Raw genomic sequence first — 144179 nt, 5'->3', positions numbered from 1 at the left:
GGGAGGACAATGAGTTATGGAAAAAAAAGTAGGATCAAAATGGATGGTAAAACCAGCACACATAATAGAGAGAGAGATTTTAATCAATTTATTTTTTAATATTTTTATTAGGTGTTCCTTGATGAGAAGAATGAACGCCTAAACTTTTAGGTGACTTTGATTTTTATAAAAATATTAAAATGATATTACGAAATGAAATCGTGATCGTCAGATCGGCCGAAATTCAAGCTGGGATCTTGGGCATATACGGTAGCTGTCAGCTAGTGGGCTAACCTCATATTTGTCTTTTTAAAATAAGGGTGTGGTTTCCATAAGGTTTCAACCTTAAACAATCCAACTAAGGTGCACCTTCAAATTTTATTATAATATGTAATTTTGATATAAAATGTTCTTAAGATTATCTCAAAATCTATTTTTATATCTAATTACAAAATTTTAAATCTAAAAATGGTTAAAATCAAATAGATCTATGAACATATGAAAATCTTGAAAATGGACGGTGTAGACAATATGTTGTAAGATGCACTATTTTTGAGACTCAAATTTTTTTATATTTTTCATAGTCATACATCTCGACATATCGAGATGATCAATCACAGGGCTTTCCAGCACTAAAACAACCTTTTTTGATGGATTTTGAGGTGCAACCGTAGTTCTACATTCTAAGGTTGCAACCTTATATAAACTTTTTCCCTAAAAATTTTGTCAATAATTGCTTATATGGTAACCTGGCCAAAACTTTTCATAGGTTTTGGGTGCACCATCCATTGTTTTGTAGTTGAAGCTGGTAGGTTTGAATATTGCCCTAGTTAAATATCACATAAAAAAAAGAAAGTGTGTTCAGCATAACGATATGGGGACATAAACCCATTTCACATATCTCTTACTTGATTTTATTCCTCTCCACTTTCGGTTTTTATTCAATTGTTTCCCAAATCTTTTAACTTGTTCAAACTTTTTCATTAGCCCCATTTTTCAACGCAAATAAACTCTATAGAAACCTAAGAAACCTTTTAACTTGTTCAAACCCTATCCATTTCACCCGCAATAGTATCAAATTATAAACGGATACTAAACAACTCCACTTTTAATTCAGTCATACATAGAAACCTTTCATTCACAGTGACCAAACTTCATTTTCAAAAAATCTACTATAAGAAACCTACATCCGATTTTGCAATGCAAGATAAAGTGGGATAAAAATAGATGAACAGACATAACAGAGAGAGAGAGTTAGAGGGAGGATTCTGAGTTATGGGAAAAAAAATAGGACCGAAAAGGATGGTAAAACCAGCACACATAATAGAAAGAGAAGAGAGATTTATAGGGAAAATATTAAGATATGGAACACAAGGGGACGATGGAGAGAAACGTGTATATGGAGGCAGGGCGAGAATAGTGAGACATGACTCTTTCTCCTACAAACCATATAGCAATCTGTTGCACTCACCAACACAAACCCTTTTAATGACACGCTTCTTGAGAATGACAAATGCCTTGACTGTAACCACGCTATCGGCCCCTGCTTGGTGCATATCGAGTGCAGAACTCTGCACCCCCATGTCCCTAGCTAGTTTCGAAAGACCCCCTGTCCATATGTAATGGTGGTGAACCATGTGCTTTGCATCGTAAAAGTTAGGAAATATCCTATTAACCATCGAGAGGAAAGTCGATAATGGATCCGGCAAGAGAGTGCAACCATTCAAAGGCTTTGCAAGATAGGACATATCGTAGGTACCATGAAACGTGACCCAATGAACAGCAGGGTTTGAAACCAGCCGAGCAAATGTAAGAGAGTCAGCTAGTGTTTGAGAAGTTACACCTTTCGTGTGATTCTTCTCAAAATCAATACCTGAATTACCTAATATATCATCGCCTCCATTGAATATCGATCCGAGGAAGGGTCAAAGTCACTTAAATTTATTTCCCAGGCTATCTGTTGGCCATATTGATTTGTTGGTAGCGAACCAAATTCATCAAAAAATGTAAGGCCCACTTGTATAAGTTTGAGGGAAACCACATTGGCTTTAATATGCCCATTGTAGATTCTTGCACCAGCACGACTGTCAGAGGGATTAACAAAGCCAGAGAATTCAGTGTCGAATGCAATGTACGGATATCGGTGAACAACGTCACGAATTCTCGAGAACTCTTCATGTACATTATCTGCCCATACATCGATGATAAGTACGTCAGCCATTACTGAAAGTTGGTATAAAAGATGGGTTCAAGTTTGTGAAACAGAATGTACATTACAAGGAGGCGCAAAAAAAAGAATAAAAAGCATCCAAAAGAAAATTAAGGTGAAAATTTGGCCTTAGATAGCCCTTTAGAAAGCATTTTGACAACAACAGCTGCATGAAAATCAGTAAAAGATGCATCAGAAACAGAATAAAGGGAAAAGAAGTTGAAATAAAGATATACAGAAAGCATTTCATTCAACTAACACAAAATTCCCATTAAACCATCTAAAGAGAGTAAAAAATCAGAGAGAAGCATACAAATAAGCAAAGATTCATATGAAAATTAAATTTTCGTGGATTGAAACCCATGAAATCTAAACCAATATAAACAGCAATACCTGAGATGAATGAAACGAGTTGAATATATATCTCTGCAATAGGGTGTTGGGGTCCAATCCCTCGTTGAGAGAGAGAGAGAGAGAAAGAGAAAGAGAGAGAGGATTTGGAGGAGAAAGAGGGAGGAACCAACCCTTTTAAATGGCAGAGTCTTTCCATATTTCTTTTCTTGTTAATTTTTGTTTTAGTGAGATTTTTAATAGAGTTTAAGAACCCCAAAAAAGTTTTTCATCTCTTTTTTGGTGAGTTCTGTTTTTTCGTGCTATTTTCATTGGAATTTAAGAGCCCGACAACGCATTGGCTGTATTTCTTAAATTTACGTGGAATGAAACCAATGAAATCAAAACCAACATAAACTGAAATACATCAGATGAATGAAACGAGTTGAATATCCCTTGTTTAGAGAGAGAGTTTTTGGCGGAGGAAGAGGGAGGAACCAACCCTTTTAAATGGTAGAGTCTTTTCATATTCCTTTTCTTGTTAATTTTGGTTTTAGTGAGATTTTTAATAGAGTTTAAAAACCCAAAAAAATATTTTTATATCTTTTTTTTGGTTAATTGTGTTTTTTCCTGCAATTTTTATAGGAATATAGGAGCCCGATAACACATTGAGCTCATGCAAACTTAGCGGCGACTCTTGGATGTTCAAATTAGCTGGTATTTTTTAATGGACACAGTTTCTATGCGGCCAGCCCAGATATTGTAGAAATGTAAGCTTGTAAATAAATATCATTTTAAAATACAATTTGTTCTATCTTTAACATTGAGATCATGCATATGGAAAAAAAAAATTGAAAACTAGAACTAGTAATTATATTAAGAAAACATTTGGACCATTGTTTTTTGATAGACCACCTATTTTCTTCCATCTCTAAGATGAATGCTTTATACCTCTGTAAAGCATATTGTAGTAATGCAGTCCAGCCTACATGAAACAATTATCCTTTTCTAATACTCCTAAAATTATTTGTGGCACTTCTATAAGATATTGTAGAAATGCAGTCAAGTCCGCATGAAACAATTTTAGTTTTCTGATACTCCTAAAATTATTTGTTGCGCTTCTATAAGAACCATACTATGATGCATTGATTCTATGGACAAATATACTCATTGGTGGGGAGGTTTTACAGCGTGCAATTGCTTAAAGTAATTCGAAAATATAAGGAAATTTACTGCAGCCTTAGATGAACAATCTAGTATATTTAACTACATGATCATGAATTGATATAATTGCAAGTGGATAAATGTTGTATAGCACATCTCATATAGGTATTTTGACATATCTTTCTATAACATATTTGGTTCACCTACGACCAATTTCAAAAGAGTTAAAACAAAATCACATGAAACACTAGATTTAGTAGTCCATGCCTCTATGGAATTGTCGGGTATAGTTAATCTTGGAGGGGGTGACTAATTTGAATGCAATGTGGTGACTTAATTTGGAGCCCTTGTTTGAGATCACTGTAGCATCTCGGCCAAAGGGTTGGTTAGATGATTCCATAAATATATATATATATATATATATATATATGGATGGATGGATGGAAGCCTCTACGCAATGTCTATGGGTGAAAATGAATAGTGTTTTTACCCATAGGCTCATCACAGTTTGAAAAAATCGGGCGGTGTATATTTCTTGACCGCCAGGGATCTAGCATGTCCGTGGCAGTACAATCGTGGATATACTAGGTCTGTGGCGGTCCAAAAATACTTGCAGAACCACAACGGACAGTGTGCCATCCGTAGCGGGTCCGTTCAATAAACCGCCATGGACATAGCAAATACATGGCGGTGGCGAAACATTATAGAATTTTGCCTATTGGTGTTTTTTAGCTTTTTTCTACATAGGGATTGTCTACAAAGAGACCATTTATCTTTTGTATATGGGGGTCACAATCATTTATACTTATTAGATATCAAATTGGACGACTTAAGGTAAGTCACGAAGTCCGAGAAATTGTTTTTGAACCTTTGTATCTATTCAATGATACTCTTTCGACCACCCATTTTAAAATTTAAAGGACACGAATGATTGTGAATTCTTTGTACAAAAGAGAAATGATCTCCTTATAGACAATCCCATATATATATACATACTCCAACGGTTGTATTATAGTACAATGCCACCACACCTGTAGAAAATCATGTTTTTGGCATTTGCATGACGCTAATTTTTCTCACACATTCTTTTCATCCTCATAATCAATCTTGTAAAAAACGAAATTCAATTTGCACCCTAGATATGGTCAAAATTAGTACCCTCCAACACTGAATCTCGATTGTCTATTTGGTGAATTCCAAGATCTAGGCATTGAAAAATTCTAAATCACTTTTTTCTTGTTTATCATTGTTAACCTAATGATGATAACGCTATATAAAAATTTTGAGAATAAAAAAATTCTTATGAGGCCTATATCTAAACATTCTCACTAAAATGGACGGCTCATAATAATTGGGCTAGAAAAACACTTTCTACAACATTTTATCAAATTTTTTTTTTGTGATTGTTCTTTAGAGTTAAAAGAAAAATTTGTGTCAAACAAATGTCTCTAACATGGTTTAGAAGATGGTTGCATTATACTACTATACAACCGTTGCCTGAAATCATATATATATATATATATATATATATATGAAAAATACCGTGTCCGCTCATGGGCCTAACTGCTATAGTGTCTGCCAACGGCTCAGATTCAATATGGGCCGATCTGACAGATACGAGCTCATTTCGTATTTGGATTTTCATTTTTTTTTTACAAGTCCAAATCACTTGAAATTATTGGCGTTCATTTTTCTAATTAAGACACATCTACTAAAAATATAAAAACATAATTTTCAAAATAATAATTGGCCAAACTAGCCCCAAAATATTTCGGGGGTATTTTGGTCAATTTTTATTTTACAAATTATGCTTTTTACATTTTTATTAAATTCTTCTCTTTTTAAAGTATAAATACTCAAAAGTTTAAGTGATTTGAATTTATAGAAAAAAAATGAAAATTCAAATATGTGGTGACCATTGGATCGGGCCTAAAGACCATCAGATCGGGCCCAATGTTGCAATTAGCCCTTGGGTTGACAAGATCCTTTCCCTTCTTTCTCTCTCTCTCTCTCTCTCTCGCTATATATATATATATATATATATATATATATATATATATATATATATATATATATATATATATATATATATATATATATATATCACCATGTCATTATAATAAAATGAAACCTCACTTCTATAAAGCCATGTTTGTGGCATTTATGTGATGCTAAATTTTGCACACACACTCTTTTCATCCCAGTAATAAATTTAAAAGAAAAACAATTCAATTTTCACCCCAGATAAGATCAAAATGAGTCCCATCTAATCTAACGATAATAAAGATATCTAAAAAATTTGGAAAGGAAAACATCGTTCCAATGCCTAGATGTAAATATCTTATTAAAATGAACCACCCATATTAATTGGGCTAAAAAAACACTTTTAAGGTATATTTTTAAATTTTATTTTATTTTTCTTATTGTTTACTAAAATAAAAAAGAATTTATACTTAAAATTTGGCCTCAAATAAATGGCCTTAACATGATTTTTGATGATTGGTTCATTTTGAGATCACTTATAAGATCGAACGAGAGAAAAATGACTCAGGTTTATGTGTTACTACGGTTAAGAGTGTTGAGAATATACACACATGTAAACACATTGAGTATGATATTTTTAAATACATATTGTACTAATTGGGAAGCAATAATTTTAATCCAAACTGCGAACTCTCTCTCTCCCTAAAATAGGGTTTTTGTCTCTCTAGAAAAACCTCCAAAGGAGTTAAAGAAAACTCACTCTCTTTCTCTCTCTCAAATTTTCATTGCACTAATTTTCTCGCTCAACAAAGCTTTATTTATAAATAGGAAAAATAGAGAGGAAAGAGTAAGTTTTCTTTAATCCTTTAGGTGGGAATTCGAAAGAGACAAGGACCTTATTTTAGAACTTGTGAGAGAACTTGAAAACTCTTGTATTCTCCATGCTTGCATGGTATTTTTCTAATTAATAATAGTAGAATTTGTGGTTCAGTACAAGGCTTAGATTCGTGCACTTTTAAAACATAAATAAATAACATAGCAAAATATGCAAGTGTTGTATTTGAGGTGGAGAAATATATGAGAAGCACAATCCCTTTCAGCAAGAATGACAAAATGATTTATTTGGTAAAAACGATGAAACCATAAAGTTACATGCTGGATGTTGGCATAATGAGCAGGTGATTTTGATATCTAAATCCCATATTATCTGAGATTCATATTGATAAGTTTCTTAAGTTAGCTGGAATAACCATTACACCCCTATAAGGAAATCCCATATTATTTGAGATTGATACTGATAAGTTTATTAAGTTAGCTGGAATAACCATTACAGTTCAACTAGATTAAGACTCTGATTATATCTTAAGTTTGAGATATTTGTGATATATAAGGGATTCCTATTTAGTATGGGATTCATGATCTTATATATAAGGAATGAGAGATGATATAATCAGTGTGACCTATTTGGAGCCACCATTGACAATAAAGAGTTCACCTTTCCCATATGGCTGCCTTGAATAGGGTGCAATCATTGTGTCCTCTCTCATTCCTTATATAAGAATATGAATGCCATACTAGATAGGAATCTCATTGATGGTATATATATATATATATATATATCTCAGCGGTAAGATATAACTAGGAGTTTAAATCTAGTTAAACTTCAAGGGATATCCAAACTAACTTAGAAACTTACTAATTTCTATATCAATATTATGGGATTTTTTTATGTGGGTGATATTGGATATTACTATATCCAACAATTTAGTGGTTTTTATGAGAAATTCTCAAAATAGTATAAATGAAAATCTTACCAATTTTATGGCTGTTTTTTTCTGGCGGATTTGAGGTTGGTTTTTGTTGATTTTCACCACCAAATTTGCAATGTTGTTTGAGCGGATTTTTGGGCTAGTACTATAGCCGTATGGCAGTTCTGAGTTGACGAAGAAGATTTTTAGTTGGGAAAAAGAATAAAAGGGCAGATGGCTTTTTATTTGAAGAGGAAGTTGGGTGGCTATGAGTCGATTTGGAAATAAGAGGAGATGGGCCGTGTTAGTATTAAACTTTATAGCTAGAGAGAGGCTTTAGGTGGTGATTTTAGATAAAGACAGTGAAATATAATACCAGCAATTGTTTTGAGAGCGAGGGAGGCTAGGATATGGTTTCAGAGAGAGGTGTTTGATGATCGTTTCAGAGGGAGATAGAGAGAGGTTAAACCACAAACCTGATTGCACGAAAACATGGGTTAGGATATGGTTTTAGAGACAGAGCTCAGAACTACAAAATGGATCGTATAGAGAGAGGAGCTGACACCTAAAAAATTGATTACATATAGAGAGAGCTCAAAACTGCAAATTGAAATGTGAGAGCGAATGAGGTGTACGAAAGGAAGAAGAAAAGGATCACGTAAAGAAAGGGCAAATGACAGAGAGAGATCGAGAGAGACAGGGAGAGAGGTGTAAAAGTTAAAAAAATGGACTACCGAAAGAGAGGGGAACTTATGAAAGGGAGAAAAAGAGGTGCATGAAAGAGGCAAAGAAGAAATAAAATAAAAGTGGATATATGAAATCTTTTCTTTTCTTTTTCTTTATTAAAGGGAAAGTTGGGCTGAGTGGGCCGAGACAGACTGTCTAACTTGAACCCAATGGGTGATTAGTTTGACCCATCAGTCCCACTTTTTAAGCAAATATGGCAGAAAGTTCCGCTGAAATATTTTTTGCTCCTGAAAGAGCATTATGTCAAGTTATTCCATGGGGTAAAACTTAATCTAGGAGTATATTTTGGATCTCATGGGAGAAACAAAAATATGAGACCAGGAAATTGTTTTGAGAGAGAGGAGGGCTAGGAGATGGTTTTAGAGGTGTTAGATGATGGTTTCGGAGAGATAGAGAGAAACATATTAAACCAACAAGCTGATTTGAGAGAAAACCTGGGTTAGGATGTGGTTTTAGAGACAGCTCAAAACAACAAAATGGACCATATAGATTGAGGAGGTGACACATACAAAATAAATATACAGAGAGACAAAGAACTCAAAATTGCAAATTGTATGCGAGGGAGTGAGAGGTATGAAAGGGGGAAGAAAGAGATCAAGAAGAGAGAGAGAGAGACAGAGAGAGAGAAAGGTATAAAAGGAAAAATAATGGACCACTAAAAGAGAGGAAAACCGATCAAAGAGAGAGAGGTGTAGAAGGGGGAATAAAAAAAGAGGTGTAGAAAGGTGAATAAAGAGAGCAAAAGAGGTTTAGAATGGGGCAAAAGAGAGGACATATGGAATCTTATTTTAATTTTGTTCTTATCATCCAGTTACTCCCTTTAAGTACAACCTAATCTAGAAATATTTTTAAGATCATAAATTTTGGGGAGGTAACATCTTCAACCCATATGCTTTACTCAATAAAACAAACTAAATTATCTATGAGGTAGAAAAAAAGCAATGCCTCAAGATTAAATACAAAACGTCCAATTTTTTAACAATGAGATCTAAGAATTAGAAAAATATGCTTCAAACTAAGTAGATAATATATATGTCACTTAGCTTACAAATATTCCTTTTTTGTATTGGATTATTGGAAAATAAAGATCAGGTAAGGAAATATAAGACATGGTAAAAAGTCATGTATCTTCTCTCACAAAATACTGTACCAAATAATGATTCAGATAAATACTAATATGAAATATGAGCAACTAGTGATCTTTATAAAATTTTTTTTTGTTAAAAGTGTTTCACTACGATCGAGAATTTAATAAAGGGTGACATTTGCATAATGTTGCAAGCTTAAACAATCAATATATGATGCACCTGAACTGTCGTGAGATGCAATTTTGGTGTCAAAATTTTTAGGATGGGGTACGAATCCATTTTCATATCTAGTTGTAACATTTTAAGAACTCCAAAATTGGTTCTAATTAAATAGATTTATAAATTTATGAAAATCATCAAAATGGATAGATAATAGGTTGCAATTTTTGGGACTTGAAATTTTTTTTTCGTATACATAGATCTAGATGTCGAGATGCTCAATTAGATAGTTTTCCAACGTCAAAATACCCTTTTATGATGGATTTTTGAGGTATACCTTAATTCTACAATTTCAGCTATCAACTTATATAATCTTTTTCTTATAATAAAAGATACAAACCAAATAGGTAAAAATGACGATTTTCACAAAAAAAAAGAAAAAGAAAAATAACCTTTAAAATGGTAGTAAGATAGAAATTACCGAAACTAAAAACTCATAGTAACATTCTCATGGTTGTAAAATTTGATTTTTATTTTTTATTTTTCTAAAATATGACTTTTATTCATTAAGGCAAGGATCAACCATTCGTGTTGTTACCAACATTTAAGAGGATTGTATATTTCCTTGTTTCTTTTCTTTTTTGACAAGATCCTAGTCCTTTATTGATAATAAGAAGAAGTATTACAATTTCAATGGAAGATGGTTACTAGTTAAAGAGTGGGAGCTATTGACTCCATTTTTGCTAAGAAGTCAACAACACCATTTCCCTCCCTGTAAACATGATGGAACTCAACCCGAAGATAGTAAATTTGAGATTTTTGTCCAGATAGATCTGTCTGTCTAGGGAGAACTACAATTCTTCACGCACCAATTATCACATTAAGAGAGACCCCATCTACAATACACCAAACGTCAAAAAATCTCTCTTTCAACACTTTCCACCCAAATAGTGGAGCAAACAATTCAACCTTATTGACTATAGAGGGACCACAAGGACCGAAATAGCAGCAAAGGACAGCACCACTAGAATCTTGAAAAACACCTTGAAACCCTGCCAACATAGGGTTTCCAAGAGAACCAGCATTAAAAATCAGCTTGATTCGCACACTGACTAGTGGTATCCATCTTCCCACTTGTGGAGAAACTCTAGACAATTGTCGCATTACATTTACAAAGTTCATCGCAACATCCACCTCTGAAATATCATCACCTTCGTTAGTCATTGAAAACCATAGCCAAGTAGTGATGAAATCCTTATCCTTAACTTTATGTATATCTGTTGTCTTTGTAGAAACGAAAAGCAATCCACGAAAACAAGAAAGAAGAAACAAACACAAAAGAAAGAGACAACCAACCACAACACAAAGATATACGTGGCTCGACAACGTGCCTATGTCCACACGAGATTAGAGCTTCTTTATTGACAATGGAGAATAGGGTTACAATCCGCTCTCTTCCTCACGCCTCTCTGCTTTTATCTTATTACAAAGAGATCTGCGTTTTCCCCTTAACCTTCAACTTTGGATGAACCCCCAAGCACAACGATATATATCGAGTCCCAGATAGATGGTACAAATTACCGAAATACCCTTGTACGGATATATATCAAGTCCCAAATATATGGACGCCCATGTATAGGCTCAAGCTCTACGGGCCTTCAGCCCTTCGAGCTTTTAACGGCCCACCGGAGTCGTCTTTTTGACTCCACCTTGGTAGATCTATTTCAACAGAATATAAGATATCAATTCTCAACAATCCTACCATCAAAAGTCCTTCTATTTCTTTCCAACCAAACTTCCCATAGTAGCGCAAGTCTAATAACATTCTATAAAACTATCCCACTCTTCGGAAAACCTGAAAATACTAACTGATCCACAATATTCATTTGATTTTGCGGTAAGATCATAGTAAGGCTACATATCTGGAGAGCCCAGCTCCAAAGGGAACTGGTAAATTCACAATGGAGAAACAAATGGTCACCACAATCTTCATCTTTCTTACACAACAAGCAAACATTAACCAAAATCATTCCATGCTTCCTAAGATTGTCCACAGTTAGAGATATCTACCTTGCAACAAAACCCTATGCGAATCACTTTTAGAATTGGCTGTATTTCTAAAATCCCTTAGTCTTGAATCTTAAATCCAAGATAGCAGCACCCTAAAATCCAAATCTAAGGTGATTATTTCATAAAACTCTAAGAAAAACAATTTAAAATATCCTGATAATCCTTTATGGAGTTCACTAGCATCATAAACCTTAACGTACCCTCACATGTTATCCTATTCTCCAACCTTGAAGTGTGGACATTTTGGGATTTAGATGGAGTCTTCAACAAATTATGGAATACCACCCTTCCATCACTTTCTATGGAAGGGCGGTCTTGCAAAAATGGATCCATTTTGAAGCTAAAAAATTTCCTCATGGAAGGCCTCCCTTCCAATTTGTGGCTTCCATACGATAATATCGAATTTGTTCAACTCCCGCTTCCAGAATCCCCCACTTATCAAGCACACCCTAAAGATACCTATTCGGAGTCCTAAATCTTTTAGGACTACTTAGAATCAATCCAGAATGGGAACAATAAGAACTCATATAAGATTATAACGGTCTTGAATCCAAATTAGGAATCTATCTAAAATATAGCAGCTCGTATAAATTAAAAGAAAGTTCGCAAACCCTAGAGAGATTAAAGAGCCAAAGAGACCTAGAGAGAGGAAGCCCTAGACTTAGGCAAAACAAAATCCTCCAACTTCATCAGCAATAGCCACGAAAAACTAGAGAACCTTGATCAAGGTCAAAGACAAGGTTCTAGGCACCTAAACCTTGGAAAGGTAGTTCACCTCAGGTCAATATAACAAACATTGATAATTTCAACAAAATTCGTTTAAGAAAGAGAAAGTAAGCGTGTAAAGCAAACCATGTTACAACTATGGGTTTGGGTTTCGCAGGCCAGTAGTCCCAACTCTGGTAATCAATCTTTTTATTTCCGATATGTCGCCTTTGAATTACCTTAGAAATATTTATTTTAGCTCAAAAGATTAGTCGGTGCTGCCAACAATTCGAAGAGGAGTTGGACTCCCAAGGTTAATCAGTTCCCATATTGTAATTTAATTTTCCCTGCAATCTCTATCGAATTTACTAAATTTAATTTATTTAGGGCATAAATTAGAGGAATTTCATGCAAAAATCTTCTCAATAGTTTTCTACAAATAGTTGGCGTCACCATGGGGTTGTTGAGTTAACGTTTTCAACATAAACACCTTTTAGAAGTCTCTGGAATTATGCATAGATATACTACAAAAACAAATTTTTTTTTTTTTTTTTAAGACATATACCAATGGCTACGGACTATACTAAAACCCCTAGTTATTAGCAACACATAATTTTCCAAATGGTTTCTGTCCTTCCCATTGCAACTCCTGTTCCCTGCTATCTGGGTGCTGTTATGGAGAAATTGAAAAAGAAAAAGATGAAAACAAGGAACTACTTTTATTTCCTTAATTTTCTTTCACATAAAAATTGTTAGATTGCTTGAAATTGCTTGTTGTCATACCTTTCCACCCACGCACATGTTATTTTCCACACCTCTTGCATAGAGTTAACAAAAAACCATTTCAGATTTTCAAAAACCACCAAAGTTGGCATTGACACCGAGAAGAGCACCTAGTTCTGGGAGTTGGGATGGTTGGGAATCATGCAACTGCGCACCACTCCACAATTCCTTGCCCCAAAGGCACCCCAATGGTAGGACCTTATATAGCCTACCATTAAGGGTACTCAGGATCTACATTGGCGTACCATGAACCTAACTGCATTTCGGCTTTTTCTCAGTTAGGAACACCACATTGAACCAAGTTGTACCTTAGAACCTAGGTCAAGTCCTTTCAGACCTTTGCATGTGGTGTGTATTGACTTAGGTTAGAAAGATGTCCGTTGTTCGAGTCCACTCGGCAAATGAGTCCACTGTCTTGTTCAAGCCGAAATTAGGAAAACCATGTGGTCAATATGCTACCATCTCATGGTCTTATGGCCAAGACCTGGGTCTCTTAGGTTAGTCCATAGTTAGACATCTTAACCTCCATATAGCTAGTCCCATTGGACCTCATAAGTTGACCCTGGATCACGAGATTTGTTTAGCTAAGAATGCCCTAAAACGTTAAGGGATCCGACCTCGGGCAATCTTTCAGGAGCTTATTGGCCCTCAGGCTAATTGTTGAAGCTGTGTTTGTGAGGAGATCCACTCCCTATTTAATGTCTTGTTCCATGATTCATACTAAGAAACCCTATGGATCAGCAAGCCAAGGGTCAAAACGATAGAGTCCATGGAGCTCTGGGGTATCTAGCCATTCCTCGAGTCATCATAACACCGATAAGGAAAATCAATACCTCAACTTAGTGTAGTAAGGGGAAAATGTCCTCGCATAGACAAAAACCAAAAAAGCTCCTAAATACAAGCTTTCTTAGAAAATCTAGCCAACCAGGTGTTTGGGGTGATCTTAAGTCGAATGCAGGGAATAAATGCATAAAACAACCAAGAAGACTTCAAACAACACACTCCACGTACAAAGCTTTATTTAATTTTGGGTAAATAAATTCTAAGGTTTCTATAAATACCTTGTTAGTTGCATTCACTATCTCATACAATGGAAAAAAGTGAAAAACCTCTATTTAATCGGTTACAAATGCATTCACTAGTAATACAAGGTGGTACAAGATATGTCCTTTGTCTATATAGGATCTTCTTGCTCGATAGCTACAGATATAGGAGTGCTAAATCTTCATACCAAGGGTGTGTATCTACCCGCCGTTCATTCCTCGAATGCTTACAATGCTGTTTATATATAAGCATCGAGTAGCATTGGCTAGTAGTTTGTAATTGAGCCCAGTGGTTTATAGTGGTCTGCATGTCTAGTTGATTAAGAGATTCATATATTTGCATGATGATCACGTCGTTTAGTGGGGTCTAGAATGGTCATCCAATCGTTATCTCGTAACATTTGGTACAACGTGTTAGAGATGTTTAATACTTATGTCAACTTTGCCCCCTCGGCAAGTATAAAATTTGTTTCATCTAAAACATGCCACATTGCTCCCGTCTTCAAGATCTTGAGAGAAGGATGAGGTGTAATTTTTACCGACGAGAAGGAATGAGGAAGGAAAGGCTAACATCATGCATCTTATGTATAGGAGTGCATAAGTAATTAAACATTATGGATAAGTGTGGGAATATATGTGGGCATGTGCCAGACCAAGGTGTAATAAAGCATTGATTCATCGGATGAGTGAATCAAACAGTTAATGATATAGACTCTGGATCATTTAGATGTTATCTGTAGCTCTTAGCTGTCACAGTATTGAACTTTTGGTCATGTGGGTTCAAGCTTGGTTTGAAATCTAGCACTTGTCGTGCTTGACCTCTTGGGAGTAGAATTGGATTTCTAAAAGTGTATATAACGAAGTTTAGGCTATGTAAAAGATGTAATGTGAATGGGAAGGAACATTTGGCATCCAAAATACTTGAAAATGGTAGATGCGGCTTGACAAATTTTGAGAATCACTTGGGACTCATGAGGCCGAATTAATGCTTTGCATGGTTCTAGGTCGTAAATGTAATACTTATTTTTCACGACGTTTGATGTACTTCCTCTAATGAAAAGATGAAATATTTTGCTTTCTCCAATGAGAAATGATCCTATAGGACCCTCCCCCATCCATGTGTGTAGGACCCCAAAGGATCACCATTAAATTTAGCAAGGATCTATAGAAAAATCACGTCCCACATCCATGTTGTAACTTTTTTATAAATCTGTGCCAACTTTAATGGTGATCTTTTGGAGTCCTACACACATGAGTGGGGGAGGGTCCTATAGGATCATTAATCTTCTCCAATAAAGTGAAACTCATCTGTGACGTACTTTTTGTACCATTGGATTAATCATAATGAAATGACTACTTACTTTTTGGAATTAGGCCATATGGTGCGGCATTGAACAATACTTAAAGGTTGAGGAATTAGTGCATATGGTGAGGAATTAGGGCAATTGTCTAGTGGTTTTTGGGCACTTAAAGGGTTTTTTTATTATTATTTTTTCTTCTTTCCTTCTCTGCTTATTTGTTATGGCACTGAACAATACTTCTTTCTCTTCTAGTACTACTTCAAAATTATCTTCACCAAGTCGGAGGGTTCGAGAAACCGACCACATTGATATTCTGCAAATTGGACGGGGTATTCTCTAATGCTTTCTGAGGCGTCGGTAAAGGAAACTAAGGAGGCTTAGGTAGAGGCTCCGCTACAGCATTTGGTGCTTAATGTCGTGGACCATGACCGGCATGAACTGGCCAAGGAGAAGGCTCGAGAATTCCTAGAGATCCTCAAGAGATTGGGTGTTGACGTCGAGTTCATATCAGCGGGAGAATATTTTTTCTCTTGATATGGAGAATGGTCTCTTTTTCGTTGTTTTTTTTTTTTTTTTTTAAGTTTATTTATTTATTTAGTTTCTCTCTCTATGTACTTGAATTTTATGGGATTTCATGTATGGATTGCCCCTTATTTCATGTACAAAAATTTACAGAGCTCTCACAGTTCTGGTAAAAGCCTGATTTTTACGATTGATAATCTCAATATACTGCCCCTAATTTTAGGAGTGGCTCCATCTCTTCCCTCAAGTTTTTCAACATTGGTATCATAGCAGGTTGTGGAAATGTGGTGGGCTCATAACCTACAGGTCCCAATTTCTTTTGGTATTTTATATCTTATTTTTTTCTGATTTAATTTAGAGTAACTTTGATATTGTGCTTTGTCATTCACATATATCTTGCTGTAAATTTTTTCTAACCTTAAATTTAATAGTTTGAATTTTTTTTTTCTTTTTTTTATAAATTTCTCTCTCTTAATTTACTGCTTCTTATTTGCGATTCAGTGCTTGTTTCTACTGGTATTGTCGATTTTAGAATATTTTCTCTCCGTAAATTCTTTTGCCATATTTTCTCTCTCTAGATTGCGTTTGGCTTTCGTGATCATATCGTACTCGGACAAGTCCTCTGTTTAATCTTTTGTAGAAAAAAGTTAAAGAGATAGAGATGCTAGAAGAATCATCAAAAGAATAGGAAGAGAGAGAAAATAAGTTTAAGGTTGTTGCAGAAGAGTCAGAAGAGTTATCTTGATTTAACATACGCCTCAATATTAGGTTCTCTCTGCGCTTCAGTATTAGACTCTCTCTCTAGAGTAGGAACAAGTTGTGTAGTTCTTTTCTCTCTCAATAAGATCAAGTTGTTGATACAGTACATACTTGAGCCCACGGTCATGTAACAGAAAATAAGGTAAATAATGCTTCTCTCTATTTTCTAATAAAATTATTAATAATAATAATAGTAATTTGTAAAGACTGTCCAACAATTTTCTTCTATTCTATACACGATACCTGAGCATCTAATTTTGTGTATTGTTATATACATTTTTATTGGCCATGGACAGTTGAACATCAGGCGGCTGGCATCTTCTTTCTTCCATCTTTTTGTTGCTGAAAAGTAGTGCATATTTTTTTTTTAATTGGATGTGCCAATTCTATTGGATTAAAGGCTTACATTTCAATTGCATTTTTTTTTATTTTTTTATTTTTATTTTTAAATTTTGCGACTTATAATTTAGGGATTTTCGACATATTTTATTTGCATAATAATTATCACTGCATTGCATAATTATCCAATGCTTTGGTCTCTTTGAATTTTCTTCTTCTTTTTTTTTTTTTATTTTGCAATGCCATATTTTTTTTGTTGAAAAATATCAAATATCATTGTAGACTCTCTATCTTGTGCTAAGACATATTCACATATTTAACGAAAATTATTCTTATGCAAGATTGGACATAAAAATAGTTGTTGCCTTACTCTATTAATTTTTTGTTGCAGCACAGCAGTGCGAACATAAACTGATCGAGAAAAACATTTCTTTGAAGTTGTGGCTCACTGAGAATCGGCAAACCTATTGAGTTAACTAGTAGACAACCCTTTCTTAAACAAAATTAATTATATATTTTTTTGAACTTTTAGGTGTTATCTGAAAATTTAAAATGGCATCTAGGCTATTCATGTCAGAATTATCCAAACTTGAAAAACTCAATGGGACCAATTTTTCTTTTCCACATAGAAAAATTGGATATATTCTTTTTTACGATAGGGTAGATTATGTCTTAGAAACAGAACCACCAGTTTTAGAGCCTAATGCCAATGGTCAAGTCAAAAGGCGACTTGAAAAGTAGTTAGAAGATGACAAAGTAGCTAGGACTACTATATTGAGCTTTATGAAAAATGATTTAATTAGAGTCTTTGAGGATTACACCACAACTCAAAGTATGATAGGCACCCTATCTGAAAAGTATGAGACCACTTATGAGACCTATGTACAATTGTTGTTAGAAAAATACAATTCTTACAGAATGAAAGAAACATACTCAGTGACCGAGCATGTCAATAAAACGACAGTGCTCGCAAATGACCTTGCTACAGTTGAGAATCCAGTCCCTGATCGCATGTAAGTGTTCAATGTCCTTAACAGTCTCCCTCTATCTTGGGAGTCTGTTGTAATTGCATTGAACTATTCTGCACAAGGGCTAACCATTTTAAATCTTCCCATGCATCTTAGTATTGAAGCTGAGAGAATAATGAGGAAGAAGTCAAATGAGCTCCACTTTGCCCAAAGTTCATCTTCTCAGATCTTCAAGAAACCTTTCAATTATCAGAAAAATAATAGGTATAAGGGAATGAGGAGAAATTTTAAAAATCAAAAGAATAAGGTTGAGAAGACCTGTTTTTATTTGTAAGGAAATTAGGCACATCAAGTTTAATTGTCCCAAGCTGAAAAAGAAAAATAGGAACCAAAATAACAACCTTGCTCAAAATAATCAAAATAAGAGAAAGGACTTAATCTGCATAGTCCTAGAATCAATAGTTGCCGATCATGACCTAAGAAATTGGTGGGTCGACTCAGCCTCCATTCGACATGTCTCAAGGACCAAGGATGGATTCATAAAATTGAAAGAGATTGCAGCCGGTAACCTGGGGATTTATATGGAACGTGACACCTACTGCGATGTACTAGGTGTTGGTACTTTCAAGTTGTGTTTATTAGAAGGAACAAATCTCTTATTGACTGATATATTGTATGCACCCAATATGAGGTACAATTTGATTTCTGTCCTAAGGCTAGACGATAAGCGTTATGAAATAAGGTTAAGGTCTGGTCGGGTTACCAGTATTCTAGAGCTTTGGTGTAGAATATTAAAGTTGACAATTTGTACCGACTGAATATTAATGAAAGTTCATCATTTTCTAGTTATATTGATGCTTTTATGTGTATGGATGATCCATATTTATGACACTTAAGATTATGACATATAAATAAAGACAAAATGAATCAAATGGTTAAAAGAGACTTGCTCCCCAATTTAGGAGAAATTGTATTCAAAAGCTGCGAGCCATGTATTCTGAAAAATTAACTAAGAAGCCTTTCCCTAAAGGGAAAAGGTCTAGGGAACTATTTAGTATTGTTCACTCTGATATATGTGGCCCATTAAATGTGAAAACACATAGAGGTATGGAATATTTCATAACATTATGGATATGTATACCTAATTAGTAAGAAATCAGATGCATTAGAAATATTTAAAGAATATAAAGCTGAGGTAGAAAATCAGTTAGGTAAAATATTAAAATTCTTCTCATAGATAGAGGAGGTAAATATTGCTCCGCCTTATTTTCTGAATTTTGTAAGGAGCATGATATAATTCACCAAACAACTATGCCATATACACCACAACAAAATGGTATAGCAGAAAGGAGAAATATAATTCTAATAGACATGGTTACGTCCATGATGAGCCTTTCAAATTTATCACCTCATTTTTGGGGTGAGGCTCTTGACACTGTAATATATATCATTAATTGTGTTCCAACTAAATCTATAGACTTAACTCCATATGAATTATGGACAGGTAGGAAACCTGACCTTACTATCTTGAAAGTTTGGGGTTCTTGGGTATATGTACTTATACCAACACAAAATATAGATAAATTACAAAGTAAAACTATAAAATGCTATTTTATAAGCTATTCAGAAAATTCTAAGGGGTATAGATTTTATAACCATGATACTAGATCATTAGTAGATCGTGATGCTCATTTCTTAAAAAATATAGATGATGAAAATATTTTAAATAAGCCTATTGACTTACATGAAATTAATAAAGATAAGGGTCTGAAAGACCCCGTTTCTCAAACTCCCTCTACATTTGGTAAGAATGATTCAATTGAATCAAGTATACCAGATTGGCCTAAAAGAACTAGAGCCCCACCTACGACTTTAGAAGAATTTTATGTATTTATGAATGAAGATAATTACTCTTTAATGAGTGAAGATACAATAGATGAACCTCGTAGCTACAGTGAAGCTATTTGCTCACATGACTCAGCTGAGTGGACTCAAGTCATGGATGATGAACTTGATTCTATTAAAAGAAATTAAGTCTGAGAGTTGGTTGACCTCCCTAAAGATAGAAAAGCCATCAGTGCAAATGGGTCCTAAAGAAAAAGCTTAATGCAAATGGATCCATTGATAAATATAAAGCTAGGTTGGTAGCTAAAAGATTTACCCAAAGGGAGGGCATAGATTATGTGGAAACTTATTCTCCAGTAGCAAAATCTTCATCTATTAGGATAATCCTTGCATTCGTTGTATATTATGATCTAGAATTATTTTAGATGGATGTCAAAACAACTTCTTAAAAGGAGACTTAAAAGAAGATATATATATGAAACAACCAGAAAGATATGTAGTTAAAGGCCAAGAAGGCAAAGTATATAAACTTAAGAAATCTTTTTATGGTTTAAAACAGTCTTCTAGGCAATGGTACTTTACTTTTCATAATTCAATCACTGAAATTGGTTATATAACCAATAGGTTAGACCATTGCGTATATGTCTGGAATAGTGGGAGCAATTTTGTTATATAGTCACTACATGTGGATGATATTTTGATAGCCGATAATGATATTGGCATGATTAACCATACCAAATCATGGCTAAGTTCCCATTTTGGGGTGAAAGATATGGGAGAAGCCTCATATGTATTAGGCATTAAGATAACAAGAGATAGAAGTTCAAGACTTCTATGCTTATCTCAAGAAAATTATTTAGTAAGTGCTTTAAAGAGATTTAAGATAGAAAATTGCAAGCTTATAGATACAGCTGTTTGTAAAGGCTTGAAATTATCAAAGAAAATGTGTCCATTAAATGATAGTGACAAAGCTGAAATGGAAAGAATTCCATATGCTCAAGCTGTAAGATGTATAAATTATGTCATGTTGTGTACAAGAACAGATTTGAGTCATGCATATGATCTTGTTAGTAGATTTCAAAGTAATCATGGAATGGCTCCTTGACAAACTGTAAAAAGGATACTCAGATATATTCAAAAAAACTAAAAATTACAAGTTGTGCTTCCAAGCTGACAACTTAGAGGTTACTGGGTACTCTGATGCAGATTTTGCAGGAGACCCAGATGATAGAAAATCAACCTCAGGAATTGTATTCATCTTTGGAGGTGGATGTATTTCTTAGTCTTGTAAGAAACAAGGTCGTGTAGCTCGGTATACTATGGAAGCCGAGTATATTGCTTGTAGCATTGCTACAACTTATGCCTTCTAGATTAAACGCTTCATAAATGATTTGAAGCTGGATATAGCTGACAGGCCGGTTAAATTTTTTTAAGATAATCAAGCTGTTATTTCATCAATTAGAAATGAAGCTTATAGCTCCAAGGGTAAGCACATTGAAATTGATTATCATTATATTTGTGATATTATTGAAAATAATGATATAATTATAAGTTATTTGTCATCTTAAGATATGATTGCCGACCCATTAACAAATGAATTGAGTGCAGAAATATTATCAAAGCATGTAGCTTTGATGGGACTTCAAAATATTTAAGTAAGGAACTCCCAAATGGAATATTTTTTGATGTCTTGGTCATGAGAGGAAAACAACATTAGCGTGAAAAACCATGACATGATTTTGGATATTTTTTGTTATGAGATGTATAACTGCACTTACAGGAAAGCCTCATGACAAAAATATACACATAATGTTAAATTCATTAAGTGGTAAAGACTTTATGATATTTCAATATATCTGGCTCTCGTGGCCAAGTGGGAGATGTTGGTATGTGTGTGTGGCCATAGGGCATTTAAATATGCTATATTTCTCTCTTATAATTTATTGCTTATCACTAAAAAAGTGAGGCTTCTTAGAGAGATAAAGTTCCGTTGGCTAAAAAGTAACCACCCACTTCCCAGGATTATAGGGCCACGTTTTCTCAGAGATTTCAAGAGGAAGCCGAACATTGAAGAACGGCCTCCTCCATCCCTCTTTAAGAAGGGTTTCACGGCCATGGAGAGGTACACATAAATTTACAGAGTTCTCACAGTTCGGGTAAAAGTCTGATCATTACGATCGATAGTCTTAAGACACTACCTCTAATCCTAGGAGTGGGTCTATCTCTTCCCTCAATTTTTTCAACAATTTTATGATATAATGGAATCCATTATAGTAACTATATTTTGTAGTATTCATTGCAATTGTCGATAGTTTTTTTGGTAGCCAAAAACTATATAAATAAGCTTCATACCTATAGCAGCATCGCTTGCAAATTTATTCCCTTAATAGAGTTAATTTGCATTTTCATTTCTTCAACCCCGTTATGTTATGAAAGAATTGGGCTTCTTGCTGGGCTGGTTATTTAGAGCCTGTAATTGGCTATCAGTCGTCCGTAGCGCTGAGGGCTATGGCGTGGCTGAATGTAGAGCAGTCTGCTCCTACAACGTTTGATCAGTAGATTATTTAGAACTTTCGAAGATGGTCAAGGGTGCCTTATGGCTTCCAAGCCACTAAGCTAGATGTGCATGCAGTCGTAGTTCTCATGCTCGATTCTGACAAAGTTAGTCCCTTAATGGAGTTAATTTGCATTTTCATTTCTTCTGTCTTTCGATCTCATGCCCAATTCTTCTGATTCTGACCCGTCACATGGTCCTATGCATGAAAAAAAAGTGGAGGAAATGGTTGACACTCTTCTGGGAGTGTAGGAAATGGTTGATACTCTTATGGTGGAGGAAATGGTTAACACTTTTTTGTTACCTCGAGCCTTGTTGATTCTAGCTCTCCCAAGTCCGATAATAAAGTCAGGAGTCATGGCAGCCATTGGAGGGGATGCTTCACTGGGCTCCTTGTTAATTCTAGCTCTCCCAAGTCCAGTAATAAAGTCATGACGGCCATTTGAGGGGATGCTTCACTGGGCTCCTTGCTGATTTTAGCTCTCCCAAGTCTGGTAATAAAGTCATGACAGCTATTGGAGGGTAATAAATGTTGGAAACTGTATTTCTGTATATTTGGGCCTTAGGTCTCCAAGGAAGATTATTTCAGAATACTGTAGAGAAATCTATTAAATTGCTTAATCAAGAATATACAAGACTCTGTATAAATATACGACCTGTAACAATTAAAGATAAATATCAATGGTTATGGATAGACACCACTTAATCTTATCAAGAGATATGTATCTATATGGAAGCATATCCATACTACTGATATGTATCCATATAATACATATCCTAATCTTATCAAGAGATAAATGTATCCACACAGATGCATATCCATACTACTGATATGTATCTGTATGATACATATCCGAATCTTATCAAGAGATGCATTGATATGTAGCCGTAACGATGTATATCCATATCCTAACACTCCCCCTCAAACTCAAGATGCTTTGACACAAAGCAACTGGAGTTTTAACAATACAAAGTTGCCAAAAATGAGTGGTGATATTCAAATTACTTAAACAACAAGAACAAATTGCTTGAACAACAGGTACATATTGCTTGAACAACAAGCACAGATTGCAATGGTGCGCAAACAAGCCTCAGGAACAGACGGCCTCATGAACAACTTGTATCGAATAAAGAAAAACTCGATCAACAACAGACAAACAGACCTTCGGAACATACGGGACCGAGTGACAGAAAACTCGATCATCAAACAAGATGGAGTAACGCAAAGCTCCATCATCTATTGGGATTGAGTAACGAAAAACTAAATCGTTAAATATAGACATCCGAAAAAGACAGGATCTAGTAAACTCGATTATCACACAGGATCGAGTAAACTCGATTATCACACAGGATGGAGTAAGGAAAAACTTCATCATCCAATAGGATTGAGTAACGAAAAACTCAATCATCAAACTGGATCAAGTAACGAAAAACTTGATTATAAATCGGGATCGAAAGATTCGATTATCAAACAAGATGCATTTGGAAAAGCCAACATAAATCAAAAGAAAATCCGAAAACTTTGAAACACCGCCATCTATAGCAATGACATATCCAAGCAACTTGCTCCCACGAGGATCGAGAGCTTACCGCAATAGTCCTCCTCATAATGCGCCAAATGGCTAATGCATGGCTTATCTCGAGCAGATCACAACATCTATACAATGATCTCTAGGGCTCAGGCCCGAGCCAAGGCACCATCAGGTCGCTACGCCCGAGCAGTTCAATTCTCGAAGCAACTTGCTCCCACGAGGATCGAGAGCTTCCCACAATAGTGCTCCTCATAATGCCCCAAATGGCTAATGGATGGCATATCTTGAGCAGATCACAACAACTCTCTCTATACGGTGATCTCTGGGGCCCAGGCCCGAGCCAAGGCACCATCAGGTCGCCATGCCCGAGCAGTTCAATTCTCGAAATGGTTCAGTTTAGGCATGTAGACGGGTTTCACGCTTCCAACTAGTGCCCCCCATTAGGATACAATGAGGGCTTGAGGGCTTGGTGGTGGTGTTGGTCTCTAATGGTTTTCCTGAAATTTCTAGAGAAATCCTAGGCAAAATTTGAAGGGCATCAGCGACAGCTTCCCAATCATCAAGGCTCTCATCTTCGTCTTCACTTATGCTACCCAAGCAACTGCCACTGCCACTGTTGCCAGGCGTTTCTCATCAACTGCAAATTTTTGGATTTTGATATTCTTATAAAAAAAAAATTGACTAGATTTGGATAGAACTAAAAACATAAGACTGCAATCCTAGAGAATGAAACAAAACTAATTGTACTTTTGTTTTTTGGTTTTAATTTGGTTACAAAACAATGAACTAAAAGCTAGAACTCTGCAATTCCTAGGAGAGAGAGAAGAGAAAATGAAAAAAATTCCAAAATCTCTTGCCAGTAGAAAGGAATAAGCCCTCAGACCAAAACCCCTCTCTTTCTCTCTCAACAAGCCCACACAAAAGCACAAGAATATCCTTCTTGCTCTAAAAACCAGAGAAAACATAAAAAAACCTTTTGGTAAGAGACACGGATAAGCACTCCAACCAAAACCCCTCCTTTTCTCTCTTTATCTTTTTCGCTTTCTCTCTCTACACTTAAAAACGTATAACTTCAAATTCATTGATCAGAGAAACTAGACACAAAGGCTCGATGCTTGAGAGATGAAATACTAAATTATCAAGACTCAAAATACTAAACCATGTTAGAAACTATATTTCTGTATATTTGGGCCTTAGACCCCCATGGAAGATTATTTCGGAATACTGTCGAGAACTTTATTAAATTTCTTAATCAAGAATAAATAAGACTTTGTATAAATATATGGCCAGTAACAATTAAAGATAAATACCAATGGTTATGGATAGACACCACCTAATCTTATCAAGAGATATGTATCCATACAGATGCATATCCATACTACTGATACGTATCCGTATGATACATATCCTAATCTTATCAAGATATATATATATATATATATATATATATATATATATATATATATATATATATATATATATATATATATATATATATATATATATATATATATATATATATATATATATATATATATATATATATATATATCAATACATATGCATATCCATACTACTGATATGTATCTATATGATACATATCCTAATCTTATCAAAAGATATATTGATATGTATCTATAACGATGTATATCCATGTCCTAACAATAAAGCCATGGCAACCATTGAATGGGATGATTCACTGGGCTCTTCGTGGCTTGGCCGCTTCACTGTGCTCTTCGTGGCTTTGCCCACATAAAGCCTTGTTGGTAGAGGACGAACTCATGCCAATGATCCTTCATGACGATAATGAATAAGACACAAAAAAGGTCATCATAAAAGCGGAGCAGATCAACACGTGTGAGTCTATGTTGAACCCTAGGGCCCGTTTGGTTCATTGGATTCAGCTTTCTAGGATTAAATTTTCCCAAAAAAGCTGGGCCAATCATGTTTGGTTCGCTTAGAATTTACATTTCCGTTGGAAGTGAGATTTCTGTGGGATTCCAGAATGCTTATTTTAAGCTTAAATTGTGGAAATCTCAATTCCACCAAAATAGGTTGAATTGGAGAATAAAAAAATATTAAAATTTTAAAGAGGGCAACTATATCAAATTTTAGAGAGAGAAAACATATTAAAATTTTAGAAAAGGATTCTATACAAAATTTTAGAAAGAGAAAGCATACAAAAGTTTTTAGAGAGAGAAAATACATGAATTTTTTAAGAGAGATAAAGTATCTAAAATTTTTAGAGAGAGAAATTATCTCAAATTTAATGTTTTAGAGAGACCATATTAAAATTTTAGAGAGAGAAACTTTCTCAAATCTTATGTTTTAGAGAGAGAAAGTATCTTAAAATTTTAAAGAGAGAAACTATAAATTTTAGAAAGATGAACTACCAAAATGTTTTTAGAGAGAAGCAACTCAAAATATTAAGAGAGAGAGAGAAATTATCTTAAATTTTAAGTTTTAGAGAGAGCATATTACAATTTTAGAGATTAGAAATTATATCATATTTTAGATAGAGAAACTACCTAAAAATTTTAAAAGAGGGAAACTATCTCAAATTTTATGTTTTAGAGAGAGAAAATATCTTAAAACTTTAGAGAAATAAACTATATTAAATTTTAGGTAGAGAAAGTACCTAAACATTTTAGCGACAAACAATTAAAAAATGTTAGATAGGGAAACTATATGAAAGTTTAAGTTTTAGAGAGTATTAAAATTTTAGAGAAAGAAATACCTTAAAAATTTTAGAGAGGGAAACATCTCAAATTTTGTGTTTTAGAGAGAAAATATCTTAAAACTTTTGAGAGAGAAGCTATGTCAAATTTTAGAACTAGAAAGTAGCTGAAATATTTAGGGAGAGAAATTATTTTAAAAAAATTAGATAGAGAAACTTTGTCAAATTTTAAGTTTTATAGAGAGAAAAGATATTAAAATTTTCGAGAGAGAAACTACCATAAAATTTTACTGGGAGTAACTATCTCAAAATTTAAGTTTTAGAGAGAAAAAGCGTCTTAAAATTTTAGAGAGAGTAACTATATCAAATTTTAGTGTGAGATAGTACCAAAAATATTTTAGAGAGAGAAACTATCTTAAAATTTTTAGAAAGAAACTATCTCAAATTTCAAGTTTTAGATAGAGAAAGTACCTTAAAATTTTTGAGAGGGAAACTATATCATATTTTAGAGAGAGAAACTACTTGAAATTATTTAGAAAGCAAAACTTATTCAAGTTTTTAGTTTTAGAAAGAGGGAAAGTATGTCAAAATTTAGAGAGAGAAATTTTATCAAAATTTAGAGAGAATATATAAAATTTTCAGAGAGAGAAACTATCTCAAATTTTTTAGAGAGATAGAAGAGAGTATTAAAATTTTAGAGAGAGATAGAAGAGAGTATTAAAATTTTAGAGAGAGAAAGTATCTCAAAATTTTTAGAGAGAGAGAAAGGATTTACATTATATTCCGGGCAATCCAAACAGGGAATTTGCATTTTCTTGATTTCTACCATATGCAATCCAAACAACATAAACCAGATTCTAGGAAATGTCAATTCCAATAATTCTCAATTCCTGGATTGGCTTTTCCTAGGATTGAAAAATTCAGGGATCCAAATGGAAATCTATTACCCCGAAACATATTATAAAGAAATATGAGATTTACTATGTTTGGGTACACTTCAACAGTAAGAAAATGAAAATAACTTACACAAGATTTCCCTAAATTACGTGAAATCTATTACACTCATAATATGGTTGTGAAATCCATTATGCGCTTAACAGGTAATCTAACTATGCGCCTGTTACAAAAAAAATCATCTATCTCATGCCATTTCTCACACTCTCCTGTTCCCATCCATTTTACTGTCATTCTCCCTCTATCCTGCCCATATCCATTTCTACTTTTTCCCGATAAACTCCACTTTTAAGTGTTTGCATATAATACACACGTCCATTTATACACTCTCCTGCGCATATCTATTTCTACAGTCTGATGCACAACATCCATTTCTACAATCTCCTACTCAACATCCATTTCTATATCTCTTTATCCCCAATTTGGGTTGTACCCCTCATCTCAAGCCATCGACTCTCATGTAAAAACAAAAATAATAAAAATAATAATGGGTAATCAATGAGAAATTACACAACACAGTCATAATAAAATATTTCACATAACATAATCCTCATAAGATATTAGTAAAAGCTCAATTGAAATAAGATACCTCTTTAGTCTCCTCCGATGCCTCAAAATTTCCTAATGCAATTACAAATATTCTAGTTCACTAATCAAACTTCTTCCCATTTTTTAACTTGTATCGTAAAGATTTTGAAATTAGTATAATAAATTTATTGTTTATTTGAAATTATATAGAGAGACATTTGAACGACTTCTATAAAAATAAATAAAAATAAGGCTTATCAAAATAAAATCATATTATTCTAATGACTTATGATATTGAAACCAAAGTCTAATCATGTTAGAAGACATGTGATTCCATGTAGGTGCCAAAGACAAGCAAAAAAAGCAGGCAATAGTGTCATGATGAATTTAGAATGATACAAGTTATTATTAAAAAATATTTTTGGAATGGTGTTGATGTTATTATTAGAAAATCTTTTTGAAAAGTTTGATGATGACTTTAATTCCGCATTTCAATGGAATTTTATGATAAAAAAGAAAGAAATGATAGTTTATAGGTAAGTGCTAGTAATGCATTTCCTATATTTCTTCTAGACATAGCCAAACAGTAGCAATGTATTTCCCAGGTTGCATCTAAATACTAACCAAACAGTAACAATCTATTTGCAGGTAATGTATTATGCCAGTAATATACTTTACATACAATATATTTCCAGGTATCCAAACGACCACTAAGGGTATGACTTTATCGCATGCATAATAAAAATGGGGTAGGACCTCACAGTCATAATATCGAACTTATAGACCAAGCATTAGGAATGTGAGCTAGTCCATATGCAAAAATCCCACTTTTCTAAAACTAGAGTTTGAAGAAGCTAGAAGACAGTTATTTGAAATAAGTTTAGTAGTTTTTTTTTAAGGTGTTAATCGCTTGTGTTAGTGGGAATAGAAAACACAACTAAGATAGGGGACACTACCACCACGATCGCAGCCCTTCTCGTAGATAGTTGATCAAAGAGAAACTTAAGCATATTTTTGCATACGATATTCCTACATTCTAGGGCATCAACTTATTTTTAATTTCATCCCAGATGTTACTGTAATGCTCTCATAATTGCTGCCTTTGACTCGACGTTATCCTAAGGCGAGTCCGTGTGGTGTACATTTCTTAAACGTCCATTTTTAACATGGACCTCAGCCAAAAAAGAACCTGAGCAAATATTAAAATAAGGAAAATGTTTATATAAGGTTGCAACCTTAAAATATAGAATTATACATGCACCTCAAAAATTCATTGGAAAAGGCTGTTTTAATGTTGAAAAACCATCTAATTGATCATTTCAACATTGAAATGTATAAATATATATAAAAAAAAAAAAAGAGATTTTGAGTCCTAGAAATAATGTATCTTACAATATATTATCTAGACAGTCTATTTTCAAGATTTTCATAAATTTATAGATCTACTTAACTTTAACTACTTTTTTAAAACTAACGTTTCAACCAGCTTGAAGACACACACAGTTCATCAAAGAGAAACTCGGGATTTTTGTACATTTTAGCGTATTATTCAACTTCTTTTTACTTGCATCCCGAAGGTTGCTGAAATGATCCTAAAATTGGTTCGGGCCTCAGACTCACTGTTAGACTAAGGCGAGTTCGTGTGGTGCGCATCTTAAACTAACAGTATTGTACGCGTCATGGGATGCATGCATCTCCAGATCATTTAACGTCCATTTTTAACATGGACCTCAAAGACAAAGAACCTAAGCAAATTGAAAAATAAAGGGTGTGGAAAAAATAAAAGATAAATTTTAAATTTAAAACTTATTATTTTGTTGTATTCATGTTTTGTTGTATAAATGATGATTCAGGATCACTATAGCCTAGGTTATAGATCCTGAAATTTTGGATCTATAATCAATGTTTTAAAAGGGATTTAGAGAGGGGATGGATGGGAACATGATTTTATTCTAAGAAACGCCATAACTTTCAAAATAATAAAAAATAAAAAAAATAAACATTCGCAATTCTGGTATATTTTGATTGATTTTAAATTTTGCCAAAACGTTGGCACGTCACACCAATTATTTAGATCCATTTGAAATTTTTGTTTATGGATTAATTACAGTCCAACTAAGAATATTTTAAATTTTGCCAAAACCTTCGTAAGTCTCACCTATAAGAAGCAATTATTTAGATCCATTTGAAAAAAAATTTCATGGCTTGATTATAGGCCAACTGAGAAGGTTACTAACAAGTGAAATGATGAAACTCACGCTTAAACATAGCAATAATTAAAACCAAATTAAGTCGGACACAATATGCTAGTCATCTAGGTTTCTTCTTCACCTTCTTCACCAAACTTTGAACATTGATATGAACAAAGCCCCAAAATCTCATTTTATCTTCCTTTTCTAATATTCATTGTAAAAACGTTTCTATTATTCATTGTAAGAACTCACTATCGATATATTCTTTTTCCAAGCCATCTACGTTATTTGTTTTTTATTCTTTACAATATATTCTATTGCGAAACTATCAACCTTTTTTGTTTTTTTTTATTCTTTACAATTATATTACCATTTTTATTGCCAAACCATCCAGTTTATTTGTTACTCACCATTATATTGACCTTATTTTCACAATTGTGCTCTTTAACCATTTATACAAATTTCTTTTCAAGATGAGCATGTTGTTTGGTAAATTTATAACCTCCCAAATCTAGGGATATTTTCACAATTGTGCTCTTTAACCATTTATACAAATTTCCTTTCCAGAATGAGCATGTTGTTTGGTAAATTTATAGCCTCCCAAATCTAGGGAGGTTATATACTATATTTATGAAATGATATTGCTATCACTTCCCTTTTGGCCGCTCAACGAAAAGCCTTATAAAATTTTTTCTTTTTGTCTTTCACGTTTGGAAAAAATATATGAAAAAGAGATGAATCAAATCTATAAATTAAAAATAAAAAAATAAAACAAAAGAAAAGAAAAAAAGAACAATAATATCATGTTATTCAGAATTTAGATTTCTTCTTTGATAGTTTTAATTTTCTAATTCAAGTGGTTGAAGTTTAATCTTGTTTCCAAATTATTTTGATTTTGTAACACTTGTAATTATTTGCTTATTTTTATTCTACCTCTTTTTGATACTTTAAATGAATCTAAACCACATAACAACAAATCAATTTTGTTAATTTAGAAGCGATGGATAAATATGTGCAATACGGTAGTTAACATTTGATACCCTCGCGTGTTTGATATGAGTAAGAGGAGCCTAACAAATCATTGAAAGGCATCTTCATGGAAGACCCCCTTTTAAAATTGGGCATTTAAACATTCAACGGCAATGCTCCATTTCAAGCCCAAGAATAAATTTTAAATATATTTTTATGAAATTTATTTTTTTATGTCGTTAGGTGTGAAAATATTTTCACACAAATTAATGTTAATTGAGTGGGAATTCTTTCACAAGAAAATATTTTCACGCAAAACAAATGTGCCCTCTATTTGCGGACATCCACGCTCTCATAACAACCATCAAAAATATTTAACAACCATCAAAAATCTTTTTGTGGATGTTGTGTCCTCATTACTCAATAGATTCCACTAAAACAAACACACTCTAAATATAACAGTCCTCATTACTCAAAAGATTCCACTAAAACAAACACAATCTAAATATAACAAATGGAAGTGTTAACAACACGCACATGCTTTGCATGTGGCATTAAATTCATTATGCATAAAAAAATATATGCAATTAACTTAAATTAAATTTACAAAAATAATAAATAAATATATGTAACGCGCACATAAAATTAATCCTTTGGCAAAGGCATGCACAAAAATATAATTGCATAATTAAGTAAAATCAAAATAATAATAAATCAAACTATCATAAAATTATGCAACGCCATTGGAGGAAAGAAAATTACACCACATTATCAAATAAAAAAATTACACTAATAGACTCATAATAAAATATTAATAAAAAATTACTAAATTTAAAATACCTCTTCAATCTACTCCAATGCCCCAATATATATTTTTTCTTCCAGTCTACAATCAACATTCTAGTTTACTCACGACCAACATATTTTTTTTTTCCAATCTACAATCAGCATTTTAGTTTACTAACCAAAATTCTCGACCAAAATTTGTGTAGAGAGATGTCTTAGAGTCCTTTATAACATAAAAAGAATAAAAACAAGACTTGTCACAATAGAGGCATATTATTCAATGCTTTTATCACGTTGAAAGCATGGCTAGTCGGTCCAATGGACTGGACCACACTGCTCACTTTGTTTCATACTCTAAACTTGAATACACATTAATTTAAAACATTTTGACTGGTCTTCGACTCACCTTATTTTTATGTGGAGTAGTTGTATTATGTTTGAGCAGACAATTAAGTATAGTATACGAACTCATAAAATTAAGAAGAAATTATCAAAATATACATGAGAGATGATCTATTCAACATCACACTCATTTCTTTTGATATAATTTTCAAAAATCACATCTGAGATCAAATTATCATGTTTTAAAATAGGAAAAATTATGTATAGACAGAAAGACAAATAAGAAAATACACAAAGATCTATAATTCTCAAAAATTATGCAGAGGATTGACCTCCCTGCAGTTTTTTAATTTTTTCCTAGTATGCCCTACAGTCCATGTTGCCAACATGGGACCGGTTTTATTTTTATTTTTATTTTATTTTTTATTTATGTTTTGTTTTCTAGAAGTCAGGTTGTGTCTTGTGTTTTTGGGGACTTTGGGATTGGTCGGATGTCCCAATTTTCGAACCGATTCAAACTTAGGCCTCAAACATAGTGACACTGATTAGAGGTCTCTGACCTCATACCGCTCTATCTAAGACCTTAGGCCACTGTGACCCCGGTTTGAGGTCCGAGACCTTGGACTGCACATTAGACTAGGAGTTTCGAGACTGATCTAATGTCTTCAACATCAGATTGCTCATTTTAGGATACTCTGGCATTGCAGACCTTGGATTGGTCCCAAAATGACCAAAAACACATGACACAAACCTCTTCGAGAAAAACAAAATAATATAAACCAATGTTCTTAACATTGGATCGAGTGGCAAACACGAAAAAAAGAGAAAAAAAAAAATCATGGGGGACTGACCTTCCAGGTAATTTTTGGGAAAATGTGGATTTTTTTGTATTTTCCTTTGGTTTAGTGTGAGTACATAACTTTTCCTTTTGGGCCCATTTGGACAGGAAGAAATTATAAATTTTGGATATTTGAAATCCAAGAAAATGTATAGATTTTCAATATCAAGCCATTCTTGGCATGGATTACTAAAATCTCTTGTTTCGATATACAATACAAAATTCATGGATTCCTTAGAATCATTTCCATGTCCATTGTCTGGAGACAAAATTTGAAATAGTGTCTCTCTAAAATTTTAATATACTTTCTCTCTCTAGAACTCAAAATTTGAGATAGTCTCTCTCTAAAAACATTGAGATGGTTTCTCTCTCCAAAATTTGATATTGTTTCTCTCCATAAAAATTTAATATACCTTCTCTCTTTTTAAAACTTAAAATTTGAAATAATTTCTCGCTATAAAAATTGAGATAGTTTCTGTCCTTACAAAATTTGTTTCTTTCTCTTTCTAAAATTTGATACAATTTATCTCTTTAAAACTTAAAATTCGATATAGTTTATCTCTCTAAAATTTTTGAGATAGTTTCTCTCTTTAAGAATTTGTAGGTTGTTTCTCTCAAAAAGTTGATTTAATTTCTCTCTCTAAAACTTAAAATTTGATGCAGCCATGCCCCAACCGATGGTTCGTGGCTGGGCCAAGAAGGGTCGTAGGATCCAAGAGGGAAAGAAATGAGCAATAAGGGGGCTTATTAGGGTTGTTTTAATTTATATTCTTTTTATAAGAATAGGGAGTGCACATCGCAGGGATAATTAGGAGGGCATGAGTTTATATTGTGTTTATCTTATATTGGTTGGGTAAGATAGTTTGGAATGTAAATAAGATAAGGTTAAATCTAAAGGGAGTTTTATCTTTTCAATAATAAGTTGGTTTTAGATAAAAACGTGGGAAGCTTTGCGTAAAACACGTGGGAAGCTTTGGATAAAAACATGGGAAGAAAATCTTTTGGTACCTAAAGTTAAAGAGAGGAAAAATAGGGATAATAGAAAATAGGGAGGATAGATAAAATAAGAGAGTGCATGTAGAGAGGTTTTTCTTTTGTTTTTTTGTTTTTTTTTATTAGTCTATTTAAATAGAGGTTTCCCTTCATTATAAATCAGAGTGAATTAATTGAATGGAATTTGGCCTCGTGAAGAGAATATTTTGGGGTGGATTCCCTTGCAGACCTTTGAGAGAGGTATAGTCTCTTAATCTTTCTTTTTTTTATTGTTAGTTTCCTGAGTTTATTCTCTCCCTGTATCAATTGGTATCAGAGTAGGTTTCTATGGATTCAAAAGAAACACCCTTGATGGATTAAATTTATTGACTAGAGTAGTTCAAGCCCTAGAAGAGAGAGTATACCGATTCATGCCCGTAGCTGAGAAAGTAGATGAGGTTGTGCAAAAGTTCACTCACCTTCAGGATGGAAGGAATCCAGAGATCGGCATTGGAACTCAAGGCAATAGAGATGAAAAATGTATGCATCTTGTTCCTAACCAACCTTGGGTGGCCCGGCTAATGACAAATTCAATAAACGAATTCTTCGGTTGTTGAAAAGAGAAAGAGAACCTAGAATAAAAATTGATATTCCGGAGTTCCATGGTGGATTACATGTAGATAATTTTCTTGATTGGCCAGGTAATGTAAAGAAATGTTCGAGTACAGAGAAACTACAGATCACAAAAACAGTAAAATTAGCAACTACAAAAATTTCTGGTAATGCATTGGTTTGGTGGTATGATTTGTATTAGGATCGTCTTCGACAAGGCAAGGAAAAAATTAATTCATGGGAAAAGATGAAGATGAAGATGCGCCGAACAATTTTATTAGTAAATTATGCCCGAACTTTGTACCAAAGGTGTCAAAACCTCAAGCAAGGTGAAAAGTCGGTAAGTGACTATACTGAAGAGTTTTATATTTTGACATCTAGGGTAAATTTACAAGAGTATGAAGATCAAAAAATAAATTACTGCCTAAATGAGTAAAAACAAGGTATTCAGAATGAAATGGCCTTCAAAGATGTCTATAAGATGTCTGATACCTATACTTTGGCCCTAAAAGTAGAAGAAATAGTCAATCTCGGCCTTGGGAGAAACAAGAGGTTGTACTTCAACACAGGGACAACAAGCTTTAATTTTTAGAAGACCACCTATGGCGCGTGGAAACCAATCCTCTCAGAATTTTCCAACTAGGTCAAATCCTAATTTGGGGAGAGGTGGTGTTGGGAGAGAGCACCTAAAACACCTCATGATGATACACCAATTGTGTGTTTCAAGTGGGGCATTCAATTGCCCCTCACGTCAACCCCTGTCAAAGTTAATTTCGTCGAAGAAAATTATGAAGAAGAAGTCGATAAAGGATACACCTATGAAGGCCAAGGTGATATTGGGACGAGCCAATCTTATGAAGGGATGGAGCCTTTCAAAGGCGAGATTGAGGAGTTGTATGGAGATGAAGGGGGTGAAACATTAGTTGTCCAGTGAACCATGCTATCAACCCCAAGATCTAGCGAGGAAAAGAAGTGGTTGTGGCACAATATTTTTCGAACAACTTGCACATTAGGAGGCAAGATATGCACAATACTAATTGATGGTGGGAGCAGTGAAAATATTGTGTCTAAAGAGATGGTGGATAAACTTAAATTAAAGGAACATAAGCACCCATGCCCATATCACATCCAGTGGTTCAAGAAAGGAGGTGAGGTACTAGTTCTTGGTCGATGTTTAATTTCTTTTTCCATTGGTACTAATTATAGAGACGAAGTGTGGTGTGATGTAGAACCTATGGATGTATGTCACATAATACTTAGTAGACCATGGCTTTAGGATCATGATATGATGCATAAAAATAGATCAAACACTTATTCTTTTGTTAAGGATGGTATTCAAATCATGCTCCACCCTATGAAGCAACTTCCTATACCCAATTCCACTAAAGATGAGGGTTCAAAGTTGCTTATTGTGTAAAAATTAAAAAGGGGCAGCAAAGATATGGATGTAATTTATGTGTTGCTCGCAAAAGAAAAATTTGCACCGACTGCAGTTCCTAGGTCTCTTGAACCTCTATTTATGAAATATAAAGATTTGATGCCTAAAGAATTACCTGATGGTCTTCCTCCAATGAGAAATAAATTGGTAAATTTGTTGCGATTTATTTTGATGATATCTTGATTTTTAGTGCTAACACGCAAGACAATCTTAACCACTTGGAACAAGCTTTTGACGTGCTAAGGAATGAATCACTTATTGTGAATTTGAAAAAATGCTCATTATGATGGACAAGGTCGTCTTTCTAGGGTTGTTTCACTTGAGGGAATTAAGGGGGATCAAGAAAAGGTGAAGGCCATAGCTGATTGGCCAGTTCCAAAGTCACTCACTGAGGTGCGTTCTTTTCATGGCCTAGCAACCTTTTATCGTCGATTTATCAAAAATTTCAATACTCTAATAGCACCAATGACGGATTGTATAAGGGCTAGAAGTTTTCATGGAATCCCGCAGCTAAAAAGAGCTTCACTCTAATTAAACAAAAGATGATGCAAGCTTTAGTACTAGTCTTACCATTGTTTTCTAAGGTGTTTGAGGTTAAAACTGATGTATCAAATGTTGGCATAGGGGCAGTTCTAAGTCAAGAGGAGCGATCAATGGCCTTCTTTAGTGAAAAATTGAATGGGGCACGTAATAAGTATTCGGTCTATGACTTGGAGTTTTATGCAATGGTGCAAGCTTTGCGCTCAGATCATGAAGCACTCCGATATTTGAGTTCCCAAAAGAAGTTGAATACACGACATGCTAAGTGGATGACCTTCCTTCAATAATACACCTTCATATTAAAGCACAAGGCTGGAACCCAAAATAAAACAGTTGATGCTTTAAGTAGAAGGGTAGTATTGCTTAGACCTTTGTCTATGAAAGTGTTGGGATTTGAAGTAATTAAAGATCAATATAAAGTTGATCCAATTTTCAGCAAAGTCTTTGAAAGGTGTGTATATGGGCGAGACCCTATGGATGAGTCTCTCATGCATGATGGTTGATTATTTAAAAGTGTACGGTTATATATACTTGATTTCTCCCTAAGAGAGAAGATAATCATGGAGCTTCATGGTGGGGGCTTAGGTGGGCATTTTGGAAAGGATAAAACTATGGCTATGGTTGGAGAAAAGTATTTTTGGCCACATATGTAGAGAGATATTGATTAATTTGTGACCCGTTGTCAAACTTACCAAATCTTGAAAGGTCACATACAAAATATAGGTCTTTATATTCGTCTTCCTGTTTCAGATGCCCTGTGGGTTGATATCTCTATGAACTTTGTACTTGGACTTCAATGTACCACACAAGGTATGGGCTCTATTTTTGTTGTTGTTGATCGATTTTCCAAAATGACACACTTTATTTCTTGTAGGAGAACTATGGATACTATACATATCACGAATCTCTTTTTCAAATATATTTTAAGTCATTTTTGGCACACTTTATGGAAGCGCATGGGAACTAAACTTAAATTTTCTAACGCCTATCATCCTCAAACAGACGGGCAAACAAAAATAGTAAATAGGAGCCTTGGTAACCTCTTGAGGAGTATTGTTGGCGCTAACATATCTCAGTGGGACCTCGCTTAGCGCCAGACTGAGTTTTCTTACAACAGTTAAATGAATCGGTCTACAGGAAAATCCCCATTTGAGATTATTAATGGGTGGACTCCTAATCACATGTTGGACCTAGTGCCATTACCCATGCCACGCAAGATAAGTGCTGATGTCAATGCTTTTGTTGAGCATATTCAAGATTTACAAGCTCAAATCAAGAAGAAAATTGAGAAAAACAATGCAAAGTATCGAAAAGCCTCAAATGAGCATAGAAGAGAGAAAATTTTCAAAAAGGGTGACTTAATAATGGTGTATTTGCAAAACGAGAGGTTTCCATTGGGAACTTATAATAAACTCAAGTCCAAGAAGGTAGGCCCTTGCCACATTTTGAAGCAGTATGAAAACAATGCATATAAGGTGAAATTACCAAAGGCATTGGATATCACCCCGATATTTAATGTTGCTGACTTATTTGAGTTTCATGGAGACCTTCTAGAAGTCGAAGAAGAAGTAGTTGATATGATGAAGCAATTACCAAGAAAGAAAGAGGAGAAAATTGAGCAAGTTTTGAATACTGAAGGCTTTCAAACTTGAAAGGGTTCCTATCGCCAATTTCTAGTCAAATGGAAGGGCAGACCATATTCTGATAGCATGTGGATTTCTGAGCAAGAATTCAAAAGGGTGGATCCAGACTTATATCACATTTATACTGAAGCCAACTCGCCGGAGTCGAGTTCTTTTTGACTGAGGGGAATGATGAAGCCATGCCCCAGCCGATGGTTCGTAGATGGGCCAAGAAGGGTCATAGGACCCAAGACGGAAAGAAATGGACAATGATGTAATAAGGGGTGATTATTAAGGTCGAAGGACCCAAGAGGGAAAGAAAGAGGCAATGATGTAACAAGGGAGGATTATCAGGGTTATTTTAATTTTTATTCTTTTGATAAGAATAGAGAGTGCGCAGGGATAATTGGGTTAGTTAGTTTCGAATATAAATAGGATAAGGTTAAATCTATGGGAAGTTTTATCTTTTCAATAATAGGTTGGTTTTGGATAAAAATGTGGGAAGCTTTACATAAAAACGTGGGAAGCTTTGGATAAAAACAAGGGAAGTAAATCTTTTGGTACATGAAGTTAAAGAGAGGAAAAATAGGGATGAAAGAAAATTCGGAGGATAGATAAAATAGGAGTGTACGTAGAGAGGGTTTTCTTTTGCTTATTATTATTATTATTTTATTAGTCTATTTAAAAGGAGGTTTCCCTTCATTGTAAATTAGAGTGAATTAATTGAATAGAATTTGGTCTCGAGAAAAGATGGTTTTGGGGTGGATTCCCTTGCAGAGATTTGCGAGAGGGTATAGTCTCTCGATCCTTCTGCTTTTATTGTTATTTTCCGAAGTTTATTCTCTCCATGCATCAAAATTTGAGATAGTTTCTCTCTAAAAGTTTTGAAATAGTTTTTTATCTTAAAATTCACTATAGTTTCATGATATGATGTATGAGCTAGCACTCAGGATCATCTCTCCTAAGACAAAAGACGGCCTGAAGTTCTTAGTGCGAGCCCAAGCTTCATTGAAGGAGGCTCCAGAGGCTACTGATTGGGAAGAAGTAGACATAATTGCACTTTCAAAAATTGAACTTGAGGCTCTTCCTGAATTGTCACAGGTTGGTTACCCAAAACTTGCTACCTTGCTGCTTAACAACAACGACACTATTGTGGCCATCCAGTCAAGCAGTTTATTTGAATGCATAGAATGCCTTCGCATGCTTGATCTTACTTGGACATGGATTGATTCTCTTCCGTCTTCCCTGTCATATTTAGTGGATGCCCATATGCTCATATTTGGACTTGTTTAATTGTTGGAGTAAGCATAAAATGCCTGAAGGGATGGGAGATCTAATTAAATTAAGATACTTAAATTTGAGACAAACAATTTTTAAATCCAAGAGGGGTGTTCACACATTTGCTTAAGCTAGAGGAGTTAGACGTGTTTGGTACGGTTGGTATAAAATGGAGAGTGGATGATGATGAGGGGGAAGGAGATGGGAGTGGGTCTGAGGGAAAGCCATTGTTCATAACATAAGGGAGTTGACCCAATTAAATCATTTGAGCAGGCTTATCATTGATCTGAAGTACATTACCATTTTTGATTGGTTCAAGCCTATAGCCAGGAGCATGGAGGTATTGTGGTTAACTGGTTGGAATGGAAAGTTGAAAATGTGGATACTTTGATTACTTTTGATAAGTCCCAATGCCTATCATCATCATCATCATTTTAGTTTTTTTGCAATTAATTGGGGATGAGTCCCAATGCCTATCTCAATTAGAAATCTTTGGTTGCGAGGGTGTGATACGGGTAACAAATAGCATCTCAAGTGATCTCTGGGTAGGAAGCTGTGAGGAATTGAAGAGCTTGGTGGTTGGTGAGGAGGCCAAAGACAGCTCCATTTAATGCTCGAGGGAAGTTGTGGCTCACATCTTTGCCTAGACTAGAAGCCATATGTGTGCGTGTCCCACGACCATATTGCTTTGGTAACCTAAGGGAAATACACACATTGGAATGCAATAGATTGAAAGTGGTGTTGACAAAGGGCATAGCGCAACGTCTCAACAACTTGGAAGAGATGAAAAATTTTGGATTGTGAAGGATGAAGGACGTGATTGAAGAAGATGAAGAAGTCAACAATAACAATCATGGACCATCATCATCATCGTTCAAAGATAAAAAGACTGTAGCTACTACCTCTACCGCAGCTGAGCACTATATGCAACAAAGGTGTGTTGTATTGCTCACTGATTAAAGAAGTCAGGGTAGATGAATGCCCACAGTTAGATAAGGAGTCACTTGGTATCTGCAACGCAGGTAGGCTACTTGTCATCAAAGGGGAGAAGTGGGAAGGTGAGGTTGTTGAAGAGAGTCATGATTGGATGTGGTGATGCAGTATAAAATTTACCGGTGAACATCACCGATAAAATTAACCGCGTTTAAGAGAGAGAAATAAAAATGAGAAGAGAATCACAAACAGAAAGAACAAAATGCTTCGATACAAGTATTCTGACACTGGTCCATAAACAAAAAAGAAGAAAAAGACACGCACAAAGGGCTCTCTCTCTCTCTCACTCTATACGATCTCAAAAATCAATTCTTTTTCACTCAATCGAAATCCCCAATTACAATTCACATGCTATTTTTATAGGAGTTTATATTTTACAACCCTAAAAATAACTACATAAACATACCAAAGCCCCAACTCATCCAAAAGGAAGAAAAGACATAACTTACCAAAAGCTCCTTCATCTCTTATTTCTCATGCACTAACCCCAAAGATAAACTTCATCTAATACAATAAGTTCCTAAAATATGTCCTACCCTAGCCCCCCATGCAAAAGATAAGCTTTCCTAAACACATCGTGACCTGCTATCCCAACTCATAAAAAATGTACTCATCCAATTTATATTAAAAAAGATTTTATCAACTAAACTACAAAAACCCTATTGTAAATAATTAACCCTAATAAATAAAAATAAAAACTCTACCCAGTTTTTAAAAATTAATTACCAAAAAATAAAATTAAGCTTTGTGGCATCCAAATTTTAATCAGCATCATGTGACAGGAAGGCAGGTGAGAAAAACGGAAAGGGATTCCACTGCCCAAGAATCCCACTTAAATGATGGTGATGATTCTCACTCTTTTTTTTGTTGAAGAAAATGACTCTCTTTGCCCTGTTTTTTTTATGAAAAAAGTGTTGTCACTATCTCTCCCCCCTCTTCCTCCCACTCTCACTTGAACAAGACTTTAAGCTCTTTGAGCAAGCCTGCCCAATAACTCTCTCAATCTCCCCCTCATTTTTGTTAAGAAATTAATGGTAACTCCCTCCCATTTCTCTCTCTTATTTTTGTTTACCAAACTCATGGTGACTCTCTCTCTCTTTGTAGCTTCTTCGTAGGCGATTGTGCAGAAGTTCATCGCTATTGCACTGCATTGGTATTTAAAGATTCAACTAAAAAAACTTCAAACTACACCAAAGGTTTGAATTGTTATATGCATATGGAAATTTTATTTCAATAATTTTTGCAAACTAGACGTTCTAAGCATGATTTTCTCGTTCTAAACTAATTGGGTCCTGGAATTGGATTTTCTTAGATCAAGGGCTCTTTCTCTCACAATTAAACTCCATCGTGATTGGCATATCTTAAAATCCACCTTCTTACGAAATAGATGTTGGTGGGTAAGAGAATGAATTTTATTACACATTCAAAATAATGAAAAATCAATGTGAGCGACTTTTCAGTGTTGTGGAAAGTTGAAGTCGATTCACCAAACTGTTGGGTCACTACAGTATTCAAGATACCGTTCGGCTAACTTTTCAAAACGACCTCTAAACATCTACAATGGGGAAGTGCACCTTATTCTACATCATTCTTTATGCATGAACACCCAAACAACTTTAATGTCAAAATACACGTAACTTATCAACTATTTAATGTTTCAATCATTTTCAACTATTCTAACTCATAATTATGTGTATTTTGATAGACTTTTTGAATACTAAATAAAAAAAATGGTAAATATTAAATTATTCATCTCTTAAGTAACTTTTTATAAAGGAAAAAGTTTATATAAGGTTGCAGCCTCATAATGTAGAATTACATATGCGTCTCAAAAATCCATCAGAAAATGTTGTATTAATGATAAAAATTCACTAATTGATCATCTCGACATCGAGATGCATGAATATGAAAAAAAAAAAAAATTGAGTCCAAAAAATAATGCAACTTGTAGCACATTATGTAGACCGTCAATTTTTAAGATTTTCATATGTTTATAGATCTAATTGATTTTAACCATTTTTGCGGTTTAAAATTTTATAATTATTTATGAAAATAGATTTTAAGATATTCCTAATGTGTTTTTGCACCAACATTATATATTATAATAAATTTGGAGGTACGCCTTAATTGAATTTGTTTAAGGTTGCAACCTTATAGAGACCATACCCTTTTATAAATTTCCTGATAGAAAATGATGACGAAAATTTTATGATCTCCCCTTGATATTCTTCTGTCATTGATCCCAACCCAGTCAAATGGAAAGTTATCACACAGATTATATCTCCCACTTTATGATGGCTGAGAATTAATAAAAATTAAGATTTAGGGATCGTTTCCTTGCACCCAATCACATTATTTATTTATTTATGGATGTGGATTGGATTAGGTTTCCACCTTAAGCAATCAAAGTAAAATGCTCCTCCAAGCTTTGTAATAAGATGCAAATTTGACAGCGAAAAGTCTTAGGATTACTCAAGAATCTATTTTTATATCTAACGATAAAATTTTAAACTTCAAAAATGGTTCACATCAAGCTAATCTATAAAGATATGAAAATCTTGAAAATGGACGGTCCAGATAATGTGTTGCAGGAAGCACTATTTTAGAAATTAAAGAGTTAATTACGTAAGGACCTTAAATAAGTTACAAAAATGCTACTTGCTCCCTTTATAACCAAAAATTACACTCAAGGTCGGTCAACACGTCTTTTTTTTTATTGACAGAATTACCTCTCCGTCCAAGGATGCCATCCTCAGACCGCTTTTTTTGGGGTTAAAACTTAAGGTAGGGTCCGAGGATGCCATTCTCGGACCGCTTTTCTTTTTCAAAACTTAAGTTTTGGACTGAGAATGCCATCATCCCCAACTTTAAGTTTTGGAATAAAAAAGCGGTTCGGGGATGCCATCCCCAGACACCTTTTCTTTTTCAAAACTTTAGTTTCAGTTCGAGAATACCATCTTCGGACTGCAACTTTAAGTTTTGGAGAAAAAAATAAAAGCGGTCCAAAGATGGCATTCCCGGACCGCTGTTGAGTTTTGAAAAAAAAAACGAGCGGTCTAGGGATGCTATCCCCGGACCGCTTTTTTTTAAAAAATGGGATGGCATCGCCAGATCGCTTCATGTTTTTCTTTTCTTTCAAAACTTAAAGTTACGGTCCTAAGATGACATTCTCGGACCACTTTATTTTTTAAAGCGTAAGTTTCAGTCCAAGATTGAAATCCTTGGACTGAAACTTAAGTTTTGAGAGAGAAAAAAAAAAAAACTGTCAATCCTTGGACAATAACTTTTAAGTTTTGAAAGAAAAAAAAAATGGTTCGAGGTTGGCATCCTTGGACCGAAGGGATAATTTTATCAAAAGAAAAAAAGGTTGCATTGACAAACCTTGATTGTAATGTTCATATATAAAGAGAGCCACTAGTATTTTTCTAACTTATTTAAGGACGGTAAGTATTTAACTCAAATTAAATTTCTATCTTTTTTATATCCATACATATTGAATTAAAACCTTTTTCTTTTTTTTCCTATGGATTATTGGGGTGCGCCTTAATTCTACCTTTAGGGACGGATTTTGGCGGGAGTTGTTGATTTGGTATTAAATGAAAACTATTTTCCCTTGTTTTGTTGAGAACCATTATTCAACTACACGGACACATGCACAAAAATCCACGAGGCAAAAAACTCCACGAGGCAATGACCAGATATGCAAATCATCATGATGGAATAAGTTGTCCATTTACAACATTGTTGGATATGTATCCGACTAAATAGGAGAGAAAAAGAAAATAAAAGGGCCAACGAGAGTCCCTTGTAAAGTGTTTTGAGATAATTCCAATCATCCAAGGGTTGCCCTTTTAATCTGTAATGGATTAAGAGCTAAAACGTCAATGAGATGGACAATAGGAGTGTATTTGTAGTCTGGATAAAGATTTGAAAGCTCCAAGTCATCCTCTTCCAATTCCAAATTGGACTGCCCTGCAACAAATAAATAGTGCAGGATAGCTGGTCCCACATTCTCAGGATGAGGAAGACCTGCACCGTATCCACTCTAATCAGGGAAGCATAGCACAATAAAAATGAATTAATCTGATTAGTGAAAGTCGCAAAGTACATCCATGTAAACATAAAAGATTATACGTGATTCAAGATAAATTTGAGCTCAAAACACAAAGAGGGTTTATTTATTTATTTATTTCTCATCACAAGAAAGGAGGTCTCTTTACACAAGATAGAAACACAACCACCAAACCTCCAATGAAACTCACCTTACTTGTGACCTAAATTAGGCTGTTTACACAAGAGAGAAATACAACCTGCAAAACTCAATTCTAAATGAAACCCACCTAACTACTTGCGATCTAAATTATGCCATACTTAACCCCTCTGCAATATGTCAGACTCCAGCTATCTAAAATAAAAAAATTCCAAAACCAATCCAATGACTTTCTACCCAAAATAAAACTCTTTCAATAAAAAAAAACAACACTCTTACAAATCCTCCTTCAACTACATAATTCCAAACATAGGACTTGGGAGCAGCCTTTTCTATTCCCTACCGATTGTCTTTTCTTTGTTGCGTCAGCATCAATTCCCCATCAATTTGGTTTGTTCCAAACCTCAATTTTACAACTAATATTAGAAGAGAGTACATAGCATGGGACATCATATGAAATTTTTTTGTCTTTTTTTTCTTTGAATATTAAAGTTCGGAACATCATATGATGAAAATCATAGCTAGTGGATTGGTTGTAGAGTATTGGGTATATGTGGCCATTAAAAGCTTAGTTTGTAATTGAACTTTTTTATATAATGGAATATGAACTTAGTGGGAGTGTGGTCCTTTGTGGACCATACTAAGCAAACGATGTTTGCTGATACCGGATTGAGCTTGACGAGCTAAGCCAGTTGGTGGGGAAAAACCCATCTTACTTGGGCATAAAGATTAAACCTTTGATGAGGTTGGAGTATACTCGAAAGAGTGAGCCAAAGGACTGTGTGACCTTTGTGTGTGATGGAGGTTTTTCGAGATGGGGGCCAAAGTTTCATCCACGTACCATCACACGACATGCACATATGATAGCCATTTTTTAGAAAGCAAAGCACCTTTCAAGGTAAAGTTTGTACATGTGCAAGAGATAACCCCTACGCACCATAGAGCTATGGATTGCATCAAGTCTAGGTGATCTTGGTATGTCTCTAGGGGAGAACCTAAAATCCATAAACTGGGATTACAACCCTTTGCCCACCGTCTAGATTTTGGTGACCCACTAATAAGCCCCTACATGGATTGTACATCATGGACAACACTGGGTCGGTTTGAGAAAGAAATGTGGACCGTAGTCCACAGGAGAAGATGGAGTGCCCCAGAGTTTATTTATTTATTCCAAAACTATATGGATTATTTTCCCATCAAAACTATTTAATTGTATTTTTTTTGGTATTATATTATTTTTAGAATTATTATTTGAATTTTTTTTAGAACTCTAGGTATTTTATTTATAAAATTTGGATTTATAAAAACATAAATATTGATTTTTCATTGATTTATATATTTAAATAAATTCTAAAAATATTTATTTGATTTTAAAATTATTTAAAACTACATGGGGGGTCATTTATGTACAGTAAGCCCACCATGGCAAGTTGTGGGGGGGGGGGGAATGAGTTGCCATCACTTGTGGCTTTCCTTTTATGCATTCAAGCGTATGGTTGAGTGTAAAGACTTATGGTTGAGAGTAAAGATAGCCAATGTTTTGGAAAACTTATTATAATTGATATTTCTTTATTTATTTTAATTGATGGGAAAATGGTTTAGGAAATATATGATCTTGATGGCCAATCTATGAATGGATGATTTATTTCTCTCACGCCACAAGTCACCCAAGATCAATGGTGCATATTCACTCTCACGTAAAGAGGCAAGCTATGGAAAACCTTAAGAAATGTTAAAACCCCTAGAAGCACTATAAAAATGGATGGACCCTACCCAATATTCTCTACACCAATTTCTCTATCCCTCTCTCATAAAAACTCTCTACCTCCCCACTCATGGAAGTTTTGATCTCTCTCCCATCTTCTTGTAATATGGCTAAAGGGTTTAGGGTGTAGAAAAGAGATGCTATCTCTCTCAACTAGGTTACCAAGGTATTCTACCTAAGTTTGAGATTTGTGATTGAAAGGAGTTATTATCCCAATGGAGGATTTTTCGTAAACTTGCTTTCTTGAGAATGAGATTGATGGTTGACCATTGATTCCGCGCTATCCGAAGGTGGTGATTCAGTGTGGGGTATAAGAAAATTAGCTGAGTTAATCTCCGGCACTGTCTTCATTTTTTCTTGCCATATTTACTCCTTGTATCTTTTATTATTCCCAAGCATAGTTTGTATCTTCCTTTGGTTATTAAAAGAAGGGAAAATTTCTTCGTACCCCCCACTTTTTGCACCAATTTCTCAGAAGACCCAAGGATTTAAACTATTTCTTGAGGCATAAGTTCTCTATCTTTTCTATCCTCCAATCCCCTGCACCCTTTTGACCACATACTATTGACCTAAATAATTTGTGAAATGATTCAATTTTACCAAGTTAACCTCTCTGTCTCTGTCTCTAAACTCCACCTCTCTCTCACTCTCTCGCACCTCTCTCTCTCACACACCTCTCTCTCTCTCACAAAAAACCAGCTTGTGGCTTGAAAGGTTGGGGGCGCTGAAATTGGTGCACTAGCTTGTAGACCAAAGAAAGCTTGTATTAATGGCTGAAAAATGGGTGCATTAGATTGAAGAGTAGGGTTTTGAAACGATGGAGGTAGTGGGTTCACTGGTCTTTGAGCCATGAAGCTGGACAAACGTTGAGATGGAGGGCCCAAAGAAACAAAAGGCATCTAAGATTGAGGGCAAAAGGGACTTGAAGGTAGAAATCGTGGATCAGTTATGGTGGGCAGGCCAGGAGGGGCAAAAGTTGGTCCATGGCCGGTCGACCCAAGAATTTCCATGGAAAGAAGGCTCTGAACCTGTAGAAGATGGTGTAATAATAGCAAGGGGGCAACAGGAGGAGGTCGATTGAAGCCTGAAACTGAAGTAATGAATTATGGATTTTGTCCAACGACCCAAGGTTAAGGATTTCCATGAAAAGAAGGTTTTGCAATAGTTGCAAAGGAAGTGGGAATTAGAGGTTTACCCATGATTGGAGGTCGATTGAGCACTGAATTTGGAGAAACAAATTGTCTTTGTTAAATTTTTGAATCCTCCATAGAAATCTCTACGTATCGATTAAAACTCAAGAATATACAAAGTCCCATATATATATACGACTAATTAGTTATTGATAATGTCGAACTAATCTTATCAAGAGAGATATCCACATCCAATACAAGATAACTTAAAAATTAAAAACTATCCTCAACTATCTCTGTCTCCTCAACTATCTCTATCTCTACACTCCCCCTGAAACTGAGGTTGGGTGAACATCATTAGTTTATCAACGAGAAAGTCAGGACGAGTACGAGTCATTGCCTTAGAAAAGAAATCTGCAAGTTGTTGTTGGGAGGTAATATATGGGAGTGTAACTTCTCTGGCCAGAAATTTTTCACGAATGAAATGACAATCAACTTCTACATGCTTTGTACGGTCATGAAACACTGGATTTGAAGTAATACGTATGGCGCTCATATTTTGCGATTCTAGAGAGAGAAAATGGAGAAACCAGAATCCTATGTATTTTAATGAGCGACGAGGATGAGAAAGAAATTTCAAAAGAAAAGAGACAAACGACAACGACAAAGATATTGGCTTTGGCGCTTCTCGAGTTCAAAACAACTCCCTTTTTTTTTTTCTACTAGTGGTCGTATCACCTCCCTATCAATTTTTTTGAGTTACGGTTGCGCTTTAGGCTAGCACAAAACTAGGTTCGTCTCGTTTTCATGTACAAAGAAATATGGGAAATGGTGACGATCCAAATATGCCCACTTATATTGTCGTTTGTAGATTCAAAGAAGAGTCAAGATTTGATACCTGTGCCTAACCATATTTGGACGACAGTGAGGAGATTGAAATTTCAGTAAACAAAGCTTGACTTAGAGAGAAAGAAGAGACAAACAAAGCTTGATTTAAAGAGAGAGAAGATAATCAAATCTTGACTTAGACAGAGAGAGAGAAGAGGTGGCTCTTTGTTGATATATTGGTATCTCATCCATTCGTTATCAATACGTTCAAGGATCAAAGTGGTGAGAGAGAGAAGAGGTGGCTCCTGCCCTAGGGAATCGAATGAGCAGGGGCCAAGCTTTTCTCCCTCAAGGTTGAGTCAGCTGCAGGTTTTGCCTCCATCAAGAGAGACGATGAGATCGATTGCTCTGATACCATGTTAAATTTCTGAATCCTTCATAAAAATCTCTGTGTATCGATTAACAATCAAGAATATACAAAGTCCCGTATACATATATGACTAATCAGTTATTGATAATGACGAACTAATCTAGTCTTATCAAGAGAAATATCTACATCAAATACAAGATAACTTAAAATTAAAAACTATCCTCAACTATCTCTATCTCCTCAACTATCTTTATCTCTACAGGCTTTTATGGAGGGATGTCATTAAAGCTTAGAGGAAGAGGAGATCGATTACGTTGAGGCTCTAATGAAGAAAAATTTGCAGAAGAAATTGGAGGAGAAGAAAAGGGAAGGGCACTCCTTCCATGGAAATCTGATGTGAATCTAGGTTTCTCATACCCCTTTGGAATACAGAATTTGGCTCTCAAATCTTAAAAAAATGAGAAGGGTTTCTGCAACTGACTTTGGGTATTTAAGAGATAGAGAGAGAGATATAGGGGTAAGAGAGAGATAGATAGATGGATTTTAGAGAGAGATGGAGATGTTAATTTGGTAAATGATAATCATTTCATAAATTGTTTAGGTCAATAGTACATGGTCAAAGGGGTTAAAGGATAGAAATATAGAGACTTTATGCTGCAAGAAATAGTTTAACTCTTTGGATTTCTTGATAAATGGGTCCTAAAAATGGAGTTTATTGAGAAATTTTCCCTTAAAAGAAAGGTTTATATTCACATAGTTTTGAACACTACATTTGAATATGTGGATCCAACCATCACATACTGTGACTTAGATTGGCTCCACTCGTCCACTCAAAGAAATTCTTGATGGAATGTATCATAGTAGGCACCCTATTTATTATTCGTCATGCTCGAGAAATTATCTGCCATATACTCTAAAATTTGTCGAAAACGAGTAATAGAGTACATACTTTCAATGAGTTTAATTACTTCCTCTTCTGAGATATATCTTTTCTTTAGGGTTTTTCTGCATCTTTTCTCCCGCAAAGAGATCATATCAAGTTGTGAAATGATGTTCTTGGGTGGTTTGCAGATGACAAGGCGGTTGAGAGTGCAGACATCATCAACTGACCTTATTGTGAATGCAGCAATGTCTTCCTCAAAGTTCAGCACAGCTGCAAGTGTGAGATAAATACAATTAGAGCTCAGGTTACAAGTAACCAATCTTGTGTCAACTTAGGGAATTTCTAGTTATGCGTTGAATATGAGACAAATGATTCTCATACATATAGACTTCAAACCGGTTTTACAAGAAATGTTGTACTCAACGTTTTAAACTCTGCTGATGCAACTCAGATTCTACCGTGTAACTCGGCCTCAGCCATGGATCGAGGCGAGATTTGGACGAGTTAGCTGTACACAATAGTTTCAAACTTAAAGTACAATATTTTCGCAAATTCATATCAGATGTGTGAGAATGATTTACTGGTTATCACTAATAAGTGAACTCTACTTCACCTAGAGTTCGAATCCCATACTTTACCTTAAGAGATTAGTGAACTCTACTCCAACTAGAGTTTGAATCCCATCCTTTACCTTAAGAGGTCCTCTAAACAAAAGGCGCACTAACGAGGACTCCATTCCGTATATTCTTGATAAAAGAGGTACTTATAAAATATATTCTTTAAAAAACAAAATGATCCAGAATCGGATGAGTTACTGAAACTCGCTTGAGTAACTCACCTCGACCAGGTCCATAAAAGAGGGAGAGGGTAGCACTCTCACATGCGAGCGTTCTATGTATGCGGCCCCCATATAAAACATCGACAAGGGAACACTAGTTTGATATAGAATTCTTCGAACATCCTTAGAAACAACACATGCTTATCGTTAATAGAAAAACTAAATTGAATTTTCGATCAACTAGATCTTAATGTCCAGGCAAAAAAAAAAGTGTTCAATCCTAAGGCATGAATTTTTAAAGATAGTTTAAGAGTGTGTAACCATTTCTTTTCTAGATTGGTCATTAGGTTGTGTAGTTTACATCCCCATATTTTTCAGTCCTAAAAGTATTCTCAGCTAAAATTTTGTTGAAGGAAATAAATGTACAATTTGATCTCATAAGAGCATACGATATTATTCGATCACTAATATATGAATTATTCTTCGAAAGTATTCACCAGGCAATGAATATTTTACAGGAAAAAGTGCATCTATACATAGATGGTGGGGGTGTGTTATTTGATGGACTAAGCCGTCAAATGAAACACCTTAGTCATCTGTTGTCATCTGATGTTAAATAGCCATAATTTCTTCCGGTCTATTGTAGATCCTTTTCCTTTCTTTAGAGTTTTTATCTACTTATCTTTATTTAGGGGAAAAAAAAACTTTTCGAAAAACATCATTTAAGGGCTCAAAATTGTTGTGCGTGGAAATTCTAAACCTGATGGGTTGATTTTTGGCAAATAAATTATGAAAAAAAAGAATCAATAAAAACAAGCAACAAGCAACAAACAACAAGCAACAAGCAACAAATTTAAAGCAGGAAATAAATAACTGAAAAAGGACACCAGGATTTACATGTTTCGTCACAATTGTGACTACATCCACGGGCGAAGTCGATCGATGTTTTCAACAAAATCAAATAAAAAAAATTACAATGCAACTTACTTGAGAGAACCAGTGACTCAATCTCCTACAAAGCCTTATTCTCTACAATTTTCTTTCTTTGCAAAATCCCAAAAAGTTTCTCTCTATTTTTCTCTATGCACTTTCTCTCTCTACAATATTTCTCTACGATTTTCTTTCTCTGCAAAATCCCAAAAAGTTTCCTTCTATTTTTCTCTATGCATTTTCTCTCTCTATAATATATCTCATGACGAGAGGACAAACCCAAAAGTGCACCCACGTATGACCTACTTTTTCCACACATGCTTTCTCTCTCTAGAAAAACATATTTATATAGAGAGAATAAAGCCCCAAAAATAAGTACGATCAAACCAATCTCAACTTTCTTAACTTTATCAAAAATGAAATTTATCCCTATCCATGTGGACTCAAAGCCTCATCCTAATCTAAGTAAGACTTATCTATAAACTTAGATAATCGACAATAGGCTCTACCCAGATAAATAGGAAACCTAGAGAGATCACGTAAGGGCAAAATATTTACTTCCCTATCTCTGACCAATTTAGAGGTATCGAAAAAACATTTGTTTTCTAAAATATAGGATTCACAGCTCAACAAAATATGGAAACCTAATCGAAACTTATCTTGGAATACAAGACAAATCAACAAATCTCTGCCTTGACTTGAATTCTAAAATATATTCCCATCGACCGTTTTCTCGACACGCGTCTCCATAGGTGTTCACTTGGGCAACACATCAGTCAAGTCCAAGCATAGCTCGAACTTCTGTAATGAAACCGGCTTTGTCAACAATCTGCAACATTCTTCTTAGTGTCAATCTTAAGTAACAAGATATCACATTCAGCTATGATCTCACATATAAAATGATATCTGACATCAATATGCTTCATCCTTGCATGATATACCTAGTTCTTCACCAAATGTATTGCACTCTGACTGTCACAATAAATAACATTCTCATCCTGTCGTAAGCCCAAATGACTTACAAGCCCTCTAAGCCAAATGACTTCTTTTACTGCCTAAGTAACAACCATGTGTTCTATTTCAGTCGTAGACAAGGCAAACCGTCGTTTGTAATATCGACCTCCAACTAATAGGAGTTCCTGCAAGTGTAAGCACATAACCTGTATTAGATCTACTAGAGTCCAAATCACTTGCAAAGTTAGCATCAACATAACAAACAATCTTGTCACCAAATTTGCTATCTCTATCAAATGCCAGACCCACATCTGATGTACCCTTTAGGTAACGCAGAATCCATTTTATTGCATGCCAATGCTCCTTTCCTGGATTAGCTATATACTTACTAACTACACTAACGGCATGAGAAATATCTTGACAAGTGCAAATCATTGCATACATACGACTTCCAACTGCACTCGCGTAAGGAACACGTGACATGTATCCCTTTTTAGCATCTGAATTTGGAGATAATGCCGTCGACAATATGAAATGTGCAGCAAGAGGAGTACCCACAGGCTTTGAATTTTCGATCCTGAATCTAGCGAGGGTTTTCTCAATGTACTCCTTCTAAGATAACTACAATTTACATAACTTTCGATCTCTAGGAATCTCCATACTCAAAAATTTCTTTGCTGAACCCAAATCTTTCATTTCAAATTCTCTAGAAAGCTGAGTCATCAATTTACTGCTTTCTAACACATTCTTTGCAGTAATAAGTATATCATCCACATAAAGCAATAAATAGATGAACGAACCATCAGTAAATTTGTTAAAATAGACACAATTGTCATACTTATTTCTGACATACCCGTGTCCAATCATAAATGCATCAAAACGATTGTACCACTGTCTAGGAGATTGCTTTAGGCCATACAATGACTTTTTCAGCTTACAGGCATGTTCCTCCTTTCCTTTAACAACAAACCCTTCGAGTTGAGTCATATAAATTTGTTCTTCTAACTCTCCATGAAAGAATGTAGACTTGACATCAAGCTGTTCTAACTCCAAATCAAACAATACAACCATGGTTAGTAAAACCCGAATAGAAGTGTGTTTCATAACATGAGAGAAAATCTCATTATAATCAACACCTTCTTTCTGCGCATAGCCTTTTGCAACCAAACGTGCCTTAAATCGATCACCACCAGTCTTAAGTGACCCATCTTTCTTCTTATAAACTCATTTACAACCAATGGCTCTCTTGCCTTTAGGCAACTTCACGAGAACCCAAGTACGATTCTTTTGATGAGATTCTATTTCTTCGTCCATGGCTTCACTCCACCTGGTTTTATCCTGTGTAGCTTCTTTAAAAGTGGATGGCTCTGGGCTTGTGGCAGTCAATGCAAAAGCTATCATATCCTCAACATTGTACCGCACAACTGGCTTTTTTATTCTCTTTCCCCTTCTAAACTAAAGCTCTTCTTCAAGTGGAGTAGATTCAACGACCTCCTCATGGTCAACATCTTCTTCCAGTCTCTCACAGGGAAGTTCTGGCACATAATTTGGAGTATTTTCTAGAGTTGTCAACTCCACCTCTACTGCAGCACTACTGCTACAATTTTCCTTTTCTGCATCATACTGAATGTGCTTTAACATGACATATTCACCAAACTGAACATCACAATTGACAATAAACTTAGGCGACTTAGGATTTGGGCACCACATTCTATAGCCCTAACATGATTTGTATAATTAAGGAAAATACATTTCTTTCACCTTGAACTGAACTTATCATCCTTCACATAAACATAAGCAGGACAACCAAAAAATCTTAAATGAGAATAAGCAACAGGTTTATCGGACCATACCTCTTCTGATGTTTTGTAATTTATTGTTGTAGATGGTGACCTATTGACGAGGTAATATGCCGTATTGACCGCCTCAGTCCAAAAGTCCATCGACAAATTAGCATTACTCAACATGTTGCAGACCTTCTCTAAAAGTGTTATATTCATGCACTCAGCAACTATATTATGTTGTGGCGTCTTCAGAGTGGTGAAGTGACAAACAATTCCTTCGCTCTTGTAAACATTTGCAAACTCTGCGGAAGTGTACTTTCTACCATTATCAGTCCTCAAACACTTGACCTTCTTTCCAGACTGTCTTTCGACCATTGTTTTCCACTGTTTGAATGTGTTAAATAAATCTGTTTTGTTCTTCAATGTGTAAATCCACACCTTCTTTGAGAAATCATCTATGAAAGAAACAAAATATAAAGATCCGCCTTTTGAGACAACTGATGCAGAGCCCCAAACATCTGAATGAATACAGTCAAGAATACATTTTGTGGAACGTTCTGATGTGCGAAACTGTACTCTATACTGTTTACCATAAACACAGTGCTCACAAAAGTCCAACTTGCATTTCTTCATGCCATTGATCTTTTTGCGTTTGCTAAGTTCTGTCAAACCTCTCTCACCCATGTGGCCCAACCGCATATGCCACAACTGAGTCAAGTCAAAATCACTATCATCAGATACATAAATTGCTGCTCTATCGTGATAGTATTTCCAAGAACACGTATAAATTCGGTCTGATCTTCTTGCATTTCATCAAACCTAGAGCACCCTTAAGAATGTTCAGAACTCCACCTTCTCCAATAAATTTGCAGCCATTGGAGTCTAAGTAACAGGAGAAATAAGGTTTTTCTTCAAATTTGGAACGTGTCTAACATGAGTCAAGGTTATGACAACTCCATCATACATCTTGATGGCAAATGTCGCAATACCGATGTTCTGGCAAGCTGCATCATTTCCTATAAAAACTGATCCACCATCATTGCTTTTATATGTGGTGAACCAATCCCGATGAGGGTACGTATGATATGAACATCTTCAATGAAGAACCCATGAGTCTTTAGAGTTATCACAATTTGTCGAGATCGACAACACATTATATGTTCCACTTACTGAGCTTCCATCAATTATATTGGCGGCTTTAGAAGCTCGTGTTTCTTTTTCTTTGAGTTTCAAACAATCATTCTTAACTTGCCATTTTTTCTTGCAGTAATTGCAATAAATATTATTTTTTCCTGATTTGGATTGGGATCTAGACCGGCCATGTCTTTCATATCTCTTTCCACTTCTCTCAACAAATCTCCCTCTAGCCACTAAACCATCTGCATGTAGCTGAGCATTATCCTGTCTCGTTATTAAATTGTTAAAGAGAAGAGTCGAAGTCACATCCTCCATCTCTATGGTGTCTTTTCCATAAAGACATGTTATGACTAGATGCTTTTACGAATGAGGAATGAGGATAACAAAATTGTAGTATTATCCTCATCATCCATTTTAACATCAATATTCAATAATTCACAAATAATTTTATTAAAATAATTCAGGTATTCATGGATATCTGTACCTTCATTCATCCACAAGGTGTACAATTTTTGCTTAAAAAATGATCGATTTGTGAGGGACTTCGTTATATACAAACTCCCAAGTTTCGACCAAAGATTTGATGTCGAATCCCCATTGACAATATTAAATAGCACTTCACTCGATAAACACAATAGAATAGTGCTCATAGCCCTCAGATCTAAGCCTTCCTAATCCTCATTAGACATGGATTCCAGTTTCTTCGACTTTCTTTTCAGAGCTCTATGTAAACCTTGTTGTACTAGCAAATCTTGAACATTGATTTGCCAAATTCCAAAAATTACTTTTTCCATCAAACTTTTCCACCGCGAACGTTGCATTCAAAACCTTTACTACTATACAGAAACCCCCAAACCGAGCTCTGATACCATTTGTTGTGCGTGGAAGCTCTAAACTCAATAGGTCGATTTTTTGGCAAATAAAGTCCGAGAAAAAAAATCGACAAAAATAAGCAACAAGGAACAAATTTAAAGCATGAAATAAATAACTGAAAAAGAACACTAACATTTACGTGGTTTGTCACAATTGTGACTACATCCACGGGCGAAGACGATCGATGTTTTTTACTAAATCAAATAAAAAAAATTTCAAGATAATTTACATGAGAGAACCAGTGACTCAATCTCCCACAAAGCCTTTTTCTCTACAATTTTTTTCTTTGCAAAGCCCCAAAAAGTTTCCCTCTATTTTTCTCTATGCACTATGCACTTTCTCTCTCTACAATAATCTCAATAAGAGAGGACAAACCTAAAAGTTCACCCATGTATGGCCTACTTTTTCCACACATGCTTTCTCTCTCTAGAAAAACATATTTATATAGAGAGAATAAAGTTCCAAAAACAAGTACGTCGAACCAATCTCAACTTTTCTAACTTTATCAAAAAAGAACTTTATCCCTATCCATGTGGACTCAAAGCCTCATCCTAATCTGAGCAAGATTTATATAAAAACTTAGATAATAAACAATAGGCTCTATCCAAATAAATAGGAAACCTAGAGAGATCACATAAGGGCAAATCTTTATGCCCCTATCTCTTGCCAATTTAGAAATATCCAAAAAATATTGGTTTTCTAAAATTTGGGATTCACATCTCAACAAAATATGGAAACCCAATTGAGACTTATCTTGGAATACAAGACAAATCAATAAAAATATCCTAGTTCTAAAGTTCCATTCAACATTGTCGGCTTTACTTTTTAAGTTTCTGTTCACAGGATTATCTTCTCAAAAGTTTGGTCAAAAGTTCTTAAATCACCAATGTTCGAGGCTGAGAACCCTGAACAATCATAAGCATTTTGGTAGTTTGACGCGCTTAAGTGGCTCAAGCCTAATTATGAAAATACGTATAGTTATTTAGGGTTGGGAACACAAGATTGCAAAATGGCAAAATACCATTAATTCCATGTTGCCAACCCTGAAGAGCTAGAATTATTTTGATTATTTGGCGTTGCATAATTAGCATATTTAGGAAATTTAACAAACGTTTTGAGGAATTAGACGTTATTAAATGAAATTTAAAAAGTAAACCCTATAATGGTAAATGTACCATTTAGGATTTAGCCTTTGTAAGACAATTTGATCCAGTGTGCTAGGACTCCGTCCAGTCCACTTCCACTCCGTTGATTAATTTGGTCTCGACCTATGGGCAATGCATGTTGGGCACATAACTCGCTAGGCCCAAATAAATGCTAAAACAAATTGTATAAAAATGTTAAAAAATATAAAAAATGAGAAAATAATGGCATATTGGTTAGAAATGCTTTGAAGATTTTGTTAGTTTTTAAGATTGTTTGGGAAATTTCATATTTTCAATTTTTTAAAGCTATAAATCTTCTTTTTCTAGTAATCACTCTGTAATTCTATTAATCTTTTTATCTTTTTCTGATGCTTAATTATTTTTTGGAGATTTTTTATTTATTTATTTTTTTTTTTCTCCCTTTTTTGGGGGTACCTAAGATGACATGGTAACTCGGACTCGGCTGAGTTACCCTTCTCAGTCGGGGGCCGAGCATTTAAGCCCTTTAATAGAATTTTCCCAAAAGGTTTCCTCGAGATATGTAATTTTAAGGACTTCCACATCATACAAGAAGTGGATTTGACACTCCATCAACACCTACCAAGAACCATGAAGGTCGAAATAGTGAATGGTGGGGTGAAATTAACATGCACAATTTAATAAAAGAAAGCATACCGTGCACCACTGGTCATCTATGTTACGCTTTTGTGGCATCTACAGTTAGTTCATTAGCATGATCTAACACATCTATGGTGGGTGGTATATTCCGTTTGTTTAGGCTCCATTTGCTTAGGATTTAAAAAGGATTGGACAAAATAGACTGTCATGTTTCGTACATAAGGGGTCGCAAGAACCTCAAGGTATAATAGTTAAAATTCAACGACTAGGGTATCTTTTTCTTTGAAGTCCCAAAATTCAAATTTAGACTTTGAGGGTAGTCAATACTACATCCTCAGCTTTTGATTTCACATTTGATGGCTAGAGGTGATTATAAAATTATTGTACAAATATAAATAGTATTATTTCATATATTCTATGACCAAAATCCACTAAATATTTTTTTCAGTAACTCGGGAGCAACTTTATATCCATTCGATATAAAAACGGAGTCAGGGCACATATTTGAGAATAATGTAAACCTCTGTTGAAAGGGAAAATTTTATATAGAGCCGAGGCTCTAAACAATCAAATTTGAGCCTACCTCAAAAAATTCACTAGAAGAGGTTGTTTTGATACCCAAATATATTCAAATTGATCATCTCAACATCAAGAAGCATGGACATGAGAAAAAAATAGATTTCAAGTTTGGAAATAATGTATTTTGTAATGTATTTTTGGACCACCAAGTTTCAAGATTTTCAAGTTTTCATAGATCTGTCGATCCACACTACTTTTGAAGCTTTAAGTTTTATAAATAAATGTAAAAATATATTTTAAGATTATCACAAAGATTTCCAATATTGAAATCACATTTCTTGATACTATTTGTAGGTAGGCTCTAATTTAATTGTTCAGAGCCTAGGCTCCATACAAACCGCACCCCTGTTCAAAAGTGGCTTAAAGGAATTAGAGCTTGATAATTCAAATAATGTATACTGTCAAATGGGATCCCACGACTATTAGTCATATCTCTTTCTTTTCGGAGGCAATTAAGCGGAAGGAATTGCAGCCTAACCATTAACCATTTTCCACCGGTTAGTAAATAGCTTGAGTAATAGGAACTTACCTTTTGCATGGCCATCCCCATAGATTGTAATCTCATCCCTTTGATGCTGAGGGTTTAGCAAGTAATCTACAAAGTAAGCACCAAAGCCATTCCCTGCCACAATAGTATATGAAATCCCAGCCTCTTTGATAGCCCTTTGAATTTCCTTCTTGTTATCAATTATTCTTTGGAATGGACGCAAACTATGCGCCCTACGGGATTCAACGCCAAATTCCGAAGGGAAAAATCTCTGCACATGTATTAAAACATATTTTAGAGTGCAAACAGATGAAATACCCAATCATATTTGCTTCTAGGCATGCAAAATTATATCACTATGGGAGGCTTACAGAGACAAGACAAGGAGAGGGGATGTCCTCCATCATAAACATAATTGGAGATTTTAGCTAGATATTATCTCTCATGTTTTAGGTGGGAATAGTAAGAATAGCAAAAATTTCAGACACGAACCTAAGATTAAAGGACGAGAAAAGAGATGAAATCAGAGTGCAAGGAATAACTAGGACTCGTATTGCATGTTAGCTCTTGCTATGATCAAATAATAAGTTACCTTAATGTTACCCACTTCCTTGATGGCATCAATGATTCTGAGTTGTTCCAAATGTTGGGGAACAGGCAACAATGAGATCACAACATCAATTTGTTGAAACACCGAAGGCAGCTTATCATAATCATCCAAGTACCCCTATTTTTCCACATGTTAGGTAATAATATTTCATAATTTTCTAGGGTAGAAATAAAGAATTAAAAAAAATATTACATGGGACTCCTGTAAACATACTTGTTCACCTAGTTAGGAATGCCGTTTGAGCACAGGTCGTATGCCTATATTCATAATGTCCATATATGGGAAAGTATATGATGAGACCATTTACCTATGGTACAAGATGGTCATAATAATCTTGACCATTGGACGTGAAATTGGGTGGCTGCATTTATTTCATTGACCAAGCTCAAAGTTTAAAAGAATTTTTTTTCAACTTTGTGACACACCCAAACTATCTGATTTCACATCGGATGGTTGTAAGCAATTGTGACCTCCCTATTCCAAAGGTAAATGGTCTCATTGTATACAATCACTCCATATATTATGGAGGTTTTTTGGAACATAACTCTGCCCTATTACAATTAGTGGTCCTCTAGGAGTCTCTTAGCCTCTAGGGCTGGTAATTATATTATAGAATTATTTGGCCTACGATAGTTTTTGTACGGATTTGGTGGAAACTATTGGTATTTTAGCTTTGCATATTAAATACCCGGATACATAATACATACTGACATGCATATTTCATCTACGTTTTAGATACCATCCAACGTACTAGCTGTGAAGACATATTATATGAGTGGGTCACACATGCCTGTCTAATTTTGAGGCTACTATTTTTGTATTAGTCCTTTCATGTTATACGAGTGGGTCATACATATCTGTCTATAAGTGTTCTTGTAGTTATTGGATGGAAATTTTGAATTATTCAAATCAAGATATGAATAATTCAAAATTTTTATTTTATTTTTTATTTTGATTTTTATATCAGACTAGAATATTTGGAGCGAGTAGATCGGGGTTGGAAGAAGAAAAATTAATGTGAAAATGTGGCCATAGGAAATAATTATTGTTTTTTTTTTTGAGGGGTTTTTCTAACCAATTATTATGGTTTAAGGATAATATGAGTTCCATTGTTGTTATGGAGCATTACCCTTTATGAATAATAAGAGGAATAGAAGATTCTTCAAAGATTAAGGAAGGCAGAGAGGGAGGGGGAGAGAGTTGCTTGTTTTTGTTGGTTGATACCAACGGTGCAGGTATTGAGTGATGGTTTCTTGTGGGGACCTTAGAAAATTCATAGATGGCATGAATACCCAAATGTATGAACATAAAAAAAAAAAAAAGAAAAAACGACAAAAAAGAGAAGGGTGTGGTTTCTATAAGGTTGCAAATTTAAACAATCCAATAAAAGCACACCTCCAAATTTTATTATCATATGTATTGTTGGTGTAAAAAGGTATTTGGATTATCTTGAAATCTATTTTTATATTAATTATAAAATTTTAAACTCCAAAAACGGTTAAAATCAAATAGATCTATAAATATATGAAAATCTTGAAAATGGACAGTCTAGATAATGTATTGCAAGATGCATTATTTTTGAGACTCAAAATCTTTTTTTTTTCATAGTCATACATCTCGATGTCGAGATGATCAATTTGAGGGTTTTTCAATATTAAAACAACAGTTTCCGATGGCTTTTGGAGACACATGTAATTCTACATTTTAAGGTTGCAACCTTATATAAACTTTTTCCAAAAAAGAAAGCAATGAACTTGTGTCTACAAATATTTTAAAATATAATTTATTTGAGGAAATTTCTCCATACTTTCTATTTTTAAGTTTCGTTTCACAATAGACCCAAAGTTTTAAAAGCTATCTTGGGGCATAAAAATTGTAGATTTTATTTCTTCGAACCCCCTGAGCTAATTTAATCCTGTTTTTTTAAGTCAAACATATCTAGAAAGACATGCCTTTTTTAAAAAGTCATCCTCCCAAACTTCTAAAGAGAGAAAAGGGCTTCATGGAGGTGAGAGGTTATTAGAAAGAGAGAGAAAAATGTGTTTGGAGAAACACGGGAGGAGAGAGAATTAGAGACACATGAAGATAGAGAAAGAGAGAAGTTTAAGATATATAAGTGAAGATAGAGAAATGATTGAGTTTAAAAAGAGCATATCTTTCTCTCAATTGTTTAAGTTAAAAATTAGGTTTAAAGTGGTCAGGGGGTTGGAAAATATCTTTTGAAACATTTGGTTTATCAAGAAATGAAACTTAAAAATAAGGGATATAAAGATATTTTTTCATTTATTTAATATTATTTTAAAGGGTGTGCTTTCTTTAAAGTTTCAATTTTAGAAATAAAAAATCAAAGGCACACTCAAATCTTGCCGGAAGAAAGCCCCTAGGATGACCTAAAAGTCTATTCCACCAAATTATAGCTCCAAGTTAGGGAACGAACGAATTAGACTTCAAGAGTGGGTTAAAAATTAAACTTTTGGGCTATGTGAAATGTGCTTTTATTAGAAATGTGAAACTTTTACAAGATAAAGTAGTAGTTCTAAAAGGAAAAAGGTAGCTAGTTCCGGCCTGAAAATTGCTGCTATGCTTACCAAAAAATCGGCGCTCCGAGAACCTAAGAAAATGTCGAACACCATTAGAATTAGTTGACCTTAATTTTGCTTTGTTTGGAACCCCTAAAGGCCTCCAAATGTACTCCATGAATCGCCCACTAACGTGGACAGAAGCAGTAGATTCGAAGAATTTTCGATGGCTCCAAATTTATGACTTTCATGAATATGTTTGGGGAATGTTTTGGAGTTTTTTTGCAGGTTGATACAGTGGGCGGACCACTAATTTTTTGGTTACCAATCAGAATAACCTATCATTTCCATACTAATATCATGTAAAAATTGTTAGGTTTATGTAGTCTTTAAAGGCTTTATGAGTTAGATGAGCATTTTATATAGTGAAACATAAACTTAGTAGAAATGTGGTCCTCTTGTAAACCATATTAGGCAAATACGATTTGCCAATACTCGGACTAGGCTTGACATGCTAGGCCAGATGAGTTTAGAAAACCCCAAGGTACTGAGGCATAGGACTCTACCGAGAAGGGTTTAGTGGGTTAGCCCTTCATGAGGTCGGAGTATGTTGTGATTAGAGCCGAGGGACTTTGTAGCCCTTGCGTATGATGAATAGCCTTTAGAGACAAGACTAAAACCTCAGCGTTATATTATCACACGACATGTATATAGATAGTCGTTTTGAGATTCGCTAATGAGGGTGAAGCGTATACATGTGTGAGAGATTACTCATATGCACCATAGACTCATAATAGCATCATCGTTTGGAAGACCATGATTTTTTTGTCTTTAGAGGAGAACTTGAAATCTATAAACTGAGAATGCATCCCCTAGTTTATTGGCTAACTTTGGTGGTCGAATCATGAGCCCCTGCAGTGGATTATAGGTCATGAGAACTGCTGGGTAAGTTTGAAAAAGCTAAGTAAATCGTGATCCACAGTTGAAGATGGAGTGCTCCCGTGTATTGATAAATTCTAAGATCTGACGGATCCGATTCCCATCAAAATTAATCAAAACTAATTGATTTTACGATATATGGTTTTTTAGAATGATTATTTGAAGTTTTGTGAATCTTTTGATATTTTAGTTTTTCATTTACATGTATAAATTAAGATAAATTAATTTTTCAATGTTATAAATAAAATATAATATTTGAAAATTCTAAATACAAAATAAAATATTTTCTAAAATTATATGGGACCCTCCATAAATATAGGTGTCCAACATGGGCTTGGGTGAGACCCATGTGTGGCCACCAAACGTGGCACGCCCCACCCACATGGACTAACTTATTCTCATAGAGTGGGTGATAGTTATCCCTTGTTTGTTGACTTATCTTTTGGGTATAACCAACTTTGCTGGTAATGTTGAATATTTGAAAGATTTAGTAAATCTCGAATCAAGATGGCTTAATCAAAGTAATAAATATTGAATATAATAAAATAAAAAATATATATTTTTTATTCATTTAAAGATTTAGTAGGACTAGATAAAGGAAACGAAAGATAAGACTCTAGCTCATCTCATTGAATCTTGACGATGGATCACAGAGATGACTCAAATCTCTCATCCAACAAGTCTTCTTAGATTGACCGTCAAGATTTGACCTTACGGATTGAGGCAAACTCCAAAGCATCGAAAATCTATATTAAGAGGCCCTCCTACCTCATAAAATCTCTACACCTATTTTCTCTTATCTCTATAAGGATTTATCTCTCACTCTCTCTCTCTCTCTCTCTCTCTCTCTCTCTCTCTCGCTCTCTCTCTCAAATATCTCTCTATAGGTGGCACCCCACACCTAGGGCTTCAAGATCTCTCCTAAGTCTCCCAAGTTTTTCTAAGGGGGCATACCCCAACCAAAATCTCTCTCAGGCAAAAAAGTCATGCCCAAGTCATATCTCCCTCATTTCTAGGTGGCACAACCAAGCTAAGGTTAGCTTGTAGTGGTTTTTAGGTGACATGCCCAATCTAAGGTCAGTTTGTGGTGGTTTGATTTTTGGGTAGCAAAGGGGAAGATCCCCTTGTTAGTAGATCTCTCCCTCTCTCTTTGATCTATCTCTCATCTTTCCAAAGATCAAGCTAAGTGGGCTTGAGCAAGACTAACACATTGAGATCAAGCCAAAAGGGGCTTGAGCAAGACTAAAACATTGAGATCAAGCCAAAAGGGATTCAGCAAGAGTAAGAGATTGAGGCCTTAGGTAGTTCATTTTAGAGTGAAATCCATATGTCATTGAGAAGGTTTTACGATATTTAGGAGAATTAAAAAATCGATCATGGATCCCGAGCACCATCGGAAGGAGGAGATTCGGTGTGGGGTGTACTTAGCCCGGTTGAGGTAATCTCCGACACTCTCTTTTTGTTTCTTGCCATATTTAATTATGTTGTCTTTATATTCCCAAGCATAAGAATTGTGGATATTTTCATTTTTAAAAGAAAATTAGTTTAATGGCATCAAGGTTTTTAAGATCTTGGATTTGTTAGTTTTATTAATAAAACTACTTGTAAGTGATTTGCCAAAAGAAAATAAAAGGGGTGAAAAGAAGAAAAATAAAAAATATATATCCCTCAGCAAGATCACATTAGTCTTTCTTTCAAAAACTCCATATATTTCACACACTATGTGAGATTCCTCATTAGATTAAATCATGATTTTAAGTTTTTGGTTGATAAATTTTAGGGTTGGCAATGGGTAAGGGCTAGCCCTGGCCCATTCCTGATCCCTATAAAGCAGGCCCAAGCTCGGCTTGGGTAACAGGGCAAGGTGGGGGTGGGCTGGCCTTAGCCCATTCCTTGTCCGAGGTGGACAACACCATGGCCTAAAGCCAACTCTAATTATTTTTTTCTAAAATACGAAATTCTCTGTTTATAGGAAGAAATTACAAAGAAGGTTGTTCACCTTATTTTTTTTTTAGTTTTTTCAAAATTGCCCCTTGGTCTGAGGATGGAACCCTGTATTCGAATATAAAATTTGAATTTTTTTAATTTTTAATTTTTAGTTTTTTCATTAGTCGGTTAGTGCCCGAAGCTTTAGGGTAGTGCCCTAATAACGAAAAAACCAAAAAGAAGAAAAATTAAATTTTATCCAAGGATGTTCTCGGACTCATGGGCAATTTTGAAAAAATGAAAAAAAGTGGGTTGATTGACCTTTTTTGTAATTTCCACCAATAAATGGAACATGTGGTATTTTAAAAAAGAATTTATTGTCAATATGTAAATCACTCAATTATTAATTTTCTTAGAACCCGTAAATTTGGGTTTGTATTCAAATTTACAAGTGTAAATAGAGAGATATACGGAGACAACATTAAACCTGGATAATATGAACTCCCATGGATTCGAAATCGTGGATGACTTGAATCTTGGAAGAAGAATCGGAGGCCTTAGTAGAAGGTCGACTGTAGACATCGGTTGGATGACCCATTGAAATACTCGCCTTTACCATGAATTTACCAAGATAACCAGTTCCGCCAATTATCAATATCTTGCTCTTCCAACTCATTGTTCACTTCTTTCTCCTCCTCCCTCCCACTCTCAGAAATGATATGACAGGAGTGTATGGAAGGGAGAGAGCTCATGGGATTTGTAGGTGGGCCAATAATTGAGTGGGAGAGGTTGCATTCTCATGGAACAGTAATATGGTCCACAGGTCTAGCAAACGTCAGTGAGACTCCTTAGGTAATGAAAGGGACTGCCGCGGCTGAAAAAGTATAATGAGGGGACTTAGAAATCTCCACCACGGACCACCAAAGAGAAATACAGAAAGAGAAAAAGTTTCTATGGGTCTCTATGCGTTGAACTAGTTCTTCATTCATCAAATACAACCCATACAATATATGTCCATCCCTTTAATACTACCTTCCAAAAGACTTTCTAAATCTTTTCTTTCCTAAAGGGTTTTCTTACTAAAAGATGATACACTTTCCCTCTCTAAAAGGATAACTTCACAACCCAGTACAATATACGTCCTTCCCTCTAATACTACCTTCCAAAAGACTTTCTAAACATTTCCCTTCCTAAAGGATTTTCTTACTGAAAAATGACATACACTTTTTCTTCTTTGAAAAGATAACTTCCTACCCACCTTAATCTTGAAAGACACATTTTTCTATTCATCTTATCATTCTTAAGAAAGAGAAACACACAAAGAGAAGAAGTTTATATCTCTCTCTCGACATTAAACTACTTTTTCATTCATCAAATGCAACCCAATACAATATACGTTCACCCCTTTAACACTACATTCCAAAAGACTTTCTAAACCTTTCCCTTCCTAAAGGATTTCCTTATTAAAAAATGACATACACTTTCCTTCTCTAAAAAGGTAACTCCCTACCCACTTTAATCTTAATGTCCAACCTTTTACCCATCTTAAGTAAAAATTATAAAATACACCTTTAAATGAACTATTTATGCAACTTATCCCCATCCTAATTTTTTCTCACACTTTTTTCCCCCAAACGACCTTTCCTCGCAAAACCCCCCCAAGGTAAAAAGTTCTTAATTTTTAGACGGAAATACTCTTCTCGTACAAACCAAATCATTTCGTGATCCCAAGTACAGTAGTGCCGGAGCGCAGTATACTACTGCCGGAGTGGAATGTCATGAAGCACTGCTGAAACGTGGTGCTACGTTGCTGGAGCGAGCTGCCAGAGTGCATATTTTCAATGCCAGAGCACATTCTCAGATTGTTGGAGCAGACAGCCAGAGTGTGCAGTATCACTGCCGGAGCGCAGTTCTCAGTATCCTTGCTAAAAAATGACATACACTTTCCTTCTCTAAAAAAGAAACTTCCTACCCACCTTAATCTTAAAAGACAATCATTTTTATTCATTTTATCATTCCTAAACAAAGAGAAATACACAGTAATTAGAAGTTTCTACCTCTCTCTACGCGTTAAACTACTTTTTTCATTCATCAAATGCAACCCAATACAATAGACATTAATCTCTTTAATAATTCTTTCCAAAAGTATTTCTAAACCTTTCCCTTTCTAAAGGATTTTCCTACTGAAAAATGACATATACTTCCTTTTCTAAAAAGATAACTTCCTACCAACCATTAACAGACAAACTTTTCCATTCATCTTATTATCAGAAGGTTAACAATAATGGAAATTTATAATCTCCAAACAAAATCCACTAAAAGAAATAAAGATTGACTAAAGAAAGGAAATAAAAAAATAGAAAAACCACGATAATTTCTCGCAACCACATTTTCTCACTAATTCTTCTTTTTTCTGCCTGGATCTGCTCGCTCCGAATAATCTAGAGCGATCAACTTGAACTGATGAAAATCAAAATAAAAAATTAAATAAAGTTTTTTAATTCTACATATCTTGATTTGAATCAAGGGCTAAGAGAAAAGTAGTTGCCTCATTTTTGCATCCATTGATTACAAGAACAATTATAAATAGCCATGTGTAACCCACTCATATAAAATATCTAGGGAAAATTACAAAAACTCTCAAGACTACACTTTCTATGCAACTTACCCCCAACTTAACTTTTTTTCTCACGTTTTACCCCAAAATATACTTTCTACTCAAATACCCCCAACCAAAAAAACAAAAAAAAAATACCTAAACTACCCTCCCTTACTTCTAACTTACCCACGCCTCTCTCTCCTCTATCCTACCAAAACAGGGGCTTCCACACTGTGTAAGTGTGGTTCAGTAGTAGGGCTCCGGCACTATGTAAAGTGCGGTCTGACAATAGAGCTTTGGCATCGTGTAAAGTGCGGTAAGGCAATAGGGCTTTGGCATTATGTAAAGTGCAGTTCGACAGTTACAAAGGGTGGTCTATAGTTGCAAAGGGCGGTCCAGCAATAGATGTTACTGTATCCCAAACTCCGACACTATTGAAAGGGCGGTCCAGCAATACACAGTTTCGATTCAGTACATATGTTAGGGCGGTCCGGCACTTGTTCGCTTCGGCAATGTGCCACTGGGGTTCAAAAGTCAACATTAGATCTAGCCAAAATGATTTTTGTGTACATGAAGGGCATTTCCATCTTAAAAAAATGAAAATTTTCCCTTGGGGGATATTTACATAGAAGGTTTGTTTTGGGGAAAAAAATGAGAGAAAAGGTTAAGTTGGGGGTAAGTTGCATACAAACTGTGGGCTTGGAGGTTTTTTGTACTTTTCCCAAATATCAATTATTTGGACCAGGCTCGTACAAAAACTGTTGTAATTCAAATAATTCTATCATATAATACATAATATCTTATGGTTTTGCATATAAATTATAATAGTATTGTGGTGGAATGTGTGACCCGGTGTTTGAATAATCGAATCGGCCTCGAAAATAGGCCAAGGGCCGGATCCGAGTAATAGGTAAACCTACGGTCCTAGCCAGTCTCAAAAGTATAAAAAAAATACAAAAATATCCTTAAAAAAATGAAAAGTATACTTAAAGTGTGAATAACTAAAGGATATCCAAATGGATTTTAAAAAATTATTTTTCAAATTTTTCAAAAAAGATACAAAAATGTAAAAAAATAAGTATTCATGGCCAAAACACTTTTCAATCTTTGCCAAAATGATAAAAAACTATTCAAAAACACATTACAAACAAATCCTTTATTTTTTGGGATTTCATAAGTTTTAACCCTTTTTCGGTTTTTGAACAACCGAAATGGATGGATTTTCAGTTGTTCAAAAACAAAAAATACGCTAATTTTGGTTCTTGAACAACCAAAAATAGCAGGGCTCAGTTTAAACTTCTGAAATACGTAGTCCTATTTTCAGTTGTTTGACAACCGAAAATATAACATTTTCGGTTGTTGAACAACCGAAATAAGAATGCTAATTACAAGCTTTTGTCTTATTTTCAGTTGTTCAACAACCGAATATAGGACATTTTCGGATTTTGAACAACCAAAAATGTCCTATTTTCTGTTGTTGAACAACAGAAAACAAGACATTTTCGGATGTTGAACAACCGAAAATAGGACTGCATATTCCAACAAGATTCTAGAATACACAGTCCTATTTTCCGTTGTTCAACAACCGAAAACAAGACATTTTTGGTTGTTCCACAACCGAAAATAAAAATGCAAATTCCAAGCTTCTGCCTATTTTTGGTTGTTCAAAAACTGAAAAATGGTAAAAAAGTCATTTTTAAAAATTTTCATTATGAAGAGAAAAAATGGATATTCCAGTAATAACGGAAACTATTTGGTATTTAAGTAATAACGAAAACTATTATGGATATATACGTAATTATCTCTTCTTTTTTAAATTTTTTAATTAAATATTTTTTTGTATTATTCAATAAAATATCTTGTTTTTTTCTTTTCTTCTTTTTTAATTTGAAATAGTTTCTCTCAAAATATTTGAGATAATTTCCCTCTAAAAGATTTCAAGTAGTTTCTCTATCAAAAATTTTTAGGATAGTTTCTCTCACTAAAAATGATTAAGTATTTTTTTCTCTCTAAAACTTAAAATTCAAAATAGTTTCTCTCTCTAAAAGTTTTAAGTACCGTGTCTCTCAAATTTGATATACTTCGTCTCTTTAACATTTTAAGATACTTTTCTTTCTAAAACTTAAAATATGAGATAGTTTCTCTCTCTAAAATTTTTGAGATAGTTTCTCTCTCTAACAAATTTAAGATACTCTCTTTTTAAAACAAAAAATTTGATATAGTTTCTCTCTCTAAAATTAAAGACAGTTTCTATCTCTAAATGTTTTTGAATACCTTCTCTCTTTGAAAATTAAAATTGAGATAATTTCTCTCTTTAAATTTTTTTATGTGTATTTTCTCTCTCTAAATATTTTCAAGTACTTGCTTTCTCTAAAACTTAAAAATTTGACATACTTTCTATTGATATAGTTTCTCTTTCTACATGTTTTGAGATATTTTCTCTCTCTAAAAATTTTCAAGTACTTGCTCACTCTAAAACCTAAAATTTGAGACAGTTTCTCCCTCTAAAACTTGATAAATTTGAGATAATTTCTCTTTCTAAAATTTGATATAGTTTCTCTCTCTAAAATATGATATCGTTTGTCTCTCTAAAACTTAATTTGAGACAGTTTCTTTTACTAAAATTTTGGAGATAATTTCTCTCTCAAAATTTTCAGTACTTTCTATCTCTAAAACTTAAAATTTGAGACAGTTTCTCTATCTAAGAATTTTCAGGTACGTTTTCTTTTTAAAACTTAAAATTTGAGATAGTTTATCTCTTTAAAAAATTTGATATAGTTTTTCTCTCTAAAAAATTTCAAGTACTTTATCTCTCTAAAACCTAAAATTGATAGTCTCTCTCTAAAAATTTTGAGATAGTTTATTTCTCTAAAACGTTTTTTAGATACTTCTCTCTTTAAAATTGGATATAATTTCTCTCTCTATTTAAGATATTTTCTTCTAAGACTTAAAATTTGAAATAGTTTTTTTCTATGAAATATTTGAGATAATCTTTCTCTCTAAAAAATTTCAATACTTTCCTTCTCTAAAATTAAAAATAGTTTCTCTGTCTAAAATTTTAAGATACTTTCTCTCTCTAAAATGTAAAATTAGAGATAGTTTTTATCTCTAACTCACGGGGGTATTTTTGTGGAATTAATTATATTCTATAAAGTGGATGTCTCTATAACGGGAAAATCTAGCTAGAAATCAATTTTCGAGGGTAAAGGAAATGATACAAATTTCTTTATTTTTGGCTTGAAATGAAGAAAACAATGGAAGTACATTTTAATTTCAAAATTTTGACCCAAATGCCAGAAATGTGCCATTTCTACTAAAATACATTTATGAAAATGTATTTCCAGATATCCAAATGCCAAAATTCATGGTAACTGTTAAAAAAAAAAAAAAAAACACAAATAGACACACACACATAATTGAGTATGTTAGTATTTTTGTTTGAAAGATATTTGCATGTATTTCAAAACAATAATAAGTTTTTGTGATTCTTTCTTAAACTGTTTTTGTAGAGAGAAAGCTGTGGGTTTTAATCCCATATTGAAGAGGAGAGAGTTAATTGCGTTGTATTTCATAGTACGCATTCCCTTGCATTATACTCTTAGTACAAAGGAGAGAATGATATTGCATGGTCGGAGCAGATGAAGAGTGTGACGTGCACGTGCATGTGAGTGTGCGCGTGCATGGGTACATGATATCGCACTTTGCACGTCGCATCAGCTTGAGAGGAGCACGAGCACGTATGCAGGTCGAGCTCAAGGCTCATTATATTTTTGTGAGCCTAGCTCGAGTGGACCATCCAACGATCATCTAGCTAGTGATGAAAGGGAAGCAAGAGGTTGTAACCGGAGCTGTCAAGTAAGTTAAGGAGGTGCATGTAACTTGTAGTGGTTGGTGGTGCATGTAATCACCGCTACAATAAATCTACAGCCTCTTTGTAGCTTTATAAGCTGAGGTCTTTTTCCCATACGAAACAGAGTTTTCCAGCCATTTTGCATCTCTCAAAAAATCATGTTCTGCAATTCCAGGGAAAAAAAATAGTGGGTTAACCTCTCTCCCTATACTCGATTTTGTCTCTTTCTCTCTCTAAACTATTTAGACTCTGGTGTCTAGTGTGTGGGTTCCAAGCTCAAGCGTAGAGAGTTTAGGAACATCCAAGAGACCTCTCTATTTTCCTGTATCCCGAGGACAAATTGTATTTCTTTTTCACATCAAATTCAGTATCAAACAAGGGCAAATATCATCTTTAGATAGCACTCTTGTGTGTCTGAAAACATGAAGAGTTCGGGCTTTTAATTTTTCAAAATTGTACCATCATTTTCCACCAATTCACCCAACCAAATTTCCAAAAATTCGTGACGATATTTTTTTGTGAAAGAAAGGAAACTATCATGATTTCCTTGAAAGTCATGAACCACGATTTTAGAAGACTCGAGCTCTTCAACAAGCTGAACTTCAAGAGATGGCAACAAATGATCCTCGTCTTGCTTACTACACTCAAGTGGCTTACATAGTACCAAATCTATGTCTGCACCACTGCCACCATTAGATGACTCCACTAAGGGGCGGCTAACTAAGTGGAGTGAGAGAGAGATTGAAGTGAGAGGAGGAGAAAGAGAAAGGGACTGACAGCGTAGCCATCGGTCCTATTGATCCAAGGGGTAAGAGAGAGAAAGAGGGGGAAAGACAGAGAGAGAAGAGAGAAAAGGAAAGAGAGAAAGAGAGAGGGAAGAGGGGACCGACGGCTTAGATCGAGAGAGAGAGAGAGAGAGAGAGAGAGAGATAGAGAGAAAGAGAAAGAGGAAAGGGATAGAGAAGAGAGAGAAAGAAAGAAAGAAAGAAAGAAAGAAAGAGGGGAAGAGGGGATCAAGAGAGAGAGAGAAGAGATAGAAAGAAGGAGAGAGAGACAAAAGAGAGAAAGAGATAAGAAGGGAGAGAGAGAAGGAGAGGGGGGAAGAGGGAGAGAGAGGAGAGAGAAAGAAAAAGAGAAAGAGGGAGAGAGAGGGAGAGGGGAGAGAGAGGGAGAGGGGAGAGAGAGAAAAGGGAAGAGAGAGACGGGATGACAAGTTAGCCGCCTGCCAGTTACGTAAGAGAGAGAGGGCGAAGGAGAGTGAGAGAAGAGAGAGGGAGGGCGAGAGAAAGAAAAGGGGAAGGGAGAGAGAACTAAAGGGGAAGTGGGAAAGGAGAGAGAGGAGAGGAGAGAGAAAGGAAGAGAAAAGAGAATGGAAGATAGAGAAAGGGTGAGGAAGAGAGAGAAAGAGAATAGGGAAGGATAGAGAAAGAGTTAGGGGTTACCTAGTGCAGCCATCGAACCAGACCGGGGGTTAGGTTGGGAGTGGGGAGTTCCAAGTGGGAATTAAAAAGTTTTAGGGGTAGTGACTTGGGATAGTTTTCTCTCTTCTCTATTTTGGTGATAGGGGTAGAGACAAAAATATTGCAAACCAAGCAAACTCAAGCCAATTTTATTAATTTTTTAGCTTATGGGAGGAACCGCTTTACAGATGATCATGCAATGCTTATATAGCACACCCTTTGACAAATGGTAAATGCTTAAACTAACCCTAATTGCTTAAAATTACACTTTTATAATTTAAATTCTAATCCTATTTTTGGGAAAAATCCTATCTTGGAATTGGCAAGATGGTCCTCAAAAAGTGGCCATGGGCTATGATGATTCAGGGCTCGTTTCGGGCCCCACCGGCAACCTTCCGGCAAAAGGAATGCCACGAAAGTAATGGTCCCGACGAGGAGATCATGTTGAAATATTCTTGATCCTCAAATCGAAGTGTTGAGCTGTTGATTAAATCCAATAAAATATGGGAAATTTGTGATCTTAGATCTTAGGTCTTGTCCATTCCTTGACCTTTTTGTTCGATCTTTCCATCTTAGAATGATAGGGAAGCCGCCATGATCGTTTTGTAACAAGAATGACTCAATTTGATGGGTGGACCACCACTTTTTGAATTGGCAAAGTTGCCAGAATATGGAGTCCAGTCGCCTAAAATTCCACTTTTTGCAACCTCAAATTATAGTATTTTCGGTCTTTTATCACATGATGTTCACCTTGGATCCAAGCCCTCAACGTCATGGTCGCAACAGACCCATTTTCAAGTTGATCGAAGGTCGGGGCTTCATCAAATGATCGTTTGATTGAAGGGATCTCTTTGTTGGAAATATCTACAACACATGAGTTTTCTTGAGCAACTTCTCTCTAGGATTTCTTCCGTCTCGGGCCGTGTCATGGGCTGTGCAATATATCAAAACATGTGTGTCGACGAGATGAAGAACCTCTTGAAATTTGGGCACGACCTAACTTAAAATGGATAAGTAATGGCCTTTTGAAGGTGATCCCAAAATCATAAGACATAGTTTTCATAAATGGAAACTAGTTCATCAAGGGTGCACCAGAATAGTGTGTAACCTACCCTTTTTTGGTCAGTTGGCAGCGTAATGGTCAAAAAGCGTTCAGGTAAGCTAAAATTTGATATTTGGGGGTTTTCAGACCTTATGAATCCAACTGAACTAGTCTGGTATTCATATGAATTACCAGTGATAGGGTTGTAGTTAAAAGGGGATTTTCAAATTGTGAGGGGTCGAATTCGAAAACTGGTTTGACGTTTGATCCACCTTAACGTTGTTGGATCGCGACGAAACTTGGCAGGTATTCTTAGAGATTCAAGTTCTACCCTCGCATAATTTCTGGGACCGATCCAACGCCTTTCAAAATTTTGCTCCAAATCAGGGTTTATTTTAACAGTGCTTCCAAAGTCCACAAGCATTTTGGCATCTACGGGCCTAGGTCGTAATTGTCTTCCTCCTTATTTACAATTGGGATAGAAGTGTCGAAAAATACTCTAAAACACCTACAACAGAACTTTTTATCTGAGTACCCTTAGAAGACGCATAGTAGTGCTTTCTCATTCATCTTGGATCTTTGTTCCTTGGCACAAGCACTAATGCCTCGAATATCTTCAAGTGTGAATAAGATATATCCTTTCCTGTCCAACCCCTCTTTGGGATTTGACTATCTAGAAGAAACAAAGGGATTGATATTTGGTAGCATGTTGTGAGGATTGCTTCACCAGAATACGACTTTGTGGTGGATCACATTCTCCTAACTCTGAGACACTTTAGCAGCTTACGTGTCTCTCTTTCCACCTTAGCGTGGAAATAATGAAAGATCACAAACACTTGATCTTTCGATTTCACCCATACCTTTCATGAAGTATTATCGATGAAGGTGACGAGGTATGATGCGCCACCAAGCGAGTCCCATGCACTCGTATTCACAACTCAATCCGAGTTGCATGATGCAATATTAATTCACCCTTCACCACAGTTTCTGACCATACCATCATCTGTAGCCACTGCAATGGTTTGCCTACCATCATCCAAGACATTGTCCTCATACCGCTCATTCTTGAGCTTCCGACAATCTTTCTTAATGTTACCTTCCTTGCCACAATGAAAACATTTGATCCCCTTTTTCATCTTTGATCGGTTTCGGTCCCCATTTTTGGATTTCCCTCGATTTGTGAGGAGGGCTTTCGAGTTCGATGTTATGAAGGCTTTTCTTCTCACTGCCTCATTCAGCAGACTGTCAGTGACCTGACTTATGGTCACTATCTCATCTGATGTTGAGTTGCTCACAGAGACTACTAGAGTCTCCCAACTATCCGATAGTGAACCGAGACAAAACAAAGCCTGTAGCTCATCTTTTAGGAACAACTTCATTGTTGCGAGTTGGTAAACAATGTTGCGCACCTCATTCAAGTGCTCCACAACAGATTCCCTATCCCTAAACTTCATGTTCACTAACTTCCGGATCAAGAACGCCTTATTTTCGATGGTCTTCCTCTCGTACAAATCATGTAATTTAACCCCCAATGACTTCAAGAATGTCTCCATCAATACATGGTGGAACAAATTTTCTTCCAACCATTATCACATAGTTTTGAGAGCCTTTCAGCCAAGCCTCATTCACTCTTCATGTGTCATATTTTCGGCCTTGTGCTCTACCCCTTCGATGGGTGCGTACAACTCCTGACAGTATAGCGGATCTTCCATCTTTGGCTTCATAATGATCCAGTTATTCCCATTGGGCGATATCATTCTGCTCCCGGTACTAGAATCTATCTATCCTTACACATTGTCTATCCCCCGTGAGTTATGGTAAGTTATCTCTGGATCGTTTCAGTTAACTGCCCCACGATCATGAACTACCCCCCGATCTTGAGTTGCCCGTAGATCTTGAACTGCCGCCCAATCATCAACTACAGCCTGATCATGAACTACCCCTTGATCGTGAACTCGCGCCCAATCATGAACTGCCCCCCGATCGTGAACTCCCACACGATCGTTGTGTCGTCCTATCGTTACTGCCACCCCATTCTTGTGTCGTCCTGCCGCCCAAGGGTTTGTTTATCCCCTAAGCCCAATTATTGAAAGTCAAGTTGGGGAAGAGCTCGGAGTACGACTAAGATTAAAGGAGCGGAATTTTTGTTCTTCCTTACTGGTCCTACAACCGCTAGGTTCGCTATACCGTAAAACAATGATAGAGATAACCAACTAGTGAGGGAAACTTGGCTCTGATACCACTTGTTGGGCTCACCACGTTAGGGCCATCTTGTAGGAATGTGGATGCGAGCAACGAAACTAGGAAATATGGAAAACACAATTATGCTAAAGCCAATGTGTGTGTGTGTATGAGTAAGAAAATATGCAATTAAGCAAATAGAAAAATAATTCCTACTGGCATCGGATTTATGTACTTCACCTTTTCAGGCTACGCTCAGGGGAGATAGTGACAAATCCACTATTAACTCAAAGGTTACAATAGTCTTCTAAGAAACAACCTTTCTTGGGGTCGCCGATTTCATCTAGAGACTTCTTTCTTTAGGATTTCCCTCCATGATCTCCTAGAATTCTTTTCTTTCTAGAGCGGCTTTTTCTCTCTAAAAGAAAATGTTCTCTCTTTCTCTCCTTTTTCTTCCCTTCTCTCTCTTTTCTCTCTCAACAAAAAAAAGTTAAAAGAAGAGGACTGTTGGCTCTCTTTCATCTTCTTCTTATCTCTAAGAAGAATGATAACTTTCTCTCTCTTCTTCTTCTCTCTTTAGAGAATGATAACTCTCTCTCTTATTTACTCTAAGAGAATGATAATTTTCTCTCTTTTTCTTCTTCTCTGCATTAGAAGGGTTACTATATCTCTATCCATCAAGAAGAGTTTGCCCAAAGAATGGCGGCTCAAGAGAGATCCATGCCCAAAATGGCCTAAGAAAGATGGGCTTTGGTCAAACCAACCAAGAATACAATAGCCTCTCACGTGATTTCCATTTGCATAGACTCAAAGGGACAACAATCATATTTGGAAGTCTATCCCATAACCTCCTAAAAGGATGGTCCATCTCTCTCTCCTTTTTAGAAGGAGATAAGAGGAATATCTTTCTATAACAAAAGCTAACACGTGAGATCCTACTCTTATGGAAAGAAGACTTGGTCAACAAGTCACCATTTTCCATATTCCCAAACTTCCCTTCATCAAAAAGACCAATTCCATTGGTGCCCCTCCCTCATGGAATGGGATGCCCAACCCCCTTGAAATGATACGAAGATATGAAAGATATAGTATATTCATGACTCATCATATGGAGGCCCCAATATGCTTTCAGACTCTCAACTCGTTGGTCAGGTAAGTTCCTTTTGGCTAACAATTGATGATAGAAAATGCTAGCTCAATATGAGACAAGTTCTAGGATACATAAAATGATAATTTAATCAATATTTTCTTAAATTTGTTTTAATAAATATTAAGACCGAACTTTTTTTGGACCAAAAACACACTATTTATTCATTTGCTAGCCATTAGTTGTTGGTTTGGGATGAGATGAGATATTTCCCGTGTTCTTTCTTTGGAGAATCTCCTAAAACTCTGAAGACCCTTTTCTCTCAAACACACACCAGTACAAAAATTCACGAGGGAGTGACCAGTTATGCAACGTGCCATGATGGAATAAGTTGCATATTCAAATGTTTGATACAAACCAGGGCAATGTCATCAAACAGGACAAAAGAAAAGCCAACAAAGAGTCCCAGTGTTTGTGGGAATTCCAATCATCCAAGGGCTGACCTTTTAATCTGTAGTGGTTTAACAGCAAAAACGTCAATGAGATCGGCAATGGGAGTGTAGTTGTAGTCTGGGTAAAGATGCGACAGCTCCAAGTCATCCTCTTCCAATTCCAAGTTGGACTGACCTGCAACAAAGAAATAGTGCAGGATAGCCGGTGCCACGTTCTCAGGATGAGGAAGTGCTGCATCATATCAACTCTTCCTTGGTGAACCATAGCAAACAAAAGAACAAAAATAAAAGGGAATAAATCTGAATAAATAAAAATTAATAAAATCTAATTAGCAAATGTTGCAAATGACCACCATGTAAACAACAATGACTTTACTTGAAGCGGATGAATTTATGCCCAAAATTTAAAATAAATGAGGAAAAAAGAGGGTTTGTTTATTTTTTCGTCATAAGAAAGAAAATATCTTTACACTAGAGAGAAAGATAACGCTCAAAACTCATTTCTAACCCAAACCTCCTCCCTGTACATCTATATACACTTCCCTTCCCCTACAAAAATAAAATAATATAAATTAAGAAAAATGAAACTCACTGTTTCAACTTCCCCTACTATTTGGGATCCAAGATAATAGTAAGAGTTCCCAAAGATATGCCATCCTTAAACCCCACCGTAAATTATGTCAAACTCCAACTACCCTTAACTAAAACGTTCCTAAAATCAATCCCAAGTTTTTCTTCCCAAAATAAAACTCTTCAGAAAAAAAAATAAAAAAAAATTAAGAGGGGCGTGAGGGTTGGAAGCTCTAAGAAAATCCTTGATTCCTTAACTACATGACCCCAAATTTAAGCCTTACGAGCAGCCCTTTCTTATCAGAACCAAATCTCTTTCTCCTCGCATCAGCATCAATCCCCATCAATATGGTTACTTCCAAACCTCAATATTAGAACTAATATTACAAGAGAGCACAAAGCATGCCATATCATATGCTTTCTTTTTGCTTTGAATGTTGCATGGCACATCGTATCATGAAAAGCATAGTTAGTGGATTGGTGATAGAGGTCAAAATTGAAACATGATGCAAAATGCATGATGCAGCTGATCTTCACATGCAAAATTATATGTGAACTTGTGGATCCACCATCACAGTCTGTGACCTAGATTGGCTCCACTAGTCCACTCAAAAAGTTCCTAATGCAATATTTTAAGAATGCCAACTTAGATGGGGAATCGTCAAGAACGAACTGGTTCCCCCAAACTACAAGGAACTAGCCGGTATGACACGTCTGGTTCTGGCCAGATCTCTAATTGTCAGAGAATTGGTCAGAATCGGCCCTTGTTTTTTTTATTCTTTTCAAAATTTAATTTTTTAATTACCTCTTGGGTAGACCTGATCCAGAATCCACTGAAACGGATCAAAAATCTGGATGCACGATTTGGGTTACCGATCCATTTTTTAAAGCCATGTTTGGAGCATAACTACTATTGGTGAAAAACTAGTAATAGAGGTTTCTGGCTTGCTTTACATACTCTCAGTGAGTTTAATTATTTGGTCTTCTGAGAGAAAGTTTCTCGTTAGACTCTTTCCACATCTTTTCTCCCACAAAGAGATCAAATCAAGCTGAGAAATGACGTTCTTCGGTGGTTTGCAGATGACAACGCGGTTGAGTGTGCGGATATCATCAACTGCCCTTATTGTGAAAGCAGCAATGTCTTCCTCAAAGGTCATCACAGCTGCAAGTGTCAGATAAATATTGTTGCCTTACAAAAATCTTACAAAAGCTTCTATGTTAAAAACATGTTTCTTAATTTTGATGTTCCTTAATATTAAGGAAAATATAATTATGATGGTCAAATGGCCTAATGAGGTCATTAAATCAACAACTTTATTATCAAAACGATCACTTCTTAAAAATATTTAAATTAGGCACCTCTTAAGAACTTTGATATGGGTTTGCAACCTTGAACATGCGAGGAAATTTTGATAATTTGACTCATTAAAGTTGCTTTAACCATATAACCTCACTTGTTACAAGTTTCAAACCTAGAAAAATGTTTCTTTCATTTGGGCCATTAAGCTGAAAGGGTTGAAGGTACCTAGTCAAGACATGTGAGTATACCTCGTGATTCTGTTATTGGCTGTAAATATTTTGAGTATTAATGGGTTAAGAGAATTGTTGCAGCTTGAGTATTGCTATAGTAATCACTAGTTATTTGTTGTAAACATTTTGAGTATTAATGTGTTAAGAGAATTGTTGCAGCTTGAGTATTGCTGTAGTAATTACTAAGAATTATCGTAAGCCTGTGTGAGAAGGCCGTGTTTTCAGAGGATATAAGCCATATCATCAATCATAAGCCATCTCACAGCATCTGCATAAAATCATATGGGAACTCACTCTTCCCTAGATGGATCCAATGGAAAGAGTTATATGCTTGAACATTGTATTTGGAAGAGTGCATGTCTTGGAGTGTACCTGCAATCTGATAGGATTTGTGGCCTTCCAAAGGCCTTATCCTTTATAAGACCACGTACATTACGATATTTTGATTTGAGGAGAGCTTGATATGGGGATACAAGATTGGGCATGTATTGCATATCTAGTGGTGCCCTATATGGAGCAAATTCCATTTGGTTGGATTGGTTTATAGATGGTCTTCCATTCATGTGACTTTTTAGTGCCATACAACACTCTTATGATTCAACCCGTGGTTTGCGGGTTAGAACAAAGTAGCTTGACGACATTACAATTCTAGAGTTACAAAACCCTAATGTAGCCATGGGTATGTGGGATTTTAGCCATCTTGTGGTATTGTTGAGATTTCTATGGGTTATCTCTTGTTGAGCTCAGAGATTTGCTCGTTGGTGTTGAGCAGAATGCTAATATGTACTATTGAGATTTTTATGGGCCATCTCTCATCGAAGTTCGGTATTTTCTCAATGGTGTAGACTAGAAGGCTAATATACTTTACTACCATGTGTGGACTGTAGAGGTCTGTGAGGTCGACGACCAAGTCATCGATAAACGGTCCTATGATAAATACATATGATAGCCACATATCGGATTGTTAGCAAAATTTGATGAAGCGTGTATAAGATCAAACCCGACTTCAGAGAAGGGGTGTCGTGATGCTGGTGATTGTAGAGCCTAGATTTTTATCCCTTCGCCTTTTAGAGAGATGTACGTCTATTCATTGTTGTATCCATCCTCTCTCTGGTTTCCCATTTTATAGGGAGAAGAAGGTGTAACTGTTGTATTTCTCCAGCGGATCTTTGAGAAATGAACAGGTTCCCTGATCTCCAACGGGTATCTGAAGGGTTATGTTCATATAGATATGACCGTTGGATGAAGGGTTACGTTCATATGGATATGACTGTTGGACTTACGTTCATATGGATATGACTGTTGGATATATGGAATTCCCACAAATGTAGGCCAAGACACGTAAGGCCTCATAGGCATACGTTTCAACATGGATGCCGCACTAATGGGAACGTGTACAAGTGTCATCGAAGAGATTACCCCCTACAGTTATAAGTGTTTGTTTATATCCTTAAATGGATATGACTTGTTGTCACGGAGGCATTTGAAATCCACATTTACACGTAGAGTCTTGACACTTACTACCTAACTTTGGCATATCTGTAGGATTCCAGAGGGAATCCCGTAAGTAATGAAAACATAAAAAACAAATATATCGGATAAAAATCACATAATGTTTTTAGATCTGATTCTTCCCATGCAGCTGATGTGATCTTTTCTGCATGTGTCTCTTCCAGTTCGGGAGTTTCATAAATGCATTCCAACACCGACTACCAATTACTAGAACTAGAACTGTAGTAGTAGTATATATAGCATCAATCACAAGCCTTTGATGGAAGGCCCGAGAGTTCTTATATCACCTATGGCTTCTTCATTTTAGGCTTTAATGCAAAAAAAAAAGGAGAGAAAGATAGAGAGGGGGCCTTTTTGTGATGAGAGAAAACACTAAGTTTTAAGAGGCACATGCATCATATAAACACTATACTAAATATCCCATGAGTGAATCTTATCATACCACTTTTGGATAATATTCCCTCAATTGGAACTTGTTCTTAGTTGAAAATCCCATATCCTAAGGGATTCCCATATCCTTTCACTCTACCACTAATAAGTCTAATAATCCTATAGACATCCTTCTTCTCTATTAGCCACTAAGAATATAAAAAATTTTATGGACATCCCTGCACCTACAAGGGGCACACTCTAAATCTCACATCTCCCACTCGTCCTAAATTGTGTGCACAAAAATATGTTTGATCCTATAATCAGTATCTGGTGATACATCGCAACACAAGAACTCTCTCACACTGTATGGAGGAATACATCTCTACAGAGAACTACATTAATTTTCCATCATACCGATATGGAACACCTCTTCTCTCTTTTTTCAAAAAATGCTCCAGTCTGCCCTCGATTCACATGGGGCACACTAGAATGAGTATCTCAACTAATCCCTCATGAAATATTCTATGCTCAGGAGACTACTCAACCCCTTTCATGTATTCCTAATCAACAAATCTAATGAAAACATCGTTCTTATGCAAGTCAAGAAATTCAGATGTAAAAAATATTATATTATGTTATAATAGTTTTTTGAAAATATTTTGCAAAAGAAAACCCAACATAAAAACCTCATTTCATTGTAGTTGATGAGCATCTTTAGCATACATGTATTCTCTAGGTACCAATCGGAGTGTGATGCCAATGGTCGTCCTGTGGCCCTACTATTATTTTGTTTTGACATGATTGCTTTCCTAGTTGTGCCCCCAACTTGGGCAATGGGAGAGCGAACTAATTAACAAAATCGAATCTCCACTTCTTAATATAATCATTGTGTAAATGAAATGTGACCGGCTATATCTTGATGAAATGTGAGGTGTAACTCGATGGTCAATAAGGGCACTCTACGTCAGTGACCGGCTATATCTCACATGATGTAATAGGGAACATGGATCATCCCATACACCTTTACGTTTATGGTAGTAGACTCGCAAAGCACATGTGGTATGAATCACACGCCATAATGTAAATGATAAAGAATACTAAGATTCACATTGGATTTATGCCATGCTGATCCTAGTTCAGTCGCAACCATGCATCCCGTCACACCCAATGCACCCCTAGGTTCTACAAAAACAACTAAGTTGAGCATCTCAGTTCTTCACACTTAGCTATCATACAGGATGGGTGATCCAATAGGACGATATACTCATATGGATCATGTCATTTCTAGATATGGAATCACATCTCGATCTCATATCGAGATGATGCTCACACACCCTTTATGTGTTTCATCCTCCAATATCCCAGACATTGAGGGTGGTCAACACTGTGGGAGAGACCGGATGAAGCTTGCTGACGATGCACCGAACAACGAACAAGCCTCCTAGTGACTAGTGTGAATGTGTAATAAAAAATACATATTTATGCTATGAACAAATCATAATACCTTAAATATCTAATATAAATGGTAAAGGTCAATCAACAACATACATGTTTGGGAAGCAACAAAAAATGATGATGGTGAAGGAAAATCACTTAGAGACTCCCAAGTCCTCTTGACATGATCCCATACTTCTCTCAAGCTATAAGCTTAGTCATGGGATCTACATGTCATCACTTTCTCTTTCCTCTTAGTGACACATCGCATATAGTGATGCCTAAAAATCTACATGTTATGTCGTATTGTGATACTTTGTATTATTTTATAAAAGCTTGTGCCATCGTGTTATCACCAAAACACGATCACATATACTCCAACACTCATTATAATCCCTCATTTTTCAGGTTCCTCATGAGCGGTATGCTCTCCAATTATGCTATACATCAATATGAATACTTTGTTTCTATATTAGACATGTCAGTCATGTCATCTGACTTATTGTACCAAGAAAATGCTCCCACTCCTGGAGTGGAGAATTATCTGATGTCAACCATCAATAATCCAGTTCACCATCGAAATAGGTTTACTCCATCCTCATAGTGGGGATTATTTCTAAAAAGATAAATGGGTAGTCTATGGTTCTCTAAGGATATCAGAGTGTCCAACTTACAATCTGCCAAAATTCTGGACTTACATTGCTCTAAGAGCGACTTAACATGCACTATGGCACATCCCGTCACATTCACAACATGACGTTCATAAGACTGCCTACTATGCTCACACGTGATACACAAATCCTCTTTTTATCATATATCACTCCCAATCAAATTTTCAATAGGGTACGATTCCTTCTCTTACATCATCATGTTACTACAAAGTACATCATGTCATTTCCTACTAACGAATCCCATGATCATGAGAGAATCATCCCAGTCAATTCAATTGTGTACTCTCGACCCTTCTTAGTTATGACAATCTTAATTCTCCACCCTGATTGGTTCTCAACCTCCAACTTAAATTCATTGAAGTAATAAGCAGCCTCTAACTGAAGTGAGATAAGCATACTTATTAATGGTACAATTATTGATATTGGGCTTTATCACAGAGCCTCCATCTAAGGGACCTAAACAAAAGTCCAAATAACTTCTAAAGGTTCTTATGATCTTTGTATCTTATGAATGGGATTTTATACCAAATATTACCATTAAAGAAGTTTATGGAGTGGGAAGGTACAATTATATTAACAATCCATTTGTGAGAAACCCAATAAGAGCAAGTAATAACGTACATATCTTTCCTTGAACACTATCTCCTTATAAAATAAGATTGAATATTCTTTAGAAGTGGGTCTAGACACTAAAAGGTGGGCTCCACCTCATCCCAGGCATATAATCTACAATAAATGATAAATCTAAATGACCCTATATGCATTGCATCCTTAGCAATGTTGTTCTCCATCTAAGCATACGTTTCCACTAGATCAAGGGAAGCTATACAAATTCGACTTCCTGCCATGCTATGTTTTGATTATCCCAATTCTGCAATCCATCTAAAGGAAAAATGAAAGAGCATCTTGCACCCCCTGTACTTGAATAAATAGTAAAGTGGACGGTTCATGCCACGATTGTAGTAGGTGAAGGTTGAATTTTCACGTTTGAGATCTATGTTTGACTCACCCCCATTTGCTACCAGCACCCTCAACCTATGTATCCTCTTTCCTCTTGTGAATGTTCCTATTGGCTTAGCCCTTTGGTTCGTTGCTACCCATGGGCGCACACACCTTGGCAAAAAGTCGGTGTTGCTATCACTCATGGATCGGCACTGTACCTCTAACTCCATATGTAAAGACGACGTTACAAAAAACATATCATCAATATCTTCATATGGATCCAACGAATGATGAAGTGACTAGTGCATAAAGATGTGCCCTCCGCTTCAATAATGCCAACATCACTCATAGCAGATCTCTATGATTATTTCCCTCAAATGCTCGATTATGGAGACCATTGGGGGCACATCAAATGCCCACATGAGTTCATGCAATATGGTGGCTTAAGTGTGAGCAAAACGAATGAGGAGGCTAACCTTACATATTGGGCAATTAGAGAACTTTTACACTGGCTTATTTTGTCATTAGTGCATGCCACTCATCATAAAGTAGCGTGCACAATAATCATTATAGATCCATGTCTGACGCATCTCCATCTAGTGACAAGCCCATATGGTGTACCTTTGCTCCATGAGTGTCTATGCTGACAGTTAAATTTTCCAATAATACTTTGTCATTGAGCAGGTATTAGAAGAGAAAAAAAAAGAAAAAAACACGCATATCGAGAAAACCCCTCTAAGGATTTGGGCAATCCAAAGAAATGACCTAGTAGTCTATCTTCATAAACATGGAGAGAAAAGCACAGTAATTCAACAATATAAATAGTCAAGTTTGTTCGTACATGGTTGCCTATCGAAAAAAAGTACCATTGCTTTAATACTTCCTCGAGTCTTCAAGATCCCAAAAACAATCAACTCAGTGAAAAAAATATTTCCACATCGAGATAGGGGCAACGGCTAGTAATAAGCATTAGATCAGATCTAAACGGCAAGGCTCCCGATCCTCATCAGTATGGAAGTAGTCTCATCCTACATGCGAAATTCCCCATCAAAAGGGAAAATTATCGCCATTTAAAATCCAACGTGTCCTATAATCGGATTGTCTAAAACAAGTTTTTTCGAGCACAATCCATAGAGAGACCTTTTTAGTTGTGTCCAATTTTTCATTCTGACCCAAAAAGATAAAAGCTTTGCTAAAAGCAAACATCCGGACACAAAGATATGCCCCTAAAGAGTTTGAGGCTGCACTCTAGCAATGCAGCCTATCATGCACCAAAAAGCGCCACGATAGTAAGGTTGTGGCCCCACAAAACAATGTTTCTCTACAACCGCACCATAAACCGTGTGGCCTCAGGGAATAGGGGGTCGGAGGCGCACTGAAACACGCACAGCTGCACCCACATTACTCTGAGTGCGGTGTCCAGTAATAGTACTGAAGCCACAATATATCACTTAACTGACCCAGTCGCTCTTTACAAAGTGCAGCCCCAGATAAAGGGCCAAAGCCATCAGCATGTCAGTGAGACTCGGACTTGTATATTGTCGTGCATCCAGGGGGCTAAAAAGTAAAAATCTAACACGTGAGTAGACATACTTGTACCCCACGTTTGCCAATGCTACGTAGGCATGCCGGTCCACACTGTCTTCGTGCACTCGCCTATCCACTGAGCGACCTCTACGCATGACCACCACAGGTGCACTTCTCACATGACTTGCCTCCCTCTTATGCGCAATAGATTGCATATCCACAAAACTTTTGGGTCCTGTTAGGGACCAGCGGTTGTGCACACCTTGTGTCCATTCATAGAACCATCTGGATCTACATGGGCATGGTGGTTGTCCCTCATGGTAGACCATCGAGGGACTAGGGTGGAAAGAGTGGTCCCAACGCACATTTTGGCCCGCCCAGGGGTCGCGCGAGCAACCCTTTCCTATAGGCCATAGTGAATACTAACTCGAGGCAGCATATGAATGGTATGCTACAGCTGAGACCTTTCAGTAAATAGTACCAAGTGATATTGGATTCGCCCCAGACTTCGAGATATTTTTTATCATGTATCGGGTCCATTGCTTACCGATATCTAGAGGTCCCTTTTGTAATTTTTCATATTTTCTATGCTATACAAGCCACCATTCTTGCTTTCAACATTGTTTCTTCCATATTATCCTAATATTATAGTAACCTAACCTTTTAGCGATATCTCTAAAAGCATGATCCACCACTTTTATTAGTCATCTGATTGTGGGTTTGGGTCGCAATCAAACCCAAAGCTCGTAGCTTTTATTTGTGAGATTCTCTATCACCCAAACTAAGGATCCACCAAACGTTTCCCCAATATATGCTCGTTTGGGCTGGTAAGTTTTCCAATGTATATGTTACTGAATTCTTCTCAAAGCCCAGAACCCTACGGTTTCATGATCAGGGGCTGCTTTTGATTGGGAAGATCAATTTATCTAAAATTTTAAAAGTTTTATAGGATAAAATGTGGGTCAGATGTGGGTCCTTAGTTTTTAAAATTGTTTCTAGGTACGACGTTTGCATAGGAAAACTTGTTTGACATAAATTTTTAACAAAGAGCAAAGGAGCAAAACATCTCATCCATCTGTTGTCATCTGATGACTGGAGTCAAGATCTCATCCCGTGGTCCCTTCACAATGCTCATATATCTTCATCCTTTCATTAGTGTTTTCTCAACTCATATTTAAGTGCTCTTCTAGCAATAAAGATCTTATTAACATTGTGGAGTTTACTTTTTAAAACCCATTTCATAAGGGTATCTCCCACAAAACATTGTTCAAAAGCGCCTAAATCACATGTTTAAGGGAACCTAAAATAATAAGAAATATTTTGGTAAACTCAGGTGACTCAAGCACAATTATAAAAATGCCCTTGTTTCTTCTGTGTAGGGAACAAGGAACTACCAAATGAAAAAATGCCCATAGTTTGTATTGCCAACCCTAAACAACAAGTGCTATTTTGATCATGTGGCAATTCAACTTTCCCAATTGAATAACCATGTCCATTTTTACAATTTAGCTAAAGCCACTTCAGTCCGCCAAATTAGCAAACTAAAGAATTTTTAATAAACTTTATGAGGATGTACTAAATGAGATCTTTTGAGCCTTTTAGTGATTTTTAGTGATTTTGCAAGATATTTTGAACACTTTAAAGATATTTTACCAAAACCTTTCCTCAAGACGTAAACTTTTAAGGATCTCCACATCATCCAACATATGGGTTTGATACTCTATCAACAACTACTAAGAACTAAGAGTGGCGTCTGTATAAGGTAAAGAGTGAACTTTGGAGTCAATTATCATGTATCCACTATTTAATATGGGAAAGTGCGTTGCACACCATTGAAGTATGATTTATATCGGAAAAGAGCTTAGGTTTATTTGGTTGGTACTTGACAATTTGCAACACTATGTCCTAAGTTCAATTCCTACAAAGCTTAGGGGCCCTCTCCCCACTGACTCACCCAAAAATAATGTATAATATATATTTCACAATGGGGCAAATTAACATATAGGCACAATTCAATCAGGGAAAGTGTACCGTACACAATCGACACATGGTATTTAGCCTTTTGTGGCTTCTACAATATGTTCAATGACATCAACCATACACCTACGTTTGACGGTATATTTGACATTTATTTAAGCTTTATTTTCTTAGGGTTGGAAGGTTTGCACAATGAGTTAATCACATTTCATACACCAGAGGAGATGATTTACATGTGTTGTACTTATAAATTTAGCGAGAGATAGAAGAATAACAAAAATATTCAAAGAAAAAATAAATCAATAGTGGAATTTAAAACGTAAGCATAGATAGATGAAAATAAAAAACAAAGGATAAAAGAAGTATAAGGAAAAATTTATACAAGTGTCAACTTTATACAACAAAATTAAGGTGTAGCTCAATAATCTACTTGAAAAGGTTGTTAATGTTGAAAACTGTACCAGTTGATTCTCTCAATCTCAAGATGTATTGATATGAAGAGAAAAAAAAAAAAAAGAATATTAAACCATAAAAATAGTACATCTTGTGGCACAATATCTTGATCATCCATTTTTTTTAAAAAAATTGAGAGTATATATACACACTCGATATACATTTTGTTTGAAGCTTTTAATGTCATAATTAGGGGTGAAAGTAATTTTTAGGCTACCGTACTGGCTTCGATACTGGAGTTGCATCTTTTAGCAATATTTAAAGGTGTCTTACTTGGATTAGTTAATGTCGACATGTTATACGAACCAAATACAGAATGCAAATTTCGTGAACTTATATGATGTTAAGTAGAACTTAAATAATATTATCTTTATATTCCAAAAATTATGTGATAACATTCAAGTATTGAGAATTTAGAAATTGATTGTAAAATTTTGGAAAATGAATATAGAAAATTGCCTTAAAAATAACGTCAACTTTTATATTTTTGAATCTCTTAATAAAAAGAACATGACTTGTAAATGAAACTTTAAAACATCAAAACATCGAAACTTACCAAAATAAGAGATCTAAAACTGGTTTTCTAATTTTGAAAAGTTACAACATCCTTGAAATTTCGAATTTCAAATTTGTGAAAAAAGCTAGCCAGTAAAACTTGGTGCCTATAACATATTAAAAATATAAAAGGAAATAAAGTTGTTTCATTTTTCTTCAATTCAAGACAATAAAATTAATTTTAACAGTTTGCAAAAAAGAAAAAAGAAAAAAGTAAAATGCTATAAGTTAGTAATGAATATTTTTCGGACCGCTATATTTATAAATTAAAAATTACTATGTTAGTTTTAGAACAATTACAATTTTCTTAAATAAAATATTTAAAATCATAACAAAATAATTTTATGAATCAGCAAAACATTCAAACGACTTTTTAATTAAAAACTGTTATGCTAGTTATAGAACAATTGCAATGTTTTTAACTAAAATATTTAAAATCATAAAAAAATAATTTTACGAATCATCAAAAGAAGCAAACAACATTTTTAACAAATTAAATCCTTTAACCGCAAGAAGAAAATTAATTAAGATAGTTCTTAAAAAGCATACAAAATATTTCCTAAAAACTTTTCAATATTTGTAGTAAAACTTGAAATGCCAATTTTTAGTATTTAAAATTTCTAGAAAGTAGGTACAATAATTTGAAAGGAAAATATTTAATTGTAAAAAATAAAGGGAAAAAAGTTAATTTACTTATACCTATTTTTGCATAAAGTGGTTCATGACTTTTAAGAAGCATTTTTAAATTGTTAACACAATTAGAAAATTTTTACAATCTATTTTTAAAGCGTCAAAAGATACTTTCTTTATACCTATTATTGCATAAAATTGTTCGTGACTTTTAAGAAGCATTTTTAAACTGTTAAAACAATTAGAAAATTTTTATAATCTATTTTTAAAGTATGATATTTTTCTAGAGAGTACAAAAATTAATCATCAGCAAAACCTATACGCATGAAAAATTAAGAAGTTGAAATAAAGAAGATTTGATATTTCACTCTATTTTCTAATTATAATTAAAGATAAGATTTTAAAAAGGGTGCGGTTGTTATAGAGTCTAGGCTCCAAACAATCAAATTAGAGCCTACCTTAAACTAATGTCGAGAAATGTGGTTTCAATACTGGAAATCTTTTTGATAGCCTTAAAATATATTTTCATAGTTATTTATAAAGTTTAAAGCTTCAGAAATAGTATATATCGAGAGATCTATGAAAACTTGAAAATCATGAAAATTGATGGTGTAAAAATACGTTACGAAATACACTATTTTCAAAACTTCAAATCCATTTTTTTCGTTCATCCAGGCATCTTCGATATCGAGATGATAAATTTGATGATATTTGGGTATCAAAACAACCTCTTCTAGTAAAAGTTTTGAGCTCTCTAAAAACTTTTTTCCTTTTAAAAATAGTGAGAAAGGATAAAACAGTGGATATAATTTGTTTTTCACAAATTCAATTCTGGCTTTAATATTAAAACTTGTAATTTAAAAATAAAGATTTATGTATAAACTAATTTCAAAGCATAAACAATTGTGTATAGACTGTTATATTACCAAAATTTTGTAAAACCAAGTGATACAATTATTCAAACATTAAAATTAAAATTAAAATTAAAAGTTAAAATCCCATCATCATTATCGTCATCTTCATCATCAAAATTTTTTTCCAACTAATTTGCATCGGTTACACTAATGTAAAATCTAGTCATAGATATTTTTCAAAGCATAGAAATTGATAAGTAAAAAATAGAAAGATTTAAAATTCATAATTCCATTTTTAATTATTTATAATTTTTTTAAAATAATTGGTCATAAACAATTTTGAGAAGCACGAAAACTCACAAATACATTTATTCTTGGATAAAAATTGAAATTACGGGCAGAAAAGATTTCACAAATCCTAATAAATGATGTTGCTCAAAGGACACCCATTTTTGTAACTTTAATAATTCTTCAAGAAATTTAACATACATAAAATTTATTAACATAAAAAGTTCATAATCTATTTTTTAAATCAGAATTTTAATTTTCGAAGTAAAGAGTTTTATCTTAAAGATAATATTATTTATTTCAAAATATTAATATTCAATGTAAAAAATCTTAAAAAAATTAAAATTTTAATAGATATAGAATAGGATTGGACCAATATTCTAGGCAGAAAAGATTTCGGGAACAATAAACTTCAAACAACGAAATGATTTCAAACTTACCTTATCACATTACAGATAGGTACAATCATATCATGGTATATGATTAAGTGATAGAGAAATTTAGAACTTAAAAAAATGGAACAAAATCTTAAATTTCAAGTGGCATGCAATTTTGGTTGAGAGAGAGTTGATAGAAAATGAGAGAGATGTAATTACAAGGGATTACAAAATTGAAGCTGATAGCTCCACCGATAAACCATGTTTTCCACCTATGAACTTGCATATTTCCCACTCATGAACTTGTGAGAGAGAAGAAGAGAGAGTGTGTGTTCTATCATATTCATGATAATTTAATTTTAGAAATTAAATAATTAGCAAGATCAAATACCAATTTAAGCAAAGATTTAGAAAATTACATAAATATCATTAAATCTTACCATTAATTTCTCCGTTATTTCATCTACCTGAGTTTTACCCCATTTTTACAATAGTATCAGAGAATTTTTAAACGATAAAGTAGCCCTTTGAGGATTTTCGAAATCAATTTTAAACCTTCCAGATGGTAAAGAATTCATTAGCATCCCCCACCCTTTTTGGATTTTGAAAATCCAAAATTTATTTGATAATTAAATTGCATTGCTCCTAATAATTTCATTATTTAAAAATCTGATTACTTCATAATCGAGTTTTTTGATTTTCAAAATAAAAAAATTGCATTTCAGCACCTCTGAACTTTTTCGGACTTCAAAAGTTTGAAGTTTACTTTAAAACTAAAATTATTTTGAATTTTTAGAACTCAAAAATTGCATTTTCCAGCGGAGGATCCTATATTTTTGTTGAATTAGGATATTTAAAATCAAAAAATTTTAATGAGCACACAGAAAAAGAAAAAAAGAAGTCCGTCTACCTTCTCTCTCATCAATGATCTTGTATTTTCATTGATAAATTGAAACTTAGGAGATATGAGAGTTAATAAAAAACAAAGGAAGCAAAGGGAGAGACTCACTTAAATTAAAAAAAAGAAAAAAGAAAGTATAAAATAATATATCCTAAATAAAATGGAATTTATTTCCCTACAAAGTGCTTAAAACGTCTGGTCACTTGCTGAACATACTTTCTAGAGATAGGCTCCCTATTTATTCATGTGAGATATGTCCACCCATTGAATACGACTTAATAGTTTATAAAAACCTAATCAGTCAATACGAAGTATAAATAGAATAATTCACCGAATGAAGTTTAAATATCACATTAATCTATCTCATTGATAATAAAAAAAAGACAGTCACACGCTATTGCTAAAACGTAAAAATTAGTAAATTACATTGTATAATCCAAAAAAATTAATCAAGACAACACATATGCATTATTTGAAATAAAAAATAAAGTTGCTCTCTACATCAAAAAAGGAAAAATAAATGTTCCATTGTATCTAACATCCAGGATCCGACATTGCCTATACAAATAAAATAAAAACGAAAAAAATAAATTGTTATTTTAAAACAAAGAGAATAAGATGGATATAGTGCTCTTGGAAAATAGCAATAGAAGCTAGAGGAGAGGGGAACATTAAGTTATGAATAATTTTAATATGTCAAATTCTATAATTAAATTATAATTAATATAAAATCTTAAAACATAGTCACAAATAATTTTAAAACGAACAAATTAATAATTACAATACATACTTTTTAAAACCCTAGAAAATCAAAATAGATTATGTTATTTAGAATAAAAATAAAGAAATTTTCTACAATAAAAAATTAAAATTTGATTTCTCTTTGGCATACTTGATTAAATGGAGTCATTTTTATAAATAAAAGAACCATAAAATAAAAATAAAACTAATACTTTTTCTTTATAAAATATGTAGTTGGAGAACTTTTTCTCATTCTTTACCTTTCTCTTATGCTTTAAAAACTGTTTCTAATGTTGAAATAAAATATTGCAACATGGATGCAAGGGAGAATGAAAATTTTAATATATTTTTTTGTTAAACTTTTATGGAATGCTTGTTTTTTAATTGTAGATGATATACCTATTTGATTTCTCTAAATTTAGAGAAACATATTATTAATTACTATTTTGTGTGTTTGTAATTATTAAGTCTTGAACATCTCCTTAAAAATAATACAAATTTTGCTTTTTTATGTTTTTAAGCATCTCAAAAGCAATAGCAAGGAGATGGTATTTTGCGTTTTTAATTATTACATCTTGTACATTGCCTAAAAAGTATATTTTTGATTTCATTAATTTCAAAAGTGATGCAGAAGGAAATGGAACATAGAAAACAATACTGGGGAAAATAAATTATAAAAATAGGTCATAAATAATTACATATACTAAAGTTATAATATGTAAACAAAATTACATATGTCATGTAAAGAAAGATAGTAAAATATATTATATATAGTCTAACAAATATTAGACTTTGTAACAAAAAATTAGTCAAACATTAATTTTCTTTTAATCATAAACCAACACGTAATTATCTCCCTGTACTATCTTTTATAATTTACTGAAACATGAAATCCATATTAAAATATAGGTAAATTCGAAACTAAAATCATCATATTCCATATTGCATATTATACGAATGAACAATTATGTTAAAAAAAATTTTAAACTAAAAAATTACAATTCAAGTGTATAATTCCTTTTTAGATAACATAATGAGAAATTATTGCGATATATTATTTAACACAATCAAAAAATTTATAAATTCCACTTTGAACAACATGATAGTATAATGTAATGTATTTACTTTATTTGCGTATTTAGCTTATTTTAACAATATCTTTTCATTTTACAAAAGACCATTATATGATAACCAAAAAATTAATACTATAAGGTTTTAATATAGTTACTTCCAACTTGTAAGTTCTTTTATAATTACAATTTGTTAAATCCCTTAAAAGATAATTCCAAAATCAAAGAAATATTGTTTTAAGAAAAAGAAAGAAATGAGCAATGTTGCATTTTTATTTTTGTAGTCTTTGCTTTTTATTTGTAATTTGCAAGGGCTTCTATATATTGAAAAATATTCAAAAAGCTCGAACAGAAAATTGTAAAAGAACATAAATATGTTGGGAGCTTTTTTATTTTATTTTTAATTTGGTTTATAAAACGTAAGAAAAAGAGGAGAATTAAATTTCTATTTTTTTATCTCTAATTTTTTATATTTTTCTTTTAAATTTCCCCCAAAATTTAACACCAGGTGAACTTTTTTCATATATACTATAGTATTTACTCTAGAAAATGTAAGAAAGCTCATAAGGAATTATGTTTTTCCTTGTTTGGGGTATTCTTTTTGTTAATAAAAAACAGTCATAAATTATTAAAACAATAATAAAAATATGAGAACCTTTTATAACTTCTAAAAGAACAATATTTTGTTCCCTTATAAATGAGGAGGAAAAATTTATTTCGTCAATGTTTATAAATTTATGAGAGTGGAAGAGCTGAAAGAGAGAGAAAAAGAGAGCTTCCTCTTTTTTCTTTTGCATGTATATAATGACAAAGAAGATGGAGAGTTGGGTGGAGAGAAAAAGAAAGGAAGAGATAGCATGAAGAGGGAGAGGGGCAGTAAAAGGAAGAGAGAGAGAAGGATAAAGAAGGAGAGTTCAGGGAAGGAAACAGAAGGGTACATTGAAAGAGAGATTTAGGGATGGAAATAATGAGAGAGAGAAATGAGAGGGGAACAAGAAATGCGAGAGAATGAGGGAGATCACAAGAGAGACTTAAGGACAAAGATTGTAGGAGAGACTTGATGAGCTCAAAGTCTTTGATTTTCAAATTTTTTAAAAAGAGAGAGATAACAGATAAATTGCAATAGTTTTTAAGCAAAGAGAGAGATTGAGAGAGTGGAGAGAGGGACACGTGTTGTAAAAATAATGCCACGCCTTTCTCGATTAATACATACTAGAGGGAGCTCATGCATTGCACAAAACTTTAGACAATCTCTACTATAGAATAATACACAAAAATATTGTATAATAAATCAAATATAATTACATTGATATAGATGAAAACTTGAATATTGGCACATTCTTTCTGTAATATGGACTTCTAATTTCAAGTTTTGAAGTAATAACAAGTAAATAATCTTCTAAAATTTCACTGTTTTTAGAAGCATAAAATTCATAATTAATAAATAGTTATTTAAATAACCAAAAAAGGTCAGAAACTATATTTTTTTATTTCTTACTTTTTAAGAAAAGTCATCACAAATTATGAAAAATATTATAAATTAAGAAATTTGATAATTGGCAATAAACTATTTTCAAAGAATGAAATTTCCATTATAAGGAACTCGATAGTTGGCCATAAACTATTTTCAGATTATGAAATTTCCATTAAGAAATACATTTTGTGTAAATAAAGTTCCTAAAATAAAGAATGTTTCACATAAATGAAATTTAAAAACATTTGTAGTTCAAGATATAAAAGATCGTTAATCTCAAATATATTTGTATCAAAGTTGGCTTGTTAAATGTTATATAATCGTATGAATCTCTCCTACTATTTCATACATGAGTTTCCCTCTTATTTTTCTCCAAAAATACCTCACTCTTCATATTATCTCTTATATCCTTGATTTTCTCTATGCAAAAGGTCCTTGATTTTCTCTATTTATTATTTGATTTGCATTGTTTGAAAAAAGACATGATAATCCAAATCCAACAAAGCTATGGTAGACAGAGTCTCGTCTACTATTTTACAATTGAGTCTCCCTCTCATCTTTCTCCAAAAGTATCTCATTCTCCATATCATCTCAAATCTCCATGACGCTCTCTATCTAAAAGTCCATTGATTTCCCCTATTTATTATGTAATTTGCATTGCTTAAAAATGGCTAGATAACCCAAATTTACTTAAACATTATTCTCAATGTGCCCCCGAAAGATGACGGTCGCCCTCCCACCAAACCAAAAAAAACAAAAGATGAGGGAATGTTAATAGAGTCACCTATCACTATAGCATTCACTCCCTTCTTATTCTTTTGACACATGTCCACCCCTTGCATTTTGCGCTCTCTTTCTATCTCTTTCTCTCTCAATCTCTCTCTCTCTCTCTCTTTCTCTCTCTCTCTCTCTCTCTCTCTCTCTCTCTATATATATATATATATATATATATATATATATATATATATATATATATATATATATATATATATATATATATATGAAAATGTTGAGATCAGCCCACTAGCTCATATCAACATATGAACTCAACGACCCAGATTAAATATGAGCTGATCTGATTATCACGACCTCATTTTGTATTTTCATTTTAATTTTTGGTCAATTTATTTCTTATAAAATATTTTTAAAATATTTTTATTAGGTGCATCTTGATGAGAAGAATGGATGTCTAAAATTTCAAGTTATTTGGATTTCTAGAAAAAATATTAAAATTCAAATTTGAAATGAGGTCATGACCATCAGATTGGCTCAGATTCATCTGGACCGTTGGGATCATATGTTGAAATGGGCTAGTGGGCTAACCTCAGTATTATATATATATATATATATATATATATATATATATATATATATATATATATATATATATATATATATATATATATATATATATATATATATATATATATATATATATATATATATATATATATATATATATATATATATATATATATATATATATATATATATTTTGGTTAGAAGTGTTAATGCAATTTTTGGTGACATCTTTCTTGAAAAGTCAAATGATATTCTACTCCCGTAAGACTAGAATGGCCGTTTACTCCCTTGAGTAAAACTCCACTAAGAATTAATTTTAGGATCCCAAATCTTTGGAATCCTAAAGTTGCTATTACGGCACTCTTTGCATTTGAAAAAATAATATATGGATATTGAATAGCACCTATCCAATTTTAGATGATGAGATCTAAGTGTTACAAAACTCAATGTTTTTCAATTTTTTAGAGCATAATCATCTAATAATTCTTAAGTGGTTCCCATAATTTCAGATTGAATAAATCATCTGAAATAGGTTTTGACCTAGTGAATAGAAGTAAACTATTCTCCAGTCGACGTGCTCGAAAATCCAAACTATTCTACCCATGTGGGAATATATAAGAGAACTAAAAAAAAAGAAGGCTAAAAGTCGTTCATATCCCAAATGCACAAGTAAACATTTCTCACAATTGTGTTCCACCCATTTCTTACCCATTATTGAATAGATTAAGGTAATAAGAACTTACCTTTTGCTCAGCCATCCCCATAGATTGTAATTTCATCCATTTGTTGCTGAGGATTTAGCAAGTAATCTACAAAGTGAGCACCAAAAGAATTCCCAGTAATAAAAGTGTGTGGAATCCTGGCCTCTTTGATAGCGCTTCTAATTTTCTTCTTAGTATCACTTATTCTTTGTAATGGAGGCAAACCATATGCTTTGCCTGCTTCGATGCCAAACTCTGAAGGGATAAACCTCTGCACATGTACTCAAACATATGTTTTAGGTGGGACTAGTAAAATGTGGATGTGAATAGAAAAAACTTTAAAAGCCGGGAATAAAGGAAGAAAAAACAAACAAAGTTATAGTACAATGATTAACCAGCAATAGTAGTGCATGTCAGCTCTTGGTGCAATCAAATTATTAATTTACCTTAATGTTCCCCACTTCTTTGATGGCATTTATGAGTATGAGTTGCTCTAAATGTTGGGGAATGGGCAACAATGAGATCACATCATCAACTTTATGAAGCACCGAAAGCAGCTTATCATATTCATCCATGTACCCCTATTATGACACAAGCTGTTAAGTAACAGTATTTCATAATTTTCTACATTATAAATGGAGGATAAAGCAAAAATTACTTGGGGTTTAAATTATCCAAATTTAAAAAAAGGTAGTCTAATTCTTATCCTTGTTTGTGATATTTTCCACCCTAAGAATATTGGTCGGGTTAAGGCTACCAATTGGGATGGACTTGACCTTAGCGAAGGCAGCCTGATGATGCTCCCAGGCCGAGCTTGGTCCTGCCCCGATCTAAGGTGACTGGGCCCATATTCAGTGCAGTTGTGGTTATAAGAGCTAGGTCATACCTATTGTTGCTTATTGACAGCCTCATACATGAAGGGCACCCCAAATGACCCATGGGCCTTTAGGCAATTGTATGAGTCCAGTAAGCCAGGCTCAAGCCTAACACGAAATTAAGTAATTTGGCCTGAATAAGGCTCTTTTCAATAAAATTTTGAGTAGGCCAACAATGGATTGGCCCATTGGCAACTGTAATCTTAGTTCTAAAGCAAATAAGCAACCACATGTGCCCATATTTCGTAGGAGTGATCTAATGCACACTTTATTTAGTACCTTGTCGTTAACTGCAAACTAGTGTTACAACATTTATATGGTATAATCCCTTTATAAAAGATGTGCAATAAAAAAATAAAATAAAAAATAAATGAATAAAATAAACAATGTACAAAAATTCTTCCAAAATTAATTACTACTCCTCCCAACCTTTTGTCAACCAAAGAATCAACCCCTTAGCCTGCATGTGCTGAGATAGATAACCCAAATAGTTGGAATAAGGCTTTGATGATGATGATACGTGTGTTGAGACTTGAAATAAGATCACATGAGTATGTCCACCCCAAGGTGCTAACGCACGATAATTAACCCCATGTACCAGTTAATGATGTTTTAAGGAATCGTCCACCACCCTTAGTTACTTTACTTATTCCATACTCATAGTAAAGAAGAAACTTGGTGTATTTTGTTGATCATAATGTAAAGGAGAAGTATAAGGGATTGTGTATTATACGACCATTTACGACTCATAGTCACTCCTAGCCATTAGATGTCAAATTGGATGGCTTGGTGTTCATTGCGAAGTTTGAGAAAGTCTTTTTTGAACTTTTAGTCTAATCAATGATATACTTAAAACTATCTAATTTAAAATTTGATAGTTAGAGTAATTGTGACATCCTTATGCTAAAAGTTAAATGGCCCGTTTGTGTAATTCTTCAAAGTATAAACATCCATCTTTGAGAATTAATACTTCAATTTTTCAGTTTGGAAATGGCCTCAAAGGTGTGCAATTTTAACATCCATCTATTATTTTAGAAATAGGACATACATCTATTACTAATAGGTGTCCTATTTTAAGAACGAAAAAGTTTATATAAGGTTGCAACTTTAAAATGTAGAATTACAGATGCACCTCAAAAATCTATCAAAAAAGGTTGTTTTAATGTTGGAAAACCCTAGATCATCTCTACAATGAGACGTATGACTATGAAAAAAAAAAAAAAATGTTTTGAGTCCTAGAAATAGTGCATTTTGCAACACATTATCTAGATCGTCAATTTTCAAGGTTTTCATATGTTTATAGATCTACTTAATTTTAACCATTTGTAAAGTTTAAAATTTTATAAATCGATATGAAATAGATTTTGAGATAATCCTAAGAATTTTTTATACCAAAGTTACATGTTATGATAAAATTTGGAGGTGCACCTTTAATGGATTGTTTAAAGTTGCAACCTTATAGAAACCACACCCTTTTAAGAATTAAGCTTTATTTTTGTTTCAGAAATGAGTTTAGTGAATTGAGGTTAATAAATGTAATGTCTTGCCACATCCAGGAAGCTGAATGAACTTTCTACCTTCTTTGCTATGTGTAATAGGTCAAGATAACTTTTTCATATAGAGTGATTTGCTTGTCTCGCCTATATTTTCCATTGAAACCCTCAAACTTTTATCTCGTCTTTCCTCGTAGGAATATTGCTCTTAGGCTTGACCTTAAGAATGTCACCACGTTTGCGCTAATGTAATATGGTAAACATGACGTTCGTTAGTTTCACTCACAAAGAGGCACTATGTCTCACTCAAGATGTTGAGATTAGTGACATTTAAATATGCATCACTAATATCTCCAGATTTCCAAGAATGAGGAAGTTCCAAGAGGAAAACAACTATATACTATTTGTCACTTAAAATGATAGCAGCAACACTCATTTCATATATCTTTGTGAGTTTTTCCCTCTAATGCTCCATCATGGAGACATTTGGTGGAATTTAGTACATATTAAATGCTCGCACGAGCCCGCACAATATGTTAGCTAAGTTTTAAGCAAATTGGAGTTGTAAGGCTTACCTTATGTTTTTGGCTATTGGAAAGATTTTAAACTAACCTCTTTGGTTATTGTACATGCTGCTGAGCATAGAGATGTGTATAAAGGGCATTATTGATCCATGCTTGAGTTGTGTACCCTTACTCAAGAGCGTCCTGTTTGATGGTTAGGTTCTTCGATATTGCATACTTATCAACTGAGTATTAGAAAATGCATATCAAAATTCCCAACATCTAGAAGTTTCCTTATAAATAGTGGGCAATCAAATCCTTTTAACGCACTAGCTGTCTATGTCCGTGAAAAAAGAAAACTGCAGTAAATTCCATGTATATCTTGGTTTATTCAGACATTCATGCACACATGGGTATCATCATTCCTAGCATTCTCTTGAATCTTCAACAATTAAAAGTCAAACTTCTATATGAGAGGTACGGCCTCTTATGTATGAGAGGTATGGCCTCCCCTTAAAGAGAAAAGAGCTTCATATGGAAAGAAAAATCATGAATGTGTCTCTTGTAGATTGAGAGCTTGGTTTTTGTAAAGAAGTAGTTCCCATGAAGATTTTGGGTGGTTTCCCCTTTTAGAGAAAGAAAGTCTCAGTTGCTTCAAGGTTTTCTTCCTGGACAGTGGTTTAGTTGTAGAGCAGAGATGAGTCTATTCATGGACAGTGGTTTAGGTGTGGAATAGAGATGAGAAATCGACAGGTAGTGCCGGTCTTACGACTGAGTACAATAAGGTTTACTCGACTGGTTTTTGTCAAGGGCTATAGACGTAACTCTATGTCCCCAAATCTGTAATGTAACTTTCAATGGTCTAGTGGATTTCAGTTTGTCATATTCGTGTATTTAGCCCTCTAGGGGTGAACCACGTATATCTTTGTGTTATTATGGTGTGTGTGTTTCATGTTTTATTTCTCGTATCATGGCTCGTGCTCTTTCTTATTTTGTTTATAGCTCAATAAGTACATGATCTAGGAGGGATCCAATTTATGGGATTCTTGTTTTTGCATTCAAGAGGGTTCTGAAATCCAAACAACTGGTCTCAAAGCGCATGGTTCAGTACAAAGCTAGTGTTTGTTCACTCAATTGAAGAAAAGAACATGACAAAGTATGCACATTTTATTTGAGGTGCAGAAATATGATGACAAACATTATTTTTCAGCAAGAATGATAAAGGAATTTATTTGGCAAAAGATGGAAAATTCATAAAGCTATCCAATGGATGTTGGCATGGTGAGCAAGTGATCTTAATATCAAGGTGGAGATTGTTGGATATAGTAAGATCTAAAATCACCCACATAAAAATCTCATATTATGTGGGTTTGAGATTCATATTGATAAGTTTCCTAAAGGAAATAGAAATCTAAAAAGATTAGGACTTTGAGACATATCTCTTAGTTCTTGAGATATATGTAATGCTTATAAGAAGTTTTCTATTTAGTGTGGACTCCTACCTTATATATATAGGATGAAAGAGCAGAGAATTTGTGTGCCCTATTTGGATCACCATATGAGAAAGATGACTTCCTCTAGAGAGAGGAAAGGCAGGGGTCTCTTGTGCATGAGAGGTAAAGCTTTCCCTTGGAGAGAAGAAAGCTTTATATGGTGAGAAACACCATGAATGTACCTCTTGTAAATTGAGAGACTAGTTTCTTGTAGAGAAGTGGATCTCATGAAGATTTTGGTTATAGAGAGAGAAAGTCTGCTCTAAAGGTTCTCTTCCTGGATAGTTGTTTAGCTGTGGAATGGAGATGAGTCTATTCCTGTATAGTGTTTAGCTATGGAATAAAGATGAAAAGATCGATAGGTGGTGCCCATCGAGAGACTGGGTATAAAAGAGTTTACTAGACTGGTTTCTGTCGAGGGTTGTAAGGGTACCTCTATGTCCCAAAATCTGTAATGTAACTTTTGTCGATATAATGGATTTCAGTTCGTCGTGCCCATGGCTGTAGCCCTCTTGGAGTGAACCATGTAAATCTTCGTGTTCTTGTGGTGTGTGTGTTTTGTGCTTTATTTCTTGTATTATGGCTTGTGCACTCCTATTTTATTTCTAGCTAGATAAGTACATGATCTTGGTGGGATACAATTTTTGTGATTCTTGTTTATGCATCTACGAGGTTTCTTTTTTTTTTTTTGAAGACAAGTCACGTGATTTATAGATTCAAGAAAAACCGACAAACAAATATAATATCTCCTGTCAAAACAGACTAATCAAAACATAGAAAAAACTACAACAAAGAAAAATGAAACCAGCATCCACCTAATCAACTTCTCAACAATCAAATTATTTACTGTCGCCCCGATCTTAGCAAGACCATCTGCCTCCATATTACTTTCCCCATAAACATACTTAACAATACATTCTAACTCCAAACAATAATCATTCGCATCAACAATCAAGCTATGGAATTTCCATGGATACTCCGCTTCTTGGTTAAACAATTTCACAATCTTCATAGAATCCTCTTCTATTTCCACGGTTGCAGTCACCACACCTATTGAACCATGAAAGTGCAACAATACTTTACCTTCCCAAACCTTGACAATACCACTAATACCTCCTTGACTAGGATTCCCCAAACAACATCCATTAAAGTGTTATTTAACCCAACCATTCCTAAGACGTTTCCCTAATCCTATCTTGATTTTCTTATCAGACTTCTCACTCGTGAATAAATTAATATTATACATCATATCAAATCATGAAACACCCCACCAATCTTTGTTAATGCTTACGAGCTCATCTACTATCACACGAATCTTTTCTATCAATTAACATTGAGATAAACTCCTATTATCAAAAATTTTCCTATTCCTTTCTTTCCAAATCTCCCACATCACCATAGCTCTTATGATTTTTCAAATAAATTCTGCTTTTTTTACTTATCCCTGTTATCGATCAGTCCCCCAAAAGACTGTCAATACCTACAGGGTATGTGTTATTTAAGCCCACCATGGTAATACCCAACATCATATGGCTTTAGTATAAGAATATTACAAAAACATATGGTCAATGGATTCAACATACTTTTTACACAGAATGCACACATTTAAAAAAATATACCATTTTTTCATCAACATATCATGGTAAGGATCCTTCGCAATTTAACTAACCACAACCAAGCACATATCTTCAAGGAACAAGCTATTTCCATAATTTACCTGCATCTTTATCAGACGATCTTACACTATCTTCAAACAATAATTTGTATGCTAAGCTTACCGAAAAAACTCCATTTCTACTTGGTTCCCAGACAACTTTGTCTTGTTTATCATGACAATAATCAACATCCTTCAAACATTTAAACACTGCATATATTCATAAGAAACCACATCACTCACCTTTCTATATGAGCAAGTAACATTCCATCTTAAAGAAAAACCTGTTTTATCCACCATCTCACTGACTATACAGTTCCTTTTATTTGTTTTAGCAAACAAGTTGGAAACTAGGATTTTAAATCATATTCCCCAACCCATTTTTTATGCCAAAACTTTATAGTATCTCCCTTCCCTACAGTCTTTCTTGAATTGTAAAGAAAGAATATCCTATGTGCCAAGATACCTTTCCAAATATACGAGATGCCCTTTGTGTTGGCCCTTTTAGGAATCATCCCCAAATTTCTATTTTCCACATATTTTTTACCAAGAATTTTCCTCCACAACTGATGTTTTTGCTATGCACATCTCCACCGCCACTTGGTAAATAATGCATTGTTCATAAGTTTCAAACTTTTCATCCCCATACCCCATCACTTGATGGAGTACACACTTTTGACCATTTGACCAGATTGTATTTCTTTTTCTCATCAGATCCTCCCCAAGAATCTTCTCATTAGGCCTTCTAATATTTTTACTACCTTGCTTAGCATCTTAAACAAAGACATATAGTAAATTAGCATATTGGAAAGAGCAGCATTAATCAAAGTTATGCGACCCCCCAAAGAAAGAAGTTTAAGTTTCCATGAGTCTAATTTATATTGAAAACGTTGAATCAAAGGATCCAAAAGAAAAATAGGTCTAGCATTATCAAACAAAGGCAAACCAAGATATTTTAATGGAAAGCAAGTTGTACCATAGTTCATGTCCACTGTGTAATCTTTAAGCTTTTCCTCCTCACAAGCGAAACCCATCAAATGGGTTTTTTGAAGGTTTAGTTTTTGTCTAGTGACCACTTAAATACTCAAACAAATATCTTAAGAGTATGTATTTCCAAATTATTTGCCCCACAAAAAATTAAGGTATCATCCGAATATTGCAGATGTGATACCATTGCCCCATTTTATTTTACTTGAAAACCTTTTAGTAGGCCAAAATTTACCACCATAGTTAACATCATAATAAAAATCTCTCCCATGATAGTAAACAAAAAAGAGGATAAAGGATCTCCTTGATGAAACCCCCAATAAGCTTTGAAAAATCCCTTTGGTAATTTGGACCGAAAAGTAAGTTGTTTCCAAACAATATTCGATCTACATTAACCATTTATCCCCAAAACCCATGGCTTTCATAGTATTCAATAAGACATTCCATTCAACCTTATCCTAAACCTTTTCCAAATAAATTTTACACACAATCCTAGCTTCTTTCTTAGCTAATAGAGAGCTAATAACTTACTAAGTACATAAAATATTATCTGTAATTTGCCTATTATGAATGAATGCTGATTAGGGCCCTTTAATGACCAAAGGGAGTATTAATTTTTGTCTTTTAGCTAGACATTTTGCTAAAATCTTATATAGGCTAGTCAATAAAGTAATAGGTCTAATATCCTGTAGCTTTTCAATCATACCTTTCTTTGGGATCAAGGCAATAAACGTTGAATTTAGACTAATATTGACAAAACCATTATGATAGAATTCCACAATCATCTCTATAACCTCATCCTTCATCAAATCCCAATAGTGCTGAAAGAAACCCACTAAAAATTCATCTGGGCCCGGTGCCCTTTTCCCTGCCAAACTAAAAACAACTTCTTTAATTTCAATTTCAGAAAAGGGTCTCTCAATCCACTTACCTTTATCATCCAGCACTTTCATAAACACATTACAAAGGTTTGTAATAGGTGTATACCTAGTAGTAAAGGCCCCATTGAAATGCTCAATAATAGCCTTTTCCAAACCGTTTTCATCGCCTTTGGTTATCCCTTCTATTTTAAGATCTTGTAAATTATTAACATGTTTCCTTTCATTTGCAGTTGAATGGAAAAAACATGTATTCATGTCACCTTCTTTCAACCACCTAACTCTTGATCCTTGTCTCCAGTAAATTTCTTCTACTTTCAAAACATCACACAGCTGTCTATTTAACTCATTTCTAAAAGCAATGTCATCCAACTCAATAGTTTCTGATTCCCATTATCCCTAATTTTGGACATGATCTCCTCAATATTCTCTTTTTAGTTAGTAACATTTCTTTAACTCTAATCCACCAACTTCTTTTTTATTCCCTGAATCTTTTTGGTTGCAACAAAAACCAGACCATCCCTGAACATCATTTCTCTTCCAAACTTCAGAAATTAGGCCATTCATTGATTTGTCTTTCATCCATGCCATCTCAAATTTAAAATACGCCCCACCTGTTCTTTTACATTCACTTTCCCAAAGTAAAGAAACATGATCATAAGAGCATTTAGGTAATGCTGTAACAGATCCCATTCGAAATAACTCAGCCCACACTAAACATATAAGGAATCTATCTAATCTAGTCATAATAGGATTGGCAACACACCCATTGACCAATTAAATCTAGCACCATTTGCAAGTAAATGAAACATAGCAAAATTTGAAATAAAATCCGAAAAACCTTTCATACAAGAAGTAAAATGGTGATTAATACTCGATTCATTAGGCCATCTGATAATTTTGAAAGTCCCCACCAATTACGCAAGGTAATTTAAACAGATTCCATACATAGCCAAGTTCATGCCACATATCAGATCTGAAACTAGTAGAGTTTTGACCATAAAAGTTAGAGATCAAAAAACAAACATCAGTAGGAATAAACAAGAAGACGCAAGATAGAGACCAGGAAGTAGCAAAAGATCATTCACAACAAAACACAGAGGGAACCCAAATTGCTCATGAACCCCCTGATTAACCCATAGCATCCTTACAATAAAACATAATAGGCCTAAAACCCCAAATAGATTTAACTTCCATCAAACTAGGATTAGAGATCTTAGTTTCTTGAAAAAAAATCAAATCAAGGCAATCTTTCTTAACCATTGGAAAAAGCCCTGATTTATTTTTCTTGCTACAAGACCTTTAACATTCCAACTTAAGATTCTAATCATTTGGAAGTTCTTAAATCCTAACAACATCCGTATGTAAAGCTATGCCTTCAAGATGTTTTAGGTCTAATTTGCTTCTTTGAAATCACAAATTCCAGTAAGGTTAGGGCTGCACAGAGTTTTGTGTGGCTACAAGACACTCCCAAGGCCACACAGATGACATTAGGCTACAATTGCATGGTACGTTGCATGGCCACACATGGGCACCTATGCGGATATGGCCCACATGCAAAAAGCCATGTATGGTTCTCACATGCAGGTTATGCCACAGGTCTGGTGAACTTACACATGTCAAATCACACATATGATCTACACAGGTCAGGGCAAATGTGAACACATGTGGCGATATACTTTTTTTTATTTTTTGCAATTTTTTAAAGGATGCGGTTTTTATGCGGCCATGCCCACATATATAGAAATTCGAGCCCCTTAATAAATCTATTTTAGAGGTAGATTTAAAGACTTAATTTTTAGAGACATGTAATCTCTAAAAGGAGATCCTGAATATGAAAAACTAAAACAATTTTAAAAACTAAAAATAATAAATCTAGTAATAAAATATTTTTACCAATTTCCATTGTATTTAAATGGAACACTTACTTGTATGGATGCTTTACACCTTCTGTAGTGCACATGAAACAATTTTTCTTTTTTAAATGCACTAAACGACTATGCCATATGGTGTGGTGCGACCACCTCCTGAAAGTGTTCCCCGAGACTACAGTATAGCTTTGCTTTACCCAGACCACCTGGGCACTATGTATAAGAAAGATCACCTATGGGTAGTAGTCGCATGGGACCACCTACTTGCAGTAATATCACATTTAGCTTTGGAACGCTTACGGTGCTGGACGACTAGCAAGTTCACCTCCAATGCACCGTGTGGACTACCATGATAGACCAGGTAGTCTAAGATGGATCCCTGGCAAAGCCCATTTTGCGTGTGCTCAGCATGCATATGTATGCCCCAACTCTGACAACGACCACACAGTGCCCTCAGGGGCTAGTTTTGCCAAAGCGCTTAGAAAAAAAAAAGCTGAAAGACTTCAAAAAGAAGGCTTTTTTGTATTTGTATACGGGTCACACGTACTATCAAATTAGAAGGCAAATTAAAAAAAAAAAAAAATCTTCATATCTCCCATTTTTAAGTTTTCTATCTCAATATACCCAATATTTCAAAACATATCTTGAGTCTTAAAAATACTAAGTTTTATATCTTTTAACCCCCTAAACTAACTTGATCTCCTTTAAACCTATTTTTTTCCCCAACCAAATATAAGAAAGATATATCCTTTCTAGACATATATATATTATGGTAAAAGTTTATATAGAGCCTAGGCTCTGAGCAATCAAATTAGAGCCTACCTCAAAACTTCCACCAGAAGAAGTTTGTTTTGATACCCAAGTATCAACAAATTCATTATCTCATCATCAAGATGTATGGACATGTGAAAAAAAATGGATTTCAAGTTTGGGAAATAGTGCATCTTGTAACTCATTTTTGGACCTTGAATTTTCAATATTTTCAAGGTTTCATAGATCTACTGGATCTACACTATATTTTAAGCTTTAAATTTTATAACTGATGATGAAAATATAACTTAGGGCTATCACAACTTTCCAGTATTGAATCCATATTTTTTTACACTATTTGAAGGTGGGCTCTAATTTGATTGTTTAGAGCCTCAGCTCTATACAAACAGCACCCTATATATATAGGAAGCATCTATGCAACGTCTACATCCAAAGTGCTATAGTGATTGCGCCCATAGGCCAATCGCCATCCGAAAAAATCAGACGCATGTGTTTTTGACCGCCACGGACCTAGCATGTCCGTGGAGGGTACCGTCACGAACATACTAGGTGCGTGACGGTCCAAAAATTTACGCGAAACCGCAAAAGATGGCACCATTCATTGTGAGTCCATTCAATAAACCGCCATGGACATAGCAAGTCTATTACGGAGGTGAAACACTGTAGCATTTTGCCTGTAAGAGTTTTTTAGGTTTTTCCATATATAGAGATACTAGGCTCGTGGAGGTCTAAAAATTTATGCAGAACCACAACGGACAGTGCTATCCATTGTAGCTCCGTTCAATAAACCGCTACGGACATAGCAAGTCCGTGACGGAGGCAAAACATTATAACATTTCTCTGATAGGAGTTTTTCAGGTTTTTTCATATACATATACATATATAATGATCTTATGAGACCCTCCCATACCCATATGTATAGGACCCCAAAGGATCATCATTAAATTTGGCACAGATCTCTAGAAAAATTATCACATGGGTATGGGAGGGTCTCACAAGGTCATTTCCATATATATATATATATATAATATGTTCGGAGCCCATGGGCTCATAAAACAGTGTAAGCCCAACGGCTCAGATTGAATCTAGACCAATTTGATAGTCAGGATTTTATATCGGTAATATAATTTTAATATTTTTTAAATAAATCCAAATAGCATGAAATTTGGTTCATAAATGCTTCTCATCAAGGCACACCAAATAAAAACATTAAAAAAAATTAATTCTCATAAAATAAATTGACCAAAATACCCCCGAAATGTTTCAAAGATATTTTGGTCAATTTAATTTATGCGAATTATGGTTTTAATATTTTTATTAGATTTGACTATTCTTGAAGAAGAGACGCTCCAAATATTAAGTAATTTGGATTTGTCAAAAAAACAAAAATCAATTACAAAATAAAATTGTGATCATTGGATCGATCCAAAGTCAATTTGGATCGTTGGGCTTACACTGTTCCATGAGCTCATGGGCTGACAAGAGCTTTTTCCTATATATATATATATAGATACAGTGGAAAAAGTTGGGATTAGCCCACTAGCTCATATGAACGTATGAGGCCAATGGCCCAGATTAAATTTGGGTCAATCTGATGGTCATGACCTCATTTCGTGTTTGAATTTTAACTTTTTATCTACAAATCCAAATCACTTGAAATTTTGACGTGTGTTCTTCTCATCAAGGCATACCTAATAAAAATATAAAAAAATTTATTCGTGAAAAAAAAAATAATCAAATTACCCCCAAAATGTTTCGGGGGTATTTTGTTCAATTTATTTCATGTAAAATATTTTTTGATATTTTTTGAAGATTCAACAATTTTTTATGAACACACTTTTAAAATTTCAAATGATTTATATTTCCACCAATAAATAGAACATACGGTATTTTAGAAAATAATTTATTGTCAATATGTAAATCACTCAATTATTAATTTTCTTAGAACCCATAAATTTGACTTTCTATTCAAATTTACAAGTGTAAATAGAGAGATATACAGAGACAACATTAAACCTGGATAATATGAACTCCCATGGATTCAAAATCGTGGATGACTTGAATCTTGGAAGAAGAATCGGAGGCCTTAGTAGAAGGTCGACTGTAGACATAGGTTGGATGACCCCATGAAATACTCGCCTTTACCATGAATTTACCAAGATAACCAGGTCCACCAATTATCAATATCATGCTCTTCCAACTCATTGTGCACTTCTTTCTCCTCCTCTCTCCCACCCCCAGAAAATGATATGACAGGAGTGTATGGAAGGCAGAGAGCTCATGGGATTTATAGGTGCGCGAATAATTGAGTGGGAGAGGATGCATCCTCAGGGAACAGTAATATCGTCCACAGGTCTAGCAAACGTCAGTGAGGCTCCTTAGATAATGAAAGGGACTGACGCAACTGAAAAAGTATAATGAGGGGACTTGAAATCTCCACCACGGAAGAGAAACACAGAAAGAGAAGAAATTTCTGTAGTTCTTTGTACGTTAAACTACTTTTTCATTCATCATATACTACCCAATACAATATACGTCCATCCCATTAATACTACCTTCGAAAAAACTTTCTAAATCTTTTCCTTCTGAAAGGTGTGACATACGCTTTCCTTTAGTAAAAGGACAACTTCACATCCAACACAATGTACCTCCACCCCTTTAATGCTACGCTCCAAAGGACTTTCTAAATCTTTCCCTTCTTAAAGGATTTCTTTATTAAAAAATGACATACACTTTCTCTAAAAAGGTAACTTCCTACCCACCTTAATCTTAATGTTCATCCCGTTAACGGTATATTCCAAAAAACTTTCTAAACCTTTCCCTTCCTAAAAGACTTGCTTACCAAAAAATGACATACACTTTCTTTCTCTAAAAAAGTAACTTCCTACCCACCTTAATCTTAAAAGGCAATCATTTCTAGTCATTTTATCATTCCTAAACAAAAGAGAATCACACGGAGAGGCGAAGTTTCAATCCCTCTCTACGCGTTAAACTACTTTCTTTCATTCATCAAATACAACCCAATACAATAGACATTAATTTGTTTAATACTTCTTTCCAAAAGTATTTCTAAACCTTTTCCTTTCTAAAATATTTTTCTACTAAGAAATTTCATGTACTTTCCTTCTTTAAAAAGATTACTTCCTACCAACCTTAATCCTAAAAGGCAAACTTTTCCATTCATCTTATTATTCCTAAAAGAGAAGGTTAACAATAATGGAACTTTATAATCTCCAAACAAAATCCACTAAAAAAAATAGAGATTGACCAAAAAAAGGAAATAAAAAAAATAGAAAAACCACCATAATTTCTTACAACCACATTTTCTCACAAATTCTTCTTCTTTCAGCCTGGATTTGCTCGCTCCAAATATAGCGATCAACTCGAACCTATGAAAATCAAAATAAAAAATTAAATAAGTTTTTTAATTCTACATAACTTCATTTGAATCAAGGGCTAAGAGAAAAGTAGTAGCCTCAACTTTGCATCCATTGACTATAAGAACAATTATAAATAGGCATGCGTAACCCACTCATATAAAATGTTAAGGGAAAATTACAAAAAAAACTTAAGATTACACATTCTATGAAACTTACCCCAACCTAACTTTTTCTTTCACTTTTTTTTTCCTAAAACACACTTTCTATGCAAATGCCCCCAACCAAAATAAAAAATAAAAAAAATACCTAAACTACCGTCCCTTACTTTTACCTTACCCACGCTTCTCTCCTCTATCCCACCAAAATAGGGTCTCCGGCGCTGTGTAACTGTGGTTTGGCAGTAGGGCTCCGGCACTATGTAAAGTGTGGTCCGACAGTAGAGCTCCGACACTGTTTAAAGTGCGGTCTGGCAGTAGGTCTTCGACACCATGTAAAATGCGGTCCCGCAGTTGTAAAGGGCGGTCTGGCAGTAGATGTTATTAGATTCCAGGACTCCAGAACTATGTAGCGGGCGATCCGGTAGTACATAGTTTTCGTCCTGTAATTGTCTTAGGGCGGTCCGGCTATTGGGGTCCACAAGTCAACGTCAGATCTGGAAAAAATGATTTTTGTGTACGAGAAGAGCATTTCCGTCTAAAAAAAATGAACTTTTTCCATTGGGGGGTACTTACATAGAAAGTTTGTTTCGGAGAAAAAAATGAGAGAAAAAGATAGGTTGGGGGTAAATTGCATAGAAAGTGTAGTTTTGGGGTTCTTGTGTAATTTTTTCAAGTATCAATACTTTGGACAAGGTTCGTACAAAAACTATTGTAAGTCAAATAATTCTATCATATAATATCTTATGGTTTTGCAAATAAATTATAATAGTGTTGTGGTGGAATTTGCGACCCGGTGTTTGAAAAATCGAACCGGCCTAAAAAACAGCCCAAGGGCCGAATTCGAGTAATCGATAAATCGACAAGGTCCCAGCCAATCTCAACAGTATTAAAAAATATATAAAAATATCCTAAAAAAACTGAAAGGTATACTTAAAGTATGAATAAATAAAGGATATCCAAATGGATTTTAAAAAATTATTTTCAAAAATTTTCAAATAAGATACAAAAATGTAAAAAAATTGGTATTCATGACCAAAACACTTTCCAATCTTTGCCAAAATGATAAAAAACCATTAAAAAACACATTACAAACGACTCCTTTATTTTTTGGCATTTCATAAGTTTTTTACAAAAAAAATTTTGAAGTACCCGGTTAGACAACGAAAAATGGCCAAAACCATATCAGCTAGTGCCCAGTTCCGAGTCGGACAGGCCGAGTTTGTGAACACTAGTGCGGACCTCTTAAGCAAGAGTTGCAAGTTTAAATCTAGTACTCGTTGATATATTTCACCGTTATAATTCAAAATGGCAGCATGGTAGAACTTGGCCTCCATGTTCAGGAGCTCAAAGGTTTCAGTTCTGGTTTAGGCCCGTGCTAGCCCGGCCCGTTACCAGCACAAGAGTTTACAGGACCACTCAGTGTGGGAGGAACACTATGACCAATAAGACAAATGCCTTATATAGTCGAGTTATGATCAGCAAAACTAACATAATGCATGGACATTATGGACATGGAAATATGACCCGTGTTCAAGAGGCATTGCTGACAGGCCAAATTGGTGGACAAGTATGCTTACTATGACCCGTGTTCAAGAGGCATTGCTGACAGGCCAAGTTGGTGGACAAGTATGCTTACTAGTGGTAGTTATGTATGGGTTTAAAATCACGCAATTTGCACATCCGTGGGTTATGTGAAAGGCATTGGCCATGTGAGGTGGGCGTTAGGTGGCCGTATAATCTCTGGTTATATCCTTTTTTTTTTTAACATCATTTGTAATAATTCTTGGGTGAATGAAAGGGCCCTTAGGATCCATGGAAAAATCGATTTCTATTGAAATATATTTCGAGAAAAGTATTTCTCAGGAAATAGGTTTCGGCTACTTGCATGCTATATGGATGGAAAACATTTTCATGTTGGTGGAACACGTATATATCTGTTATAGCTTTCGTTATTACCAAAATATTAAATAGTTTATGTTATTATTGGAATGTCCGTTTTTTTCATTTTATAATAAAAATTTTTAAAAAAAATATTTTTTTTACTTTCTTTCGGTTTTTGAACAATTGAAATGGCTAGATTTTCGGTTGTTCAAAAACCGAAAATAAGCTAATTTCGATTATTGAAAAACCGAAAATAGTGGGACTTGTTTACTGGAATACGCAGTCCTATTTTTTGTTGTTCAACAACTGAAAATATAACATTTTCAGTTGTGAACAACCAAAAATATAATATTTTGTTGTTCAACAACTGAAAGTATGACATTTTCGGATGTTGAACAATAAAAAATATCTTATTTTTGGTTGTTGAACAACCGAAATCAAGATATTTTCAAATGTTGAACAATCGAAAATAGGACTGCATATTCCAACAAGATTTTGGAATGCGCAATCTTATTTTCGGTTGTTCAACAACCGGAACAACCAAAAACAAGACATTTTCGGTTGTTCAACAACCAAAAATAAGAATGTAAATTCCAAGCTTCTGCCTATTTTCAGTTGTTCAAAAGCCAAAAAAGGGTAAAAAAATCTTTTTTAAAAAAATTTATTATGAAGTGAAAAAAACGGACATTCCAATAGTAATGGAAACTATTTGGTATTTAAGTAATAACGGAAACTACAACGGATATATACATAATTTTCCCTTCTTTTTAAAATTTTTTTAATTAAATATTTTTAGTGTATTATTGAATATAATGTCTTTTTTTTTCTTTTTTTCTTTTTAATTTGACAGAGTTTCTCTCAAAATAGTTGTGATAATTTCTCTCTAAAAGATTTCAAGTAGTTTCTATCTCTAAAATTTTTATATAGTTTCTCACTAAAAATGATTGAGTACTTTTTCTCCCTAAAACTTAAAATTCAAAATAGTTTCTCTCTCTAAAAGTTTTGGGTACTCTCTCCCTCAAATTTGATATACTTTATCTCTTTGACATTTTAAGATACTTTTCTTTCTAAAACTTAAATATGAGATAGCTTCTCTCTCTAAAAATTTTGATATAGTTTCTCTCTCTAAGAAATTTAAGATAATCTCTTTTTAAACAAAAAATTTGATATAGTTTCTCTCTCTAAAAATTAAAGATAGTTTCTCTCTCTAAATCTTTTTGAATACTTTCTCTCTTTGAAACTTAAAATTGAGATAGTTTCTCTCTTTAAAAAATTTTATATAGTTTCTCTCTCTAAAAATTTTGAGGTATTTTCTCTCACTAAATGTTTTTGAAGTACTTGCTCTATGTAAAACTTAAAAATTAGAGATAGTTTCTCTCTCTAAAATATTTGAGATATTTTCTCTCTCTAAAAATTTTCAAGTACATGCTCGTTCTAAAACTTAAAATTTGAGATAGTTTATCCCTCTAAAATTTGATAAATTTGAGATTCTCCATCTAAAAGTAGATAAATTTGAGATAGTTTCTTTCTCAAAAATTTGATATAGTTTCTCTCTCTAAAACATAAAATTCAAGATAGTTTCTTTTTCTAAAATTTTTGAGATAATTTCTCTCTCTAAAAAATTTGAGATAGTTTCTCTCTTTATAAAACTTCAAATTTGAGAAAAATTTCAAGTACTTTCTGTCCTTAAAACTTAAATTTGATAGTCTTTCTCTCTAAAAATTTTGAGATAGTTTCTTTCTCTAAAACATTTTTAGATACTTCTCTATCTAAAATCGGATATAATTTCTCTCTAAAATTTTAAGATATTTTCTTTTAAAACTTAAAATTTGTAATAGTTACTCTCTATGAAATTTTTTAGATAATCTCTCTCTTTAAAATTTCGATAGTTTCCTTCTCTAAAATTAGAAATCATGTCTCTCTCTAAAATTTTAAGATAGTTTCTGTCTTTAATTCGTGGCAGTGTTTTTGTGGAATTAATTATATTTTATAAAGTGGATGCCTCTATAACGGGAAAATCTAGCTGGAAATTAATTTTAGATGATAAAGACAATGATGCAAATTTCTTTATTTTTGGCTTGAAATGAAGAAAGCAATTAAAGACAAAAATACATTTCAGTTTCAAAATTTCGACCCAAATGCCATAAATGTTTCATTTCTACTTAAATACATTTATGAAAATGTATTTCCAAATATCCAAATGCCGAAATTCATAGTAATTGTTTTAAAAAAAAGAACACAGACACCCACACACATACACATAGTTGAGTACGTTAGTATTTTTTTTTTGAAAAATACTTGTATGTATTTCAAAACAATACTATGGTTTTGTGATTCTTTCTTAAACTGTTTTTGTAGAGCGAGAAAGTTGTGGGTTTTAGTCCCATATTGAAAAGGAGAGATTTAATTGCGTTGTATTTAATGGTATGCATTCCCTTACATTATACTCTTAGTACAAATGAGAGAATGATATTGCGTGTTTGGAGCACATGAAGAGTAAAATGTGCACTTCGTGTGAGTGTGCACGTGTGAGGGCGCATGATGGTGTACTTTGCACTTCACATCAGTGTGAAAGGAGCCCGAGCACATGTGCGGGTTGGGCTCGAGGCTCGTTATATTTTTGTGAGCCCAGCTCGAGTAGATCATTCAACGATTATCTAGCTATTGGTACAATGGAAGCAAAAGGAGGCTGTCACAGGAGCTATCAAGTAAGTTAAGGAGGTGCATGTACCTTGTAGTACTTGGTGGTGCATGTAACCATCATTACAGTAAATGTGCAGCCTTTTGTGGCTCTATTTGATGAGGACATTTTCCCATACGAAACTGAGTTTTTCAGCCATTTTTCATCTCTCTCAAAAAATCATTCTTTGTAATTCCAAGGAGCAAAACTAGTGGGATAAGCTCTCTCCCTATACTTGATTTTCTCTCTTTCTTTCTCTAAACTATTTAAACTCTGGTGTCTAGTGTGTGGGTTCCAAGCTTGAGCGTATACAGCTTAGGAGCATCCAAGAGACCTCTCTATTTTCCTGTATCCCAAGGACAAATTGCCATTCTTTTACACATCCAATTTAGTATCGAAAGAGGGCAAATATCATCTTGAGATAGCGCTCTTGCGTGTCTGAAAATACAAAGAGTTTGGGCTTTTAATTTTTCAAAATTGTACCATCTTTTTCCACCTTTCACCCAACCAATTATCCAACAAATCCAGACGATATTTTTTGGTGAAAGAAATGAGACTGTCATGATTTCCTTGAATGTCATGAACGACAATTTTACAAGGCTCGAGCACTTCAACGTGCTAAACTTCAAGAGAAGGCAACAAAAGATCCTCTTCTTGCTTGCAACAAAAGATCCTCTTCTTGCTTACTACAATCAAGGTGGCTTACAAAGTCACCAAATCTATGTCTGCACAACCGCCACCATCAGATGACTCCACCGAGGAGCAAACACAAGCATACAAAAGATGGATGGAGGATGACTATATTTGTAAAGGTCACATCGTCAACGCTTTGGTAGACCCTATCTATGACATGTCTCAATCGATTGCCACGCGAGAGAGCTTTGGAAGCTTCTGGAAACGAAATGCCTCACATAAGAGTCTAGTAACAAAATATTTCTTATCTCTAATTTTCTAGACTTTAAATTCATTAAAACAAGACAATTCTTTATCAAGTATGTGTTTTGTAGATTGTTGTCAATTAATTTAATGATTGTGGAATTCAATTAGATGAATTTTTCCAGTACGCACTATAATTCGCAAGCTACCCCATCACGGAAAGAATATCAAAAGAAAATTAAACATAAGAAAATCGAACTTGATTTAGTTCAACTTCAAAGATCTTTTCGAATTGAAGAACATAATAGACTAAGGGAAAAGAAAGATGAATCAATCAATTTTCATAATAAGGCAGACCTTGTTGACTAAAAATCAAGTGCTCAATACAATAAGAAGCCTTTCTTTCTTAAGGTCCATAACGAAAATTATAAGGGCCAAACGTCTAATGCCAACAAAAATAAAAAGAAAGCCTCGTGTTATGTACGTAGAAATCCGAGGCACTATTCAAAAAAATGTGGACACTAGAAAGGGCTTAAAAGGCTTATAGATCAAGTGAACTTGACCACTAATGCGCAATTGGTAGTAATGGTCACTGAAGTAAACATGATCGATAAAAATAATGGATGATGGTCGATGTCAATGTTACCATTCATGTGTCTAATAATTGAGACATATTTAAGACCTTTGAACTAGTGGATGATGGTAATTCGGTTCAACTTGGAACCGAAGCTATGGCTAAAATACTTGGAAAGGTTACCGTGAAACAAAAAATTTGTTCAGGCAAGGTTTTTACCTTGGAAAATGTGTATTATGTATTGGACATTAGAATAAACCTTATTTCGGGATGCATCTTGAATAAGAAGGGCTTTACAATTGTCATTCGGTCTGACAAATTCATTTTAACAAAAAATAATGTATTTGTTTCAAGGGTTACTCTTATGATGAGATGTTCAAGTATGATTTTTTTAATGAAATAAACAAGTTTTATTCTTATATTATGAATTCTTGTAATATGAAATGGTAGATTAGAACATGTTAATTATATATCTGTTAAATCTTTGGTTAAATTAGAATGGTATCTAATTGTGATAATTTATCTGCAGAAAAATGTGAACTATGTGTACAACCTAAAATTACTGGAAAACCATTTCTTTCAATAGAAAGAAATATTAAATTGTTAGGGCTTATACATAGTGATATATGTGATTTAACTAATGTTCTAACTGGATGTGGTAAAAAGTATTTCATTACATTAATTGATGATTTTTCAAGATATGCTTATGTTTATTTGCTTAGACATAAAGATGAGGCTTTTGAAAATTTTTCAAAGCAAAAGTGGAAAATCAACTTAATAAGAAAATTAAAATTATAAGAAGTGATAGGGGTGAAGAATATTTGTCAAATGATTTAAATGAGTTTTGTGAAAATAATGGAATTATTCATCAAGTGATTGCTCTTTATACCCCTCAACAAAATGGACTAACAGAAAGGAAAAATAAAACATTAGTAGAAATGGTGAATTATATGTTTATTTCTTCCTCTTTGCAATTAAATATATAGGATGGTGCATTATTGTTAACATGTTTTATTTTGAATAGAATTCTATATAAAAAAAGTGATAAGACCCTTTATTAACTTTGGCTTAATAGAAATCCTTTTTTTATTTGTTTTGACGTATAGGGTTGTCATACATATGTTAGATTTCCAGATCCTAAAAGAAATAAATTAGGTCTTAGAACCACTAAAAGTGTGTTTGTGGCGATATTCTCAAAATAGTAAAGTATATAGATTTCTTGATCTAAAATTTAACACAATAATGGAATCTAGAGATGTTGAATTTATTCAAAATATTACTTGTAAAAGTGAATTAAATGAACCAAGTAACATGCCAAATGAAAATAATCATGAAACTGATCAAAATATTGATGAAGAACATGTAGAAAATAATGATGATGAGAAAATAGAACCAAGTAGAAGTAAAAGAATTAGAAGTGGTCAATTTTACAACTTTGGACCTAATTTTTATATTTAGATATTAAATTCATTACGTATAGTCTCAAATGCAAAAGGAAGATCCTACATGACTAAGTAAAGCATTGGCATCTCAAGATGCAATTTTTTTTAGAGAAGCTATAAATAGTGAAATAGATTCCATAATGGTGAATAAAACTTGAAAATTAGTAGATCTTCCTCCTAGTTCTAAATCCATAGGTTGTAAATGGATATTTAAAAGAAAAAGTTTTTGATGGCTTTATTAATAAATATAAAGCAAGATTGGTTGCTAAAGGTTTCAAACAAAAAGTAAGATTACTATTTTGAAACATATGCACATGTGGCAAGAATTACTACTATTAGATTGCTCTTAGCAATAGCCTCTATCAACCGTGGACGTAAGAACCGCTTTCTGAAACGGTAACTTAGATGAAGAAATCGATATGGAATGACCCGAAGGGTTTGTAATGTCAGGACATGAGAACAAAGTTTGTAAATTAGTTAAATCTCTTTATAGACATAAACAAGCACCTAAACAATAGCCTAACAATTTTGATAATGTTTTGGTGTCAAATGGCTTTATGATAAATGAGGCTAATAAATGTGTATATAGTAAGAAATAAATTCTTTACGTATCATAATTTGTCTATATGTAGATGACACGTTTATCTTTGACACTAATCTTGAAATTTTGGAGGAAACTAAAGGATTCCTTGCTTCTAACTTAATATAAAGGACTTAAGAGAAGCTGAGGTGATACTTGGTATCAAAATAATGAGAAAGGAGAATAAATTAATTTTAACTCAATCTTACTACATTGAGAAAATGCTCAAAAAGTTTGAACATAATGATAGTAAGCCAGTCTCTATCGTTATAGCTCATCATATTGAGTTAAAGAAAAATAATGAGAGATGTACATCTCAAATTGAATATGTTAAGGTAATTGATTGTTTAATGTATGCAATGACTAGCACGAGGCCTGACATTGCATATGCGGCGGGCAAACTAAGTAGATATATAAGTTGCCCAAGTAAATAACATTGGGATGCTATATCTCGAGTATTAAAATACTTGAAAGGAATTATCAATTGTGAAATAAAATATGGGGGTTATCCTGAAGTGTTGGAAGGATATAGTGATGCTAATTGGAACAAAGAAATCCAAAATTCACTATCAACAACTGGATGGATAGTTACGCTAGCAGGTGGTTGTATATTAACAGCTGGATGGATAGTCACTCTTTCTTATAGAGTGACCTCCGAGCTCAAAAACTCTCAATGTCACGCAAGGCCTCTAGATCCGTCTGTATAGCAGAAGGGGCACTCGAAGGTGGAGCACTTGACAAAAGGGGAAGTACGCTCCATCTGCAGAAGGGCATCTCTCTCACTTCACAAGTGAGCTCTGGTCTGGGCCCCCTCCTCGTATTGTCCCTGCATATGGTCCAACCTCAATTGCAAACTATGACGAGCCTCCTGCGAACTTTGGCAAGCCTCATCTGCCTGAGCTAACTTTGCCCTCATCATCTCTCTCTCTCGGATATTTGACATGCGAATTTATCAAACCATGCGGAATGAAAGACAACTCACTACACCAACTTGTAGTAGTCCGGATGATACTCATCCATCGCCTCAGGAGGAACCGCATTAGGCATAGCTCTTGTAGCTTGTGGCGTCGACCCCACTGAGCAATGTACTTCTTCATAGCAGCCTAGAACACTCGCCTAAGAGGAATCCTCAGCTTAATGAAGGCTTAAGTGCCTGAATAAGCTGCTCGGATTGTATGCCTCCATGACATCCATTCAAATGAGAGACGCAGTAGTAAGAAAAATGTCATGGGAATCCCAGACCACTGGATGCTCATCATCCTTCAAATGGGGGGTCCAATCATTCTACAACAAAAGCCACTAGAAAATGACCCGAAAATATTTAAGGGAATAACCCTAGAAGGAGAAATTAAAAATTAGAGGGGACAATATCATACCTCTTCGTCTCCCAAGAAGTCAGAAATCAAGGTGTAGTTGTACACTGTATAAGTTCGGACTTGAGCACGCCTACCCTACGCCCAATTGTGGATGTGAGGAAAATTCTTAGCAGTCTCTGAGGCTAAGGGGTTGGTAACGACGATGTGTTCCCACACCCAAATTTGTATTGGGAAAACCAAAGTAGAATCGAGAATCCATATTACAGGAAATGGATTCCAAAGAAACCAACAAGAATGTATGATTCAAAGATACCTAAAGGAAGGTTGTGAAATTACCAATGTAATGAACACCTCCCAATACAGCTTGCTGCATACCTCGAAGAAGGACCACCAAGATAGTCGAGGCCCAAGCCACCCAATGGAGGTAGTATGTGTCTCTAACTGCTAAGATATACTGCACTGGAGGGCTTCCCTTTGATGGATCAAGGAAAAGGAGGGCACTAAAGAAATACACCAAGAAACCGCTAAGGTCTTTTTTTCCCTGCTGTCAACTCATCACCCCCAGAAGAGTCATAAGAGGGATCAAATATGCCCACCTCCTCAATAGGAGGGTTTGCAGCCTCAGTAGGGGCATCCCTCTCCTCGGTAGCCTCCTTCTCAACTGGGGAAGGTTCACTGAGCACAAAGGCCTTATATGAATCTTACTCACAAGTCTCACCCCATCATCAACAGATATCATGGTCAAGGGGACAACCTCCTCAAGAACCTCTACAACTGCTTGTTAATCGAAGAATCAACTTTGGGCTGCCTCCTCCTTTCGATGCCACCAATGATGCAAGCTCTGCGTAGGCGCTTACGGCCTACACTAGAGCTCTTGACCACCCTTTTGAGGCATACACCTGCGAGGTCGCTACCTCAATCTCCTCGTCTCCATTTGACTCCTCAACAGACTTAGTCCCAAAAGAAGAAACCTCATCCTCAGACACTAGGGCCTCAGCATCGATCCCCTCCTCAACGGGACTAGCTTCCTCTTCCACTATAAGAACTCTCTTGGGAGGAATCGATACCGGCCGGACCAGCAGCTTCCAAGCCCAAGCCCGGAGTATGCCTCTCGAGTGTTGATCCATCGTGGGCAATATGGATCCCAGCTAGGGTCTTTAAGAACTAGCTATTGGATAAACTGCTGTCTCCATGCCTCTGCTCCGGAAGGGGAACCTGGCCTAGTAGGGCCATCACCTCATCCCCAAGAAGGTCAAATAAAATGGGGCTCTCCCTCACTTCTAATGCCTAGAATGCGAGTAACATCTTCTAAGGTTGTCCCTATCGCACCATCGAGAAGTGGGATAGTTTCGGTCCCTAGACGAAAGCATTGGACAAGGGCGCTAACTAAGGCTAAGTCTAAGGGGAATGACTATATCCTGTAGATCTCCCATAGACCAATATCCATCACCTTCCTGAATAATTTGGGAGGCAATAGCTCTGTTGAACAATGGGCCCCATATAAATTGCTAGTAGTAGCCAAGCCTATAGGCTAAGATAGAAAAAAAAAAAGAAACAGGAGCCTGGAGAAAACCCCATCCTTAAAAAAAAATTGGGGATAGGGAAATACGGGTCAAACCCTGAGATATAATCAACCCCTAAAGAAATTCAGGGGTAGGAGAGTAAGCTTCCAAAAGAGGCCCACATGTAGTTGCCTTAAAATCTAGGACAACCTCAAGTCAAGGGTTTTGAAGTCAAATCCTGGTGGAACCACCCTAAGGGCATATAGAAAGAAAACAAATCTACTTATACGAACATTCAATCCTTGAATAAGTCTAAGGATAAGAGAGAAAGACTTCAAGAACCCCACTCTAGTCTACCTCAAGGAGGGACAGTCTCGACTCAAGGGTCATCAACCCTAAATATGTGAAATGAGGCCCCAAGGAGTATTTCGGGGCATGGGGAAGGAACTCATAACAGATTCCACCTCGTCAATATACCTAACCCAAGTAAGTCCTTGGGTTAGATTGGTCCAAAAAAAATTATCAAATCAAAAGAATAATAAAAACAAATAAATGAGTATATATGCAAGAGGGCATCTTTAAAGATAAAAAAACCTACCCCAAGCTAATTTGGGGACATGACCAAACCAGGATGTCAATGCACCGAACCACTGGGTTGAAAGAAGGCCCAAGGGTCCATATACGTTTTTGACTAACGAAACACATGGAGCCATTGTTTGAGTTCATTATCCATCACTTGTACCCCCAGTGTGAATAAGGAGAGAGCAGTTCGCGACCTAGGTCCGCAAGTACCAAAATGCTTGTGGACTACGGAAGCCGAAGGACAATAAGCACTGATCTGAAGTGAAAAGTACAACAGCCTCAGAATGGCCTGAGAACACCTGCCAAGTTTCGTCACAATCCAGTGAGTTTTAGGCAGTGCAAACGTCACAACAGTTTAGAAAAATTCTGCCTCTGTTATATTGAAAATTGGTTTTGAACTACAACACAATTATCATACCATCACATGGTCTCTATACTATCACCATTCGATTCAGAATCGTTGAAAACCCTTGGGTAACAATTTTCAACATGTTTGGATGCTTCTAGAGCAATTAATGACAAAATTACCCAAAATGAGTAGGCTGTACACTGTTACGGTGCACCATCGGCCAACCAATTTCCATTAATGGAAACTGTGCATTATCAATTCGGGGGAAAACTTCACAAGATCATATCTCCTTCATCCTGGGTCAGATCGAGCCCAAATTTTGGGAGCATGTTTGTCTCATCAACCCGGTTGATTTGATATGAGGCACGCAAGGTGACATGGTCCGAGCCGAGAGAAATTGAAGAGAGAAGTTCGCTGGAAAAACCCAAAAGTTGCAGGGAAATTCCAGCCACGTGTCTCGCCCATCAAACTCCCACATTATAGCGTTCACACGTCGGATCGACTTCAAACCAGACCCATTACGAGCACGATGTCAGAGGCTTCATATGAGTCAAACCTCACATGTGATGGACGGTCGGATTCGACACACGATAAGTACAAAGTTGCTGCAATTCCATTCACTGGAACCCAAACTCCAGCTAAAGTTTCCAAATTTAGAAAGTGGTCATCCGAGCATCAAATTGAACCGTTCTTTTTGCAGAACAATCGTGGTAACTTTCTCGTTACGCTACAATCAATAAATCAGCAAAAAAAACTGAGAAACGAGCTAAATCTTAAAATTAAGATTGCAAGTTTTTGAACATTTTTGCCACGTGATGATCATGGTTCAAAACTCAGATCTATGGCCCGAAATTATTACCAAAATGATCATCTTCTTGAGCTCATCAAGAAAATAATAATCTTTCCACCGGATGGTGACTGAAAAAGCCTCGAATTAGCCATAAAAAGTTCACACGATTGAACGGCCATGACAGGGATTGATTTGAAATTACTCGGATTGTTGGTGTAAGGCCAAAATCGTCATTTTGCCCCATTTTCTTAGATTTTCTTTAATTCTTTTAATGCCTAATTTTCATCAATTAGGTCAAGTTTTAGTCATCCGCCTATGTTTAGGCTCCACTACTATATAAAGAACGCACCATCTTAATGTAAAGGCCCCTTTTGAGATGAGTAAAAAATATCTTTTTGCTTGAGCGTTGAGTCATGGTTTTGAGAGAGAGAGAGAGGAGAGAGGAGAGAGAAAATTTAGACAGGTACCCCTAGGTAACTTTCTCTTTCCTCTTCTTTCTCTCTTCTCTTTCTATCGCTTCTCCTTCTCACTCTTCCTTTGTCTCTTACTCTCTCTTCTCTCGTTCTCTCTCTTCTCTCTTTCTCTCTCTTCTCCCTCTTCTCTCATGCAGACGGCAGCATCAGTCGCCGCTTATGTCAATTTTATGTCTCCTCTTCTTTCTCTCTCTTGCCTTCTCTCTTCTCTCTCTTTCTCTCTTCTATCTTTCTCTCACTTCTCTCTCTTTTATCTTTCTCTCACTTCTCTCTTTCTCTCTCCTATCTTGTCTCTTTTCTCTCTTTCTCTCTGTTCTCCCTCTTCTCTCTCTCTAACATAGACGACTGTCTCAACAGTCGCCTATGTCTCTTTCTCATGAGAGATGGTAGAAAGCCATAGTCGGTGTAACTGTCTCTCCCTCTCTCTCTTTCTCTCTCTGACACAGACAGCACCAGTCATCGCCTATATCAACACTCTCTCTTTATTCATAGACGGCAGCAAGCCCCCATCTGTGTCTTTGTTCCTTCTCTTTCTCTTCTCTGTTCTCTCACTGTCTCTCCCTCTGCACAGGGGTGCCAATGTGGGCCTACAGATTTTGGCGGGCCTTGTCGGGGTTCCTGTGACCTCTCTGTCTCTCTCCTCTCAAAGAGGCAGTGACGTGGGTCTAATATTTTTAGCGGGCTTCATTGTTGTCCTTGTATTCTCTCTTTTTCTTTCTGTCTTTCTTTTCTTTCCTTTCACAGATGGTAGTCAAGCCGCCTTCTGTGTTTTGTCTCTCTCTTCCCACTTCAGAGACGGCAGTCAAGCCGCCGCCTGTGTTCTTTTTCTCTCTCACTTCTTCACAGACAACAGGCAAGTCATCATCTGTGTTCTTTCTCTCTCCCCTCTTCACAGACGGCGGCCAAGCCACAGTTTGTGTTCTCTTCTCTCTTTCTCTTTCCCCTTTCTCCTCTTTATCTTTCCTCTTTCTTCTCTCTTCTTTCTTCTTTCTCTCTCTTCTTTCTTCTTTCTCCTCTCTTCTTTCTTCTCTTTTCTTTCTTCTCTCTCTCCCTTTTTTCTTTCATTCTTCTCCCTTCTTTCCTCTTTCTTCTCTTCTTTTTTCCTCTCTTTATCTTCTTCTTTCCCTTTCTCTTTCTTCTAATGAATTTTCTCTATCTAACCCTTTTATTCTCTCACCCCTGTATTGTAAAATATGTATTGATAATCCTTTGTCAAGGCGACACCGGAAGGCTGTCAAATTGATACGAGGTTGATCATGTTATTTTCTGTTTTCCTTTGAGCACACACGCATGTGTGTGCTCACCGTATAACAAGGTGGGGTCTTCAGACCCACTTGTCTTGTATTCCAATGTTTGTGTGTCATTGCAGGAGAAGAAAAAATAGGCCAACGAAGGCGATTTCGAACCGGTCGTAAATCTAGGGGGCATTCCAACGTGATCTAAGAGGGCGCCCACGTGAGTTAGCCTAAGTACGTCACGGACCTAGGTAAGGTAAGTCCCACTTCACACCTTAACTCGCCTCTCACGAATTGGTAATCCTGCCCGTCTCCACTCAACACGGTTCACGAGAGAGCGGTCTCAGGTCCCGAGTCCATATCAAACTCGAAGCCAAGCCACTAGATCACCTCGACTCGAGGGCTAGATCGAGGCACTTAACCAGCTTGGCGACTCCACTGGGGACACACTACTCCATAGTCGGATCATTCTTGTTTGGCTTGTTTTTCTTCTGTTTTCTGTTTAATTTCACACACACATGTCTTCGAGTTTATGGAACTCTTTCATCGTCGGGGACTTTCTAATCCTCGCACTCGTGAGTTCACGTCAGGAACAGGTTCCGCGAACCTTGTTCCGGACCTTTCTTCAGAGCGTTGACCCTGTGTCATGCTCCCAGGTCTTGAGCTGGGTTGGTGCGAGGGGGGACCCAACAGTCCCTCGTTCCCCATTTCCTAGCCTTGGTGGACCCTCCACGAAAGCACCTTGCAAGGGTGACATGTTAGCCACCGCACAGAGCATGCACCCTGCTACCCGCAAGTCACTTGCCGATCCTACTGCTCGGGGCAGCCAAAAGGCAGTCCCTTCCCTTCCTGGGCAGGGCAGTCCAACTGCTAATGCTTATGAGGGTCGTCGTAAGGCCACCCCCCATGTTCTACCACATCGGGCTCCTGGCTCGACACACGAAGAAGGTCTTAAAGCCCCCATCTCCCACACACGTATCAGGGCTCGTGGTCCACCCACTCGAGCCGCACTTCAAGGCAACCCTTAGGTTGCCCCGAACCACTGTTCAGGCTCAGGTCCTCTTAAACCTTGTTGGAAGACATTTTTCATTATCATGGGTCCCTAGTCAATAACACCTAACAAACAGTGGAAATTCCAACAGTTTCATAATAGCCTCAAAACTGGCCAATATCTTCATAAGGACTCTCAAAAGGCTTCTGTCAAGTTTCGTCGCATTCTAACATGTCTAAAGCAGTGCATATTAAGATACAGTTTCGGTAGAATCGACCTCTAGTAACCTGAAATGAACTTTTATAATTGGAACGATATTTTCGGTGTGTCAAATTGTTGTGGACCACAACCATTGAATCCGGCAAGGTTGAAAACCCTAGAGGTCAAATTTCAACTAGAACGGACATTCCAGGAAGAAGTTATAGGCAAAAGAGCGAAACAGGAAGAGCCGCACGTTATTCCCGTGCGGCCACCCTGCAACTCAACTCCATTAAAGGGGCAGTCACGACCAGTGACTTTCAATGCTCATATCTCACATGTCTCAAGTCGGATCACACTCAAATTTGTCAGCATGTTCGTCTCGTCAAGACGAACGTTTCGATATGTAGCACGCCCGCGATGACTTTGAGCGCGAAGAAAAGCCTGAGCGAAGTTGCTGGTGAAAATAAAGTACAGGAAAATCAGCAGCGTCGTGCCTCACTCAAGCTGCCAAATCACGGCGCTCGCAAACCTGATCGACGTGGAACTAGTTCCATCGCGTGCGTAAGGTTAGGGTTATCACTAGTCCGAATCCTGTACATGATGAACGATCGGATTTCGCACACAAAGCCAACGACATGACTGCAAATTCCATTTTCAAAATTTCAAATTCTTGCCAAAACTACAAAGTTGCAAAATCTTCGTCTGGGCATGGAATCGAGCTGTATTTGTTGCCGCAAGGTCGTGACGACATGCTCCGTGTGATCCAGTTAAGAAATCGCAAAAAAAAAATCAAGGAACGAGTACACAATCGATCCAAAGTTTCAAGATTCATTCAAATTTCAAGTCACATGATCGTGTCCTAAAAACACGATCTATGGCTCGAAGTTGGTATCAAATTGATCGTCATACTGAGCCCTACATGAAAAGAATCATCTTTCAATCAAACGGGCATCAGAACAACCTCGGTTCATCCATAAAATATCATACACGTTCTAGGGTAACACTAGGACTGTCTTGTAATTCAACAACTTGTTAAGAAGGGGCAAATCTGTCATTTTATACTATATTTTCTAATTTCTTTTAATTCGATTAAATCTTAATTTCCAGCAATTAGGTTTAATTTTGATCAATCCACCCATGTTTGAGCATAATACTATATATATTACATACTCTCATTGTACACATACCCTTCACTTGCTTAATAAAATTTTCATCTTGCTTGTTGTTGGGTCACGTCTTGGGAGAGAGAGGAAGGAGAGTGAAACTTTTGGGTCGGTACCCCTGGGCTTATCTCTTTTCTTTCTTCTCTTTCTTTATTTCTCTCTCTTCTCTCTCTTTTCTTCCTCTCTCCCCTTTCACAGACAGCAGAGCCCCATGGCCATCTGCATTTTGCTTTTTCTCATTCCCTTTTTCTATTTTCCTCTTGTGGGCCCGCTTGACCACAATCTCTCTCTTCTCTCCTCCCAATGGTCTCTCACAACCATCAACCTTCCCTTTTCTTTTTCATTTTACCCTTGACCACTTCCTCCATGTAGACCTTCGAGTCCACCTCCTCCATCTTTTCCTAATGATCCCCCGTTCGGGCCTTTTCCTTCTTTTTTTTTTGCACTCACCCTTCTTGGTACGCCCTGATGATGACTCCCTCTCTCTCACGCCCCATGTTTCCGTGAGACCACCACGCCCTAAATCGTTCTTCCCCTAAAGCCGCATGAATGTAATCCCATTGCCGCCAGCACGAACATAACCTATCGCCGCGCGAACCTCTACCTATCGCCGTCTCGGTCAATTCTCTCTTCTTATCGCGGTCTCGTGCGATCCTCGAACTTATCGCCGTGAGCCGCTTTCCTAACTGCACCGCCGTGCGCGCTCCTTTTTACTAACCCCATCGCGCCGTATGCACTCCTCTTCCCTAGTTGCTGTGTGCAACTTATCGTTCCCTATCGCGTGTGCAAACTTCCACCTGACACCGTGTGTGCATAGCCTCCACCCACCGCCGTGTGTGAACTCCACACCCACAGCCTCCACCAGCTGCAACTATCCCAACTATCTACACCTCTCGCCAGCAACCTCTGCCACGGCCCTCTTTCTCTCTAAAACTAGCTGCGGCTCAGTTCCCACTCCTCTCTTTCGGCTCTCTGACCCTCAGCAATCACCTGCTATCGGGCCATCCCCCATTTCGTACCTCCCATTCTCCTAACTCCACGACCTCCTTCCTGCCGTCCATCATACCTCCTTCCTGTCGGCTGCTTCACTGCCACGTACGACCAGGTCCCAATTTTGCTCGCCATCTGAAATTGCAGCTGCAGCCACCATCCCTTTCGCTGCTTCCCAACTGTCCGTCACCACCAGCCTGCTCCTCTCTTTTTCACTTCCGTTCTCCTGCGGCCAGCAACTCCGTCACCTCCGCCTATCTCTTCCACCTATCTCCGCCCTTCTCTTAACCTTTCCCCGCACTCAGCTTCAATCTCTGCCTACAACCAGGCTTCCCATGTTCGCCATCCTCACCCCGCAACCATCTCTATCTCTCTGCGACACTCCCCTTCACCTTCGCTCCCTCCGTATCTCTCATGCTGCTTTCGCACCCCATCCTCTTGTGCTCTCTTCTCCTTGCCATTTCACGCTTTCTCACTCCAAAAAAACCCATAAGACAAGACGGCCGTTTCTTGATTTTTGTTTCCGCCACTTTCTTCTCGTTTCAAGCTTTTGTTGATTTCGTCCACCTTTCTTTATTGCATCCAACTTCAAATCCCCTTCTCTCTCTTGAACAATCTCACCTTTTGGTTAATTCTATACCCTCTCGTTCAAACAAGCCAACCCAACAAAAATTCTCTCTCTCTCTATCTAAGAAACTAAATTCTTTTTTTATCTTATCCAATATCATCCTCTTATATTCACATAATACCCAAACAATCAAATAACAGGCCTTTCCCTTTTTTCTTTATTTCTCATTTTACCCTTAGCTTATTTCATGCTATTTGATTTTATTTCACTCCATCTTATGTTCCCCCACTTTATTTTATATATCCCATTCATATTATTTTGTTTTGCCCTATTCCATTTTGTTTTACTCATTTTATTTCACTCACTTTATCCTATCATACCTTACTCTTACTCCATTCATTTATATAATTTTAATCATCTTATTTTATTCTCTTCCATCCCTTTCATTTTATTTTAGTTTACTTTATTTTAATTTTTTAATTTATTGTCCTTTATTTCATTTACCTCTTTTATTTTATTTTCTCTTATCCCTTTTATGCTATTTTACCCCTCTTCATCTTATTTGTCTCATGTCACTTCATTCAATTTTAATTTATTCTAATTCCACTTTTTCTAAAATTTTTATTTTATTCATCATTGTCATCTTCATCTCATCTTATTTCACCATCACTCTTATTTTCAATGTCGTCTCTCTCGTTCTCTCAATAGCTTGTTTGACCAGAGGGCAGACACAGCCTTGTGCTCGTACGCGTCTTGTCGTCGAGCGGTATTGCCGTCGCGCCGGTCTGAGTTACCATGTCCGTCTTGCTGCCACGACAGATTAGCCTTTGCGTCAGACTGGTTTGATGTTGACCTTGGTTTTTAGTAGTATTGTCGTCGCACCGGTCTGAGTTACCATGCCTTTCTTGCTACCACTCCGAGTCAATCATCATATCTGTACTGCCATCATGCCAGACTAGCCATTGGGACAGTCTCATCATCGAGCAGTATTTGAGTAATTGTGTCCGTCTTGCTGCCACATCAGACCAACCATCGTGCTAGTCTTGTCACCAGATCAGTCGAGTCCCTTGGTCGAACTTCTTCTCTCATTTTCATTTCTTTTCTTTTTATGGCAAGGCAGGGGGGCTTTCCAATGTAATCTAACAAGGCGCCCACGTGAGCCTGCCCGAGTGTGTCACAGACCCAAGTGAGGTAAATTCCGCCTCACGACCTAAATTCCTCTCACTAGTTCGACACCTACCCTTGTTCTATGAACAAGGTTCCCGAGAGAGCGATTTAAGGTTCTGACTCTTCTGAATCTGAGACCTGCGTCACCCGATCACCTAGATCCGGGGAGGCGAGATCGAGGCACCTAACCAGCTTGGCGACTCCACTAGAGACACGCTACCTCATCATTGGATCGCTCTTGTTTGACCTTCCTTTCTTTCTATTCCTGCTCACTATACACACACCTGTCTTTGGGGTTACTAACCCCTTCATCCGAGTCGAGGGTTTCGTAATCTCCACACTCATGAGTCTTCATCGGGAATAGGTCCCGTGAACCTCGTACCGGATCTTTCTCCTGAGCATTGACCCTGTGTTGTGCTCCTAGGTCATCACCTGGATAAAGGCGAGGATGGACCAACAAGTCCCTCACTCCCTACCTCCTTGCAATGGTGAACCTTTTGCCAACACACCTTGCATTGGTGGCACATATGGCACCACACACAGCACGCACCGTGCTACCGGCTACTCACGTGCTGGTCCCACTGCTCGGAGCAACCTGAAGGCTGCCCCTCCCTCTCCCGCGACTGATAGTTCATCTGTCAATGCTCCTGCGGTTCGCCGTGAGGCTACCCCCCCATTCTCAATCACTTCGGACCCCTGTAACAAGGGGTTCGACGCGACGAGGAGGTGGATCTAAAGCCACCACCTCACACACGTCCACCAAAGCTAGTGTACCATCCATTCTAGCTACACCTCGGGGCAACCCTCAGGTTACCTTGGGACATGGTCAGGGTTCCGGTCCTCTTAGACTTGGCCCTGCACCTCTTTTGCATGCACACTCCATCACTAGGGGTAACCCTCAAGTTATCCCGATACATGGTCGGGGTTCGAGTCTCCTTGGACCTAGCCCTGCACCCCTTTCACATTCATACTGCACCACTTGGAGCAATCCTCAGGTTACCCCGGGATACTGTCAGGGTTTGGGTCTTCTTGGACTTGGCCCTGCGCATCCTCGGGGCAACCTTCAGGTTACCTCGGGACACCCTCAGGGTTCAACTCTTCTTCGGATCAGCCCTGCACACCCCTTACATATGCACTGCATCGCTTGGGGCAGCCTTGTTGCTGCGTCTACTCGAGCACACGAGGGGGAACCTCCTAGTACCCCCTCCCAGCACATGCTTGCTCACTCTATGAGGGATGGTCACACGACCATTCCATCACACACACATGCTCATGGGACCGCGCCTCTTAAGGTCGGACATGCTATTCGAGCCCGGGTTGACCATCAGGTCACTCGAAGTCCTTCTTCAGAGGGCGTACACATGCTAATCCCCCGACCTGCCCAGAGCACATCTTTGCACCATGCACACATGCATAAATCTAGCACTGCACCCGGTTCCAAGGGTAATCACGTCAATGGGTTGGAAGAACAGTTCACCTTTGCTCAAAGGCAGTACTACCTGGCCATGAAGAAGGGAAATCTTCGTTAAGCCCGGAAATGGGGCTGGGAGACCAATACATTGCCAGCCCTTCTCAGGGGCAAAGAAGAAAAAGTGATTGAAGAATTCCCTCTCAAAGATGCGAGCCTTTTCCCTCTCTCATTCCCCTTGATGCAGATAATGATGGAAAAGCATGGCATGAGATGAACATTAGAAGGATTGCTTGGGGCATGATGAAACCGGTTATCTATGAAGATCCAAGCTTGAATCTAGGCAATGGTGAGCCTCAAGATGGGGCAAAGAGCCAGTATGACCCTACCGATCCCAAGCCAATTGAGCCATCACCTGATCAAACTCTTGAGCCTCTCTCAAGTCGGGGCACCGAGAGCAAAGCCTTCTTCGAGCAGACTAAACTTGAGGTAGCTCATACACCCGAATCAGTTTCTCCTAGACTCCTGACGAGCCAGAAGGCTCCGCTGCAGGGCAGTTCCGGTGACTCGAGTGAGGCAAAAGTCAAACCCAATGACGGCGTTGCCCATGACCCCTTGGTGGTGGAATGTTTGAATCATGAAGGAACTGGTCTTCTTCCCATGATGCAAGAAAATTGTCTACCAGCTCCTCCCAAAGTCTTCCTCAACATCCCAACCCCCTGAGATGAAACTGAAAAGAGAACCGATACTTTTGAGCTACTCCAAAGGGCTGAAAAGCTCATTGTTGAGATCGATATCATAAACAAGAATGGGACTTTGCCGTCATTAACCCTCTCCCGGCCTTGCCCTAGAATCTCAGAGAAGGGTTGGACTCCAGTCCCCTTTTGATGGTTCTAACAATGTGGCCTCCCTCACCCTCTCTCATCCAGATATTCTTACCTTTGATGAGAGTTCGTCACTCTCATTCGAGGAAAGCCACTCCCCTGGGATGAGTTACACTTCCTCAGTTGACAGCCCCACTGATGTGGCTCCACCATGCCTTGAAGGCACCATGTGTCCCTGCAAAGCCAGCCGCATGCTTCCCCATGTCATACGTGCTGCATGTGCACTCTTGACGATAACAGTACGACCTTGTCCTATAAGGGTTTCACATTTCCATTTGGTGATGAAGAGCTCAATTCTGATGGGGCCACATCCCTCGTCCTCATGCATCCAATGACTCCTTCCTCTGATGAGAGTTCATCACTCTCATTTGACGAAAATCATTCCCTGATAGAGGACGATATAGGCAGCATTCCTTTCGCCTACCACCCCATTGAAACGATGCCTCTAGCTCACAAAAATGCCACCATTCTTTATGAGGTTGACAACATTTACCAACCCATTGAAACGATGCCTCTAGCTCCCAAAAATGCCACCATTCTTTATGAGGCTGACTACATACGGCCTCCATGCCTTGAAGATGTCACGGCTCCTTATAAGGCTGATCACGTATTCGCCCGGTGTCTTGAAAAATTCTTCCCCGATGACGATCAAGTGACCTCACAATCTTGTGGGAGTTTCAGATTCTTATTAGATGATGATGATATCCAAGCCTTAGAAGATGAAGCCAACCTGAACGAAGGCTCAATGGCTTTCATCAATGAGGTTGTCGAAGCACCGGCAGTTGAGCCCATGGTCGAGAACCCTGTTGAGCAAGAGGCATGTGGTGAGCGAACTCTACTGGATAGTACTACCCCAAATGAAAGAGAAGCTTTCGGGGGCAACCAGCCCCAAAGCCTCCGTTATCCCTTTGCTTCCCAATGGTGAGCAACCCAATCCTCCAGTAAGAGAACAGCTCTCAAGCATGGCTGGTGTCGAAGCCATGGTGATTAATGAAATAACAGAATAATATGGGGACGAAATTGTGCAGCTTAAGACCACATTGAAGCAGTTACAAGCTGAGATGAGGTCAAAAGATGGAATCATAGAAACTTTGCACCAAGATGTATTAGTGTCACGTAACCCTGCGCATACCCCCTCGCAGCACCAGACTCTCTTTATCGTTCCTCAAGCACCCCATCTGGTCATCGAAACAACACCAGCAAAAGAAAGGGCACTCCCACCCTCACCTCCCTCATTACCGGTCTCTTCGCCACCAACTTAGGCTGGGAATGAAGAACAAGTAGAGAGCACGGTAGCCGAAGCATTGAAAAAGTACAATATTTCAGTGATGGAAGAGCTGAACCGCTACCAAAAGCCTTACCCAGTGTACGTTGACCAAACTCCATTTCCACTAGGCTATCAAAGACCTGACTTCCCATAGTTCGATGGTATTAGCTCATCTTAGCAACACATAGCCCATTTCATTGTAGCCTATGGCAATACAGTGAACAATGAGCACCTACTGCTTTGGCAATTTGTGGGAACCCTTACAGAAGCAGTATTCAAATGGTACTCTCGGTTACTACCAGGGTCAATCTCATCCTTGGCACAAATGGAGGAAGAGTTCCTTAAGCGCTTTTGGGGCATAGAAAAGAAAGTGAAACTCTTTGAACTCTTTGAGGTGAAACAAAAGCCACATGAGCCAGTGATCGAGCACATCGAAAGATGGCGCAATCTGGCCACTGATAGGTGAGTCGCAAGAGATAGAGTACTGCATCGACGGGATGAACCTAGAATTGGCTCGTTATGTCACTTCATCATGGCCCAATACATTCGCTAAGATGGTTGATAAGGCAGTTCACATTGAAGGTTTGCTTAAACACCATGTTATAGATGGTCCAAACTATACGACCTTAAACTGTAGCGAAGGTCTAGTTGCATGATCTTAAACTGCATGGTCCGAGTTTCAAGGCACTAAACTGCATAAGCCATGGTCCAAGCTATACGACCCTAAACTATAGAACACGTCCTAGTGGCACGACGTTAAACTACACAACATATGGTCTCGAATGCAAGACCTTAAACATGCCCTCAGGTCTCGGCCGATGACCTTAAATCACGCCATACATCAAAGAGGTGTACCACAGTTCCGACTGTGAGGCTTCGAAGCATAGCATGCAACCATCAAAGCACGCGCCTGCCTCTACAAAGCCATATCACAAAGAGGTGTACCAAAGTTCCGACTGTGAGGCTTCGAAACATAGCATGTACTTCAAAGCATCCGTCCACCTTTAGAAAGCCTTATCACAAAGAGGTGTACCACAGTTCCGACAGTGAGGCTTCAAAGCAGAGCATGTAACCATCAAGGTATGTGACCGCCTCTATAAAGCCATATATTAAAGAGGTGTACCACAGTTTCGACTGTGGGGCTTCCAAGAAAAGCATGCAAGGCATGCACTCGCCTCTACAAAGCAATATCTCAAAGAGGAATACCGCAATCTCAACCGTATACCCCTACACCTGATAGGGCACTTTCACCACCCATTGTACCCATTCTACACATCATCATTACCTCAAGACTCTCCTGGCCTCTATTTTTCCAGATGAGTCACACCACTCAAAGCCCTCTGAAGCCTCCATCATGCACCTTTAACTACCCATGACCCCACTTATTGTCATGCATACCCTACTGTCAGACCCCATTTCCGCCAAGCATGTTCTACCACTATTCTCAGTGGGGTTACACCTGTGCTCTGGCCTGTCATCCTTAGCGAATTTAGGCGTATTCCATCAACATCCCCAATGGAGTTAGGTGTATGCAAAAGTAAAAGAGGATCGCCTTACCCCTTCAATCCTCGATTGGTCTTTTCACACCAACATCCCCAGTAAGAGTTACCTCTTACTGCGGCCCACTATCCCCTTAGAGTTAGGGTCATTCTTATATTTTCAACCCCCAGTGGGGTCACATCTGTCCTCTGGCCTATCATTCTCAACAGAGTTATATGCATACCATTACTTATCATCCCCAGGGAGTCACACTTACCCTCCTAATCCCTAGTGAAGTTTGCTTCCGCTTGCCACTCTTCGTAGGGCCACTATCTTCATCTAAATCTCTCTATTTATGTATAGCCTTAACTATCTCGATCCCTAGGGAGTCAAATTGCTATCCACATACATATCCCCTATGCAGCTTCACCCACATGGCGACCTACACAATGGTCCATGCTGCATGATCTTAAACTGCATAGCCGTGCTCCATGCTGCACGACCTTAAACTGCACAGTCGTGGTCCATGCTGTATGACATTAAACTGTAGAGCCGTGGTCCGTGCTGCATGACCTTAAACTCTGCAGTCGTGGTCCATGTTTCATGACCTTAAACATCACAGCTGTGGTCCATACTGCATGACCTTAAACTGCACAATCGTGGTCCATGCTGCATTACCGTAAACTGTACAGCCGTGGTCCGTGCTGCATGACCTTAAATTGTACAGCCATAGTCCATGCTGCATGACCTTAAACTATACAACCGTGGTCCATGCTTCATGACTTTAATCTACACAGCCGTGGTCTGCGCTGCATGACTCTTAACTGCATAGCCACAATCCAAACTATGACCTTAAACTGTAGCGGAGGTCTAGTTTCACGACCTTGAACTTTCTGTTCCTAGCTGCATGACTTTAAACTGCATAGCCACGGTCCGAACTATATGACCATAAACCATAGTCTACGTCCTACCTGTATGACATTAAAATGCTCAGCATCATGAGCCAAACAATATGACCTTAAACTGTAGCGGAGGTCTAGTTGCACGATCTTAAACTGCTTGGTTCTAGTTGCATGACTTTAAACTACATAACCACGGTCCAAGCTATATGACCTTAAATCATAGTGCACGTCCTGACCGCATGACGTTAAACTGCTTTGCACATGTTCTGGAGGCACTACCTTAAACTTTCCCCCACATATGTGTACACTCCTTTTACGTGCATTTTCACGCACGCTTTCCTTAACCGACCCATTTGTGTGCGCGCACTACCTTCATTGCTTCCTCAGTGAACCCATTCACTTCACTACCACTATTCATCATTTTCTAGTGAGTCTCACCCATGCTCACATAACAACGAGTCATCTCGCTACCCATACTCGTTGTCAGCTAGTGGGTCACCACTTTTCACCCACCTTTTATACATCTTCCATCTTTTAAGGGCAGCCTTGTCCCATTTCCCTAAAGTGAGTCAAAACCATCATCATACTCACTCTATGGCCTCCACAGACTGCCATTCATCACCACTACGGTCCAGCTGTATGACCGTAAACTATAGTGCACCTCCTGGCTGCATGACGTTAAAAGGCTTCGCACAGGTCTCAAAGGCATGACCCTAAACACGCTTTCACGAAAAAAAAACGGGCATGGTGTACACCTGAACAAGAGAATGCCATGAGTAAAAATGATGGACTGGCATGGTCATGATACCATGAGTAAGAGAGTTCTGCGAAAAAAAAAACTCGAGCATGGTGAAAACCCCAAAGGGCATCGTGAGCAAAAACAGATGAAAAGGGTGAACATGGCCACAAGGTCATGGGTAAAAGAGCCCAAAAATAAAGGAAGTTGGTGAAAACTATCTTTACGGCACCACTTCCCCTGTTCAAGTGAAAACCCAAAAAGGGTGTTTGGACCAACAAAAACCAGCACGTAGTACCATAGCCTCAGCCGACACCCAATTGCCAAAATGAGCATATTTCTAGCTAATGAAGTCTACGTAAAATCGTCAACTACCAGCATCTAATCACAATGCAAAATGGCTCATCCGGGAGTGAGAACCTCATAAGATCTCCCACACTTCACCTCTAAAAACAACAAGAGTCCTTAAGGGTGAGGACGACGATTGATAGATCCCTCCAAAATGCTAAAGGCCATCACGAAGGCAAGAAACTGACAAAGACAAGGCCTAACCTGCTAGAGACTTTAGGGTTATTCCTCGCCATGAGGTCGCCTCGCCAAAAGCCTTCCTTAGTCGACAGGCCCAGATTTTTGGACAGCCTTCCAAAAATCCCCTGACTGGACCTGGCAGGATGGGGCCCACGAGGTCACCTAGCCAAAGTCCCCCTAGCCGACATGTCCAAATTTTCGGGATATGTCAGAAGCCCCAGACTGGACCCTGCTAGACGGGACCTACAAAGATACCCTGATCATCAAAATTAAACTTGGTGTAGCAGCAAACAATGTCGACCAAAGGTTCATAGCACTTGGCCACTAGAAAGATCCGATTCTGACCAATGAGGTCCCTACAAAAGTCTCAAGCTGTTAGAATCGCAAATAGTCCCTCGAGGATGACGACTTCGATAAGATCCCTCAAAAGTTTCTTCAGCCCCTAAAGTCTCGATGGATGGGCCCGTACATTGTGTCCATACATTTAAGCACCCTAGTTACAACATTGCATGGATCTAGTTGCCGTTCACGTAGTCTTGTCGCTAGCCAGGGGAAATTTCCCAAATGATTGAACTTCTTGCTTCTCTCGAAGAATAATTTTCGGTGGGGCATCTTGCTTCTCTCGAAGCATAATTTTCGGTGGGGCATGCTGTTGGAAGCCATTTTTCATTATCATTGGTCCCTGATCAATAAAGCCTAACAAATAGTGAAAATTTTGAAAATCTCATAATAGTCCCAGAACTGGCCAAGATCTTAATAAGGACTCTCAAAAATCTCCTGCCAAGTTTCATTGCATTCAGACATGTCTAAGGCAGTGCAGACTAAGAAACAATTTCGGCAGAATCAGCCTCTTACACCCTGAACCGTACCCCTATAACTGGAATTATATTTTTAGTACGTCAAATTCTTATGGGACGACCTCCATTGGATCCGACATGGTTGAAAACCCCTAGGGGTCAAATTTAAGCTTGAACATAAATTCCAAGATGAAGTTATAGGCAAAAGAGCGAAACAAAAGAAGCCGCACGCTATTCTTGTGCGGCCACCCTGCAACTCAACTCCATTAAAAGAGCAGTCACGACCAGTGAATTTCGATGCTCATATCTCACTCGTCTCAAGTCGGATCAGACTCATATTTTCTGAGCATGTTCATCTCGTCAAGATGAGCGTTTCGATATGTAGCAAGCCCCGCGACGACGCCCGGGTGCAAAGAAAAGCTAGAGAGAAGTTGCTAATCTGTGAAGAAAGTGCAGGAAAATCCGCAGTGTCGTGCCTCGCTCGCGAACCCGATCAACGCGAAACTAGTTCCACAACGTGAACGGTGGGATTCCACACACGAAGCCGACGAAGTGACTGCAGATTCCGTCGCGGAAATTCTAAATTCCAACCAAAACTTCAAAGTTGCAAAATCTTCGTTCGGGGAAGGAATCGAGTTGCGTTTGTTGCCCCACAATCGTGACGGCATGCTCAGTGTTATCCAGTGAATAAATCACATAAAACATAAATAAACGAACACACAATCGATTCAAATTTTCAAGATTCATTTAAATTTCACCTGATCATGCACTAAAAACACGATCCATGGCTCGAAATTGGTATAAAATCAATCGTCATGCCGTGCCCTACAAGAAAACAATCATCTTTCGATCAAATGACATCATAACAACCCCGGATCATCCATGAAAAATGATGCACGTTCTAAGGCAACACAATGAATGTCTTGAAATTCCACAACTTGTTAGGAAAGGGAAAATATGTCATTTTGTACCATATTTCCTAATTTCTTTTAATTCAGTTAAATCTTAATTTCCAGCAATTATGTTTAATTTTGATCAATCCACCCATGTTTGGGTACAATATTATATATATCACGTACTCTCATTGTACACAGACCCTTCACTTGCTTAATAAAATTTTCATCTTGTCTATTATTGGGTCAAGTCTAGGGAGAAAAAGAAAGGAGGGAGAAACTTTTGGGTCGGTACACCTATACTTATCTCTTCTCCCTCTTCTCTTTCTCTCTTTTCTTTCTCTCTTCTGTCTCTCTTCTCTCTCTTCTTCCTGTATGTCTCTCTTCCCTTTCACATATGGCAGAGCCCCATGGTCGTCTGTGTTTCAGATTTTCTGTTTCTCTTTTTCTATTTTCCTCTTGTGGTCTCACTTGACCACGATCTCTCTCTTCTCTCCTCCCAGTGGTCTCTCACGACCATCAACCTTCCCTTTTCTTTTCATTTTATCCCTGCATGACCACTTCCTCCATATGAACCTTCATGTCTACCTCCTTCTTCTTTTCCTAATGATCCCTCCAGGTCGTCCCTTTTCCTTTCTTTTTTTATACTCCCTTGCAGTACCCTTTTTGATACTTCCTAGTGAGGACTCCTCTCTCTTACGCCTCATGGTTCTGTGAGACCACCACTCCCCATATCCTTCTTTCCCTAACGCGGTGCGAATATAATCCCATTGCCGCGCAATACGAACAAAACCTATCGCCGCGCAAACCTCTACCTATCGCCGTCTCGGTCGAATCTCCCTTCTTATCATTGTCTCGTGCGACCGTCCAACCCAGTGTCTTAAAAAAAGGCGGGTCGAGCCGGACTCGCCCGATTCGACTCGGAAACACGCGTGCCCATGCCGGTTCCAACCGAAACAAACCCTTCACTTGCTTAATAAAATTTTCATCTTGTCTATTATTGGGTCACGTCTAGGGAGAACAAGAAAGGAGGGAGAAACTTTTGGGTTGGTACACCTATACTTATCTATTCTCTCTCTTCTCTTTCTCTTTTTTCTTTCTCTCTTCTGTCTCTCTTCTCTCTCTTCTTCCTGTATGTATCTCTTCCCTTTCACATATGGCAGAGCCTTATGGTCGTATGTGTTTCAGTTTTTCTGATTCTCTTTTTCTATTTTCCTCTTGTGGTCTCACTTGACCACGATCTCTTTCTTCTCTCCTCCCAATGGTCTCTCACGACCATCAACCTTCCCTTTTCTTTTTCATTTTATCCCTGCATGACCACTTCCTCCATATGAACCTTCATGTCTACCTCCTTCTTCTTTTCCTAATGATCCCTCCTGGTTGTCCCTTTTCCTTTCTTTTTTTACACTCCTTTGCAGTATCCTTCTTGATACTTCCTAGTGAGGACTCCTCTCTCTTAGGCCTCATGGTTCCGTGGGACCACCACGCCCCATATCCTTCTTTCCCTAACGCGGTGCGAATATAATCCCATTGCCGTGCAGTACGAAAAAAACCTATCGTCGCGCAAACCTCTACCTATCGTCGTCTCGGTCGAATCTCCCTTCTTATCGTTGTCTCGTGCGACCGTCCAACCCAGTGTCTTAAAAAAAGGAAGGTCGAGCCGGACTCGCCCGATTCGACTCAGAAACACGCGTGCCCGTGCCAGTTCCAACCGAAACTGACCCTTCACTTGTTTAATAAAATTTTCATCTTGTCTATTATTGGGTCACGTCTAGAGAGAAAAAGAAAGGAGGGAGAAACTTTTGGGTGGGTACACCTATACTTATCTCTTCTCTCTCTTCTCTTTCTCTCTTTTCTTTCTCTCTTCTGTCTCTCTTCTCTCTCTTCTTCCTGTATTTCTCTCTTCCCTTTCACATATGGCAGAGCCCCATGGTCGTCTGTGTTTCAGTTTTTCTGATTCTCTTTTTCTATTTTCTTCTTGTGGTCTCACTTGACCATGATCTCACTCTTCTCTCCTCCCAGTGGTCTCTCACGACCATCAACCTTCCCTTTTCTTTTTCATTTTATCCCTGCATGACCACTTCCTCCATATGAACCTTCATGTCTACCTCCTTCTTCCTTTCCTAATGATCCCTCCTGTTCGTCCCATTTCCTTTCTTTTTTTATACTCCCTTGCAGTACCCTTCTTGATACTTCCTAGTGAGGACTCCTCTCTCTTACGCCTCATGGTTTCGTGAGACCACCACGCCCAATATCCTTCTTTCCCTAACGCGGTGCAAATATAATCCTATTGCCGCGCAGTACGAACAAAACCTATCGCCGCTCAAACCTCTACCGATCGCCGTCTCGGTCGAATCTCCCTTCTTATCGTTGTCTCGTGCGACTGTGCAACCCAGTGTTTTAAAAAATGGCGAGTCGAACCGGACTTGCCAGGTTCGACTCGAAAATACGCGTGCCCGTGTCGGTTCCAACTGAAAATCGGGAACCGCTCGGTTCTAGAGTGGAACCGCCAGTTACCATCCGATTCAGCCCGGTTTTAGAGTGGAACCGCCGGTTCCCATCTGGATCAGCCCGGTTCTAGAGTGGAACCGCCTGTTCCCATCCGATTCAGCACGGTTCTATAGTGGAACCCCCGGTTTCCATCCGGTTCAGCCCGGTTCACACACGTAACACATGACACGCACGTGCGAGCGTGCCGCACGCACACTCACACGCGCACACGTGTGTCCAAGCGCATGTGCAAGCGTGCCGCACGCACACTCACACGTGCACACGTGTGTCTAAACGCACATGCGAGGTTGCCCTAATATTTTTATATACATTTTATAATTCATATTGCATAGGTATTTATACACCAAATTTGAATACCCATCTGTCGATGTGGGATAATTCTCAAATATCATTAAATGAAAACGAAATGTAAATATAGTCTATTAATTAGCAATTTATAATTACAAGTAGTTAGATGGCTTGATGGTTATGACTTTGAATTGTTTACTTGAGGTCCCAAGGTTGAATCCCCTTAGGCACCCCCTTGGGCATGTGTTGCATTTGAATCCCCTTGGGCATGTGTTGCATTTTTGTTGTGTATATAGTGGTTGGTATAAATATTTTTGTTGTTTTCGAATCCCCTTGGGCATGTGTTGCATTTTTGTTGTATATATAGTGGTTGGTATAAATATAAATGTTTTTGTTGTGTATATAGTGGTTGGTATAAATATAAATATTTTTGTAAATAATATAAAAGACATAAAAAAATGAAAAATAAAAAAAATATTTTTTATATAACCGTTAATTTTTGTTGTATATAGTGGTATAATTATTTTTGTAAATAATATGAAAAGTATAAAAAAAATAAAAATAAAAAGGTTATTCTATTTGAAATCTCCATCTTTCTACTAACATTCTCTTTTACTAAATTTATTATAGAAACCTAAAAAAAATAATTATTGAAAAATTTTATTAATTTTTACATTGATAACCAAATCTTTTGATTTATTTATGAATTTTTACATTATAAATCATGTAATATACTATTTTTCTTACAGTTGTCAATAACACATTTTAAATTCGATAATATTATAAAATATTTTTAATTTGTTATTACTTGTCTAATAAAATAATTATAAAATGTAAACTAATAATTATAATTTCAGTATATAATATTATAATTATTGAGGCTGTAATAATTTTGGATTATAGTTGGTTAGGCTGTAATAGTTTGGGTTTTTTTAGCAGGTTAAGATTTTTCGCTAAAACGAGATTTTAATGGCCATTCTTTCATTGATTAGTCTACTCTTTATAATAGTCCATATATATTTATATATTTTATCCATGATAATTCTATGATTTTTCTTTTATGTGATGCAAATTTAATAGTTAAAATAAATTTATACTGAGAAAGAACATCTCAATATTCACAAATTGATAAAAAAAATGAAAGTTAATAATGTAGTACCCTCATTTTTTATTGGATTCCTAAAAAAAAACATTTATAATGAATTTTAATAATTTTTTTGGATTTTTTTAAGCTTTAATCCTACCGATTCAGCCGATTCCCGACTCGGATCGTCGATTCTCGATTCCCGATCCTGATCGCCGATTCCCGATCCGAATCTTCGATCCGGACTCGCCCGGTTAGACTCAAAAATACGAGTGCCCGTGCCGGTTCCAACCGAAAACCGGGAACCGCTCGGTTCTAGAGTGGAACCGCTAGTTCCCATCCAGTTTAGCCCGGTTCTAGAGTGGAATAGCCGGTTCCCATCCGGTTCAGCCC

General features: G+C 36.1%; 1 protein-coding gene, 2 long non-coding RNA genes and 1 other non-coding gene across 9 annotated transcripts; all 4 read right to left on the bottom strand.

The window, feature by feature from the left end:
- Positions 1-1072: 1072 nt before the first annotated feature.
- On the bottom strand, positions 1073-8029 carry LOC148779848 (uncharacterized). The gene is made up of 2 exons (XR_016044628.1): positions 7480-8029; positions 1073-2166 (listed from the first exon to the last, which is right to left on the bottom strand). It is a non-coding gene; the product is annotated as an uncharacterized LOC148779848 (long non-coding RNA).
- Positions 8030-44260: 36231 nt separating this feature from the next.
- On the bottom strand, positions 44261-66035 carry LOC18449080 (isoeugenol synthase 1). 6 transcript variants are annotated; one of them, XM_006859129.4, is made up of 5 exons: positions 65522-66035; positions 59633-59767; positions 59083-59311; positions 49822-50025; positions 44261-44598 (listed from the first exon to the last, which is right to left on the bottom strand). In XM_006859129.4, exons 1-5 carry the CDS (start codon positions 65708-65710, stop codon positions 44402-44404), a joined length of 954 nt encoding a protein of 317 aa, XP_006859191.1. In that variant the 5' UTR covers positions 65711-66035; the 3' UTR covers positions 44261-44401. The 6 variants fall into 6 exon arrangements, with proteins under 6 accessions (XP_006859191.1, XP_088708257.1, XP_088708255.1 ...); XM_088852131.1 differs by having other exon boundaries at positions 49983-50025; positions 65522-66030; XM_088852129.1 differs by lacking the exon at positions 49822-50025 and having other exon boundaries at positions 65522-66030.
- An 11582-nt stretch (positions 66036-77617) lies between these two features.
- LOC18449079 (isoeugenol synthase 1) lies at positions 77618-110365 on the bottom strand. Its single transcript, XR_002283498.2, has 5 exons — positions 110128-110365; positions 98033-98167; positions 97629-97857; positions 79234-79437; positions 77618-77937 (listed from the first exon to the last, which is right to left on the bottom strand). It is a non-coding gene; the product is annotated as an isoeugenol synthase 1 (transcript).
- A 906-nt stretch (positions 110366-111271) lies between these two features.
- LOC148779847 (uncharacterized) lies at positions 111272-113083 on the bottom strand. Its single transcript, XR_016044927.1, has 2 exons — positions 111823-113083; positions 111272-111500 (listed from the first exon to the last, which is right to left on the bottom strand). It is a non-coding gene; the product is annotated as an uncharacterized LOC148779847 (long non-coding RNA).
- Between the last annotated feature and the right edge of the window lie 31096 nt (positions 113084-144179).

This window comes from Amborella trichopoda, chromosome 11 (assembly GCF_054954075.1).
Source record: "Amborella trichopoda isolate Santa Cruz 75 chromosome 11, AtrichopodaSantaCruz75HAP2 v2.0, whole genome shotgun sequence".
Taxonomy (NCBI): Eukaryota; Viridiplantae; Streptophyta; class Magnoliopsida; order Amborellales; family Amborellaceae; genus Amborella; species Amborella trichopoda.
Note: the sequence above shows the minus strand (reverse complement) of the source record. Positions and strands in the feature narration are given on the sequence as shown.

What these genes read in the sequence shown, in the direction of transcription:
- LOC18449080 (XM_006859129.4), bottom strand. Translation starts at nt 65,710, where the DNA reads ATGAGTTGGAAGAGCAAGATATTGATAATTGGCGGAACTGGTTATCTT. An exon ending in TGGGGATGGCCATGCAAAAG is followed by an intron (nt 50,026 to 59,082) that starts GTAAGTTCCTAT and finishes TCACACTTGCAG; the next exon opens with CTGTGCTGAACTTTGAGGAA. An exon ending in AGTAATTAAACTCATTGAAA is followed by an intron (nt 44,599 to 49,821) that starts GTATGTACTCTA and finishes GATACGGTGCAG; the next exon opens with GTCTTCCTCATCCTGAGAAT.